Raw genomic sequence first — 144,179 nt, 5'->3', positions numbered from 1 at the left:
TGTTTGTTGACATGAAATTTGAACACGCGCTGCGCGACGACTACCGCGCTTAAACATGGATATTTTTTTCATTTAGTGAGGGGGCTTAGTTTGATTGTCAGTGAATGAACCGCAGCGATTTGGACCTAAAATTATCGATCAAAAACGTGTGTTTTTCACTAATATTTGGGCCAAAGATGTTGGGGTTTTAAAGACTGGTCATGGGTTACCTTTCACCTGATAAATACTGTGTAGGTGAACGTTTCCTTCTGTATATTCATCAGGGTGAGTACGCCATGTGTTATGAAGATTTTGACACGGCGTAGTGTAATCTAGTCCACGACCCGATGTCCGTAGCTAAAGCGGTTACTTGTTTTCCGTGAACTGTGCGTCCTATGTAGAGACCAAAGGATTCTGGGATAGCACAATAACAAATCACCAACCACGCCCTCTAGTGTTAAATACTCATCGAGCGTTTACAGATCGAACCCCGTTCCACAAGCTGAAGAATGGAACATATAAGAACAAACACTCTGAGCAAAGTTATAGGGCCACCATTCTGTCTCACGGGAAAATGGTTCAATGACGGCTGTCATGTTGCATCATAACGCTACAGCCTCTTTACGGCATCTGAATGTTAGTCCCACTGGTTTACGCTACGACGCGCAAGTGAGACAATATGGCAGCGACAATGCCATTTCGTGAATTTATTGTCTTGAATTGTTTTAAAACTCATTAGTTTAAAAATGAAATGAAATAAATATTATCACCACCACCACCACCCAACCGTTAAATGTTCGCATTCACCGGCATCATACAGTTGTGTTGTTTACTGTTTATATGTATTTTTTTTTATTCATTCCATGTTTGGAATTCGCAACTTCTAATATGGTATGATGCAGATACCCCGTGCAATACCGCAAAACTACGGCATGCTATGACACATATGCATAAAAATTCGTAGTATTTTTTTATTACGTGCATCTTATTTTGTATTATTTTAACTATCACCACTTGCGTGGGCTCATCGAGAGGTTTTAAAAACCGTAATTATATAATATAATAAATTAAATATATGAAGAATAATGATTAAAATAAATATTTATTTGAAATAAAACAATGGAATCATATTTTAATCAAATTCAACAGGAACCCAATATAAATTACTCAAAAAATGCCTTGGTGGAGTTGACTTTTTTTTTTTTTCATACTGTCTATTTATGTGTACAAACTACACATCTGCCCTTCTTCGTATAAGTCTAGATAAACGTACAAATTTCCAGTTGGCGTGGCTTAAACAACTCACTAATTGCTGCCTTTTGATATACGAGCTGTGATCTATGACACCGTACAAGCCTGATATAAGTTACTAGTAGTTTACGTGCTCTTTATACACTGCGCATTTATAATATTCGGACCTGGTCCGAGATCGTGTAGACAACATATTGCGCGTGCCATATGTCTCGGTAGCTTGTGATGCTATACTAATATTGTGACAATACACCTACAGTTCTAATGTATTATGACCGCGCATCATGTTTTTATTCGGGCTGACAATAGTTTATTGATATAGGAATGAGATAATATTATTTTAACAAGTCAAACACAGCACGTGTTGCAAACTCTGTTATAATACTGGAGTGATGAAGATACATATTGCCGGTGTGATAGATCAACTCAACTCGCTGATTGTAATTTATAGGTTATACTAGCAATCTGTCATAATGCAGTTACAGGTATATTAAACGTCACGTCCGTCTACTGCACTGATCGAAACACGGATATGGCAGCCGTTGAATACTGTGAAGGGAACTAATCGTCGCCGCGGCTTTAGAAAAAAAACTAAAACTAACTGCATCGACCTCCACCTGTTTCGCTGATGAATATTGCCCGAAACGTAAGCTATTATCTTTTCCAATATCATTGTCATTATACATAGGTATAATAACTGGTGTAATGTCATTTTAATATCCAATATTAATTTTACAAATGTGTCTCGTCCTTGCAGGTGGTGCGTTATAAAACGTTAATTAAATGTCCATTTAAAGAGCGATCGCTATTTCTATTTCGATATTTTAGTAAATGCGTAGATAGTATCCATGGGGGCGTGTAGAGTTGAATATGTTCCGTATCGTTTCGAACCAATGCCAACGTGGCATCTCTAGTACTCGTATATGTATCTTTATCACATGCCAAGATAATCGTGTGACCTCGTGGTGGGTATTTCCAGGGTTTATTTAATATCCACATTTTATTTTTATTTGTGTATATGTAAGTGACAAGAGCTGGGTTTTGTAATAGTCGTCTTGTCACCCGTACCCCGTTTTCAAATTCTGTGTTAGTGCGTTGATTATCTTGTACATATGGTTTCAGTTTATTCGATTCATTCTCATACCCAGGGCGTAGACGGCATGTTTCGTGATATGACCACTTTAGTGGTACGAGTTTCGGGGGCATTCTTTTCATAATGATAATAAATATCACGTGACATTACAGAATTTAATTACGTCATGGTTTCAACTTGACGAGTGTCTCAGATCTCGTCCGTTCGCATTTTCTTGATAATTTTTCATCGATACTGGTTTTCATAATTTTCTACAGAGCAATAATACTTGTAAGTCTGGTTTACACAACAAACAATTATTATTATTATTATTATTATTATTATTATTATTATTATTATTATTATTATTATTATTATTATTATTATTATTATTAAACAGTTAAATATGACATCAAATTCATGACCCTACATTATAAAATTTATTAAAATCGTCTACTGATTGCCAGGAGATTAAATATTACTTCACTCGTTTAATTAATCTAATATTGTAGAGTCACTCGTAAAATATCATGCATATGTATTAGCCTATGCCGTGACAAAACAATCCATATTAATAAATCAGTATTAAAACCGCGGCACCGTGTCACGCCGAGTACTACGTTGATAAAATACATATTTCTATGGAAACAATACTGGTAGAACAAGTTGAGACAGAGTCGTAAATTCGCGACGAGCAGGTGGTTCAATAGAACACGCCAAATCAAAAGGTCGTTTTCAGTTGAAGGACATTGTGGACGATAGATGACACCATTGAACAACTGAAATGTTTAAAGTGCGGTAGTCGTCGCGCAGCGCGTGTTCGAATTTCATGTAAATAAACAATGTATTTTACACGCGTTGTATACGTCGCTATGAGTTCCGTATCGAACAGGACGCGGCGCGACGACTATCGCCCTTTAAAAGGACTTTTGCAGCCACGAATATCGAATATCGTACTACTGTAGTTAGTGACCAAATCCGATAATGGACTGGGTCATTATTTATGCGGGAGTGACCAAAAGAGAGAAGGGACGAACCCTTTATTTTCTGAACAACTTGAAAGCGAGAAGTAGTGATTCATTGTTTCAGTGGGTGTTGCCATACAGCCCGTTTTTTTCTGGATCCGAGGGGTGAAACAACTCGAACGCGATAAGTAGTGAATCATTAAAATCATTATTAACAAATAAGGAAAAGGTTGGACCCGTTATTTCTGAAGAGTAAACAACTCGAACTCGAGAACTGTACTGGTAAATCATTATTTCAGCGGAATGACCAAATGAGAAAAGGTTTCGGGGCCTTCAGTTGTTTCCGAGTGGTGAACAACTTGAACGCGGGGAATAGTCAATCAGTATTTCAGTGGGGTACCAAACCAGAGCAGTGGGATGACCAGAGCCAAGAAGAACCATTATTTACGGGGGATGAATTTACGGCAGAAATTGTGCAAGTCTTTGTACCATGTTGTTGCTATCATGTTGGCATTGACAACATGGCCAGTGTTCAGAAACGTGGAGTAACATTTTTTCAGCTGTTCATATAATTATATATGGTTTCATTTTCTATGTTATTGTAAATTGTTCTATTCTATAGATATAGATACTCTTCTAGATAATAATTGACCTCTCTCCCAACTAATTACAAATTCAGTGTCAACTCTCACATGAAAATATTGTAAAAGCTCTATTCGAAACCTCATTACATCCTCATTTTATATTTTCTAATACCTCATGTGCGCGTACGCATTTAACAAGGGTCATAAAACCCCACCACACCCCACCCACTTTATCTCAAATGTTGTATTTGTTTACCACTGGCGAACACTTGATCAGTATATGAAGACGTGTGAATGGACGCAGCGCAAACTGGATGTGTGAGTGACTTCACATCATGCATTGCGAAAATCGACTTCCTTTTTGTCATACCCCGCAAAGAAGAGCGTCTCTCGCAGTAATCAATATCGTTAAAAAGGTTATTACTTTCCAGGCGTGTGAACAACAGAAGTAAATTCTTGGATCTGACAAACATATCCTTCAGAAGTGATAAAAAAGCACGTAGTAAAACGCATGCTTCAAACGGACATTCAATTACGACGACGCTTTTCGAATAAAAGAAATATCATATGCACTGGAAAGTGAGGCTTCTCCCAAGCTTTTTTTTAATGTTTTTCACCAAAAAATATACAACCGTGAGTGTGTTACGTTCTTATATGCGTTTTTATATGACAGAATACGTAGCAACTGTTTTTGTGAGACCCCGCCCTCTTTTCTCCGAGACTGTCCTCCGTTCCCTAGTATGTTACATTTCCTACATCATGATATGATGCAAGAAGACACATTATTTATCAATTTCTCACAACATATTAATATAAGCGGTGCCAGAAATGTCAATTGCCGGACGTAGCGTAGACTGTGACATTGTAATTACTTCCACTTGCTAGTACAATTTCCGTATTCCCTAGTAATTTGCATAAATGATCACTACTATACATGGCGGTTAACTCATTTTGGTCCACCCGTGTGTTGTCTATACCATGCAAGGTCAATGTATTGTAAAAAAACGTGGTTTCTATAGAATGTTCAAAATTTACATTTCCTTGCGCTGTCGCCTTGTTTGCATTACAATGTAGTTCGTGTACACAAATCTCATGGAAATACATGTATTACAATTTTTGGAAAACAGCGCCCTCTGGAAAGCGGCGTACGGGTAACAAAACTTTCAGTAGTGTTTGCTTGTTTGTTGGGCCTTTGAGCTTTATAATAGAAAGAAAGTAATTATACATTTTTTTGTTCGACGAAATAAAATCTTAGCTAATAAACGAAAATAATACTGTCACCATAGGAAGGGCAGATATCAACTAAAACAGATGAGTGGTGTTGTCGTCTTTTCACAAACAATCCCGCCTGAAATTTAAAGGGCGGTGGTCGTCGCGCAGCGCGTGTTCGAATTTCATGTAAATAAACAATGTATTTTACACGTGTTGAATACGTAGCTATGAGTTCTATATCGAACAGGACGCGGCGCGACGATTGCCGCCCTTAAAAAATTCAATAATTTTAGTAAACATATACCTAATAGGTTATAATGTTCATTTAGTACTAAATTAACAAAAAATGGTCGACAAAATACATTAAAAAAATGTACGAAACTTCAAGTTTGTACCAGCTTTGTTGGCGGGAAAATGATGGCGTCCAAACGGTCATGCATCTTCGGTTGTTGATTTTTCTCTACTCCTCTATGAGCAGGCACCACGTGACGCTGTTATCACATGCTGTATTAATCATCCTCATTTCGTGAAATGTTGTTATGATCACAAACTCTGAAATTAAATTCCTGTGAATGTAAAACTAGAATTAATCCATATATTTAAGTCTTCAATAGAGATATTAGACAACCAATTAAGCGGGTGAATATTGACGACACGGCGACTTGGGTATTTTTAAATGACAGAATGGATATTTTTTTAAATTAATATCAAGAGATTCTATGAGTTTTTGTGTGGGGTGCGTGCATTTCGCTCGTGTAAGTTCCCGTGAACTTTTTACATGATTATGGCGCCTTCAATTCAGTGATAAGTCTTCAATTCCATGCCCTTGTATACACTTTCAATTTTGTTTTTTGGATTTGTGCATGTATGTTTTTAGGGTCAATCATGTCATTGTTAGTCAAAAGGGCTAAAAATGTGTACCGGTTCATAACTCTCAAACGCTCAGACCGTCTTGCCAGTGAGAAAGGTTATTTTTACCCTATTTATATATTGGCAATGCTCTGACCAATTTCATTTGAATTTTTCATATACGTAATACATTTCATATGTTAATAAACACAATTAAAGTACGTTAAGAGATATAGCTTCGAGCAATTTCTAGGTTATTCCTTTTTTACGTTTTTGTGTAAATACTATAAATACTATAACGAATTGACAGGGGGTATGCGATATGTGTGCCAATCATGTCAGTTTCACAGCGACGCGCACACATGCCAATCCGCTTTCAGTCATGTAAATTAGTCCGTAATAGTGTCGTTCACACTATACTTGCGAGGGCTGGCTATATACATTACATAATTCAGACAACTTTGCAAGGTCACGTGACATGTTCCATGACTGCTCCGTGTGTAGCCCGGTATCGTGTTCGTAATAATTACGAGTACGTAGTTAGACTCGGTATGTACGGGAGCATTGTACGATTGTAGTTGCTGTATTGTTTTGCCGTGGAGCAAAATGCAAGATATTTCTTCACAACGACAACATATTATTTGTATGTTCAGTTGACCTGAAAAAACGGTTTATCTCCCCCTGAAATCCAAAACAAAACATGACTGTTAAAATTACATGTAAAATCATTTAAAGTTGATGTAAGTTGTTTCACTTCATGAACAGTGAACAGAGACGTTAACCAAATACTGTACGCGATTTGCGAGTTATTTGTAATCACTAGTGGAATCTAACGCAACATATGTGTTATCTGTACGTTCGTTGAATCACAATTGCACTCCCCCGCTGCGTGACATGAATCGCCTAAATGAGTCTTGCAGCGACTGAAACTCGCGGGGTTACATCGTTTCCAGTCGAAAGCTGTTACCATTAATTACCGTCGTGTTGTGCCTGGATATTTTGGTAAGATGTGTGTGCGCCATTGCTGCGTTATGACCAGCTTATTGCGTCACTCTGCGAAATCTACAAATGTATATGTATTTCCTTTGTGATTAATTACGTCGTCGTAATTTGTGCCACAATGTCAGTTTCGTGTTTCTCGTGCTTCTCAATGATTCTACAGATGACGGGGTGTTGTTGCGTCATCCACAGCAATACCCGCCAGTTTGAGTTGTAACTAAAGTCTGCGTTTTTTCTTCGTTTTTCGCATTTTGGTTAATTCAATATTGACATTTCCAATGAACAATAATAACACCAATGGGCGTATATAATTCAGCTTACAGGCATTGGACATTTTATTATATATTATTTATTGCACACACTCATTTTTTTTCACTTGGTTAACACATGCTTAGTTATCACGTGGACCTTCTGGGCGTTGAAAGCAAGAAAAGATTGATGGACGTGCATGCCACGCATGCGCACTTGTGCAATCACGAACCGAAAAAGATAAAGAGGTTGTAATACTGAGGGAAAGGCAGAAAGCTGAACCATAGTTTATAATCATATTTATAACAATTTGTGAATATTAATCGTCTGCTTTCATTCAAATTCTAATATTCAATAATTTGAACTTCACTTATATGTTTTCAATGTGCGCGCAAGCCTTCAAGTGACTTAGCAACTGCGACTGTTCACTTATTCAAAATGAAGAGCTAGTTGATTGGATGATGTTAACTAGCTTAGATGCCGTCATATTGTTTCTGCGTGGTTTGGTCATTTTGAATTCTGCCAGTCATTTCGATTTCTCAAATGTTTATAGCATTTCTAACTTTCATGACGTTTACTGTGTAGTTGTCTCTTTAGAAACTTTTTTTAATCCGCCGATTGATGTGCGTAACTTTCAGATTCACTCATATACTGCGATTATCCCCGTATGGCAAAAGTGATATGACTCCGTTCATCGAAAAATCCTGTGTGTTGAATTTGGTAATACATGTACAAGAAAAGTTCATAAAGGTCGATTTTTTCAAGCGTCGCTTAGTGGTGGATTTTAAAACGTCGTACTCATCATGCAGCGCATTCGAATTTCGTGTAAACAGTGTATTTCTCACGCATTGTATGCCTAACGCGAGACTCAAGTTGAACACGACGCGGCGCGGTGGCTTTTACCCTTCAATCATTTTCACAAATCCATGCTGTTTTTCTCACTTTTTTTTTCAAATTGTCCTCCAATATTCATTTTCTGTCATTGTTCCAGTCCATATGAATTTATTCAAGTTTAAACGTTACAAACACCACTGAGTATCACGTGATCGTCACGCCGCGGAAAGGCCGTTGACGTTGCAGGTCGGCGTCCTTTTTACACCGCTTCCTGTGACGACACAACGCGAAGAGGCGGAATATAGTACACGTGTATGACCGCGATCTATCCAGTGTATTGCGCAGTGTCAGTACTCGTCGATCCGCAACAATAAGTAAATATGTCTCCGGGCAGGGAATGTTATCAGAGCATCTTATTTATGAATTATGTATAACACAAATATAGAACGTGTCGTTCAGATAAGTCCGAATCCATGAACTGGCCCGCCTAAGCCGTGTACAACTTTTATATAGCCCGAAAAACACCCATATTCTGATTATAATGGTTTAGCCACAAGCGATACACGAATAACGTATTAGTTTTGCGGCATGCCGTACACGAGTACGACGATCCAGAAATTGCCTCTTGTGTGTATGTTACTTGAGTAGCACACAGCCCGAGGCGCAATGTACAGATTGAGTGGATTACTTGTGTTCACATCCACTTTACGGCTATGCTAGTTCAACCTGCGTGGTTGGTGTGCGTGTCGAGTTTATTCGCGAAGGGGAGTACGAATTGAACATTGTTGAGGTTTTTGTTTTTTACCATTTCATTATTATTACAGATATGACCCAGTCGCAGTGAGTGAATGAGTGAGTGAGGTATTGTAACACGATAACCGAGTCACGATAATATATCATATATAATATGAATAAGGATTTAAGTTCACATTTAATCTGTTTATCGTATTATTCGGGTTTTAAAACCCGATCATGTTTAATTCAGAAAACACACTCAATCTTATACATCGCGAGAATAACAGATTTTGTATATGTGTGTGCTGTCGGTCGGGTGTGTTATAGCAGTTCGATTTGCGATCGATATCTGACACGAGGTTAGACGCCTATTTGCTTTTAGTAATTAGACCACCATTCCCACAGGGTTAATGTGTCGTCTGGTTCTAATAACATGCATACGAGAAGAAAAAATCAAAGGTGTCGCTGGAATAATTTGAAAAAAATCCTTCAACGGTATTTTAGATACATGTTGATACGACTACGTGGTACCTGCATCGCTGGCTTTATTTTTTCCCCCAGCGCTCAATCTAACCTACTATTGGATTATACGCGAGATCTCGCGTGTATGTGTATTTGTGAAAGCCTTGGACGCGGCATATGATAGCGACACTTAAAACGCAGTAGTTTTGATATCCCATTAGCAGTTTCATACTGACACCATGATTGCACGAACCTCATAAGCGGAATGGCGCGCCAGCATTGCAGGTTACAAGTGGGGTCTCGCACGTCGTGATATTCCACGAGTGAGCGCTTGAACGTCCGATATAAACCAACTTATGCAGTCATCGTATGAACCAACTGTGCGATTACGAATTTAAAGAGGCACCGATATACACGTGGGTATAGCAAGACACCCTAATATATTATAACACAAGGCTATGCACATATTAGCACTTACCCGTTTAAACCGTAATTTAATCATATCGTGTTCGTAGACTTCCGTTTCATAATTGCCTCTAGACATATAGATTCATATATAAACAATATGCCAAATTGAAAAAAAAATTGTATGGGGTCAGTTTAAATAAATATATAATCATCAAATCTGCTTTCAACATACTACAGCAAGAATATTGCAAAAGACTGTGTATTCGATTCATACTGTGCGAAGTTTGCATAGTGCTGTTAATTAGGAAGAATCAAAATAGAAATGAAGTATATGTGTATATGTATATACAAGTGACGCCCTCTTGCGACAAAACTCTTCTATGACGTATACAACGCGAATCTGTTCAAAGCGTCGATATCGTTTTGATCTGCAATCTTCCATCGATGGAAGTCACGTTTTCGAGAGAAAAAAAAATAATATAGTCTTGATAACAAACGACTACGCAGCCAAATACAATTGTCGGTTTGCACGATGTCCAAAAAGCAGGCGGTTTGTATGAACTGGACTGGACTGGACGCCATATTCAGTTACCACATGTAGCTTGAATGATTGAAGGGAATAACATATAAATATTTGTACATTCTTGCTATAATGGAAGTTAATTTTGCCTACTTGTACTAGCGTTTCAAACATTAATACATAGTGTGTGCTAAAATGACACTGTCAGTTTAGTAAAATGTACATATCTTGTTAGGATTATTATTATTATGATAATGATTATTATTATTATTATTATTATTATTATTATTATTATTATTATTATTATTATTATCATCATCATCATCATTAACTCACAGGTAGATGAGGTCAAATGCATTGCGTAAGACAAGCCATAAACTAGAAAACAAATGATTGACAACAATTGACAAAACAATCCACAAAAACAAAACAACTGACAAGTACTACACTATACTACTACACTGCATAGCAGTCATATCAGTAAGAGGAATACAAATGAACTCCATGACATACACGACATGAAGTGGTGTCAGGTGTTTCAAAAGGTATTGGCACATCCTGCCCCACAAGCAGTATCAGCCATTTATTATAATTCTGAATCCTAACTGGCCGTGGCAGTTACACCTTATTACATAGGGGATTATTATTATGTAACAGAAATTACTGCTGCTATAATATTGTGAACTTTAACCTTTGTGTTATTTTCACTCACTTTACAGCAGTTACACAATAGTTTAATTTATTCATACCTTTGTCGTGAAGCATATTTCAACCTTTTGCTTGTTGTCGGGTGGACCGAGGTGTTTACAATAAAAATACTGCCTCAATGAAGTTATATGTTTCGTTGTGTTTCAGCACGATAATAGAATATGCGCGTAACACGTGCGCAGACTGAATAAAATATAATTACTTTTTGCGGCGTTCGTATATTTAAACCAGTTTGGCTCCTCGATAGACAGAACCAGGGTTGCCCCCCTCCCGAATAATAACAAAAGCAACGTTAGAAATTTTCAAATTTGATGTGGTTGTTATGTTAGCGGCGCCCCCTGCCACAGACCCACCTCGTGTGCATTTGTCTAGGGTTCAATCTATTAACCGGGTCGTTTGGCGGGATTCATTAATAAGTATGAGAGCGCACTATGGCCATTATCGCTGGGGTAAGTGCTACTCGTGTACGTAGTCAGATGATACCATGCTAGTAAAAAGAGAGATAACAATAGTAGCAATTTAAAGGCTCTATCGTAAAATGTTGATTTTGTCGAGATGACTAATGTACAGCGAAATATATAACCTCCATCGCGTTATATGTTTATGTGCTGGCCTTTTATACAATCCTTTTTCATGCGTGGCATATAATGAAACGTTTTGATCGCCACGGTATTTAGTGTGAATAGCGCATTTTCAACGTTGGATGTTTATAGGCTCGATTAAATATGAATTTACAACCATAGTTGCATAGTCGTACACATGATGAAAAGCATCCGATCGAAAAGCAGACCGTCTGAATTCACTACGACGCGACATCGCCGGTTATTATACAAATAACTTAGACCCTTCAGTCTGAGTGTGTTTAATGATTATAGGTGTTTTAACAGTTTGAATGTACAACCCGACGCATTGAGAACACGATGCACACGATGTCTGAATCGGTTACTGTGAATTCGTCGTTGCATATGTAAAGATGCCCCGGCTAACGGTGTTTTCGTTCTCTCATGTTACAGACGCAGTACAGTGGCACCAGTGACTTTTGTGTTTGGCGTGTTGCATCCATGACAGGCATTTAATGGAAGTACAGGGGGGAAATTGAAGGATCAGTCTCCGAGTATTGGTACCATTCATTTACAGTGCCTACGCACGTGAACAGCTGTTGGAATTAGGAAATCGATTTTGTTGGCGCTCTATATCCACACTACGGGGAAATTTAATATATTCATATTTAAGCGGATTGTTTTTAACTTCAAAGTCGCGTTAAAACACACCCATAACAATATTTTGCACTTATTTCCATCCACGCGGGAACCATTTCAGCGGAAACTTGTGGCAGCAATTATAATCATTATAATTACAATGATTGGACATTACTCGACTTGGTGATATGGTGATGTTCTGTGGCATGCGCTCATTAAACGCCAATTATTATGTTCGCGTTTCACTGCAATTTATAATATAATTGACGTTGTTCATTTAAAGTGCAGTGAAGCTGACTGTGTGTACACGAACAAACGTACTCCCGGAGAGCTGACTGTTGTTGACAAACGTTGGCAGCTGCCACACATGGACTAATTTACCTCTGACTGGCTAGCCTACCGTGTGCATGTGCCCATACGTCTATTAAGACTTCGTCTCCCCAGTGCGCCACCGCCAGCACAGAATACACTTAGTTTGATTGTTGCGGACACGTTCTACCGTCTATAGACGTGGCATCTCCAGATCTCGCGGTTTGTTTGTGAAATACCAGAAGCAGCTGTTATTGAGAAAGCAAGGATTATAACCCCGTGATTTGGCATCGCGCTGCTGCTACATCAGTCTGAGTTCTATAGTTTGCACAGAGACGTATTCAAATCCGGTTCGAAACACCGCGTGTTATAGAGACGTACAAGGGGGTATTCCAGCGGCTTTCAGTGACGCATTAATTGCAGAAACAGTCGAGTATGGGGGATACAGATCTCCGTTACCGCCTAGTGGTGCTAGGAGCTGGTAAAGTCGGCAAGAGCTCGATAATTTCGCGGTTTTTACACGGTAATTTTGCTGAGAAATACAGAGAAACGATCGAGGACCTGCATTGCAGGGAATATGAAATTAATGGCAATGTCATCAAGGTAGATATATTAGACACCGCTGGGTCGCAAGCGTTCCCCGCTATGAGGAGACTGTCTATTTCCACGGCGCACGCTTTTTTGTTGGTGTATAGCATTGATGACAGCGAGTCATTCGACGAAATCAAGCAAGTATACGAACAGATACGGGAACAGAAAAGTAATTATCAAGACATTCCTCTGATTCTAGTCGGAAACAAGACAGATCTGGAATCGGAACGACAGGTGTCAAAAGAATACGTAGATGATCATATTATAACGGAAAATTGGCACGGCGGATTTATCGAAGTGTCGGCTCGAGACAACTCGAATATCCTGGACATTTTTCAAAAATTACTACACCAAGCCAACGTCCCAGCTGCGCGTCAATTGAGTCCTATCCTGCGTCGAAGGATGAGCGAGCGCACGAAGACGGGGAAACCGTCGGCGTTTGTCCGCGAACCTAGCGAAGACAAGATGATGCGACGAAGTCGTAGTCTGATTCGCCGGAGTAGCAAGTCGAAGATGAAGCATAACGGCGACCAAAACCGTAATGACTGCGTTATATCGTGATTTAACTCGAAAAACTGTGGTTTTAAGGAAAGCATGTATACTTTTGACTAATGGGTCTCGAAGTGGCCGGGACTTATATGAACACAGAACACCAATATAGCAATACGAATATCGGCACTTTATGGTAAGAAATGCCCTCACGTGCACAATTATTGGGTTATAATTGCCTGCATGCCAGTGGGTATTTAAAGTACGCCCACCACAAAAATCTGCACGTGCATGATATATCACCACATTTGGTGCAATTTTTCAAGGTATTTCCGCCTATGTCACCAGTTAGATAACAAACAAACAAACACGAAAAAGGGACATATTGAATATATGCGTTCACACTGCACAACTTCTAATTGTTTTATCTTCTCCTTTACGATAAGAGACGTAACGTCGCCGACGCCTTCGTTCTAATGAATATTGATTTCTGTACAACGCGTGCCTCGATCTAATCGTGTTTTCTACTCTCAAACATACAGCGAACAGTCGTGGTTTGACCCTTGTGCGGCAGCCTCATTTGTCAATGATACAATGTACGCTTGTTTTCGGCAATGTTCTGCAATTTTCAATTTTGAACAGATCATTGATATTGATTGGAGATTCCTATAACAAAAATCTTTATAATCAGTTTATTTGAAAGAAGCACATATTTTGGAGAGGACTATATTGTGGAAGGTGACAACAGTTGACAGTGGTGTTGAAAGGCCAAAGACAAACTTGATGTCCGATCACATCAAAAACAAAGAATGTGAAACCACGCGAAGAACAGATGCTCAAAATGCAATCTCACTACCGATTCATTCTCCAAAACAGACTATAATTATAATAGAAGGAATATATATATATCTATATGTATAGGAAACCAATCACAGCCATCGTTTGTTCAAAATGGCGGCTGGTCTTACATGACCACGTGGAGAGCGTCCGTACTTGTTGCCTATTTTTTTGATTCTCGCTGTTGTTTTTTCTATATCTGTCAATCATCCAGAGGTGCTCGAATCGTGGTCGAATTTATGTGTTATATTGACAATGCATTCAGCTCGCTTCTGGTGCTTTTCAATGAAGTTTACATTCACTGTCCATGAATGCTGTATACCTTATGTGTGTGTGTGTTATTTTTAATACGAACACATGTACATGTACACATTGTTGAAGAGAGCGATGCGAATAGTTAGCCATTCATGTAACCATGGCAACATCACGGCATCACATGTCAGTTGTCAACGCATCCAATTATGTTGATTTCATCCCAAAGGATTCAGTTAACGTTCTCCAAAGTGAATTAAAAGATTATCAGATTTAATGTGTAAGCTCGAGTAATTCACAATTTGTTACGTGTGACTAAACTCACAATTAACATTGGAGCTGACTTTGATCGATGCGACACACCCATCGCCCATGTCACGTGATGGCAACAGCAGTCAAATACGCCGACTCTGAGGATTGCGTAAACCAATGTAATTCATTTTCCTGTTTGAGTATTTTGTATGTTATTTTAGTTGGTTTGTTTACTTTTACGTAACACGTGGTAAATACATTGTGTAAAAAAATATATTGTTGCAAAATTGTTATTTGTAAATGTGTATACATTTACGCAATATTTCTGTTATACTTATACTATCAATTTCGTTCGAAAACAGTTTATTATACTTCATGTGTATTTGATGGTGAATTGTTCCGTTTCAGTGTACATGGAAATCACAGACTTTTAACGTCCTTTTAGTTTTCAAATCGTGAATACACGTACTATGTTTTCATACATGATATACGCCTGCTAGAATGTCGTGCCGTCGTTAGCTATACACTCGTAATTTTATTTAAAAAAAACCATGTTGATCTCTTTTCGTATTCTTTATTAATATATTGATTTCTAGTAACTTACTGCAAAACTAATTTCAAATAGAGGAGCTGCGATTGAAACATATTTTATATTTGCGGAAGGTGGGGTGTATGTTGATCGAGTTATACTAAAGCCTGAAAAACAAACGTTGACTAAGAAACTTGAAACATTATTGACAAACGACATTACGTTTATTCAGTTGAACAAAAAGTTTGAGTAGTCACTCCTAAATGAATTTCAGCCTGAGTACTACATGTTTTGCTCAAATGGCATTTTAATTGCTATGTCTATGTACGATCTAACTCTTTAACAATGTCCCTCGTATTGAAAAGCGCGCAATCTTTGCTTCTTTAAAAAAACATACATAATATAAATAATTTAAAGATTCGTGTAAGATGTCTGGAGCCTAGAGTGTATTTTTCAATTAACATTCCTAATAATCTGTCTCATAGTTGTCGGGGTTTGCGCTCGATCTAATGGGGACTTCACATTATGCTATATTTTGTATATTTCTATACTACTTGAGGTCAATGACAGCTAAGGTGTATTCTGAAATAGCTATTCTTGTGTAATAAATGCCCAATCAATCTAAACAGCGCTGAAATAAACCTCTGGGCTTATTAAAAACTGTCAAATGTTTCCAACCGTTTTAATATTGAATTTCCATCTTTCATGAATTTCAATGCATTTTACATCCCTGCGGACGAGGTTCCAACGTAGCAACAGTAGTAACCAAAAACAAAATATTTCATCGATGTACAAACACTAATAATTAGCATTTTAATATAAAGGGTTATTGCTAGTTTCCATCATGGCAATGTCGATATTGTGTTAATAAACGTATGTTTACGAATATATATTGCTTTACTGTGCATACTTAGAGCAGTATGTAATGCTTCCCACGGCGAATACCATGGTTGTCTTGATACAACTTGCATCACAACAATTTACAATTTACCACGTGAATTCGACATAGAGAAATATACATACTCCCACACGTCCTTTGGTTACTTGACGTAGCCAGGAAAAACAGGATATGCGACTGATGTATTTCCTGTGAAGCAATGCAACTTTACATAATTTAAGCTAATCTGCGTTAGGCGCCGTAACTGTCCAACTTCCTGTTGCATTCAGAATCTTTCATTAGCCACACTTCAAAAACATACATTTTAAGTATAAGTGACTGTACAACGTCATTTTTTTGCCTGTGCAATCAACTTACTATCAAGAGGACCAAAAACACCATATTCTGAACAATACGGAGTTAATTTCGTGATTAAAAGAACATAGTGGAAATCGCTGACTGGAAAATGAGCCAAATTAAAACCCAGTGAATATGTAAAATTGAGCATAGAACACGTTATCTAAATGATAAAACTGTGAATTAAAAACACAATGAATATGCCTGAAATGCTTAATCAACGAAATTTAAATCCAGTGAAAATTAATTAATCATTTAGCAGTATAGAAAATTGCAGTGGGTTATCGTAGTCCTTGTTAATTTCTTCATTATAACCAGGCGTTTCGAACATTGACCCTTCATCAGTGTAGTGCGTCATACAGTGCAGTGCGCACCGACTAGAACAATAGGACGTTACGCGCGCGTGTTTGTTACATTGGTGGTTATCGCACCAAGTCTTATTTTTTCGTTGAATATTTTGAATACCAAAACTGCCTTGCCAATGGAAGTACATGAAAATGTTCTTTTGATCCCTTAAAGGTAATTTATTTGAAGAAAAAAAACAATTAATTATACGAAGTCATATCGTAATCGCTGCTTTCTTTGAATATTGCCTCTATAACCAATCCCGCTTCTCAAGGGTTTATGGCAGAAGATATACTTTGTATGTGATGTGTCACGGTAAAACACTAAAGTACAGATCAAATACTGTGATTAATTGAAAGGATAAGTATTTCATCCGTTTAGTCAAAACAATCAACGGTTATCTACATCTCCACGTCTCGGCACAGAGCGCACCCAATCCACTGGGGGCACAACCAAAACGCAACGCGGTCCAATAATCTAATACCGTGTCGCATTTTCTTCAAACATTGATTGTTGCTTAGATAAAGTGATGATAACGTCCTCGCGGTACGCATTTGTATTACTTTGTTAACATACGTGACTCATACCACGACTTTAACTTCGTCGTGTTCTTCAATTCCTAAATCGATTTGGGCATTTAAATTTTACATTGTACCTACGCCAAGAAATAAGCAAGGTTGTATTATGTATATTTCAAGTAACTCCGAAAACATTAAGAATTCATTCAGTACAATGATTCTGAAAATGTCACTGTTGAGAGGATATTTGAAGTTCTTCAGATATATTAGACATGTACATTCAAAATAGCGTTATAGTACATGTAATTTGTTACAGAACTACTAAATACCATGGCAAACACTCAAGTGTTTTTTTCTCTTGTCAAAAAGTGACGCTCATTCGGTGATGAATTGATTCACATCCACGTATACGTAGTTCACACACAAAAAGAATCTGTAAACGGGATTTTGTTTGCATTCCAAGCAATCATTCGACACTGTCACCACCATCCACGACAGTGAAGCAGCACGACGAACGTGTAACCATGGCGACGTCTTGTACACCTATGTAGAGAATTATTCTATTTGGTGTTAAACGTTCCTTCATTTCCGTTCCAACCGTTCTTTTAACAAAATCCTTTTAGCGGCGTTTAAAAGCGAGAATGTGACACCTATTTTAACATTTGCGAGCAACTGCCGAGGCGAAGCCGATTTTTACCTCAACACGAACCTCGCACGAAAGAAATTAATTATCACCAAACACTGGGGATATTAATCAATTTCAAAGTAGGGCGCATCTGCTAAGTGAGCTTTAATGTCCGTGACATATATCATTATTATCCTATTTTTTGCGCGAATACCACCTGCCGATATTAGGGTTTATATTTATGTTTTCGATTTGGAAAGCGTTCTCACAATCCAGACATCAAGACGCCGCGTTTCTTTAGCTACAAAGCTGTAATATCGATTACCATATTTTCGTCGTCTGTCGCGGATTGTGTGTATAATACCATTTGCCGGTAATAACAACTGATACTGCTCCAACATCACCTGTTCCGGACGTAACTATGGCAGACGTATACATTATCACATACTTTTAAGTATGAATATATATAAAGATTTTTGGAACGATCGTTAAATTACTTAAAATGTGCATTGTTTTAAAATAGCAACTTAAATTCATCATTATTTTATCTGCATTTCCCTCTTTTTGCTATGAAAATCACCGAATGCAGTTGTATTCTGCGGCCACCGAAGCTTTCGGTATCATACATATACGAATTCGAACTCTGGGCACACTAACTTCCTAAATGGAAGTTAATTATGTGCTCAACTACACGCATACTCCACGCATACGAATCATATTCAAATCGTCAATTGGCAACTCGATCAGCCAATTAGGTTGATATCGTTGTTTTTTAAAAAAAGGCCCTCTGGTTGAACGACTTCATTCAAATCAACACATTATAACAACATCCATCAGCTGTTGATTGGTGACCTGCAGCAGATGTTCCAGGGCACACATGCAAGGCAATGTATGAATTGAATGTAATCTACGAAAACCACTCAGTGAAGAGGAGAGAGAGAGAGCCACCCATGAGAATACCTGTCATTGAGTTGATTGGGATAACTCTGTATATTAATACCAATTAATAAATTTGTTTAAATGATCGCAAGAAGTTGAAGCATCCCTGCATACGGTAAGTGTATTTTAACCAGGTCATATGTAATCCCCAAACGACAAAAAATAACGATATAATAGTTGCTGTAAAAAGAAAAATATGATTATTTTAATACCCACGAGACGAAAGAATGGTTTCAAGGGCCTCGTTAAGATTAAACAATAAATTTGATTATATCTGTTATCAATAACTCACCAATTATCATCTTTTTTACCCAGTCTGCTTGAAATTCCGACTCTCGCTGTTGTTTTTATAGAATTGAGTTTATTTCCGATATCTGAACTTAATTTCACCTTTCGCCGTCGTTTAAATAGAATTGGGTTTATTTCCGATATACGAAATGGATTTCACCTTTTGCTGTCGTTTATATAGAATTGGATTTATTTCCGATATATGAACTGGATATATTTTAGGATATTCGCATGCGTTACGAAACACAAATCACTTAGATTGAGTTGACTTTAGAATCTAACACAATGGCCATCACGTGCCTTGCAGTCTGCTTAATGCGTTAATTGACATATTAAACATAAAAAGAACTGTACAACAAAAAAGCATCCTTTATATCAATTACAGTTCCTTTTCACTTTCAATTCCTGTTCAAGTCTTTTCAAATTTGAATTACATTTACAGGAAGTAATCAATGCAGAAATGGTGGTAACTCATGTATGGAAGTGATCGAATCCTGAAATGTATTTAAGGCGGAATGTACATACGCAATGCAAACCAACCAGTATAAAAATACCAGTTTTGACCATTTTCCATGAAATTTTGAACACATGTATCTAAAAAAAAAAAAAAAAAAAAAAAAACATTTTTCAGTTTTCGTATCCTGATGGCATGAAGCCCATACAAATGAAAGTGTGATGAACACAACATATACTCTTCAGATCAGAGCGAACCTTCTTCAAGGAACGATTCACAATATATATAGTTAGTAGTTCAATGTTATTAATTATATACACAACTTCTTGGTGTAATATAGAAAAACGATATTTTCATCATTTGCATTGTTATGAAGACATTTTTTTTCCTTTCTAGAAGGAAGCCATATTGTCCACATGTTGAGCGAATTGCATCATGGTAGTAGTATATGCAAATCATGCTTCAGTTATTGCAGTATCAATTTATTGAGATTTACCTAATATACTTTTTTATCGATTTTTTCTTTAATAATTATAGGTTTATGCGCAGCTTTGTGTTTCGCCATCGAACATGTCTGTGTTAATGTCAGTGTTTTGCACACACTGTGGAGTCTGAGACACCAACTTTATTTGAAATCTCAGCATATGATTCTGCGTACGAAAAAAAACTTTTATTGCGAATTCCTTATGGAGTTACTATCTCTTGTCGCATCATAACAAAAACCTGGTTGTGAGCGGTATATGTGCGCCGTCGGTACTGGCGATTTCAGTGTCTACAATGTTCCATATTTGATTACAATCAATACATTGTTTAATAATTTATAAATATAGTTAGATACCAATTAAAAAATTGTATTAACATTGGAGACAGCATTTTCGTTTGATGTTGTGTTGTTATGACTGGGAATATGCAAGCTGCTTGTACTTTTGACAGCTTGGCAGCGTCCCAAAATCTCTTGAAGGATCTTTGGGAATTAATTCCAATATTTCTGATATTTGCAGATGTCGGCTAAAAATGTGCGTGTTTTACTCGTAGGTGATATAGATACATCCGAGACGGACGGCATTACTAAATCACCCAGCTTTTAATATTTCTACCACCGCACGTTTCGCGCATGTCTAGTGACGATTTATCAAAACGTTTATCAAGACCACGGATTCAATAGACCATTTTCCGTTCACTGCGAGAATCACGCGTTATGCGTGAAATCGAACGTAAAAACAGAACAAACAAAGGTCGTAGCGTCGTAGTGGCGTCAAACATCGCGTGAGATTCGACAAACGCGAAAGTATTTTGGGGGACATTTCCATGTCAATAATGTGCTGTACACATTTGATGATAGGCAATTTCGATTAAAAGAGGATATTCGAATGCAATATTCCTCTGTCAAAGATTGGCCGGTCGATGTGAACTACGAAATAAAGAAATTCGAGTTAAAAATCAAATCGTTCGATTTTTGCGGCAGACGTTCGACGCGCGTCTTTCATGCATCTCGCGAGATCTCGCAGTTGTACGGAAAATCACCTATTGACTATGCATCTCCGAAAACGTTAATATTTCGGTGGCTCCAAAATAAACTGACGTTCGTGAACGGAGCCCATGAATGCAAAGATGGTCGGCAAAGGGTATTTTCGTGAGCTATAATCAATTGTTTTTATTTTCGTAATAATGTAATTTAAATAAATAAAAAAAGTAAATTCGTAGACACGAACGAGGCGTCAAATATAATTTATTCGTCCGTAATTTGCATAAAGGTCTTATTTTTTGTAAGCGTATCGAGCATTTTCCACATTAAATGTCGTAATTCGTACGCAATTTTCAATTTTGATTCTCAATTATCAAATTTATTACAAAAATGTAATTGGGAATTTGCTTTATCTGTAAAGTGTAAAAACCTATTTTTTTTACTGTAAATAGGACTTTCATTTTATTTCCTGTAAAAACGTAAAATGCCTTTTTATTTCCTGTAACCTGTACAGGCAACCCAAAGACTCTCTCTACGATGCCACAGTCAGTAATACAGATTCCCGAGGATATGTTGTGTAACAGGGTATATAATTCGCGACCCTACAATATTATATTTAATAAATTCTTGTAGTAATATCGTTTATTCCCCGCCTTATATATTCCAATGAACCATCCATCCTCTATGCCCAGCTGCATATTTGTGTCGTCACGCTCCGAGCATCACATGCGAGTCCATCCACCTGTCATCAACTTTAAAGAGTAGAACACAAACTATTTAGATATACGCTGTATGATTTCTGGGAAATTGCTCACTTTAAATGGTTGAACTGTAATTCCACACAACCCCCAGCAGGAAATGCAATTGAAATTTGCTCTTATGACTTGTCTTTCAGTAATTGACTTCAAAATGAAACCGAATCTTGTTCTTGTAGGTCACAGAAGACTCGCCAAGGGGTAAACCTTCTTAGACATGTTATCTTCTCCAGGCATCGACTTCAGTCTGGAGGGCGTACCGGTTTTTCACCGAGTTCGCGAAACCGTGCGACTCTGACGATGCCGTATTATTTGCCTCTGATAATTCTAGTGTATATTTTTTTTGAGACCTGCAATTTCTCAAATGTTCGCGTTCAAATTCCGTGTAAGCAAAACATTTCTTTTACGTGCGTCGTACGTATAACGTCGCATGGAGCAGGACGTGAAGCGATGACCGCCACCATTCAATTTTAAACGGGTAAATATATGACATTCCTGACACCATAAACTTTAAAGCTTGATCAATACACCAAAGTCGGGTAAGGTGGGTATGTTTTAATTTATCTTTAAATATTTATCAACTCAAATGACAGTCACACAATTTATGAACGCATGCAGTGACGTAGGTAGGCTGTTCTAAACGCATTATAATTTATGCGTGAGCACTTCATGGAATGGAGAGAGGCGCCTGCTCAACTAAACAATGTAGTTTCGTTTGGATTTGATTGAGATTACTTTGAAATGAAAACAGTTGGGTTACTTTTATATTTTTCACAAGTATGTTTATAGGTGTGCACGTACTTTATCTGACCTTGATAGAATCAAATACTATGACAAATAAACTCGTTCTTTTCGCCCGTTTTGAAAAGAATCAATGGCAATTAAACTAGCATTCCGCAATGACGTCACGTTGTTTTATGATAAATATTTTTCAAAGTCTAACATGTGTGAACTGAGGCAATCGCATGAATGATCACGTGGGATCAATGACAGATTTGAAACCTACAAAATCGTTATACGCACTGTATAGGGAAAAAAATAGGGTTATATGTCCTACCCTAATAATCACAATCGTCTGCACGGACATTAGTTGTTCCAAACCTACAAAGTATGTGAAGACTTTTAAGCGTTGCGAATAATGACAAGAAACCCTATCGTGTATGTCCAATGACTCAGAATACAGACTAGATTTACACCCGACTGAAGCAGCTAATCGCCTGAAAAACCCAAGAAACAAGATTAATTGAGTATGAATTTTTGAGATTTTTTTTTTTGGCCGAGGAGAGGACGAGTCGTGACAATCGATTATATTGATAGCCATTGGCATTACGGGGTTTACATTAATGATTTGGATGAGTGCATTTTGATTCGTTCATTACGCCATATGACTCGAGCTCTTTGCCGTATTTATTTATTTTACGCCTTTTCCCCGATACAACTTACACGTACGCATCTGAATGTTAGACTTGTTAGGTTTATTTAATTTCAGTCGATTTTTATATTCTATCTTTTTCATCCAGTATTGAGTCGACAAACTACATTAATATGAAATAAAACACTAAATCCCATGTACAATCAATCCGCCATTCAACCCGTTAAAAGTGCCACGCAGCGCGCGTTCGAAATTCGCATAAAAATAATGTATTTTTACACGCATTGTACAGATTACGCCGCATTGGACCCATGCTGTGGCCTAGGCTCTTCAAATAACGTAGATAAATAAATTAAAGACAACAACTTGATTATTAGAAGGATACATTCCAATATCGATCACGATATGGGAGTGTATTTTGAGGAGAAATAGGAAATGGATTTTGAAGCCGCCGGCAGGTGAGTATAATGTAATCTTTGTTTCCAATTTATAGATATTACTAATGGACTAATGGGGTGTCTACGTATGAAGAATATGACGGGGATGATACATTCCAATGCCTCAAATGTCGAGTCAATGCCCAACCTAACCTGCCTAAGCTAACACCTAACAGTCTGACCAATCAGAGAACCGCTTATTTCTTCGACCTATTAAATCCTGCCTTGTATATGTGCTTCGACTCAATAGATTGAGACGTACAGGGAATCGTATGAATAACTTTAATTTTTTCTATTGATATCATATGACAAATGGCACAAACAATGGCGACGAATTAAGCACTTTCCCTGGCAGTGTCTAATGTTTGTTTATGTGCAAACCAGACATACATCATTTTTGAGAGACACTTAAAGAGTAATTAACGAGTGCACTACTGTGACGGGAAACTTGTCATTATAGACCACACTTAAAGGAACATTACAAATAATAGTTAAGCTACATTAGTGAGATACTGGGGTCGTCACCTTTTGTAGATATACCACACGGAATTCACACACTTGGGATAACGTGATGTATGCATGCGTGTGTTTCTATGGTAACCAGTGGAATGAAATCATCGCCATCACAGTGATATGAGCAGAGAGAAAAAAACTGTTTAGAATGTTAAATACATAGATCATGTCAGTAGATTTAATTTTTTATAGTTGTCCCGTGTTTTGTCTGGAATGTGATGTCGTATAATGGGAGTCGTTATATAATTGTGGAATACTAAACTAAAATTTTATAATTTTTCCTGATTATATTTCCTCGTTTGAAGTCAATCATTGGAACAAATCCACGATGGTGGACAGACAGACAGACAGACAGACAGACAGACAGATAAACAGACAGACAGACAGATAGACAGACAGACAGACAGACAGACAGAAAATGTAGTCCCTCTAAGCCAAAAAAGTAAAAACTAGACAGTGAATATATTTCATTTCCATAAATTCTCCGAGCCTCAATAATTTAATTTGCATCAGTCTATTACATGTTAGCTTTCAGCATAATCTTATGTAAAGAAAAAGGCTCAGGTAACGCCTCATTTGATATGTGAGTATACAGTATAAATATTCTATGATCCTGAATTATACGGGGACTGTAGATCCTATTATAAATTAAATGATGATGTCTACATCGTCTAGCTCGCCCGAAATGTCATATAAATGACTGTCAGGTCGACATACCATATTCCCAGGCTGGTATTGCTAGTACTTAGGATTGATTTAGTTTGTATAACCATATGTCGACCACAGCAAAGTAAATATTGCGATACCCACATCCAAATCCTGAAAATATATGCATTATGTATTGCTTAAAAAACAAGCTATTACGACGAGTAGTGAATGGAAATGTATGGTCTAGCACAACCTTTTGATGTATGAAAACAAGCAATGGTCGAGTAGAGTTGAGATAGGAAGGATTATAAAGCACCATTGCTTGTTAAAATCCTTCTTATCCATATCCATAGCTATTACTTAGTCTAGTGAATTTGTTATATGCCTAGGAAATGTCGCCGAATTTTTATGATAAATATGCAGTTGACATGGCTATCAATTTAGTACATGGTGTTGCAATACAAGTTCCAAAATGCTATAATTTTTACATGAGATACACTGGTACAAAGAATAATATTTTAGATGTTACATAGGCCAGTCCGTATTTTTTAATTGGGTTGCGATCTCTTATATTATATTCATCCTTTTCGAGTATCTATATACTCAGATCCTCCCCAGTAACCTTCAGAACCTTTTGAGTATTCTTCCTAAGTAATCTTTTGGACTCTCCCACAGTATTCTTGCTCAGTGTCTTTCAGAACCTTAGACAATATCCTTTCTCAGTATTATTCAGACTCCATCGACTGTGTCCTGGCTTCCTTAGTAACCTTATAACCCTTCCACTGTATTTCTCCTCAATACCCTTCAGTAACCTACTTCAATTACCTTCTTTCAACACATTCTTCCACAGTAACCTTCAGTGCCCTCTGACAGTGTCTGATCTGTTCCCATACCTTGCATATAATTCTTCTTTGATAACCTTTATAATCCTTCCACTGCGTTCCTCCTCGGCACCTTTTCATGGCGTTCTTCATTGATAACCTTCAGAACCCCTCAACAAAATCCCTGCTCAGTGACAATTTGAACTCTTCCACATTATTCTTTGATCTAAGTGACATTCGAAATCCTTTTACAATATCATTCCTCAGTACCCGTCAGAACCCTCTCACAGTATTCGTCCTTAGTAAAATTCAAAACCTTTCATAGCAACTTTCACCAGTAATAACCTTCCTCATCATTCTGTCTTGGTACCAATCAGACTACCTTGCATATTATTCTTTCCCAGTTACCTGCAGAAGCCTTCCACGACATTCTTTATTGATATCCTATTAGAATCCTCCTACTGCATTCTTCCTCGGGAAGGTTTAGAAAATCTTCCACAGCGTCCTTTTTTGGTAACCCTCAGAAGACCTTCATGTTTTAAATAGTAATATCATTATGCACGCGGGATTGATGAAAGCTTTCCTACGCGTTGGAAATTACGTGAAATGATTCATGTTACTGTTCATATGGTAAGCTGAAATGCGTTCAGACACGAGCTTCCGTTGATAATGTTTATTTGACAAAAGCAATCTAACTAACTATAATGCTTGGCTGACTATGTGAGTTGTGACAATATTTGCGAATGAGTTTCTCAATTAACAAGTCAAAAAATCCCTCCTGTTTGGGATCATGCACTTAATAGTATACTCACGCCTGGAACTTATACTTCAGGTCTCGTGATGGAAAAACACACACTAGAACTATTGACACTACTTGTTGAACAATGAATGTGCTTTTGTTTTTGTGACTTAATAAATGTAGCTCAAAAAGTAGATTTCTAAAACAGTTGTCAGGGTGGTGATTCTATATTACTAAAAAATATTCTATCCATTTTGACACCTCATTATTCTCGAGGTTACACATACATACTGTAGTCACAATGTATTAATGAACGGGAAGACAATGCGCGAATGATTCCAAGTGAATGTAATTAATGCTCAATTTGGACTGATTGAATTGAAATGCTTCTCTCAGATTTACACATGTTTTTTTTTACTGGTGGCTAAATACTACACTATATCATATGGCAACACTATATATCGTCATTCACCCCGGGGGAAATATAGCGCTTGTTTCCTTAGTAACCCATTGCAATCTTTATTAATAATGCAACTTACATCAGCATTGTAATCTCACATTTTAGTTACCTTGACAACACCACGACGTACGCAGTCGTCACGCCTAACCTGAGCAACAACCTCCAGTATGATAAAATGCCAAGGATGAACGAGTGAATGTTATGGACAGTCAAAATTCCATAACAACCGATAACAAGCAGCATCATATCCCAGTAATAAAAATCTAATCCGCGTATATGTCGGTTAGGGTTAGCAGTTCACATTAAAATTGTATTTGAGGATACATAATGGTATACCACTAGACCATTTCAAATGACAAACAATACATTATATGTGGATGATTATTGTGAGATTTATGGACTCAACTGTGGAAGCAAATCTGAAGTTTGCAAACTCAATCGGATTGCTCTGACGTTATATCGCAAACAAAGGAATACGGAGAGATATAAGGGTAATGTAGATTTATCACCTTATTTCTAAATGAAGTACACACCGCTGTCAAATCTAAATACGGATGAATATGCCTTTAATGACAGGTCGTTACTATTGTATAACTGGTTACCAAGAAGGTTAAGTTGGATTCCATGGTAATTGAGATGACGGTTCTGTAGGATATTGGAACTATTTTAAACTATTGTGATTTGGAGCTGATATGTGACTGATAAGCTCGGTGGAATTGGATGTTATAGTAAATATTGGTTTTGGCTGAATAGAAGGATAAAACTAATCAAACTTGGTAGGTTTACAATATGCTTCCCAATAAACATTAGGATTTACAGTACAGGGAACAGAATAAAAGATAGCTATCTCCGTTGTAAGACAATTAGATAAATGGAAAACGCTGCACTGAAGCAAATTCAAACGTGTGACGTAGATGTTACAGTGAACCTATTGCGTAATGTAGTATAACAACCACAATAGGCAGATTATGTAGTCTGAGGTTTAAACAAATGAATCGCACCGTACTTGAGTTAATGCGAAGCCTCTTACAAAATTGTACCTGATTGGCTGCCTAACCCTAACACCCAACAATCAGACCAATCAGAGAGGAGCTTGTTTGTTGACATGTTTTTCTGTCTTGTATATATGGTTTGATTCAACTGCAGTGTTTTGCTACTCCGGTGTCATACACAATCATTGAGAATTAAAATAGCATTTTTTTTTGTAAAGAAAAGTGATGGCGTATCCCTGAAATCTATGTAGTAGCTTACCCTTTGAATAATTACGTTTATGCATTTTGTCATGCAATATCTACAGAATTCTGTGATATTTTCTGGTATTTTATTTGTGAGCGGACAGTCTGTGTATAGTTCATGTAACCGAGTTAGATATACGAATGTTATATGCGACAATAAGCGCAAATGGCAAAACACGACAAATATCAGTCGCGCTTCATTGAATGCCCGTCGATGTTCGTCCGGCTCATCTGTCGAATTTGTCTCAAGCCAAAAGTCAAATGCATATCATTAACTACACACTGATGATTTTCCGTGGTGATGTTGGTGTGAATGTCGTCGGCGTATATCTGTCTGTACGTGTACGCACGTACTATTGATTTAGTAAACAGCACCCTTTGGCAATGGTCGATGTTTTACAGTCACGAGCGTGTATATGAGTGGCTGTGACGTTAAAACTCGATACCGGCAGACTCACGACGTATTTTCACACTGTCGCCTAAATAGGTGAATATTTGGATGAAATACGGCTGCTAAGGCGACATCGTGTGTGATATCGACACCGTGTTGTCGGTAATGTTTACATACTCACCTTTAAAAAGCGAACTCATAGGTGCGAAAGAATGGAATAATCAATGAAATTTATCTGGTAATTGCTATGTGTGGCAATGTGACTGTGAGATGGTACACAGCTTGAATTCCTAGCGGCGTTTATTATAGTATAAATATTCTATAACGTATTAGTTAACCCACTTATAATTCAACCAACGCGAAGTCTCTGTGATACATATCACCTATATAAGTATGAGTAATTTACGTATCCATCAATCTGTTTCTGTCATATTTTAAATTCGCCTTTTAAATTCCGATTTTGAACGTATAGGGTGAATCATTAAAAATAGCGAAAACACATTTGTTCTGTATATTAGATTCAACTAATCAAAAATCAGCAAAAATTAACAACCAAAATGTTTTTTCAACGAAAATTAATTACACCTAAAATAAAGTTCTTTTCAGAATTTTGGTCAAGGAACCAAGATGGCCGTCCAAAACCCAGACAAAAATAAATGTCACCTTCTGTACAATAAGTTTCATATCGTATTATTTATATGCACATTGATCATATTTACGGTGACATAATGCAACAATTGTGGTTAAATCAATGCACACTTCATTCACATTTGCTTTCAAAACCTTGATTTTGATGAAATTACTTATTCAGTTTGATATTATAAATACATTGTGTGCGTCATAGACGTATGTTTAATTACATAATTACACAGTGTTACAGGTAATTGTTAATTTTTTCTAATTATTGTAATATTTCATCAATTGCTTTTGGGTGTATCGATGCTATGCATGCCCGTGTTATTTGCCCTGATATAGATAGTCACTCAGTCGGAACAATTTAATTATCTAATCAGTTGCAAATACAGCAATTAATTTTACGATTATATAATTTCTAGCAGAGACAAATCACATCAATCTTAACTAAATATGCGTTTAGTTATATCATGCAGGAATTAGGAAATAAAACAATATGCACAAATACATTATTTCAAATATATGTAAATACATCAATATATCATATATTTATGTTCATTTTAGTATACCGGCTTCTATGTTTAACCACATTTGATAAAATCATTAAAATCTAGAAACAAGTTTGACATATATGAATATTGCATCAAGCTGTTAATTTCAATTATTCATACAGTATATTATGGGATATGCAAATAAAAGTGTTAATTATACATGGTTTAATGTTGGTAGTACATATGAATTTATCAAAGCAAGACGTCTTAATAATAACGTTTATAGCATGACAAGTTTACTTTAACATTCTTCACAAGTTCTAACACATTGTAGTTACCTCAGATATGACATTCACGAATATGTATTACTTTTATACATTTGTAATACTCAACAACACGTTTCAGTTACAGCGCATTGGTGGACATTACTGTAACGAATTGTCACATTTCTGCTTAGCGTGTAGTGTGTATTTGACAAAATACTTCTTCAATATAATCAACATCATCATATCATATCATATCACTACTGAGGGTTTTTTACTACTCTAGTCAACCCTTTCTATAATTTGATTATGTATGTTCTTTTTCGGACGTCAAATTACGCAAAGCTGTTAGTTCTCAAATGTTCGTTTTCGGGAGAGCATTCTGGTAGGAAATAGATAGGGAAAGAAAAGGGATATATAAATATGTAAGGAAGACATGATGGCAAATTTCACAGTCGAATGGTACTTTAATGACAATAGATATAAGCAAACTATGTCCAAAATTACTGGAATACCACACGGTATCAATCTGATTAAAATCTAATGTAACAAATAAAAAAAATGAAAGAATAAAACCCAAACTAGGATCTCATTTTATTCAGATATTTGATACATTTGTTGGAACACACACAGATCATATGACGCTATAGGATGGGTAACTCGACAGAATGGATATTTTTGTTAATGATTATATTTATTTGCTGAACTAATTAATAACTCGTTGAGTTGAAGTGATAGTAATTGGTTCATGGTCACATATATCATTAACTTCAATATTGGGAATTACTGAGACCTATATAGCTCACTAGTTTTCAAGGTATTCATTTACAGTGCTGGCGGTATTCGATCATATACATTGTGTAATATTTGTGTTTGTTCTATTTTTGAAATTCATTGTTTTTTTCTCAATATCGAACACGCGTATTCGTATTGCCATTAAAAATGTGCATTTTTGCAATTATCCACTCATAATGTAAATATTTGGCATATTTACACAAACCAGACTTCATGTATATTGTAACAGTTCAGAAAACTAGGAAACCAATTCCGATCTGTGATCTGCGTAAACATACACCAGAAATACAAACAGAGGCGGCGGCAAAAAATCTGATCACCAACCTCGCGCCGAAGGTGTAACCTTACTTGGGAGCCCGGAGCATGCTCCCCCTTAAACAGTTTGAAATCTAGATCTTCCGAAACGCTATTCCCTGCATTTTGAGGGTCAATTTTTCTGACACAAAGGGTTTCAGGATGATTTTGGAGGTGCGACGCCCCCAACATTTCTTTCAGGGGTGCGGCCCCTGCACCCCCCCCCCCTGTGCCGCCGCCACCTACGAATTACTTATACTCACTCATACGCTCTAATCTATCACGCGTTTTCTTATGACAAACACAAGTACCATAATGACATGCGCTTCCGATATCTTTTGGAAAAAAATGAGTCTTAAATAGTTTATTCAATGAATCAGACAATTTTCCATCCGTCTGCCAATGCTAAAGAGTCTTTAAAGAATGTGCTGACTCCATAGCAACTGGATTCAGATCACAGCTGAATCTAATCGCTTCGCATATATACATCCTCTTCTAAATAAATCAAGAAAACTTAATTTCATCTGAACTCAGACAAGCTCCAGGTCATAAAAAACCTCTAACCAATTGGTACTTGATTTTACCAAAATGTTATAAGGCGATTCTTATATTAAGGGCGAACTTCCCTGAACAATTCATAGAAACTGTGCATATCTGCTCTGAGACAGAAAGATAAACAAACCTGCCCGCGGGCGAAGATGGTAAAAGCGCCCATACCGAAAAATTCAAAGGGTTGTCACTTTGAAACAAAAATTTAGAAAAAAATATCAGGAAAAAATGAGCTATAATTTGAGCATGCATCTGGCAGCGTTATGTTATTGTAATTATTTGAAATCGATACTGCGGAAACTGTAGAGCGAGGTAGGATTTACGTAAAAATGTGGAATTTCTAGCCAAATCATTGTATTGACTTTTAACATTCCTTCACCTTGACCGCCCCTAAAACAAATTATAGTCATCATTGAGTAATATGTAAATGTAAACTGTAATTCGTATCGGTGTAAATCCGATAGTTTTGGCGACAGTAGTACGATTTTTTGGGAAGTTGCTAGGTAACTGGTGGATGCTTAGCAACCAAGTTATGAGATCGCGACTGTGTCACTATAAGAACATTGCAATCAAACTCTTTTGAATTAGGGGACTGGGACAACCAAACATTAAAACACACAAACACTGCAAGAATATTGGTTTATCTACCCAGAGGTGGTGATTTATGAAACAAACTGTAGATCTATGGCTTTTAATTTATCAGACAGAATGTTTATTCAGCATTGTTTACTCAACAAAATCGTGTTCCTAAACGATGGTTTAAAATCATGTTTCTGAGTGTGGTTTTTGTGCGGTGACTGACGTCATTGCTAGTGAAATTTCCATTATTTATGCCGATATTGAGATGGTGTCAACTGATTCACTTGCTAAACAATTAAGGTGTACATGCACGAAATGTATATTTAGTATATTTAGTTTGCAAACATTACCCAGAAGTACTGGTTATACATATTTCCAAGAACCACAGCGATATTTTTTGTTGGTTTTTATTGGTAAATGTGCTACCAATATTATTAACTCATCATGTGACTTTTTACTAATTTACCGAAAATTGTTTTAACTCATGAATTACTTATTAGATATAATGTTGGATATTGTTGGACAGTGTGAATATACGAATTGAAATGTGGGTTGAATTATCTACTCGAGAATTATCATCTCCCCCAACTCTACCACAACCGGAAGTATTCTAACTCACTTATTTCCGGGAGTCTCAGCATTTTAAAATTATCACTGCATTTTGCATACTACCAGCACCACAAATATAAAATATACCAAGTCATATGGCTTATTGCGATATTATTAATTAATTCAGTATTGCAAATCGATTTATGATTGGTCACGAGCCGGATTTTACATTATTGGCAATTTGTAATAATTGTATTGTGCTCATTAACATATGCACTATCAATATCATGATACAATGCGATCATCTGAACTGCCTGAAAATCATTTTCGTTCTCAGAACAACTTGCTTCATTTGTCTGAAATGTGTGTAACATATATGTACCAATTTATTAAATATATATGCAAAAGCTTATTGCGATTAGCCACGTAGTTTGACTGTCATCATGCACTCAATTCACAAAAAGGGCTTTATTTTAAAGATGTAGAATTGTTGGTGCACTATCAATTTCGAATGTTGTCAGGCATTCTTGGATATGCACAGAAAAATCAAAATTGACTAGTAGTTTCAGGGTTTAACAAAAAAGAAAGCTTCAAGAACGGAAATGAACAGAAGGTCAATACGTTCTAGCCAATGCGGCCATATGACTATAGGAATATTCTTAAAGAACGTAAACCGTTTTACTCTGTATGATGTACAGGAAAAGTGAAATTATAATTTTTACGAGTTCCTCCCACGCCGGAACTAAGGAATACATAAAGTGTAAATTGTGAAATGAGCTATAAGAAATGGAATTGCTTTGCTAATGGCTCTAAAAAGGTTAAGATGGTTTAACATCCGAAGACTCTTGTGGTGCGATATTCGAGATCTAATACAGACTTCCTTCAATCACTACATCAATCTCCTTTTTAAAAGTCAAGTAACGGACGCTCTAAACAATAGACCACTTCGGGGTTTTGTGTCACGTGGTGTGTTTGTTGGAATACGTTATAACTGTCCGCCATTTTGTCTTCCTTGTTCCCAGTTGGCTGTTACACAACTATTACGACATTCCATCAAGTATACATATACTATGCCACCAGGTTTGTGCAGGTACACGTTCGACTGTTATTAGCGTGAACTGCTGAAAATGTACATTACCTTTGTACAAAATGCATTTGATAGCATTAATTGGGAATACATCGGCATTCCAACTTTTTCATTGAATCAAGCATTCTACTCGGATAAGTGTAGTAAAATGAGTTTTATTACGTCATAATTATTTGTGTTGGCCTGAAAGATCTAGCCACAATAATCTGACTAAAATTGGACCCAGTTTGAGCTTTATTTGTTTCATTAAAAAAGTGTTATACTCATTATCTGTCCTTACTAGACACCAAAAAAGTAGGGATTCGGGTAAGTGAATGTAAAGTGCCAAATGTCCTTCACGTAATAGCTTATTATAATGTAATATAGCGACGCCGTGCGGTATTGGTAAAATCGTATATTCAACTTCGAGAGATAGAATCATTTTTAAAGCAATACGTTATCATTAAAGCAGAATTGTCGTCACGCGTAACTTCAAAAGTAGATTGGGAAATAGAAAAAAAATGGTGAGTTGATATGCATGTATTATTAATATATTTATTAATTTAATAATGTAAGATTAAAACAACCATTCAACAATCTCTACTATATCTGCAACTACACATTGTGTCATATTTATAATCACATTAATACACTTAATGTTTATATTAAATATTGGTCGAAAGAAAGCATTGTTCGAGAAAAGCACGACGTATTGTAGCGTCACCGGGAAAATTGAATCCCTACATAAATTGAATTGAAATTGAAATGAAACGCTTGCACGTTAAAAGAGAACACGTTTTAACACAGTATCAACGTAGGATTGATGACCACACACTAACTCAATTGACGTTTGCAGCAATAAAGGCGATGTGAGACGTACCATATTCATTAAACTAGCCTGGCACTATCTTCCCGTATACCTCTTCTTTGGATCTGCAGTTAATTGCCCACACCTTTGAGCTAAGTCATAACTTTCACTGTCGTAGCAACGACGTCTGGATTAACTCAACGTCGTCATATATTCTCACTCAGAGTGTACATTTCGTATATTCCAAGGATCTTTATTTACGTCATTGACGCGGAAGGTAATGTCACTACATTGTGCCGTAAAAACATCCCACTCAGCTTTAATAACGATAGTAACTCAAATGGTACCAATAATACCCGCTATATAAATTTATCAATAAACTAAATTATGATAAAGACAACGTAGACGACATGTTTCTATTGAAATGTGCATTGACCTCGTGTATCGTAAAACGTCTGTTATATTGTATTGTAATAATAACAAAATATGCAAGCAGAAACAGGAATTAAAAAGGTTTCTATGGACGTAAAGAACAATTTGTAACCAAAGGTTTATAATTGTTTATTATATGGTGCATCTTGGACATAATAAATTACGTCAGTGGAAATCTACAAACGTTCACCGAAAAAAAATGGATTTGTGCACCATTCGTGATCAACTATATGCATATTCACATCTGAAGTGATGTCAAGGAGCCGCCCTCACGTAATGCCGACTCCAACATTTTCTATTCTGCTCGATCAATTATAATAGAATATAATACATAATTAAAGAACATATAGATAAATCCTAAACAAGAGTCATGGGACAACTGAGGCAGTTTTCAGAGGATGTTTGCAATGCATTGCGCGCAAGTGAAAGAATTAGTTGATGTGCAGATCATGCATTTAAAGTATATGTCTCGCATGAATTGTATCTCTTGCACCTGTAATTGCTGTTCAGGAAATAGCATAGATCATGGATGTATACTGCGACGGTTGGCACGTGAGTGTTTTGATGACAACAAGTAAACAAAGTGTCATATTTGGGTATTCACATATTTTGACTCCTGGTCATCCATCACCTTGACACTTGATTTTAAACGTCGGTGATGAAAACTTGAATATGGTGTTATGTCTAAATGAAGTGGGACGAGTGGACATATTCACAATGCTTTAAATTACACACACATAAACGTAATACTACTACTGTCTGTACATTGCAAGTGATACCTACCTTTAGTGTTCACAACTTTGACGCGTTTGCAGTATGTGAATATTTAACGTATACAGAACATTTAGTCGTGATGAATGGATTGTAGTTATCCCCATTTGGAAGTATTTTATGGTGTTTTCTTCTCGACTTCCATGTTAAACAAAATACTTTGTTACTTTCGTATTTTGTTTTTCATGTAGTGTATATTAATATGTTTTTTTTTATTTTACGTGATTTTGTGTTTATTCGACTTTATTATTAAGGTTTAAGTTAAATTGACATTTACGTGGTGGCGTGCTTGCCATCAAATCCACTACTACATGGCATTACACGGCAAACAAACGGAGAACAAAGACATATTAATATACCTAAATGCGTCGATGCTTACACATATATTTTGTTTTTGTTTTTTTAATCCTGGTACTAGATCTCACGTCCAATTATTGATTTTAGATGAAATGCTGAATAAAAAAACACATATGAAAGGATATGAACGTATATTGCTTTCATTGTCTGGCGCGTTGAATTAGTTAGGGACAGCAACTAGAATCTTTAATTTCAGTCGCTTCATGACCCAAGGGGGAATGCCACATTAGAAATTCTCCAATGTGCTGCTGGTTAAAAAAAACATATCACCCGATTTGACATGCAAAATAAGAGTATTAAGTTATCAATGTTTAATCAGCATTTTTCAATTTTCCAAAGAATGCATCCAATTTAGTTGGATTTGTTGATTTAAAGCTTTCCATTCATTTCGTAGCTTGTTGAGTTCCAGACGCGACAATAGTTGTGGCAAACATTTAACGCAGAAAATGCTCGTTATATTGGCTTGATTTTAACATCATAATTCATAGTATTGCGTGCACCCCTGTTGGCACGGCAACCGATCTCGGCGATGAAGCCTCGATAGAAAATGTCAAAATCAATGACTATACGGAGTGTCAATTCATCTCTTGCACGTCGCGCTGACGTCACAGACGCTCCGGGAACATAAATGGTCAGTTCGCGCTGTACGTGGCATAGCGTGCAGAATGACATGGTTCCAGTGACTTTACACACAAACTCTCAATGCAGCCAACAATAAAGTGTCTGTTTATTCGCAAAACCCACACTAATACACGCTATTGAGACCAGCACGATCTGTATTACTCATTTTTAGCGCATCAACTCTCTGTTCATTTCTATTTTATTGGACAAGTCGTGTTAGGCGTCAAACATGTGAAACCATGGGTTGTGGCCGGAAGAGTACGAGTGTTTGTTTTCGCGGTGCCTTAGTTAGCGTTTATTTTTTTTGAACTTTGCCAGCATTTTTTCCTGCAAATCCTTGCATGTAATTAAATTTTGTTTTTGCTATATAGCTTGCACATATGTTTTTTCAACAAATCTTCCAATCGCCCTGCCCCTCCGTGACTTCAAATGGTCGACCCCTTAGTTTTTAATCCTAAAATGGGTAAGGTTTAGTTTCCGGCTAATGAGAACGAGACACTCATATTTCTGTCTGTGTGAGGTGGAGTGAGAGAAAAGGAAATCGATTCACCGACATAGAGTTATAACACACCGTCTCGTCTTATTCAATGCAACTCTCGGCGGAGGCGGAAATGGCAGATCAACTGTCATAGTTTTGTTACAAAGGCAGCATTTGTATTTAAACATACTTTAAGGAAATTCTTTTAACTGAACTTATCGTGATATATCTTTTGATGATTTCTCCCAATCTGCTCTCCTACTTAGTATTGCTGTATACGTATATAATCTTGTATTATACGAATAACGTCGTTGGCGTCGTATAATTGCAATTGCAATTGACTTGACGCTCTACGGCTATATGTAATGACTTATTGACACCCACCCGACTCCTTTTAATGTGAATTAACACGTGGACGTTTTGTGTTACCAGCAACTTGTGCTGTCAAACTGCATGTAGAAAGCATTGTGAAATGTGGTTATTAATATTCCACTTCATGGTGTGTGCATATTGCGTTCTGAGAGAGTCATATGTCCATTTCCTTGAAATATGCCAATTAAAAAGTTATTCTGACTGCCTGTTGGTTATTGCATTCACAACCTGTGACAGGAGCATTATATGTATTGCACTAATGGCCTATGACTAGTATATAGCTGTATTTATATTACACCAACTTACGTTGCATGGTTTACTTTAAAAAAACACACACCACGGTATGTGAATCGAATGCATCAAGGGTATTCTTAGTATTGGGACTGAGGTGTGAAGCCCACATCAATCAATACTGCCCTCACTCCAGGCTGCCAGACTGAGCAGTCTACATCAATTTTACACGTCTATTGGACACTCCATTCCACACACGAGCGTTTTTCAAAACCGTAAAAAGCCCGGACCGTTAGTTTGTAAATAATATAGCTCCCGTGGATAATTTAGTGTTATTGATGCCACTGAGATGGAGATTTAAGTAGAAGTATAACATAATATCTGTAAAATAAATGAAAGAATAATAATAAATAATAAAAAAATGAATAAATAAATTAAAGGGGCAAATTCCCTCATAGCATCAAAGGTCCGCACGCGGGCTTTAAATATAGATGGCGACAGAGACACATTTACGAAAAAGAATCCCCCCAACCACCACACACGCACACACAAAATACACAGATAAATAAAAAAGAATGAATAAAATATGGATATTAATGAAAAAAATGGAAGTTTTCATCGGATTTTAATCCGATTGATCTATATCATGTTCTTCATTGTTTTTTATGACTGTTCTTATTTAGCCGCGATTAAATGATCAAACTAATGGCACCATATGTATTATATCTAACACGACATACACAAATGAAACATCCAGTCATCTTGTCTAGTTGATATGGACATGATGCTGTTGTCAATACAACACGTATTAGTGGACAACATAAATAAACAAATATCATAGCAGAACATGCCTATATTGGATTAATTTCATGTCGCTAAGTAAAAGGAATTGTACCGGACAATAAATCAGAATTTGAAAGTCGTCTGTATACGACAATAAGTACTACTCACCCGAGCGATGAAATCGTTGCCATGGTAATTATGTTGGCATCCTATGTCTAATGGGATTTATGGTCAGCGGCTGTCGTGTTATGATTACCATTGAGGCTTACATGGAATTTTCACATAAATATCTTTTCCGTGTTTCTTTTTTTTCTTAATTCTAGATGAACCATCCCCATCAGTATTGCTAAATCTAAAAAAAAATCAAACAAAATGGCTGCCATTAGATAAACTATAAGAAGAAAACTTGACACATCAGAAAGTGAAAGTCGTGTGTACCTTATCGATCCCTGTCATATAATATATGTGGGTTGTGGTGGTCTTTAAATAATTAAATGGGAAGATATAGTTTTGCTACTCACGTATGGCGAATGACAAATCAATCATAATCTGTGTCCCGCAATGACAAGTTTCATTAGATAAAAAAATCCTCATTCATTACAACGCTCCAAAAAATATCACCAGTCACGCTTCCAATAAAATAATACCGCCCGAGGCATATATGCTAATTTGTAGACTTATTCTGACCTATTTCTAGAATTGTGAATCGTTAAAGAAGCATACTTAAAATGGAAAATGCATTTTTTTTCTGTATCACAGTATATTAGTATATATTTTACTACTATGTTATTTTAAATCTTATGTTACCTATTAAGTCTCATATACCCATCTGGGTTTCAAACAATAATAACTCCTTTACTTATAAAGTCAAATAAAAGCCAGACAAAATTATAAACGCAGAGCTCAATTGAAAAGAGGCAAAGGGAAAGCTAAGTTTCTCAGATTTATAGCTAAATTTTTAACAAAATTGTACGAAAACGTGATTCCTCAAGCCTAACATCGCTTGATATTATGACGGTTTACAGATTGTATAAGATTCTAGTTCTTTGAAGAAAAAAATACAGAGGCCAGATGAGTTTCCATGGAAACATCATCATTCACCACACTTTATATATGCAAGTGTTTACAATATCCTGAATGATAATTACCTGCTTTGATGTTTACCTGATTCTTTGAGCGTCGAGACAAAAAAATACCGAATGCCGACTTCATATATTATGTACAAATTATATATTCTCTGCCTATAATGTAGACCATTTACCATCATTATTTACAAACATTAAGATTAGTTATTAGTTGAATGTTGTAAGAGCTAAAAACATAATAATATTGCGCTATAAGCCATACCTATTCTAATAGCGTGAACTAACACGTGGTCCCGAGTCCGTTGAATGTAACATTTAATTCATATGTGATTATCATCAATTCATTTGTGAAATCGACAAAACATGTGATTGGGGGTTTACCAATCAGAATAAACGTACAATATGTTATCTCGTGACCTTCCTGAAAACCGCGTAGTCTAAAAGTAGCTGGGCGAGTTCAATGAGCTCGGTTCCTAATGAAATCAATTTTGCGATCAGCCCAGTTGGCAAATTGGTTCAATTGAAGAATCATATTGCTTAAATTACTGAAATCTTGAATCGAAGGGCAAATAATTTGCGCCAATTAGTTAAAGATGAGAGTCCGTATTAGATTATTATTATTATTAATTGGTACAATTACCTCACAAACATAGTAGTCTAATTGCATTAACTTTGCAGACGAGACTTCATCTTGCCCAATGGGAATACTCAAATTTATTTATATTTGAAATACCTATTAGAATCTTGAAGGATGTTTCACTGTGTAAGAGAGGGCACGCAGTGGATAAGTGGCTAGTTTCTCTCTTTGTTAATTATTCTTTATCTGTAGGTATATCCATAGAAATACAAACAATGAGGTAAGGACAGTCTGAGATGGTCGTAACGAGTACAGCGCCGAGTACAACGTCACTAAATTGCCATCCCATACTAGATTGCGTCGCGTTAAAATTCGACTATCGTATCACCGCGCCAACTGGTCGATTTGAGAACTTTTGACGCTCGGAGTCACGGATCGCAAGGCCGTTATAATTTGTAGTTGAGATTGCGTAAACGTCATTATATAAGAACATGCACCAACAAAATGGTAACAACATAAGCCAACAATTGCCCCTGGGAACATTATGTATCCTCCATCAGTGACGCAATGAGTGATTTTTATTATATAACATAACACGAACAACGTACGCACACTAATTGAAATGAAGACAGATGAACCAGAATCAATCGCACAAACATCTAAGAACTCGTGACGTACTGATCATTCGATCATCGCTGAATATCGAACAACTCATAGATAACTGATTGTGCATGCGGAACACGTTTCGAGAGTGGGTGGAATTCGCGAGGCTGGCTCTATATTTGATAACATTGTGTCACACGTTGAAAGCATTTGTACAATCAGACATCGTAAAAAATGCAATGTGCCGTGCGCATGCGTCTCCGTGACAGGTCTGATGTGTTACTGAAACAAAGCGTATGCCGTCTTTGTCATTTCTCTCAAACGTAGTACAGGACGAACCAGAATGCCTGAGTGGCGCGTTTAACTACTTATGATGGGAATAGTGCCACTGTAATTGACGGCTCAATTGGCCGTGATCAATTTATTTAATATTATATATGTATGCGCAATATGTTTGTAGAATAGGACATTAACTTAGAGCGTGTGTGCTGGTTACGGTCGAGTGACGCTTACAAGGTTCTGATTGATTGACGTCAAAAAGATGGAAAAAATGGCATAAACACAAGTTCAATAATTAGATAATACTGGCAAGAATATGGACTCATATATATATATATATTTGTAGCAAGGTGTCCAGTGTTCCATATTTTACAATTATTAAAACTGGTTAGGTACACTGATTTTTAATCTGAGATGAATACTTTCTATAAACAAAACTATAATGTCAAATATGTCAATATGTTGTTTCTTTAATTAATCTAGTAATTAAGACAACTGTAATTAATTTGTTTATACTAGCAATTTAGGCAGTGGAAAATATATAGCTTTATATAACTGTAATTTATATTTCTTATGATTTGTTTTCAAATGTGGTTGTTATGTAACGATGATTAAAAGCATTCTCGAGTAATCCCTGGTGCTTTGACGGATAAGAGGATTATATGTTCTCTAATGGAGGTTCGCAGACAGACATATAACTCACTCGTCTCAATGCAACCCAATTCCCGGAGTGTGTACGTGCGTGTCAGTTATTTCTCGAGAAAAAAAAACCCGCATAATGAAGTTTGTAAAATATTGCTGGAAACTGGAAAGTTTGTTATGCATTAAACTAAAATTGACATTTAAAGTTTTTCGCACTCACGTTTACGTCCATTGTTGCTCTTTTAAACCATTCATAATTTCTTTTAAGGATAACATCGTCTTCAAATGTTTCTAAACGATACACACATTTAATATCCAACGCAGACAGACACACACACACAATCTGCAAAAAATATTGAATATCTTGTGTCATTGAAGAACTTGTCTATTATACGACCATATTCGAAAAAATACAGCTAATATGTAATTTGGGAAAAAGTATTTACAGCCAGTGTTATTCTTATGTTCGGTGCTGATTCAAGATGCCCGACTACATATAGTAGATATGAGTAAAGCAGTAACATTTATTATTATACATCTGTCACCGTAACGCCATAAGTTACAGTGTGCCGTAATTTTGCGGTATTTTACGGGGTATTTTCATCCTACCATATTAGGAAATGCGAATGAGTACGCGCGTAAGCGTCCTCTAATAATAAAAACAAACACAGCTGCCACCAGGGTTTGACCGGACTCCACACAAAGAAGTTCGCTGATTCTGTTCAAAACTTTTTGGAATTCGGCATTCCCATGGTGTATCCTTGGAAGGAAAAGATGTATAATAATAAGGTTATTACGCGGGTACCTCAAAGTATGTACTCAGACAGTACGCCGTCGCATCGACGTCCGCTGCCGTCGGTCGACACTGCCGCTGTACCGTCTTCGTGCATACTTTGAGGTATCCTCGTAATAACCTCATATTATATTATTCAAGCTGACTGTAAATGGATTTTTTACTCTATCAAAATAAATGTTTTCAACAACGTTTGCGACATTATAAAACCGGTAAACAAAATCTGGATCTCGTTCAGGAGTCTCCCAGTGTATCATCATAACGCGATGAATACGACAGTGCTTGTTAGTTATATAATTGTTCTTTTATTTAGAAAGAACACACACAATGTTATATGCTATAACAATCATTTATGAACTACCTGCTTTGGGGACATATGCAAAAACTCTTTTAAACCTTTGCAAAGTCAGTGACAACATAGAAACGTATTACTAATATCTATTCGCGATCACCTTGATCCTAAATCAAGACACTTATTTTAAGACCAGCAGCTAGTCCGAGCACTGTTTGGACAAATCAAGCGCACATTAACGCAGTGAGAGTAAGTGGTATTAACATGATTTACGACATCCATCGTGAAACTGATTTCTTTACTTATGAACTAAACAGTTCATTATAAGCGACAAAAAAGAACATGAATTTTTATTTTATTTCAAAATCGTTCGAACGCTACATTCTAATACTACATAGTTTCGGGATGTTTACAAACAAATACCAATGACAGTAAACAGGCATATACTTTTGTGGAGTACGATTCAGATATACCGACAAAGTGTCATATCCCTTTGGCAAATCACCGAGATACCATGTCCTTGACCAATATATACACCATAAAACACTATATTGTAATTATGAATGGGTAACAAAAATGTGAAAGTAAATTTAAAATTGGATTTGTAAACACTTACTGACTTTCGTTTTTATAAATATCATGTGTTTACAATGTTCCGAGATTAACGTTTCACAAATTTGCCGAACAAAAGACCTATTAAGCAGAACTTTATAGAGAGCAGTTATCTATTTAAAAAAAAACACGTTGTAGATATGACTGCTGGCAAGAACGCGCTTCAAATCGATACTGTTACAAACGTACGTAATTCCCCGGGGTTACCAGCTCGGTAGATTATAACAAACCACTGTCTTGGGCTTTATGACTTATCACAAAGCGTCATTGACAATATTGATATAGATGCGCTGTTGACAGGTGTTGGTGACACGAGTGTCGTTATGCAAAAATTCTATAACTTTACGACACGTAGCCAGAATGTATTACGTTAATGTTTTTTATTGACGTAATCGTGTGTTCGCGCACCATATTGTATGTGTTTATATGTTTGGTACGTTTTTTTTTCGTTTTTAGATTTCGAGTTTATTTTAAATTTTGCTCATACTACGGATTGGTTTATGACATGTACTGAGAAGCCATGAATATATATACCCACATTAATATTTCTTAATTGTATTTAGTCAATGTCAAAACCGGGTTTTCTTATCTCAGAGTATTTCAGAATGCTGGTCACACATCGCTTCTGTGCTGCCGCAAAACATAAGCTATTTTTGGAACAGAAAATACTGATTTCAGGAAACTGATTTCATAATTCAAATTCGCTACTAGAAGAATAACCTCATTAGGTAAAACCCTTCTTTCTGTTACCGGATGAGGTATTCGTATATGCATTTGGTATCACTTGTATCATTGTGTTGAGTATTAGGAACGCGCTGTAATAATCTGTGTATGGTCTATGGTGTTACACGGATTCAAAAACAAAATGACTGGTATTGCTTGAATTTCAAAATGTGACATTTCCATTACGAGATCATGTGACCAAAATCTGTCTTGTTATGGATACCAATGTTGAACGCTTTATATTCTATCCTATAACTCCAAAGGCAAGAACTGCATGGCAACAGGGACGTAAATAACAGAGATTCGAAATATATCGCCCATGTTGATGTGTTGCGATAAGCAATGTTATGTAAATTGTATGCTAATATTGAACATCGAACAGCTGAGCTTTTAGGGGAAATAGCGCCTTTCGTTGTGTATTTGATATCGTCTTAAATACCTAGGCCTATTTATCATCCGAATGCCTTTCAACCTGATTTGTCATCCTCTGTGTTGGTAACTAGAACCTGACGATCCTGATATAACGAAAAAATATCTGCTGAAAAATTAAATGTTTTCCTACCAATGCATATATCCCACATGATGTTACATATGCATATATATTGTACGCCCTCTGTCGCTAATGATAATACATGGGCGTCTATGGAGCTACATAAATATTTCTTAACCTGGCTCAAAACAAAAGCTATATAATAAAAACAGTTAAACATCGTTTCTCGCGGTAATACCAATAAATTTATTTGCAACATCCTAAAAAATCCAGGAATTAGCACCACGTGTTTCTCAGCGTCACAGTGAAAAATATTTTTCAGTAAATACTTTTTCTACAAATCTCGACTTTTGATAACCAGGAGCGAGGGTTAATTTGAAAAGAAATAAAGAATCCGAGCCAGTATTTTCTGTCATCGAGCTTCTGCTGCTACTGCATGTAATCCCGTTTAACAGAATAAAACGACTCGTGCAGTGTATGGCTTGCGAACGCATACCATAAATCAACACAACTGTATTGACCTTAAATGTACAAAAGTACATCGAACTCATTTAATATCCTTCGGGCGTGCGTTAAATCGGATTTGGCTTTTATGTATGTTTTGTGTTATCTAATTTATTTAGTGACTCAGCTCCATATGAATAAAGAAATGAATCGGCCAACAAGGGAGCACAATTTGTTCTCATTTGAAAGTCGATACTTTTGTAGAAAAAATATACCCCCAAAACTCGACAAATGTGTTGCAAATCAGAAATTCTAGCATACGAACTCATCTTCAGTGTTGATCAGTCTTATTCTTGACAAAGTATACAGATCGTACCAAATTACAATCTGTTGTTGGTAGCATGGCTGTAGTTATTTGGTCGTAGATAAAAACCAAGAGAAAGAAAGACAAACAGAGATGCGACCGTATAGACTACGTAACCTCTTTTGGTACGGCATAGACACGGCCGTATTCGTATATATTTAAGATTATGTTTAGGTTGTTATAGCAACATGTTTAGTAGCGTTTATAGAATGTCTGATTCACATGTAAATTGTTTAAATGCTGAAATGAAGTTACACTCGAAGTCTTATTTATTGCAATTTCTCCACTTCTAGCAAGTGGACAAAAGTTAAAATAAATGTTAAGATTGTTGACAACTTGTCTAAACATTTAAATGACCGAGTGTACGTATCAGATACAAGCTGAGCAACTCATCCGTTCACATAATGATTGTCTTGTGACAAGTAAAAATTGCATTCATGCTAAGAGATGTTGGTTTGTAGAATTGTAGTAGAATTGTTATTCCCTATATTGTTTTTTTTTGTGGGGACATCAACATATATACCATATAGTGTACCAGGATTTTTGAATACATACTTTGGTCATCTGTTAAAGGGCGGTGGTCGTCGTGCCGCGTCCTGTTCGATATGGGACTCATAGCGAGTATACAACGCGTGTAAAATACATTGTTTATTTACATGAAATTCGAACACGCGCTGCGCTACGACCACCGCGCTTTAACACGTGACTCAAGTTTATGGATGCGATACCTCACTTCACTTTTTGCTGCATTCGCCCATTCCAACTGTACCTCCTCTCGTATAGGTCATTGTCTTGAATATTCATCAATGAACGTGGGTCCATATGATATGATATTTGAAGAGCATTATGTGAAATTACATTCAGTAGTCACAAGAAGTGTACGAAGACAACAATTTAGAACATCTCTAAATGCGATAATAAGATAATTTTAGAAATCGACGGCAATTTGTGTAGCGGCAGTAGCTAAACATGTTAATGTAGCCTCGCATCTGCCAAGTAAGTTGACCGCTTCAACGAATAAACCTAGCGCTAATTCGGATATTCTTTGGAATCTGTACAGGAATAAAATAAAACTAAAGTTGTTTTTAACTGAAGCCTGTTAGTGAGCAGGATATTTTTAAAAATACTGGTGATTCTGCTACGTCACAGGCTATTGCATATATAATTGATCATGGAAGGTACTAACGTTAGTACCTTCCATGAATTGATTAATCGTTTTGTAAAAAAAAACAATACACTACTTAAATAGTTTAAAATGGCCAAGCAAGCAATTGTTACAAAAAGAGCTCTAGAACACACGCTGGGAACTATCGCCCAGTTAGTATTCTTAGCTTTAATTCTAAAGTGCTTGAGAAAGTTTGTATACAACTTGAGAAATATTTGGTCAAAATGGTTTATGCTGGGCCTTTGATGCGGTCGACTATTCCATTTTATGTAATAAATTAAAATTAATGGGAGGTGTCCCTCAAAAAGGTATACTTGGCCCCTCAATATTTTTTATGTTACTTTAACTTTCTTCACATCAGCGTAAATTTCGGAGATGAGATTTGTACAAATATCAACTATTCTAAGTAAAAAACTCTCTAAATGTCATAACTGATAATGGCCTGTCATCTGTCAGGTGTCATCGATTCTGAATATGTTCATCCACACTTCAACCCCATGACATCATTGACAAAGTCTCTTGAGGAAAAAAAAAGCTACATATCAGACTAAAAAGATCAGATTTAATCTTAATCTGTCTCCCCGAATAATTGTGGGGCAGAACGGGGTAAAGTAAATATTTTGGATGTGAAAAACATAAATAATTTACATTCATATAACACCAGGGGAACGATTGTGTCCTAAAAATATCAGGCAGAGAATTGAATAAATTACTACGAATTAGTTAAAAATATTAAGTGATCAATTGCGTTTTAAACACACAGTGAAGAAACACTTGGCAAATTTGGTTAGGTAATTTCCGAGTTTATATTTGACGTTCGTTGTGTAATTCTATAGTTATTTTCACATACAAATTCGAATTGTAATTGGTCGTGTTTATTAATGTCTTGGATGTGTATTGTATTTTGTATTGTTGTGTATGTTGGTGTTTACAGTGGGTGTGATGTTAGGACTCTACTGAAAATAAGTGGCTAATGTGACTGTGTATGGTATCCTAGCTATGAAGTTCTTGAGGGGCTTGTTTTTTTGTGTTTATATCTGCTTTGTTTTTTATTTGTTATTATTGATATAAAATGCCAGCAATAATACTAACAAGACAGTCTGTAATTTGTTGTTTTAGAATCCACTCTTAATAATCCAAATTCAAAATCTGCGAAGTGCCTTGAAGTTAAAATAGTCATAGAGGCTTTTTCATATAACGTTTTGAATCGGTTAGAATATGTACTGTTGGCGCAATCTGTGTTTACCCGAAGTAGATGGTATCGTCTATGTCCGTGAGTTTTCTCTTTCAAGGTTTATGAATGAGTACTGTCATATCAACTTCACTACATCCAGTACTAGTCGCATTACCAATAGTTATGTTGTAGCTGATTAGTTTTCTGATCCATCATGCAATTCTCTGACTCTACAACAAGGGAAACTACGTGTGGATCTGTTGATAAATCTTTTCAATTATGCAGACAAGCATAAAGAAAGCAAATCGATCTAAATGGTTAAAATGATTGTAAAGTTTAAAATCTAAAAAAAATATTGATTCCATTACATAAGAACAGTTTTGTTTTTATTTTCCCATTCGAATATTTCCAACGTGTTACATAATATTGTTTTTAGACACAAGTCGTCAACGTTTGAGCATTGTTTAACTTGTACAAAATATTGTAAAAATTAAAACGTTTTTAGAACTCTTTTCATGGGAAATCATGTTAAAGCATTATTTCATAAAAATATACATAATACTTTTTAGAAATTCGTGACAACCATGATTATCAATCTAATAACTACATATAATTTGTTTTTCATCTACCCTATCACAATTTTTAGATATGACAAAACTTGTCACCACAGAGACCGATAAATGGTAAATGGCTCATATTAATGGGTGATCAGCGCATTGTTTGTGAAAAAAGTAGTTCGGTACCTTAACTTTCATAAATTAAATACTGATAGGTTATACAAAATACTGACAATGGAAACTATATTTATTAGTATTTTTGGAACCTTACTTTGGGGATTTTTAGATTCCAGATTATCACCGTCATAGATATAATCAACAAAAATAAGGGATATGCTGTAACAGAACAAAAAACAAAACAAAAAAAAACAATCTGCTCTAAACATATGTGTGAAATATAGGAATGCATTTTAATGATAGAGTGTGGTGTTGTAATTTCTGATTGTCTCGCTTGAAATAGTCTCGAACTATCTGACCTTCATTCTTTAAATATGTATTCTTGTGAAATATTTAAAAAAAAAAAATGGTCTTTCAACAATTCAACTTTCTTAATGAATTCCCTAAAAACGGCTGGTCATATTCTAAATAGTTGCATGCAAAATTATTTCAAAATATGTTAACAATACCAAAAACTACATCTTGCTATCAATATACTTGCAAACTGTCTGGAGAAGGTTTCCAATTGATAATGTATTTTCAATACTATCAACAAAATCTGCAGCCGTTTACTGAGAAAAATAGCAAGATATCTAAAAGAATAAGTAAAATATAAAACAGCTTATTTCATCTGTTTTTGGGGGTGGGACATTTTTTTGTTATTAACGTATGCGTGCATGTACCAAATTTCAACCATTCGGAGCAAACCGTCGTTAATATATAGAAGAAACAATCTAAAAAAGTTAATTATTAATCAAATTAGCTTAACAAGCTCTCTTGTATATCTGTCTGTCTTTCACACATGAGATGTGTATAGCGTTTTTCATACAAAAACAATTAGATTTGCATATGGTTAATGAGGTAATTAAAGACCTTCTCATTTATCCTACAAACCAATTCTATTTCGGTCCATAGATTATAATGGTGGCTTGTACTTTTTTTTTTTATATAACCTATTTCAAAATATAAAATATACATATTTTATCGATGCTATGACGTCTAAATCTATTCAATCAATATTTCATGACCTTTCAGTTGATCCAATACATAACATTTCTCTATATGTCAATAGGAGATCAATTTAGTTGATTTTCAAACCAAAATACTAGTATTTCGCGATGTAGTCAAGTTCTTTTGAGTAGCGTGTGTTTTATAATGTATATACGCACACATTCTTGATTTATCCAGTGATTAGTTGCCGGTGATTTTAGGTTGGATGTTGGTTCGCCCGAATGCAGGAGTTCAGGATGCTTGTTTGTGTACTGGTTACAGAATGGGGGTAATTCTCATAATTGAACACAAGACCTGATGTCAGCTGGAACATTATAGGCATAAGTATACGAATTGTCTTCAACACATCAAACCTAGTAAACACTCTAAACAAAAAAACCCTACTCATACATTAAAATAAAAATAGAGCATTCTTTGTTTTCAACTATTTTTTTTTGCTGAACCCATACACGTCGGTCACTTTTATATTTTTTAAATACCCCCTATTTCTAAATGGTCCGACCCTAATGATCGAAGATGTAACAAATCATCATTACCGCACTCCAGTTAAAAAAATGAGTTGTTTAATTTAGTCAACAAATATTTGACGAGGAACAAGCAACTTTATATAGTTCCAAATTTTCCACTAAAACACAAATTCCTGAATGTAAATACTATTTCAAGTAAATAATCACAGTTACAAGTGTTTCCTGATTGATTTGCCAGACTCCCGTGACAGTGATTGGGTGGCTATATTAAATATATTTTCGTATTTTGACGTGAGGGTAATATTTAAGGTATTACCCTCACGTCAAAATACGAATTTTTACTATTAACATAGAATAGTCATAACGTTATACTTTCAATCCCGCCCAAAATTTATTTTCTTAAATCATACACTTTATTAGCCGCACAGGTCCTTTACGAAGAAGAAAATGGCGGCGCCCAGGACGAGGTGTGCACGTTAAAGTGTCGGAATGTAAATATTGATAACGATCGTAGTGGTCAGAGTTTGAATATGAAAACAAATCAGTTCATTCCAGTGAATTATTCTAGTCCTTCGAGCAACGATTCATAATGTGCGCGAAACTTGTCAGAAGCAGTTGTAATATATCCGTTCGTTCATAAATCAAAGATTTGATCTTGAGAGTTGTATAGCTGACAAATGATTATGGAGTCTACCCACATTGACGCGTGTTTGAAGAGGTTACCTGATGTGTTCCATCTTCTACTGGATTCAAGTAAGACTATCGTGGACGATACGTGCGTCGAAAAACTGCTAACTTTGATTGAAAACATAACACAGTGTACAGGTAAGAGGATTTCCCTGTTTTAGCGTTAGGTGGCTCCCCACATGTAGGGGGCGCGACTAGAATTTATTGGAAATGATATATTACAGCATTGTCAATACTGGATGAGGATATGAGATATGCCGGAAAATACACTAATGAGCGAAGCATATAAGCATGAAAATGCACGTCTAAAATTAGGTATCTTGTGTGATTCAAATATTGGATGAATTAATTAAAAATCAATATCTGGAAAAAAAACAATAAAATAAAACACATTGAAGCCTCGATAAAAGACGTTTGTTAAAATCTTGAAGTTCAATGCCGGAAAAGATGCAAAGAATTTATGCACAATGATGCTAGCGAGTTTGCAAATTGGCTGCCCCCATACTTCTGAGACTTGCTATAAAGTTTGTAATCAGTCTTTGAAATAGCTGCTGAAAAAGCAATGAAAGGAAGGAATCTAATAACGAATACATAAGACCTAGAGAAAACAAACAATCGTAGCATTATGGAAATCAGAATTTGTGTGGCTACGAATGACTACGAGTGTAAGCAGGTTTACTGTAAAATACTTCAAGCTGTCTATGTTCCTTTCTCACAGCGAAAATCAACAATAAATTGAGCAAATAGTCTATGTGTTTCATATTTTATTTTGTAATGAGTGTGAAAATATGAGGGAAAAATAAACAGGACTGGTAACTTTCTACCAGGAAAGGGAAATTTAGAAAGTTACTAGTCCTGACGTCTGGCAATAATTTATGGCCAATTTCATACACTGGTGTAATAATAAAGTTGTAATTAAAATAAAGTAGAATTTATGAAAATTATGTGTTTTGATATTGAAATAAAGCAATTACTGACATTGTCATCTGCTCTTGCCTTGCAGTACATGCGCTCTCGTGACTGATGGGGAGGGGGTGGGGGTGCTTAACGTTTTGAGTTAAAGCTTATCATCCATCCCCATGTACTTTTACATTGATTTGCACAGATAAGGGTCAAAATACAGGAAATAAAATAGGAGTTATGTATACAGATAGAGAATTTTGTTAATTTTACTTTTTGTCTGTCTGTGAATAGTATATTTATCATAAATGCAGGACCAGTTATCGTTTTTGACTGACCAGCAATAATTCACTAGCAAAGCGAATGCTGTGAATGCTTGGAAAATGTTTACGTATTTCTAAATCACTGCCATTCGTGGGACATGAATTAATAATCAAACGACACATTCCAAGTTGCCACTCACATGTATTATGATTTTTTAATCAGAATATAACATATTATACATATACCCAACAGTACCAGCAATTAATAACCAGGGAGCTGTTACCATACCTTCAAAGTCAAGGTGTACTGTGTATGATAGTGTATTCACTGGTATGCTACTGAAGTGTTAAGGGGACAACCATGTTTAAAAATTAATTCCAAGTGAAAATAAAGTATTCCACAGTACTCATATATGTACTGCAATCACAGTCTCCTGCAGACTGTGTTGAAGTGAATGCATTTTTAAAATGTTGTTTAATTATGCAGATTTCAGGGCCAGTTCGCTGTGCTACCTTTCAGTTCTCCAGGGTGTTTACACTTTTATTTTACCGGTATGATATATAAACGTGGGTCAATTCAAGCCTATATGTACTTTCAGTTCACGATCTGTTATATCTAGAGTGTAACTTTGCCAGCTTTAAGCTGGATTAAACCAGCTTAGATTGCTTTCATAGCTTACTTGCTATCTCCCAAAATATGTCTTATATTAGTAACGTAGGTAAATACTAAAAAGAATAATTTGAAATTAATGATGACAATGATACTGACTTTAAAAATGAAAAGTCACCTGATAGCTTTGTGAGTCACGCTCATAATTCTTTAAAAATTATGCCATCATTATGGAATTATCTTTTTTTTTCTTTACCCTTAGACTAAATTGTTCTCCTGTATTCAAATTCTCATGTCTACCTCCCAGTTTGTATATCGAAACCCTCAGTCATTCTGTAGGTACATGTATACTCAGTGAATGTTATCTCAATCACACCAGCATCTGTACAGTGTGCCAGATTAAAAACGTCTATATATGACCTGCTGTATGCTCAATTGGGATTACAAGATGGCATTGATAGCATGTATAAAAACAACTGATTTACCGGTATGTCACAATTAGTGTTCTTAAGAATTCTAAAAAGATAGCCTTCAAATTCTGAACAGAATAATTAACTCCTGTCTCTGATTGGTAATTTTTTTTTTACTAATCTCAGTTAAGAATAATTAACTCCTGTCTCTGATTGGTAATTTTTTTTTTACTAATCTCAGTTAGATTTTAATCACTAAATAATAAGTTTTTTTTTTTTCCAATCCTGTGTCTGTGTCACCAATAAGAACAGGGTATGAGGTCATGAAAGCTTACATGCAGTTCATCAGTGACTCTATTGAACTGAAAGAACTGACGTGACTACGGTTTAGGTCATCAGTGTGTCTCCCCAGATCACAGTGTTATCACTCTGACGATATTTTTTTTAAATAAAATACTTGAAATACGGTATCTGAGATCTAGCGCATTACCGCTTCTTTGATGTGGTTTTCTCACTGTGCATCTATTATCAGTCAAACTTGTCAGACAGTTGTTCTGTCATATGTATGTGCCTGAGGTGGATGCAGGGTGTTTGGTTAGGTGGAAATGATGTCATTGTACATTGCATTGTGGGATATGTTCATATGAGTAAAATGATTTGAGGTATGAACGCTCCCCTGTGGACCCCCCCCCCCTCTAAAATTGTCTCTGTGTTCAACTGCCAATTTTCGACTATTCGTGCTTTGCAACACCTATATTTCTGTGTCACAGGGAATTCAGTTTTAACAACCATCATTTTTAAAATTCTTGAAATCTATGAATATTTTTCTTATTATATTGTGCTTTACAGAATTTGCACATTTTCTGTAATTTTCAAATTATTATTAATTCACATTCAATGATATTTCTATTTTTTTATCAACAATTTTGCTTTTGACAACAATCTCATATATTACCGATAACCAACATTTTAATATTCTGGTCTACAGTCTCATTTGGTCAACAATATCATATTTCACTCAACAATCTCATTTTGATCAACAATCTAAATTTTCTAAAACAATCTCATTAATCTCATTTTGGTCAACAATTTCATTTTGGTCAACAATCTCAATTTGCTCAACAATATCATATTTTGCTCAACAATATCATTTTAGTCAATATTCTTAGTTTGGTCAACAATTTTATTTTTGCTCAATTTCATTTTAGTCAACAATCTCATTTTGTTCATTAATCTCATTTTAATCAACATTCTCATGTTCCTCATTAATTAATATCATACATGTATCATGCTCAACAGTCTTATTTTGGTCAAAATTAGAATACAACTCTATATCATTACAGATGACAGAATGAAATTATTCAAAGAAGACGTTGGATTAGTATCGTTCCTCTCGCATGTTGTCACCACATCCTGCGAACCATGCACCATGACATTTGCGTTAAAATTGAACGGTATCCTGTTGAAGCATGACGACACTGTCCAACTGCTGGCTGCTCATTTTACTGGTATTGAATCTAGTCTTGAACACAGAATCTTCCAAAGAGCCTTGGAGGGGATCGAATACTGGCTAGATGCATCCGTACGCTGTGCCTGGCTCAACAGTATGAAAGTTAATTTGAATTATGCGTATCAAGTAATTACACAGTTAGGTAATTTGAATAATTTATTGTCTCCAACCCTTCTGAGAATTGCTTCTTAAAAGTAAAGTGGGCTTTCTTAAAGAGTTGCATATTATAAATACATTGTCTATATCCTCCAGGGTTTTTAATGAGAATAAAAACAATCCCCGGGCGATTAAACATCCTACTTTGTTTCGGCTAAATTACATCGACTGTGTCAGTATTGTGTAATTTTTCTCAATTAGTGTCGATATATGTGTTGATTTATGGCGTGCTCCTCAAGCAGTGACCAGGTCATTCCTATTAGATTTCATTACGCAGTACATCCATCCATCTGCAATATGACTCCACAATTACAAAACTTAATATCAATATGTAGATATTACACGAGGGGGAAAAAATATCTAAACGTTTATGGCATGTGTACTGACTCTATAATTAGCAATTCAGCCTTCGGGGGTGAATAATTGGCAAGATACTTCTATTTTGCAACTTGCAATTTCTGTTTTGTCCTCAATAAAGTTTATTTTCTCAGGGGGGAATTGCTGTAATGAGTTTTCCTCTATTGTTTATCATGCTTAGCAAACCCTGAGACAGTTGTAGTTTGAGATTACTATATGTTGAAAGCATATCACGCTGTCTGTGCATGCTTCTCAAATAACCTTCTATGGACTAATTAAGTTAATATAAATTTGGTAATAAACGATGATTTTTATGTCAATACATAATTTTACATTAAGTTTACAATAAGTTATTCTTAGTTGACAAATCCTTTTATCTGTCACGTTATGTTTTGTTGTTTTGTGACAAACTACTTTTTATTTACAGAGTGTATTGAACAAATCATTGCTTGTCTTGTTGATGCAAGCATGTTCGTAATAACAGCAGCGCAAGATTTCACCGTTAGTCTCATCGTTTGGTGTTATAAACATGGCATGCTTGCTGAAAGAGAAAAAGTAGCATTAGTGAAAAAGTCACAGTTGGACAATGGAAAAGAAAAGCATGCAATTGATGAGAAGTCATCTGAACGTTTATTGCAGTACATGACAAAAGTCTTAAGAAGTGACTCTACGATAGAAAAGCCAGAAATTGTATCCGTACTACAGATGCTCAGAAAACTCTTTGAAACTGATCAATCTGTTGGGGGAAGTGTTGCCATGGAAACATATTTACTAGCAAGTTGCCAGGATATGGTGATAAATTGTGATGCCGGTGTATGTGCGAATATTGTCGAGTTATTTATAGTTATTGCACGGAAAACAAGGTGACATCTTTACGATATTTATAGTTCCATCAGATAATATTGAAATATTGTATCCAATTTTGCACATCGTAAATATTGTTGACTTCACAGCATAGAGATAATGCTTGGTTTGAAATGATAAATTGGATTATATTGAATTGTTGTCACATTGCAACGCTGAAATAATAACTTTGAAAGCAAGTAATCAAGTCCGAAACAAAATTGATATCTTTATTTCTGTATGACAAAGCTATTTTTTTTTTTAGTATATCATATACACAATACATAGAGAATCTCCAGTGAGTGACAGTGTTATATTTCATTTAAAAATTAGTGTCTTAATTTTCATCTGAGCTTGTCGTAGGATTCTTACCATATCTGCATCTATGGAACATTGTTTTTAAAATACAGTTTACCGACAATAAACAACATACCCAGAACTCTAGAGGGCGCTAGTCAACACTACCTCTCTTGCTCAGGGAAGTGTACAGATGTGAAAGTAGATTGTAAAAGTAAATTGCAGTATTATTAATAATACTCCAAAGAACGATTGTGACAAATATTCAACAGTTTATGTTCTGTGTTGTTTTTCAACGTATTTCGTCTTTCAGGACATCCGACTGGATTCAAATGGATGATATAATTGTGATGATTATGTCACTGATGCATCATGGGAAATTAAGCCCAGCGCTGAAATTAACAACAACGCTGCTATTAGAAATGGATCAACAACATGAGCAGCATAATAGGTAATCATATATTTGACAGAAAGTTGCAAGGTGGAATTTATTATCTGTCAATTCATGATTATATTATACAAGTGCCATAATCGTTTTTCCCGTCAAATTTTTGTGTAGCATTTTGCCATTTTTTATGTATTTTTCTATATATTTTTTTGATAATTTTTGACCAAATGGACCTAATTTTCTATTTACTACAAGTCTTGATCGAAAATTTTGAAAAATTATGAAAAAATTAAAAAAAAATTAAAATTTGTGAATGATGACGCAAGTTGACTTTAAGGCTCAATGCATAATGCTGCTTGAAAAGAGTGTGGCCGTTGCAATTATTCATCTTTTAAATATAGCCCCTTTTTATTCTGAATTTTAATTATTAAGATAAACCCACAAGTTTAAAACACAAACTTACTCAAATTATGGATTTATTTTCTTGTTTTTTTCAGATTATATGAGTTAGTTTTTCTGCCACTAGATTTTTGTCTCCATCCATCTCCAAGTACTGTTATTAGTTCGTCGACGGTGGATTTCATAATGGCCGCCATGAAGTCTAGAGGTACATGCATTAGTTTAGTAATGCACTCTATAATGGCACTGCAACGGCAATGTACGAAGGTAATCAATAAGTTCTTGACAACCGATGTATTGTACTTCAAAGCTATTACAGTGTGCTTGTATCTTTTTAGCTCCGCTGTCGACTTTGTCGAGCGGAGCTTATCATATGAGTGATTGTCCGTCGTCGTCCGTGTCAATATTTTACTTTTTCGACTTCTTAAAAACTACTAGCCTGAATGCTTTTATACTTGGTGTATAGACCTCTCTTAGGTTTGTTCATTTCATGTTGATATCTTCAATTCTCTAATTTTGGTGAATATTTTTGTCATTTTTGGTAAAAAGTGATATTTTCGACTTCTTGTTAAAAACCGCAAGTCCAATTGCTTTGATATTACATATATAGGTACTACATGTGAACCTCTCTCAGATTTGTTCATTTTGTGATGATATCTTCAATTCACTAATTTTGGTGAATATTTTTGTAATTTTTGGTAGAAAGTGATATTTTCGATTTCTTGTTAAAAACTGTAAGTCCGATTGCTTTGATACTATACATATTGTTCATTTTCTAATGATGTCTTCAGTTCTTTAATTAAAATGTGCATTGCTAACAGCGGAGCTATCTCAGCCGAGAGGCTGCTTGTTTATCTTTGATTTTCCAAATGTATAAAGATAGCGCCCTCTAGTGATATATGGATGGGTGAAAGGACAACTGTTCACAGAATTACCGGTACTACTGTTTTTATCAGCATTTCAATGAAAAGTAAATGTTTTTGTTGAATTTGTAATATTTTTAAATACAAGGATTTGAGCACTTTTAGTGATCTACATAATTTTTGTCATTTTTTTTTTTTTTTTTACACATTTTATAGTTAATTTTTAGCTAAACGAGCATTTACGCTACAGAGCTTAACAATAACAAATATGCAATTTTGTTTTGTAAAAGTTGACAATTTTGTCTTTCATGCTGTTTGTAACTTAGATTTTAATACACAATTGACAAATGAATATCACCATATTGATTTTTACAGGGTGGGCGATTGGATGATGATAAGTTGTGTAGATTTCTCAAATATCCCATAATACTCTTACCAATCACAAGTTCACCAGATCGTCAAAATCTATCGACTCAATATACGAAGCATCTACTAGGTAACACCAAATTAACCAAGTTTTTACTGGATTTAGCATTGACATTATGTGATGTATACGCAGTCAGTGGTGAGTAACCTTCCTAACTTTTACTCATTTTCAATCTATTTGCATACTATTAGCATAATGTAGAACTATGTGCATATTATTAGCATAATGTAGATCCATTTGCATGCTATTAGCATAATGTGGAGTCATTTGCATACTATTAGCATAATGCAGAGCCATATGCATGCTGTTAACATAATGCAGAGCTATTTGCTTACTATTAGCATAATGCAGATCTGTTTGCATGATATTAGCATAATGTGGAGCTAATTTACATACTATTAGCATAATGCCGATCTGTTTGCATGATATTAGCATAATGTAGAGCTATTTGCATGCTATTAGCATAATGCAGAACCATTTGCATGCTATTAGCATAATGCAGAACCATTTGCATGATATTAGCATAATGCAGAACCATTTGCATGATATTAGCATAATGCAGAACCATTTGCATGATATTAGCATAATGCAGAACCATTTGCATGCTATTAGCATAATGTAGAGCTATTTGCATACTATTAGCATAATGCAGAACCATTTGCATGATATTAGCATAATGCAGAACCATTTGCATGATATTAGCATAATGCAGAACCATTTGCATGATATTAGCATAATGCAGAACCATTTGCATGATATTAGCATAATGCAGAACCATTTGCATGATATTAGCATAATGCAGAACCATTTGCATGATATTAGCATAATGCAGAACCATTTGCATGCTATTAGCATAATGCAGAACCATTTGCATGCTATTAGCATAATGCAGAACCATTTGCATGCTATTAGCATAATGCAGAACCATTTGCATGCTATTGGCATAATGCAGAACCATTTGCATGATATTAGCATAATGCAGAACCATTTGCATGATATTAGCATAATGTAGAGCTATTTGCATACTATTAGCATAATGCAGAACCATTTGCATGATATTAGCATAATGTAGAACTATTTATGATCATGTGATCTGGCATGTTTCTTATAATTTGTACCTACCTATATTGTAAAACTTGTGAGGTACATTTTGTAAAGAGAAATGAATAAGGTTATTGCCAATTTTTGAAACGCAAAACACATATAATTGTAAATTAAATACATAGCAAAGACAGTCAAGATGAACACTGACCAGTTCTTTGATCGACTTGCTTATTTCTATACAATTTCTAGAAATGTAGTGATTTTCTGATCATATCACTATTTGCCTGACATCATTATAAGTTCCATTCCCCCATGAACTCTAGGTAGTGTGCTGATTGAAGAAGACATGAAAGGAATATTGATCTGTTCATTAAGTTGATAGGGTTTGAAAAGTTGTGAGACAATTTCTCAACTAGACACAAGTGTTAACTTGTAAAAAAATGATTAAAGCAGAATCAAGGTTCAAGTCAAAGCTTCGGAATGACATTTTTTTTCTAGTGATATATAAAGTTTATGTGATGTATGATTTTAATTGTTACCTATTTTTTTTTTTGCCAGACGATGACTTGTATCAACTGAGTGGTGTAGTGGTGAAAATGGTGGACAATCCACATATGGATAGTACCGTAGGTCTATTGTCTTGTTTTAATATTGATAACATTACTCTGTGTTTCTGTGTTTGCTATTAAATTATGAACATCCAAGCCTGAATTTGAAGCAAAGGTTTTACTACAGCTGGTCTGACAAAGTCATTATATAAAAATAATACAACATTTCTGATGTACATGTACACAAAATTTAATTCAATCTAATTTTTAAAGAAAAAACATGATATCTGAAGAGTAGAATTCATTCTCAGTATTTCGTTCATCATATTCATTCTGATCTCCATTGCCATAGCAACCATAAGCATCTTAGGTCATCTCAGTTTATCACCCATCATAAAAACATGGTAGGTGGTTTCCCAGAATAACTTTTCTCTCAACACCGTCTTTTGTAATTACCGCTAGTCTGATGACTCCACCACTTCCGCCATCTCTAGCAATGGCTAGGGATATAGCTGCAATGATAGAAATAAAATATTTAATCATTAAATATCGACTTATACAAAAAATTGGAAGTCATCTCCCTGTATCCCTGTATCCCTGCATATTATTGAATTTTGAACTTCTACGATACGAAATTCCTTTTAATTTGCTGGAATGGTATTGTTAATGTAGGCTCCAATTTTTGTTTTTAATTTTTTTTATATATACCGGATTCTGTCGTAAATTCGCCCATCTGAAAAATCGCCCTGGGCGGTTTCACGGCTGGTGGGCACTTATTTGGGGTTAAAATTTTCAAAAAATTATCATCAAATATTTTTAGGGGGCTTATATTTTCATTGAAAAATCCACCTACGATTTTCAACACCGGCAGTTGGACCACCTAAAACGAAAGACACTATTGCAGAAGCTAATCTAAAATTGTATGCATTTTTTCTAGCTGAATTAAAAAGTAGACGGCGCATTTTTCTCCAAAAAAATCACATTAATGAACCTCGTGCGCCAAATAGAATTATTTTGTTTCATTTTATTAGTAACGAAAGTATATTCTAAAACTAAAAGAAGTTTCAAATAAAAACGAACACAACTGCATTTCTTAGTAGCAAATGATCATGGTAGCGTAAGCCGGTCAGGCTGCGTTTCACAATTGTTGATTATTACCTAGTAATGATTTTAATAACGTACAAAAAATAAATTCGTTGAATTGTTATGAAATGCAAATAAATTTCAACTTTATTTCATCGATTCCGATCGCTTTTTCAATGCTCGATGCTGTAGAAATGAATACCCGCCATGTTTCGACCTAAAATGGTGTTCTTTGACCTGATAGGTCAAATTGATAATTAACCAATGAAAACGATGGATGATGCCAACGTGTTAAAATTACCATAGCTCATTTAAATATGTTAATGTTATTAAACGCAATGCGGAAGAGATTTGCCGATGTTGTAGTACGATCTTTTGGCTTGGATTTTGATGGGACATGATGGGGCATGATTTGTTTTTTAAATAAAAAAATAGTTGTTTTCAAAGGATAAACTGAGCATTTGAAGAATGATTTAACATTGTTAGTCCCCGTTCGGATGAAGTCTGAAAACGGGGACTTATAATTCGGTCCCCGTCCGTCCGTCCGTCTGTGCGTACGTGCGTCCGTCGGGAGTCATATCTCAGAATCCCTTGGGCCGATTCCGTTCATTCTTTGCATGTGCCTAGTACTTTATGTGGGACATATGCACATGCAGTGGTTTAGCGATTCAATTCAAAATGGTCGACTGGCAGCCATCTTGTTTTTTGAAAATGTTGTATTTTGAACGTGCTTTGTCAGTTTTCATTCAAATTTAGTACATAGATTATACATGTTAGGATACATGTCCATGACGATTTATTTCACAATTGGATCAAAGATGGCCGACTGGCAGCCATCTTGTTTTTTGAAAATGTCGTATTTTGGACATGCTTTGTCAGTTTTCATTCAAATTTATTACATAGATCATACATGTTAGGATACATGTCCCCGACCGTCCGTGAGTCCCTGAGTCTGTCCATCTGTCCGTGTGTCCATCCGTCTGTGCGTCAGTCTGTCCAGAGTCATATTTCAGAATCCTGTGGACCGATTCTGTTCATTCTTTGCATGTGCCAAGTACCTTATGTGGGACATATGCACATGCAGTGGTTTAGCGATTTGATTCAAAATGGCCGACTGGCAGCCATCTTGTTTCTTGAAAATGTTGTATTTTGGACATGCTTTGTCAGTTTTCATTCAAACTTGGTACATAGAGTATACATGTTAGGATACATGTCCATGACGATTTATTTCACAATTGGATCAAAGATGGCAGACTGGCAGCCATCTTGTTTTTTGAAAATGTTGTATTTTGGACATGCTTTGTCAGTTTTCATTCAAATTTAGTACATAGATCATACATGTTAGGATACATGTCCCCAACCGTCTGTGAGTTCCTGAGTCTGTCCGTCTGTATGTGCGTCAGTCTGTCTAGAGTCATATTTCAGAATCCTGTTGACCTGTCATTCTTTGCATGTGCCTAGTACAAATTGCAAGTGATGACACATAGTGCATTTTGCCACCGAAGTCATATTCATGTTTGGGACTACATGACAGGGCTGTGTGGCCATCTCTCTGTCAAATGGCAATTTGTAATGCGCTATCCTGGCATCAACCAGGCCCGGTCGAACACAAGCACCTGCGGACCTTAACCAAGGTTCCTCCAAAGTCGCATTCATTAGTGAATGAATCTCGGCCAGTGGAATTGGCCTTCCCATTGAGTCTGTGGCACACTCACCCAGGGTAGGGGTCGACCATTTTGATGTTCAGCCTAACGTAGGATTTGAACTTGGGTCTACCGATCCGTTCATTCTTTGCATGTGCCTAGTACTTTATGTGGGACATATGCACATGCAGTGGTTTGGCGATTCGATTCAAAATGGCCGACTGGCAGCCATCTTGTTTTTTGAAAATGTTGTACTTTGGACATGCTTTGTCATTCAAACTTGGTACATAGATCATACATGTTAGGATACATGTCCATGACGATTTATTTCGCAATTGTATCAAAGATGGTCAACTGGCAGGCATCTTGGTTTTTTTATATGCGGTATCTTGGACGTGCTCTGTCAGTTTTCATTCAAATTTGGCACATACATGTACTTTTATATACATGTTAGGATGCATGTCCATGACAATTTGTTTCAAAATCTGGTCAAGGATGGCCGATTGACAGCCATCTGACTTTTTGGCCTTACTACTATATTTCCACAATTTATATACCATTTTCACTCATATTTGGCACATACATCATACATATCAGTGTGTTTCATAATCAGATCAAAGATGGCCGAATAACGGCTGTTTTAATTTTTGGCTATATTACTACTACACAGAACACGTGTTTTGATGTAAATAAACAATCTGTTGTATACACCACTTGGAACTTAAGTTTCAAGGACACGCTCGCGACGACCCCTCCACTTGAATATGACGAGCACAAAGAGAACTTTCAAAAATTTAACGGGGACTGTGTCATTTTCAATGACTTGTTTACACCGATAACAGGTCATCGTCGAAATGAAGCTAACCCATTCACGCTTGTCGCAATAAATATCAATACTTTTGAATAGGCGGCAATGACTACGGCGAAACTTTTAGGCATCAAAAAAAATTAAAATAACACCTTAAAAAACTGCCGAAAAATGGCCTTGGCGGTTTCTTGGTCCCATTTTATTTTTTTAAAAACCCGAACTGCCGTTTAGCGGCCCTGGGCGAATTTACGGCAGAATCCGGTATTAATATTAAAAATGGAACCTAAATATTGTATATATGAAAGAATATAAATATAAAAAAAAAAAAACGTAGCCAATACCTACATAAATTTTTCATCAGTTCGCTATAAAGGTCTGAGTTTAGAAAGTAGGATTATATTTGTTCTTATATTGATTTATTAAACCAGTGAAATAATTATATTTGTTAAGAATGGAGCAAATGAAAATTGTGTATGCTGGCTTGGCAGCTTCTCAACACCAAAATTAGCACTGGAATCATAGTGTGTACTGGTAGTATCTCAGTGGAATACATTTCTTGCATTTTATTTGGGGTGGTCATTAATAAATTGTAGGTCTCAGAGATGCATTGGCAGCATGTTTATTTATTTTCCAAGATTTTCAATTCAATATCTTTACACAACCCATACCAATTAATCCGTCAAGCTGTGAATTTTTGACGTTTTGAAAAAAACAGTTTGGAATGACTCACCATTTGTTGTGAAATTCATGCACTCATTTTTTGTCATTTGATTGTGATAATATGCATCGATGTAACCGCTGATGTAAGAACTACCAGAACCTGAAATTATAAAAACATTCATAGCTGATATTATTTGACTGAAATGATCACATTTTCAATGTAGATTTTTTAATAAATTGTTAAATCTCATATTATATCTATACTGATACAGTGTTAGATCTACTTTTTTCTACAGTATCATTAGTGCCCGTTCGGATGCAGTCCGAAAATGGGGACTTATGTTTTGACCTTTGTGCATCTGTGCGTCCATGTGGACCTGTATTTTAGACATGCCTGGACCAATCACAATCAAACTTCACACATACATTATACAATCAAGCATCATCTTTTGGATCTATACTTCTGAATTGTTTATGATCCAACTATATTACTATAAATAAAACTATATATCTTAAATTTTATAACTGACGGGTACTGTGCCATGCATGGCTTGTTTCTATATGGTATTGCAAAAGCATTAATTGATATCTGATTTCACTATTTCGAGCATATTCACTGGCAATCAAGTTGAGTCAGCTTACTGACTGCTGAGGGCAGTTGTATGTATGCGTCAAAAAAATGTTGTGACCCCTGACTTACTTTGTTTTTACACTTTATATTGTTTATGAATTTCATTTTACTAAACTTATTCAAATTCTATCAATTACATCAATGCACGATTTTCTGTTGCATCAATGATACACTAGTGACGCATAACTAGTTGCATCACATCAATTTTTTGTGCATCAGTGGTGCAGCATAACGGCTTAGAGGGCACACTGTTCACTGGATTTCAAATTCACAAATTTTTCACTGAAAAAATGTGCTCTATTGAAATTTCACGTTTATGTGGATTTAAGGTGGAAGCCTAGTCATAATTTTTGACAAAATTGGTCAAAAATTGCATGACAATGTTCATTGGTTTATTATGTACAATCATGAAGCTAATGTTCCATGGTACAATGAAATAGCATTATTTTGTGTGTTACAGTAATGCTTTTTGAGAAACGTGTCCTAATATTTCTTGAAAATTGCTATTTTTAGAACAATTCCATAGAACACAATGTTAAAGAAAAATTGCATTTTTTGACACTTTTTAAAACCCAGATTTTTTAAATAGTTCAGAACAACAAAAATTACTCCATCATTACATTTGTATCAAACTATGATTTTTTCAGCCTGTCACCAGGCTAGATTTTGAGATATTGCATAATATCTCTGCCATGGGAACCTGTGGTAAAAGTGTTATAATAGTGTAAAACTGGCGACTTTCCACTAAAATACAACCATCAATTTCTCGAAAAAAAGGCTGGTGACTGCCAACTTTTTTAAGGTCAATATCCTTATATTGCCTTGGAGTACAATTTATTGCAAAATGAATAAACTCTGGGTTTTTAAATTTATGAGTAGGCATCTACCTTAAGTTAAATTAGCGGAATTCACTTATCAGCAAAAATTACAAAATTAAAACCCAGTGAATAATGAATAATTTTACCTGATATGGTGACATGTTGCCTTACACAGGCTCCTCCCATTGGTATACTGTAGACTTGACCACAATTCACACTGTCCCATCCTGCTACTATAAGACCAGCTTGTATTTTATCTCTCCAGGTATAACTCAGTGATTGGAATTGTTTAGCTACAACACTTACCATAGGATTTGTATCAATATAATATCTAAAAACAAAAATTTAATAAATCTGTCAAATTATTATTTTAAAATAATATAACAATATTTATCCATCAACTAAGAGATGGAAAGTTCAGTGGACTTTTTGTTCTGTTTCGTGAAATTTTAATATGAGGTTATTATGAGGATACTGCAAAGTATTCACAAAGACAGTACAGCATGAGTATTGACCGACGCACAGCTGAGGTCAATGCGACCACGTACTGTCTGAGTACCCAGGGGACAGCCATGTTTCTTTTCTATTATTAGAGGACACTTGCGCGCGTAATTCCATATTAGGAATTTGCATTTCATTGCAAGGTAGGATGAGAACACCCCGTAAAATACCACAAAATTACGCTGTAACTTATGGCGTTACGATGACAGATGTATCATAATAATAATTAATCACAAACGTAACTAATACTTCAACAATGACCAAGTATGACATATATTTTGACAATTGTTTAAATATACTAGTTGACATGTATATGTATTGACAAATCTCTAAAAACTGGTTGCTATCAACATGTAAACACTTGTTAATTATGTGAGACTTTCACCTGCACATGTGCAGTTACGCTGACAGTTTCTCTTTAAATAATTAAAACATGTTGACATTAATCATAGAGCACATTTGACAACTATTCATATGGGATGCTGATCCATCACTGATCAAATGAGTGATTAGTCCCAGAAGATGATTTTTTTTTTTTGCATCATCGAGTAATCACAGTTGTATCAGTTCACAAGCTCTGACAGTTTATATAGTAACAATTTGTATTACTGTGAATGAAATGTTAACAACGATTTCAACGTTAACTGACAGTCTTTTTTTTGTAAGGACACAGAGTTGTCATTTACCTGTACATATCCATATAATATTTAATAATGTCAGCCAATGCTTGCGTATCTGCCAAGCTACCCGATCTGGCACAGTAGATACTATCTGTGATCTCGGTGATTTTATCTGACACTTTGTGTGTGATAATAGTCCTAATAAAAATATTTAAAAAAAATTATTAAATATTAATATTTTTTCTTCCACCACAATTTTTGAAAATCCCAAAGTTATAGATTTTTTCACCAACACCTTTACAGTGAATTTCAATAAATAAATTCTTTTGTTTTTCGTGATAGATATACCGATATAGTTATAGCAATTATGTTACAATTCAAGACGTCAGTTTTCAATACTTGAAAGGAGTTATGATAGTTTCTATAGCAACTTACCCAGATGTTGTTCTGGTATCTCCTCCGATCACGACTCCATCATTAAATTCTGTTGCCATGATAGTTGTCTGTAAAAACAGAGATTGTTGTAAATTGTACCATTGATGATGTAATAATTGGACTAATAATAGAAGTTAAGATACCGTAAGTGTTTGCTGAAATTGTGTTGAAGTTGAATGCTTTTGGGGATTATAAATGAAGAGATAAGAACACTTGGAAAATATCATTAGTTTGCAGCCCAAAGTTCACAGAAATCGCTTTGTGCTTCTATGCACGGTTTGAAATAGAATTATGTTTTTGAAATACAATTTCAAGTTATGCATGGTACATTTCAGAAATTTCATGACTGCCGATTGTGAATTGTTTTACAAAATTTTAGACCTTAAAAATTATATAACATGTTACTAAGTTTCATTATTTATTATTTAGCCAAAAAAATAATTGAAGCGACATCTTGCAAACATGAAAAACTGACTTCAAACATTTTCATCCATGTTTCATAGTGCAAATTACCCACTGACCCTCGGTTTTCTGAGTGTAAAAATGTACAAGAGAAAGTTTAGAATAATAGTTTCAGTGAAATTGTCATTGTTTTTTTTTTATCGCAGTTCATACACATACAGTATATACCCTTATCTTTTTCCCTACCTGTGCGACTACATCAGACATACTCACCCCTGTTTGAACTGGTTTTGTGATATCTGGAAATGGAACTGGAAATTTATCCATCTTTAATCTTCTTGAAATTTCTACACCCTGGTCCATTTTTGTAGCCCTGAATTTTACTCTCTGTCGTCGTTTTCAGTTTTTACAGTGTCATGCTCTACATTTTCACCAAAAATTCTCAATAACTGTCTTTCACGCTACTTTTTTGCAGCTGGCACCCTCATTTACATAAGACTTAAAACCTCATTAATCAATCGCTGAAAAGAACCCTCTTAAAACTCGATCTCTATCTGCTGTATAATACCAGTAAACAAAACTTCACTTTTCCTATCCTTTTCGTTAGTCCTTCAAAAACTTTCTGCATAGTTTGAAGAAAAATAGAAAGGAAATTAAGCAATGTGGTATGAATGAAGTGAGGTGTTGGACTCGCTTGTTAACCTTTGACCTTTCATTGAATGTAAACTGTTTTAGCGTGTTTTTGTTGTGGGTGAGTGATCTTTACTGTTGTAGGTCAATTGTCCATGTGTGTGTGGTATAGTGAAATAATGAAGTGTGGCTGCTTTATGTCTTTTCTCTTTTTTGTTTTGAATTTTTGTTTTTTTTCACTCAATAAAAAGTTAATCAAATTACAGTAAACCTTCGGCTTATTGACTCCTTGTATAAAAACAAAATAAGTCAGGGGCCACAACATTCTTTTTGTCGCAGTCAATAAGCTGACTGATTGTCGCACTGCCAGTGAATATGATCAAATATCAGTTATCAGTTAAAATTAATGCTTTTACAATACCACATAGAAATTATACTGTAGAAAAAAGAAGATCTAACACTTTATCAGTATAGATATAATATGAGATTTAACAATTTATTAAAAAATCTAAATTCAAAATTTCAAATCAAATAATATCAACTACAACACTCCTATATCTATAAAATAACTCTTAAAAAAAATATGTTCTACATATTTGAATTGATCAACACACATATACATTGTACATAGTGTATATAAGTTAATTGCAAGTTTTTTTTTTTACCTCATCTATTGTTTTTTAATGGAGAATCTTCATTCTTTCTTATTTTTGTATTTTTATTTATTTATGTATGTGTTGTGGATAATTATTAGTTAAAAAAAATCAGTTTTTTTCTTATACTTCACTTCCAAAACTCAAAAGTCTTTTCACAAAAGTCTCACTTCTGTGTTTTTCTGTATATCGGTACTTTATAATTTTCTCTTTATAGCCACTGCCCACTTGGACTGGTCTAAAAACGAGTACTGTACTTATGTCAAACTTTGTATAAACATTGCACGTGGTGGGTGATGTTTCACGATTCAATTGAAAATGGCCGACTGGCAACTTTAAATGTTTATTGACAAGTACCGGTGACCTGTAAATCTCGGCAGCTCTTGATTAGACTCTTTCAAACTGGCTGCTTTTCTGAGAATATTGAAACCTGACAAATCTGTGTGTTTTGTTTACATCCATTTTGTAGGAGTTTGAGCTGACCAACATGTGTTTTACTGGCCAGAATTCTATTACATGCATGTGGTTTCACCAAATTACAAAAATATTTTGATCTTTTTTGGAGACATTATCTCAAACACTAACATTGTCATCTATGGAGTTCTAATGGTATGAGCCCATTGGTACGTTTCGCAATCAGACATTCCATTTAATCATAATCTCTCTCATCATCTGAACCAATCAATTATTGGATGATGAGTTTAGAAATTATCGTCATGGTTACTATTATAAAAATGCCAACTCATTATGAAACCTAGGAACATAGTCGGAGAGGAAACCATGGATTCCAATATCTAAATAGCTGTCACCTAGGATAGAAATATTTTAAACCAATCAAGCAATTATAATTGTAATTAAATTGTCTGGGTGTGTGAAGAGTTGCAAAATCCTGAACATTTCATGTTGGCCTGGTTGTCATAGTAATTATTATGTTTATGTCCAAATACAAATTGATTGTTTCATTTGTTTGAATGAAAAAGAATTTATAACGATATATTTATGTTTTTTTTGCCAACATTAACCCCCCACCCACAACCACCCACCCCAAACCTGGATGAGTCCCCCACATGTAAAGTGTCTAGAGACAACAGAGGCAGTACTTAATGTCCTTCGCATAGCACAAGAAAACAATTAAATTCAATCTAGTGAAAATACCGATATGTAAGTGAAAATATGTTCCAAATTGATTGAGAACATTTTTGGATGTGGTGGTTTTGGTTTAGACATGTTCAAGTTAAGCAGGTTTCAGTTTAGACATAAACTCTATATAGTCTATGATTTAAACAGATTTTTAAATTTAGTCGGGGTGCTCATCAACTTGACATTGAAAAAGGGAAGTTGAAAATTGTTCTGAATGTGATACATTAGAAGATAAGAAACACTAAATAAAAACTACTCATAATAAGTTACTCATTATCGTTTGCCTTTTATTTAGGTCATCTGCAAGTCGCTGAAGACCATCACCGCCATACTACGTCAATCAACAAGTTCAGAAAGTGAATCTGGAGATGAACTGGTTGCTAAGAAACCACGCTTACAGGATACAGAGGCGTGCAGTCAGCCCAGTGACCTTATTCTGTCAAAAGTCTTCTTTAATATATTACAGAAAAGATCATATGACACTAGATGGGATGTCAGAGATTCTGTTATTAATTTCATCACTGATATTACACAGTTGTCAGGTAATACTCAAACACCATCATTCTGGTGAAACATTTATTTTTAGCCTCCTTGTCTGCAACAATGAAGGTAATCTCATTTCAGTCTGTGTATGCAAAATCTCAAAAAATTCAAAGTGGATTTTGATCAAATTTTCTGTATATTGGTGCTGAACACCTGCTATCTGATGATCTTAATCTATAATGCTATTGCTCTTTCACTGACTGTTGGGGAATATTCATCATTTAGATATTTGTATTTTTTATAAAATAACAGCTTTACGTAGTTTAACTTTGATTTTATAACTGATTGTTGGGAATATTCATTATTTAGATATTTTTTTTCCATAAAACAACAGCTTTACATAGTTCATCTTTGATTTTATTTTAGATCAAATAGACATAAATTACCATTGTCTTGATGAATACTGAGGTCTTGACTAACATTTTAGAAAAAGAATGACAATATAAAGGTTAATCCAATGTAATAAACTTGTTTTTTATTGTTCCTGTTGCATTCTGTTTTCTTCAGCTGAAAAAATGGCCACATATTGCATATATTATCAAAAAAGAAAAAAGTGCACAAAAAGGGTGATAGTTGTTGTCGTTTTCAATATGTTTTTTTTGTGCCAGGCGACAGTTCCGGACATTGGGTATCACTGTTATCTCTCCTGACTTTTTTTTTTGTATGTGATATAATATAATATTTTTTGTTTACATGATATTTGCATATGTGCTGCACAAAAACTGTTGTGTATAAATGTAAAACCATAACAACTTTCCATCTCCCTTCTGATTCAGATAATAGAAATGTTGTAGCTTGGATTGTAGAGTCAAAACTCGGCAAAGAGGTTTGGGAGAAACTTAGAGATGATGATGATAGTTATGTCAGAGCCTCGTCTTTGTTTTCACTGGCACAGATGTCATTGTGTGAGGAATTATGGTTGCAGTTTATGTCAACATGTGAACAGACAATGGTATGTTACACTAAAAACAAACCAAAAATGTTTGTGGCCAATCTCTTTTCTAAAATTGATGCATGCGAGTCTGAATCAGGGAATTGTGTTTTGGGTTCCAATCATCTGACTGATCATTTTTAAGACTTGTTCAAAGGAGATTCAACAACAAGGCACATTGATCAAGTTGCATGTTTGTTTTTCATATTGTTGACCTCTGACCGACTTGGTGGCCATTGTAGACTAAACAAACAGTATTTGTACATGCAACTGTTTCTCATGCATGTCTTGGCCGATTTTTATTCAGACTTTGTATGAACACTGATACTAAAATATAGTAACCCTGGTATGAACACATGATGGGTTACTGACCCATATACAAAATGGCCGACTGGTGGCCATATTGTTATTTTCATGCGTCCCCATACCCATACCTAGACAGATGAGATATAATGATGTAGATGTTCGATATGTTTTTTATTTCAATAAGCTCTGAACAACCGGTGGCTACTTTTTACTCAGGCATGTTTGGTGTAACTTAGTATTGAACATCACGCATAATGTTTGATTTGATATTTCTAACTGATTCATGTGTGGATTATGCAATTTTGTTTGTACGATATGAGAATGATCTGATCAGAGGTGACAAGTTGAATAAACTAAACCTGGAAAAGGTGAAGTAACACTGTTAATTGTAGTTGAATGTCTGTCTAAAGCTTCATTGCATATAATTATATAATGGAATTTTTGGGGCTTTATATCTTAGTAAGTTGTGAAATTCTGGATATTCTGTTAATATCCGAATCATTTACAATGACTTGTTTTGACTTCATTTTACAGCAATCTGTGGTACAAACTGTAACTAATGTGCTCCTCCATGATACTGAAGCATTCCCCAGAAGAGCTGCAGTCGACGTTTTTTTAAAATGGTTGACGAAGCATCCACAAATCAGATCATATCTACTAAGCAGCAACTACTCTACTTATAAGATCGGCCACAAGGTAGAGGAGGATGCAGGAGAAAGCAACACCGAACACCGCTCAGTGTTCAGTATCATGCTTCAGGCCAGTCACGATTTAGATTTTGAAGTAAAACTCAGCGTGTTGAACTTCTGGGAGGTGATTATCCATCACTATCTTCCATGTTTTGCGACAAAGAATCTGACGGAGTCTATTTGGGATGAGTTGTATCACATTCAGAAGACTGGTTGTTTAGAAGGATTACAAAGTAGTTCTGATGACCATGACAGAGTGGTGGCAGAGAAGGCTTGTACAATCCTGATAACACTGAAAGAGTTAATAGTCAAGGGACTTGATGGCAAAGATAAGAATGCACTAACAGTGAAGCACAAACTTGATATTAAATTTATTGACTTTTTATTAAAGACTGATTTAGATCGTATTCTGAGCGAAAAGTCCCGAAGTGTTGACATATACGAGTGGAATCCTCTGGCTCTCATTGATGATATGTTGTACTCAAGTGAAAGCAATGATGACAACTTGTTAGATTGTTATTAAAAGCGCCACCTAGTGGTTGATAATTCAGTTCTTTTGTTTTCAATGGGAACACTAAGAAATGTGGTTCTCACATATACAAATCATGGTGCGATATGTTATTTGCTTTCACTGCCTTGCTATTTAAGTGTCAAAAAATTTGATCCAGTTTATGCCAAATTTAAAACATACATTTTCATCAATGAAAACTAAGAAAAAGTTCGTCTAAATTGCCACCATTAAGTATGTCATTTGTTAATGCCGACTTCTGTAATTGTGTACCCTTCCACGATAATAAAAGTACACATTACTTCATTACATTCCTAGAGCCATTCTTGTACATGGGCATATTTTGCGGTAATGTTATGCATACATGAGGATATGTCAGTTTTAGTGTAGTAACTTTGAAACTAAAATGGAGACCATTTATGCATGACAGGAAATAAGCAAAATGTTTCAATTATCACTCCCAATAAAGAACGTTGAGCATGCTATAAAGTGATTGCACCACATGCAGGGTTGATTCTTTAAGACAAATACGACAAAGAGTCAGTGAAACATCTTAAATGTGAATGGCCGCAACAAGACTTTTCACATTGCATCTGTGTTGAAGAAAATGAATGAAACAGTATGGAGTCCATGCAAAGCTACTTACTCTGCCCTAACAGGCTGACCAATGAGCAATTTGTTTTCTTCAACTCCTCAAATTCTGCCTAGTGTGTATTCTTAAAGTGGAAGGGGTCATCACTTGACCATGCACACACAGAAATCAAGTTCTAAGCGATAACTCACACTGAAAAAGGCATGGGTAGATGCTAGTTTGTAAACAATTGTTGTCTGTGCAGGTGATGACTCCCCCCCTGCAATATTTGAGAGGCAAGTCTTGTGGCTGTCATTTGAGTCTAAAGTATATTGACTAGCATACTGTACGTCTTCATAGTTTAAAACAATTGCTCCTTTTCATCACGCTCGCGAGTTATTCTCTGCTCTATGTGGCTATTGCCCATTCAATTTATACTATAGTAGGCCACATCTCTCCCAAGATCTATGTTGCTAATCTATTTCACTGCTCATTAGAGCTGGATGATGTACAAACTGTACATGCATCTATCGCATGATAAGCTCAAGTGTGAAACCGATCAGAGAAATCACCAACTGAGTTTACATGTTTCAGTGAATGTTTTCAAAATAAACTCTAAAATACACAATTTCTAGTCTGCAATTGTCACAAACCGATCAATGACATTTAGCATGCATATCAGTAATATTTCAGACTAAATATCACTGATGAATAAATTTATTTGAAGGGGGTGCCATACTATTTTTAATAATTCATCAATGACTTTAGGTGGCACTCAAATGCTAGTGTCAACTCCATTGTTTTCAAAAGTACTGTATCCCGAACCGCGTGTCAAGGTGATTTTTTTTATTTCAGACAAGTCTTGTAGGCGATTAAAGTACAGTGGCTGTCATACAGTGCACAAATAATGCATTTCATTGCATGGGACCCACATCCTTGAATAACATCTCGATTGATACCAAAATAAAACATTTGGGTATAATTTATCACGCCAAAGAAACATTGTAATATTAAATACAGTTGATTTTATTTGGTAAAGGATGGATGTTATGAAACAAACATGACAGCTTTAATTAAAGCAACTTCAATTTTAAAATTTGTACAGATAAGGAAAAAATAAAACATTCCAAACATTGTTATGCATTTCAAGTAAATAAAGCTAAAGTAGCATCAGTGCTTGGATTGGAGGACATTGATGATACGGCAGAGTGCATTCAAATGGAGGATAACTGGTGCACAATTCAGGCGTATCTCACTGGGACCAGATGGCGAACCAGAGAAGAGGACCCCTACCCGTACGGTCTCCGAACAATGAACGGATGAACATACAATAAATTCAGGAGAAACAATTGATACTGTCAAAAGGGTGATCAAAAAAGAGATCCATTGTAAGAAAATATAGAAATTATGACATTTACAGGGCAGAGCTAATGACTGCAAAAACTTGAAAAATAGATTCACACTAAAACATAAGAAATCTTGAAATACAAGGTATTATTAGTCAGTATGATTCAGCACCAAATTATACTGAAATTATTGTTCCCTTCATGCTAACACTTCATACAGAAAACTTAAAATGCTTCACAATTGTAACTATTGATTTTTTATTTTCTTTGCCATTTTATTCAAAGCGCTACCAGCTATGAACCATCGGATCTGCGTTTCGTTCATTGTGTGATTTAATTTTATGTGTCTTGTTTTGCCATTCTTGTGTTTTACAACACAGTCTACATCCTGCAAGATAGAAAATAATTACATAATGGTTAACACCAATATTTGCTCAAATCAACTGTGTTAAGTGTCAATACAGAAGAGCAGGAGTGTATAATCAGGTTACATTTGTATATACAGAAGATTAAAGTTGCATTCTCAGAGCATCCACCCTTTATTAGGAGGGTATTATGTGAAATATTTGAAGGTCTGAATGAGGATTTAACCTAATTTTGAATTGCAGAAACAGAAACAAATTATTGTCAATCAACAAGTGGTCAAGTACTATTCAAAATGGACACACAGTCTAATAATAGCTAGTTTTCAACATGCCGAAAAGCATATATTTCAGATAATAGTACCCATATGAATGATCTCAAAGTGCATATTTAGATCATCAAATATTTCACATAATATTCCCAAGACCCCAATACAGCTATATGAATAATCTCAGAGTGCATATTCAGATCATCAAATATTTCACATAATAATCCCAAGACCCCAATACAGCTATAGCAATGATGTCAGAGTGCATATACAGACCATCAAATATTTCACATAATAATCCCAAGACCCCAATACAGCTATATGAATGATCTCAGAGTGCGTATTCAGATCATCAAATATTTCACATAATAGTCCCAAGATCCCAATAAAGCTATATGAATGATCTCAGAGTGCATATTCAGATCATCAAATATTTCACATAATAGTCCCAAGATCCCAATAAAGCTATATGAATGATCTCAGAGTGCATATTTAGATCATCAAATATTTCACATAATAATCCCAAGACCCCAATACAGCTATATGAATGATCTCAGAGTGCATATTCAGATCATCAAATATTTCACATAATAATCCCAAGACCCCAATACAGCTATATCACTGCTCTCAAAAGTAAATGTTTAATTGTTCTTACCACTCCTGGTGCAAGATTTTTCAAATTAATTATTGATATTTTATCGTCTGGCTGGATGTGTTCATAATCATAAGGATCATCAAACGTCAACGGCAACATTCCTTGCTTCTTTAAGTTAGTTTCTGTTGAACAAATTCATAACATTTGTATTATAGGTGCAAGATAATTGACCAGATGTGTGACGTACGAGTGAACTTTAAACTTGATTTGTCCAGGCATGTATGAGATATTTCACCATGGAACTGTATTCTTTAAAACAAAAATGGCGCCAGTCTGCCATTTTGAACCCGATCCCCAAAACTAAAATTACATGCACCATATTATGGTCAGTGTCTGTAACCAAGTTTTTGAACAAAATATGTTCACATATCTATCAGTGGACCTTTTAGTTTAGTTGGGCTGTATGACAACTAAACATGCATGTGTGTTTTCAATGTGCCACGTTTTAAATTAGTTCAAGTATTCGTAAATCCACAATATATTACATATGTAAAAGAATATCAGCACCATAACTGTCTGTGTACTAAGTTTTGACAATGTGCATTGACTAAATTTGTAAACAAATTTAGCTGCCTTGGATTATTTCCAAACAGGTTCAATGGCTGTGAACTTCCTTAGAGACGATAAACGAGTGGCTAAAATCAACATTTGTCATCTTTTATTAAAGCAAAATTCACATAATTTTGTCAAGATTTGAAGGAGGAACCCTGATGGTAATACAATAACAGCCACTGAAAGAAGTAAGATACTGTAGAATACTTTATTTTTGCTTGGAATTTATTTTCGCTGAAGGTGAGATTCCGTGAAAATAAAATCCAGCGTATATACTTTTTTTCTTGTATTTCACATTAAACTCATAAAAAATCATTGAAAATAAATTCCATACAAAACGCCCAAAAGGCCTTTTCCACGAAAATTAATTCCAGTGAAAATATAGTATTCCACAATACCAAGTCATTTTGGGGTGTTATTTGTTCTGTGTGGCTGTGAATGTGTTTTAAGGTACTCACCGTGTATACGGGCAAAACTCTTGACAATGATGGCCCTACCACCAAGATGTCTTGGTTCCAGTGCAGCATGTTCGCGACTACTGCCTTCACCATAATTTTCATCACCAATGACAACCCAAGGTATGTTGTTGGCCTGTCCAAAATAATCAATTACATCAGTGAGTTATTTGATGTACTACTTTGACAGAGGTTCATTTGGAAGGTGGTCATCGCAATATGCATGTACGGTACATGTACGAGATGTGGGTACCATACAAACAAATATGATGACTTTAATTGCTGTGCATATCAACATTGAAGTACAAAAAAGAAAAAAATCATTTACATTCAAATAAGGAATTCTTAAGATGACTGGATTGCGTTAAAGTCAGTATTTAATGCACATTGCGAACAGATCAAATTGTACTTTTCTTAAAACAGCATAAAAGGGTCTAAATCTCCCTGCTCTAAATAGCTTTTGAGTTGACAACACACATTTGTGGGATAAATACCTACTTTGTAATACCTAGCAGTGTCTGGCACACTTCCATATTCGCCCGTCACTAAGTTCTTCACTTTATTCACTTCACCATTTTCAGCATTGACAGCACTGAAGAAAACAAATTAACTACTCAGTTTGTACACATGTTGAAATGAATAAGCTATCAAAAATGAATAGAGCAACAAGTTGCAGGCTTTAACACAAAACATTAAGACTGATCTATGAAAGAAGTTTGAGGCTGAAACATTTTTGTTGCGAGTTGTCTTATAGAGGCTTTCGCGATCTCTGGTCCATATGGTACCATGTATGCAATATCACTGGTATCCTTATGTATGCTGTAGCTCATGCAGCGGTGAAACAGCCATGAAAAACGGGAGCAAATTGACAACTTAAAAAACAATTTGTCTTCCAACTGCAAAACTGACAAAGGCACAGACTCAAAAGAACAATCATAAACCGAACAACTCAACAGTTGCACAGTAAATTAATCATGAATATGACTGACAAGATAACATGTTTAGAAATAAACACTTAAGGAAAACTTACCCAATAAATAAATTGTTTGAAATGTTATCAAGGTGACCACGGAATTTAAGCCAGGGTCCAGCAGCACTGATGTGATCTGTTGTACATTTTCCTTTAGTCTGCAAGAAACAATTTGGTATTTTTAGGTGTGTCACTTTTACAAGGAAACAATGCACTTTCAATGGCAAAGCCAGTTACACATTTTCATTAACACCATTGTGTTCACATAGAATATACTTTCTGTTCATGTAAAGCCAGTTACACATTTTCATTAACACCATTGTGTTCACATAGAATATACTTTCTGTTCATGTAAAGCCAGTTACACATTTTCATTAACACCATTGTGTTCACATAGAATATACTTTCTGTTCATGTAAAGCCAGTTACACATTTTCATTAACACCATTGTGTTCACATAGAATATACTTTCTGTTCATGTAAAGCCAGTTACACATTTTCATTAACACCATTGTGTTCACATAGAATATACTTTCTGTTCATGTAAAGCCAGTTACACATTTTCATTAACACCATTGTGTTCACATAGAATATACTTTCTGTTCATGTAAAGCCAGTTACACATTTTCATTAACACCATTGTGTTCACATAGAATATACTTTCTGTTCATGTAAAGCCAGTTACACATTTTCATTAACACCATTGTGTTCACATAGAATATACTTTCTGTTCATGTAAAGCCAGTTACACATTTTCATTAACACCATTGTGTTCACATAAAATATACTTTCTGTTCATGTAAAGCCAGTTACACATTTTCATTAACACCATTGTGTTCACATAAAATATACTTTCTGTTCATGTAAAGCCAGTTACACATTTTCATTAACACCATTGTGTTCACATAGAATATACTTTCTGTTCATGTAAAGCCAGTTACACATTTTCATTAACACCATTGTGTTCACATAGAATATACTTTCTGTTCATGTAAAGCCAGTTACACATTTTCATTAACACCATTGTGTTCACATAGAATATACTTTCTGTTCATGTAAAGCCAGTTACACATTTTCATTAACACCATTGTGTTCACATAGAATATACTTTCTGTTCATGTAAAGCCAGTTACACATTTTCATTAACACCATTGTGTTCACATAAAATATACTTTCTGTTCATGTAAAGCCAGTTACACATTTTCATTAACACCATTGTGTTCACATAGAATATACTTTCTGTTCATGTAAAGCCCATAATCACTGCCAGATATCATTTCATACTTTAGTAGACTCATAATTTTGTAAAAAAGGGAAAATCTGTAGTACCAGGGTCTTTAAGCAAAGTTTGTGAAATGATTGCCCATAAATATCATCAAATCTTACAAATTTGCAGAAAATGAAATCAAGTGCATGTAGGATTATTAATATATAAGTGGATTTAAAAGTTCAAATAACTATGTATTCTGACCAATTTTCTATTCAAAATGGCCACTAAATTGTGGCTTAACAGTAGAGGGGGGAAATCGCAAGAATTGTTAGTGTTTTTAAATTTTTCCCACTTTTTCCAATTATCCAGGTGTACTGTAAAATACTTTATTTTCGTTTGGAATTAATTTTCGCTGAAGGACTGATTCAGTGAAAATAAAATGCAGCGGATATACCGTTTTTCCTATATTTTCACATTCAACTGGTCAGAAATCAGTGAAAATAAATTCCATACAAAACACCCAAAAAAATCATTTCAGCAAAAATTTATTCCAGCTAAAATCAAGTATTTAACAGTATCCTTAAACTTTTTCACAGGTTGTAAATAGAGATTTCAGATGGTGATGAGAGTCTGTAGCTCATTGCATGTGTCAATTGACCTACCTTAATTAGTATTGTCATATCTTCTAGATCTTTTCCATCCCATGCCTCAAACGGTGACAATAACTGTAATCTGTTACTATTTTTATCAACATCAACACTGACACTAGAACCATCTTCTGGTGGATGTTGGTATGTGTCTTCACCAGGATCAAACCCCTACATTTACACAAACATAGAATATTCAAATTTAAACATCCATACAAAATCAGTGAAACTTTCAAATTGCTGGACCATGGGTAGAAAAAAAAGAAAGATGGGGCTATATTTGTGAAAATTTATCTCACCAAGTTAATACAAGGCATGGTGAAAATTGATGATAGCAAACTAATAATTCATAATTTCTTACTCATCATAATTGTTTTAAACAAATTTAAATTTTATCACCCCCAATAAAGAATGCTTACTGATTAGTTTGAGGATAATTTCATGCACATGTACCAAAGTTGATTAAGGAGGTGTCACACAAGTAACACAATGATGATCTATACAACTGTTATTATTCTACTAGTGTTGTGTTTAAAGTTACATTCCCACTAGCTTTCTATTATATACAGATCGCCATAAAAAAAAAAGATAAAATCAAATCATTTGGCAACAAAACCTGAAATATTGGGAGTACTACGAATAGACGACACAGAGGGTCCTTGTTTTTTAATCAACAAATACTTTTCCTTGTTGTAATCAATCATGGCCAATTTTTATTTTAGGTGTACTTCTAAATTCAATTTCAGAATTATGAACTGCACAAAACTCAAGATCTTTATCAGTATATGAAGCTTACACAGGTCAGTGAGGTGTACTGCAGATCATGCGTAGTGTGAACACAAATTTTAAGGTTGTAATGTGTCCATCACAGATACAGATATTCTCTGTGACTAACCTTGGATGGAAGTTCATCACCATAAGGACTTTCAAGTTTAAATTTTTCACCATTAGCACCTCTGAGTGAATCCGTTTCTGGGTTGAAAGATAGATCACCAGCAATGGCCAATGCTGTCACAATCTGAAGGAAGACATACAGTACAATTACGACAGGAATAGTAATAACACCACAAGTTTAAAAAATAATGCATTTTGTTTACAGTCAAATATATATAATAGTGGATGATTAAAGTCTATATTGACCACTGTTTTGGCACCAGTTGCAAGATGATGAATGCTTTGTGTTTTAATTCTTTACACTAACATTTGCAATTTAATCAAAACAAACACGTCTATTCCCCATTTTCAAATCTTATAATTATATGATTTTATTATAAAACTTGATGAATGTCCCAGCAACATTAAAATCAGTGAATTAGAATTCACCTCTTGCAGTAGTCAACTGTATGATTTAAGATGCATTGAACTAGCCATGTACTTTAATGTTCTTACCTCAGGGGAGGCAACAAATGCATGGGTTTGAGGATTTGCATCATTACGGCTTGTGAAGTTTCTATTATATGATGTCACAATGGTGTTTTTCTCTCCTTTCTTGACGTCTTGTCTGCGAGAACATAAATGTACCCAGCTCAGTATTTTCATTTAGAAATCTGATTAAAATAACATTGATCAATTGTTTTGTACATATATCTGACCAACTTTTATAGGAAGTTTTATTCAAATCTCACAATTCCAGACAAAGTGTTGCTCTGTGTGTACACAGTAATAACGCAGGTACATTATAGAATTAAAATGTTTTATAGTAATTTACTCTGAAGTGATCTCATGAAGGAGACATCGTGTTGGTGTTGGTGTTGGTCAGATGCATGTACAAAGCACTTGTACATTTTAATCAAAATGGAGAATAATATTGTATGAAAATGTAGTGCCCTCTAGAGACGAGTTTTAAAATATAACAGCAAATAAAACTTTCATGAAACATTGACAAACAGTTATTAAAGCGCGGTGGTCGGCGCAAAGTGCGCGTTCGAATTTCATGTAAATAAACAATGTTGTATACGTCGCTATGAGTCCCACATTGAACAGGACTCGGCATGACGACTGCCACCCTTTAAACATATAACATTCATGGCATTACAACCTAATGTATTTCAATGAAATTTGCACTTTGCAAACAAGGTTGTGATTGGAAGGATGCCCTCCACCGTATTTGCTCCATTAGTAGCTCTTTTGCTTATGGAAATGGAACAACAGAAGATATACTGTAAAATAATTTATTTTAGCTAGAATTAATTTTTGCTGAAAAGACTTTTTGGGTGTTTTGTATGGAATTTATTTTCATTGATTTTTGATAAGATGAATATAAAATATAGGAAAAAGGTATATTTGCTGGATTTTATTTTCACTGAATTATTCCTTCAGCAAAAATAAAGTATTTTACAGTATTTGAAAGATCCAATATACAATAAAAGCAATTTTGGGTTTATGCATGCTTCTATCAGCTTCAAAGAGCAAATATGGGATAAGTGCAAGTTATAGAAAAGATTATAGAATGACCTATGAGAGACCTCTATGGGGTTTTAAATATGGCGACTAAGTGTCATCAAAACCTAGTATAGGCAAGTCAGACATTCTAAAACTGGATTCTAACATGGCTACGATCGGAGTAATGGTTATCTGTAGAAACTTTTGTGAAGTATATGTTAATTTAACAATGTCTTATCAATGATACTATCATTTTTAGTATCAGTATGGAGATCTAACTGACATGACTTTGCTAAAAAAAAATTAACAAAATAAGTTAAAGTAGCTCCACTTGTGTCAGTCTGTTCTAATTGATGACATTCACGTTTCCGAAAGCTATTATGTTGATTATACCATGGGCATATCTTGATCCGATTGGTAGAAATGGCCCAGTCAATTTGAAGCTTGGTTAATTACTTTTATTTCTCACCTTTTAATATCGAATCATTATTTTTCACATCGTGCTTATATCAAAAACTACTGTAAAAGGGTTTTAATGCGTTAAATTAAAACCCAGTGAATATGTAAAATTGAGCATAGAATACATTATCTAAATGATAAAACCATATGCCTGAAATAATAAATCAGCGAAATTTAAACCCATTGAAAATCAATCATTTTACAGTATGTGAGAATAATAGTAATAACTCTTACCTATCCCACTGACCGATGCAAGGTCCACAGGCATTGGCTAAAACTGAAGCACCAAATTCACGGAAAATATCAGCCTGACCATCTCGCTGGATAGTTGCTCTGATTTGCTCAGAACCTGGTGTTACAGTGAACAAAGCCCTGGAATAAACATATTCACAGCAGGGTTATAGTACGGTGACAAAATGAAAATGTGATGTGAAAAATGTGAGAAAATCAACTGCAATTGACGGACCCCAATAAAAAAAATGTCATACAAATCATGCTGCTTAAAATTGAAATATAATTTAAATTCATATGGTTATTTAGACAATGATATTACATACTCATGCAGAGCACTCTGATCTGCTTCATTCTGTCATTGGGATGTGATATGGGAAACCTACTGCAGGGAGCAAAAACAGCTTCCTCTAGAAATGATTGCGGTTTATCCATCGTAATCTGCTACTCATTACTAGGATACAAGAATATTCTACATCTACACAAGATCATATGAGCCTTATCCAACCCCTTTGACAATTGTCATAAAATTTTGTGGGCAGAATGTATTAATTTTTTCTTTGCAAGTGAACAGCCAACCACAAAAGTTCACAGACTGCACCATATACTACAGTTCGACTGTTCCAATAATAATTTTTTGAAAATGTCAATAGACTACCTGGTTAATTGTCACTTGTGCTAATAAATTAAAATTCAATACTTACTTCCCTTTGATGCCGTGATCTAAAGCTTGTTTTGCAACACTGGCAGCTCTACTCATATCTTCATAACTACTATTAGTACAGCTACCAATAAGACCTGAACATCAAAATAAATATCCAGTTCATTCAACTCAGTATTTGAATTTCCTTAAAATATAACACGTAAATCTGATAATAAAGACTGCTCTGTTCATCAACTCTCCACTCCAAACATGAGTGACAGGAATATATCACTCACGTTTTGTTATTACAAGTAGAAAAATAATTATGTTTGGCCAGTATGACCAATTTTGAAGGCAACAATCCAAAGATAAGGACATATTTCAGAATTTCAGTGAGACTTAGGATTATAAACACTTACCAACTTTGACTTCAAGTGGCCATCCATTCTTTTTTGCATTCTCTCCAAGTTTTGAAATAGGACTGGCGAGATCTGGAGTGAACGGGCCATTCACATGGGGTTCCAACTACAAAGATTAATTAAAATATTAGCATAAAGTAATGCATGATTCCAGCTCAGTCATACGCATAAGAATTATATGAATAATCATTAACGTAACAAATCTTGTTTCAAATACCTGGTCCAGATTAATTTCAACTAGTTCATCATAGTCGCATTCTGGATCTGCTGAAAACATAGCACTATGTTTATCTGCAGCTTCAGCAATACCTACAATAAAAATACAAATTTCAATAATAGTATATTGTCTGCAGGGGTTTTTCTAGAAAAAAACTGCAAGACGGAGCCCTGCAATTTAGCGGTGCAACCAAGTGACGGGAGATAGGGTTCTCCCTACCAGTGTGTGGAGTTTTTGATAATTCTAAGTTAAAATGGAGCATTCTATGGCTTGCTTGGGGCCAAAATTACTATCAGACAGGTCACAGTTGAAGACTGTGGCCACATGTGATCCTTGGTCAATCAGAATTTTATGGTTGTAAAGGGTCTGAATAATAGGCTTGCTGTCTGTCTTTACTCTGACATACTAATTCAATTTTAACAATGAATTATACAGGCTAGGAATATCTCAAATGTGATGCACTGTGGCAGCCAACAGACTTCAAGGGTTTCATGATCACATAGTATTTTTGCTCAAGTATAAAATCCAAGTTGCAAAATAACTCGAATAGTTAAAGTCAACTGCTATAGGATAATTTGTACATATTATTTATACTATTTACAGAAAGTATTTTCATAAACACATTCATGCCATGTTTCATGTTCTAGACAAAAAAAACATATAAGACGTGATTGAGTAGACCCACCTGACCTATTTGTTGCCTTTAGATAATCTCTCATTCGTCTATTGTATGGGAACACTGACGTTGTAGCACCCACTTCAGCACCCATGTTGCAGATGGTCGCCATTCCTAGAGAGTTGAAAGATGACACATCAAAGCTTTTTATAACTTTGAACACCATTATTTTTTAGTTGGACTACATAAACAAGCAGCCTGTCGGCTGAGATAGCTCCGCTGTTAGCAATACACATTGCAATTAAAGAACAGAAGATATCATTAGAAAATGAACAATATGTATAGTATCAAAACAACAGGACTTCAAAACAGATTTCAAAAATATCACTTTTCACCAAAAATAATCATCAAAATTAGAGAATTGAAGATATCACCACATAATTAACAAATCAGAAAGAGGTCCACATGTAGTACCTATATATGTAATATAAAAGCAATCAGACTTGCGGTTTTCAATAAGAAGTCAAAAATATCACTTTTTACCAAAAATTAAAAAAAATATTCACCAAAATTAGAGAATTGAAGATATCATCACAAAATGAACAAATCTGAGAGGACTACATGTAGTACCTATATATGTAATATCAAAGCAATTGGACTTGCGGTTTTTAACAAGAAGTCGAAAATATCACATTATACCAAAAATATTCACCAAAATTAGAGAATTGAAGATATCACCATGAAATGAACAAATCTGAAAGAGGTCTACCCAAGGTACATATACACCAAGTATCAAAGCATTCAGGCTTGTAGTTTTCAAGAAGAAGTCGAAAAAGTAAAACGACGGACAACGACGACGGACAATCACTCATATGATAAGCTCCGCTCGACAAAGTCGACAGCGGAGCTAAAAAGGCCACAATTAATTGGTGGCAATCTGAAGAAAAGCAGCAAAAATATGAATTCTCAGAGAGTGGTTATTAATTTCACCAAAACATGGAAGTAAAGAAGCCACGTGTAATGTGACAAACTGTTTTGCATAAAAAATTACAAAAGTGAAAAAAAAAAATAAATATGCAAATCACTTTTTTTGACAGACTGGAAAACTAATTTCTTAGTAGGACAGCATTTTCACATTTTGAAAGTAGAATATCTTAAAACCTTGTGATTTTGAAATTAAAACATGTGGGGGGGGGGGTGTCTCCATTCTAAAATTCATACTAATATATTTTCTCAGTGGCTATTTTCCATTGGTAACAGGTCAGAATTTGAGTAAATTTATCCATACTTTAATTAATTTGATCATCAAGACATTATTTCACATTTTTGAACAACATTTTCCCATACATTTTGAGTGGTGAAATCAAGCAGATTCAACAGAACCAATAACCACGATATTTGAAGAAATGTGACCAGAATATCAAATGAAGTAAAGAGAGTAACTGAATTGACTCAATGAAGCAGAAAACTCACGCTTGAAGTAAATGTCAATACTGGCTTTCTTGCGATTACATTTTGGATGAGCGCAATTCAAATACTGTACATATCAGCTCACATATTGATGTGGAATGATTTACTAGAGTTCATCACACAACTGATCAAATATAAAGTGCATGCAGATTAAATCAGTGGCACTTATGAAATAACACTTAAACACTTCTTTATTCGTTTGTCTAATTAGATCATTAATATGCAAAATTTTTACAAAAAAACTAATCAGGTATGTGCTACTTAATAGAGCAAAATAATGCAGTATGTGAAGTCATTGGTAACAATAACATTTGAAACAATTTGAAAACATTATATTCTGATAAGTCAATAAATAAAATTAGCTAATAAATATACGTAGAGATTATAAGGATGGATAACTTAAATTATATGTAAACAAACAACAAGTTTGTATGATTACCTGTACAAGATATTGATTCAACACCAGGTCCAAAATATTCCACAATATGACCAGTACCTCCTTTTACAGTAAGGATGCCAGCAAGTTTTAATATTACATCTGGAAAATACAAGAATAGAAATGTTTGTATTCGTTGCACATTATTATGTCTGTTAAATTATTAAATTTCATGATTGTAGGCAGCAGTATACATGGGTATTCACTAGCCTTATGATAAACCCACACCTGATAACTGCATTGTACTGATTTAATATCTTCTTCTGCTTACATCAGTACGTCTTTAATCTAGGTCTTGTGAGATATCCATAATATTATAATAACTGTGGTATAAAACTAGTTAAATACAATGGATGCATAAGCTCAGTGACCACATCTCAGACAACAAAACTGAGTTGAAAATCTGTTCATGTTTTACAAGTACAAGACATACAATGAACAAAAACTGCAGTTATACTAATTCCTTATCTAAACCATGAACACATAAATATATATCCATAAACTGAATCTTAGTCTCTTTGGTGTTTCATTTGGGACATGACTGAAAGACCTCTATAAATTGAACATTTCTGCAAACAGAAAAATCAGCGTCCTTTTGGTGTCTAGTGCAGACGTGTTTAAAAGGAATCAGTTCATCAATTCAATTTGAAATGCATTTCTGTGGTTACCTTTTGGTGCTGTCCATCCTTTTAAGGCACCTTCAAGTCTGACACCTATTACCTACAATAGAAATAGATACAGCTCAGCGAGTAGTGTAAGTATTGTAGTATGAATAACTTCAAGAGTCTGGCTTTTAGTTTGTACGAGTTGTACTTCTGTTTGTAGTGCATGCTAGGTAAATTATCTTTTAGGTAGTTGAGGCAAATTTGGCACCACTGAGCATGTTATTGTACATGTGTGCAATGTATCATCGAATACACTTTAATATTAGCCTAAAAAATCATTAAATTACATGTCATTTTTTTAATGTTTTCACAATATCAATAATATAAGACTTTTTCATTCCATGTCAATCAGCAAAATTTATACTCTTCAACTCAGTTTATACTAAAGATGTGTTTGGGGTTAGTTTTTCGAAATAGAGTTAATTTTTTGATTTTTTTTTCTTATGCACAAGACATACCAAAGCTATGCAGTTTTATGAAACATTTTTAAGACACAAGCTTGAGTTGTGTACCATTTTTCTATGTGCATTTTCTTTTGTACAATGTACATGCAATAATCCTAGCTGCCATTCATAGTATTGTTGAAACATTCAGAAAATATGATAAATATCATATTTTGAAGGTGTGGCTAGTTATAAAATCAAGTCCCTTATTATAAAACATAGATTTAATACTAAAATGTGGCAAACACAGTAACCATAATTATGTATCTCTCAAACTCATTTTCAGAGAATATAATGACATTACTGTGGCCGCAAAAAAAAAATGGATCAGCAATATTGGGAGACACTGTTTTGCTAACAAAATAGGTACATTACACAAAGTGTTGCCACAGGAAGCTATGGCTACATTGAGAGCAATATAGCTATATCATTAGCAAAACAGTCTCATACTGCATTCTTTCTTGTGGCCACAGTAACATCATGCCAAGACTAAGCATCCAATTCATAGAATCATATCGGACTTAACTCACGTATTCTCGAAACGAGCAATTTCAAGGAAAAAATTTCTAAAATTCTTTACACAGATTGAAATTGTATAGGAAATAATGAATGATTTTGAAGGGCATTAAGGAATTTAGAAGGATCACCTAGAATCCGGTTCTAATGCCTATGAATTTTTAAGCTGTGGATTCATTATCACTGTAAAACGATCTAATTTCCTTTAATAGAAACACTAGTCCAACGTTAAATGATAAAAGCACCCTCCAATTTTTTTTAGTTATTCAGGAACAAATATCAATAAAAAAAATGAAACTCATTTTATTATAACAATTCTATTAATAATGAAATTACATGGCCTATGTGAATTTTTAAGCTGTGGATTAACCATCCATTATCACTGTAAAATGATCAAATTTCCTTCAATAGAAACATTACTCCAACGTTAAATGACAAAAACATCCTCCGATTTTTTTTTAGTTATTCAGGAACAAATATCAATAAGAAAGAACACATTTTATTATAACAATTCTATTAGTAATTAAATTATTATTAATGTTTTATTGAAAAAATAGTACAAAAATATGAAACTAAAATTTATCCCTCAACAGATACAATAAATATTTATTCATTCATAAATATTAATATTCATATGGTTAAAAGCATTATGCAAAGTCATTTTGAGCTTTCACGAATATGGAAGCACTTTTTCTTTTAGACAAAATAAACTTTGGCACACATTTATATTCATGAGCTTCAAATAGAAAAACTAAAATAACATTCCAATAGAACATGTAGCAGTGTTCATGCTTTTAGCATACACTATTATTTACAGAAACTATAGTGGGAAATTGAAACTAATAATTGGTGTAAATCATACTGTAAAAAACTTTTTAAATACATTTTAGCTGGAATTTATTTTCACTGAAAAATTGTTTGGGTGTTTTGTATTTTTGATGAGTTGAATGTAAAATATAAAAAAAAAGGTGTACCCGCTGGATTTTATTAGCCTATTTACAGTACGTCACAGTATCACGGTACTGATTATTGGACGAAAAAAATGAATTAGCGTATTTACATATTAATTAAACATAACATCTTTCAATGTATATATACTGTAAAATACTTTATTTTCGCTTGGAATTAATTAACGCTATTTTCGTTGAAGGAATGATTCAGTGAAAATAATCCAGCGAATATACCTTTTTTTCTGAATAATGAATAAATATTCAACAATAGAAAATGTCTGTTTTTAATGCACACATTTTCAACAATATTTCATGGGTGACATAAATCAGTTTTCAAACTTAGAAGAAGATCACCAAAGAATAAGGATAAATTGAAAGCTATGTACATGACTGTTTAAATCACGTTACCAAACTGACACACAGTGAATAATGATGTCATCTATTCACATACTATTGACTGGTGCAAAATCAAAAGATTCTTTTCACTTGAAAGCACAGCTGCGTGGGTTACTGACTTAAACCCCTCACTTTGAATAAAACATAAAATGTTATTAAAATGACTTACTCTAGGACATTTTAATTCCCAAGGTATATCAGCCATAACATCTACAGCATCAGCACCACCAACACCAATACATAGACCACCCAGCCCACCACCATTAGGTGTATGACTATCAGTACCAATTACTAAGATACCAGGGTATGCATAGTTCTCTAGGACAATCTGTAAGCAAGGATAGTCACATTATACATACTGTATTACTGGTTACATTCAATCAAAACTTGTTTCTGTGGATTGTTTCTATTTTCTGTAGTTTAAGGTCAGCATAGACTGCAAAAATATAACAAATATTTCAATGGAGTTTATTACGCTCATAATACCGCAATTGCTCAAAAGCACACCACCAATTTTCTGTTTACTGTGAGATCATGTGTTACGCATAAAATTAAACGTACAAACAGGACATACGAAGGTCATAGTGTCACATACGCATCAAAACATCGCGTGCAATTGGTCAAACGATTTTTGGGCTATTTTCACGCTCAATAATATGTTATATACAATTGAGGATGGTCAATTTTGATTACCGGAGGTAAGTATGGGTATCTCAATGCAATATTCCTTCTGAAATATAGGCATTGCTACTTTAAACTATAACAAGCAGCCTCTCGGCTGAGATAGCTCCGCTGTTAGCAATGCACATTTCAATTAAGAACAGAAGATATCATTAGAAAATGAACAATATGTATAAGTATCAAAGCAATCGGACTAGCTGTTTTTAACAAGAAGTCGAAAATATCACTTTTCACCAAAAATAACAAAAATATTCATCAAAATTAGAAAATTGAAGATATCATCATGAAATGAACAAATCTGAGAGAGGTCTACCCAAGGTACATATACACCAAATATCAAATCATTCAGGCTTATAGTTTTCAAGAAGAAGTCGAAAAAGTAAAACATTGACACGGACGACGACGAGCGCCGACGACGGACAATCACTCATATGATAAGCTCCGCTCGACAAAGTCGACAGCGGAGCTAAAAAAAAAGGAAATCAAATTATTCGATTTTTGTACAAGATCACGGAAAATCATCTACTCGGGTACACATCAACCAAGAAAAAACAATTTTGCTTTGGACTTGAATACATCAAACCCACTCTGAACAATTCATTCTAACCTTCATGTAAAAGAGCACATTTCTAAAAAGGGCAAAATTGGCAAACCTTACGTAAAGGAGAACTAGTAGTACCGTACCACGATATCAACAAACATAACTGAGGCCAATTTAGTACTGTGCTAAGATGATCTATTACATTCAGAGGCAGATATTGTAAACTTGTATTAAACTTCTTTTCTCGTGGATAAAAGTCAAACCTTACAAAATTTGTCAAATATTAAAAATACTCTTAAATGTTATTTCACTTCCAGGAATAAATAATAGACTTTTAGGAGTTTAATATCAGTAGAAAACAAAATTAAGATGAATCCAAATTGTACGTAATACAGACAGTACACGTATAAGGATTACTTCCTGTCCACATTGTCTTAACCTTTAATCCAATGATTGCATTGCAGCATTTGTAATATGCTTCTATTCATAAAATTGTTTGGAACATAAACCTAGTTCACTTGTAATGTAAGTAATCCTATCGACTTTATATTGTGTACAAGAATCTCTCTATATTTCAGATTTAATTGAAAAATAATTTAATAACATTCAAATTCAGAATTTGAAAATGAGAACATACCGGTAGTACTTGCTCTACTGTCGGCAGTATATTGTAGCACATATGCTCGTGAATAGTAAATGACAGGTTGTTTTCCTTGGTCATAATAAATCATATTTTAATGAAGCAGAATACAAACGCTATTTTGAATTATGTGCGATTCCATTGGAGATGTACTTTGTTCTAACAGAGCAAATATATTGTGGGCAGCAGTATACATGGGTATTCAATAGCCTTATGATAAACCCACACCTGATAACTGCATTGTACTGATTTAATATCTTCTTCTGCTTACATCAGTACATCATTAATCTAGGTCTTGCGAGATATCCATAATATTACAATAACTGTTGTATAAAACTACAGTTAAATAAAATGGATGTATAATCTCAGTGACCAAATCTCAGACACAACAAAACTGAGTTGGAAATCAGTTCATGTTTTACAAGTACAAGACATACAATGAACAAAACCTGCAGTTATACTAATTCCTTGTCTAAACCATGGATACATAATTTCAGTGACCATATTTCATACTCATGTGATTCAGAGTGTTGGAAATATGATTCCGCATGTTGGAAATTCATGTAACATATTAATAGATAAATTCTTACAAGGATGTGTCAAAAGTTTCAAGAGCCAACTATGAATCTAGATATTAATTAGACAGGTAATTATTTTTACAAACTCACTATTCTTCTATTTTTTCCATTTTTTTAATAAACAGCAATAGGAATTTCATTTGTTTCAGTGGCTTAATTAAACCATAATTATTTTTATTTTTTTTTGGGGGGGGGCATTTTTCTGCCAATTTGAGCTTGAAAACCTTGAATGATTGTATATGCGACTCACAACTGTGTGGTAGTTTAAAATGTACATACCATGGAATAGAATGATTCTATATACAGTTATATACATGTAATAACTGTTGAGGGTCTCCTCTGAATTTCAGAAAACTGCACCACAAAATCTATTGACTGTTCTTTAACATTGGAAAGTTTTTCTACAGATTCACAGATTCTACAGATTTTTTTTTTCAAAACTGAGAGGTCTGGCAGTTAATCGATGCTGTCAAATCACAACAGATTTCCACTGCATTAGTTACCTGATGGAGGGTGCGATTCAACTAGCCAAGCAGGATTGCAGTGAAAAATGATTGAAAGTTAACGTTTAGGAATAATCACGTGCTTTTTTTGGCTTTGTATGCTCAATTCTTAGCAACAGCAGCCAATATATTTGGCAGTTCTAATTAAAAAATTTAAATGTAAGTTGTTTTACCAAAATTTTTACCATTTTTCTAAATTTTCAATAATTTCTTAATTCATTTCAGAACAAATGGACAATATTTCTGATTGGCTATAGGACTTAGTCAATATTTAAAAAAAAAAAAAAATATGGAAAAATAAGTCAATTTCTTTTGGGCAAAGCAACTGATGTTAACTAGCACTCAGAATAAAAAAAATCCAAACATATATTGTACATATTTCCAAAACATATTAAGATGACATTACTGAGAAATTTAAAAGCTTTGAAAATATGTATCCCTGCACAATAATGATTATTAGGTGCAAGTAAGTAGAGCGTATTGAACAATTAAATTACAGTTAAAAGCAGTAAAAGGGGTCAAAGGTCGAAATGAAGTAGTTTCTCCACAGGATATTAACTAATTGTATTTGCCAACACAAAGCTCTTACAGGTTACCAATTTTCTTGATGATAATGTAAAAGCTTATTTATGATAGAACATTCCTTGTCAATAGATACATGAATCATTTCCCCAGGAGACAATAAATCGGTGAATTAACAAGAAATTTAATTAAGATATTTTGCAGTCAAAAGTGGGTTGTTAAGATAAATTTAATGTTCCTTCTATGATTAAAAGAACTACATGTATACAGAATGAACTGCATACATTGTAAGCTAACTGATATACAAGTATTCATTAATATTTTGTATTATAAATTTTTCTTATGTGGGCATTGTGTTTATTATATTATTAGAAAATCCTGTATTACTCGATGCATACCATTGTGACATTAAATTTGGTAATGACAAACATTTCTGGTGGCAAGAGATGTGAAATAAAAGTATAATACTGTAAACGAAATACAATGAAGCTTTTCACAGAGAATACATAAACTTTGAAAATTGCTGACGATCAACTGTGTTGTCAGTATATCTCAGTGTGAAGAGATGTACACTTGCATGTTCCAGGGCTAAGACGTGCACATTCACTGGCACATAGTACTGACTCTAGATTCAATATGGCACTGTGAGTTATTCACAATATTTAAACAAGCAGTCGAAATAGCACTACTGTCCTGAAAGAACATTGTGGTAGCCAATTCAAGTAATGCACACGCATAAAACTTCTTCATGAAAACTGTTAATTAAGAATCAAAGTAGCAAAGCAATTTTGAAGTTGAAAATAGCATTTTTTACCAAAAATATTCACCAAAAAAAGAGAATTGAAGATGTCATCACGGAATGAATCTGACAGCGGGTTCACTTAAGGTACCTACAAACCAAGTATCAAAGCAATTGACCTGGTAGTTTAAAAAAAGAAATCATAAAAATGTAATTGCTGACAAATGGATTATCATCTATATGAACATCTCTGTTATCTATGATGACAACAGAGGTAAAGAAAAAAAAAAACATCATTCTTAGCATGATAAATATTAAAGATTGATCAGATAACAAAATTATTCAATACGGCTTGGGAAGAATCATAATGATCATCAATCAATGTTCGATTGAATAAAAATACTTCTAACATTCTTTACCTGATGAATAATTCCAGACCCTGGTTTCCAGAAACCAACACCATATTTGGCACTAGCTGTTGCTAAGAAATTATAAACTTCTTTGTTGATATCCTACCAAAATAAAAATAATCACAATAGAAGCTCTTTATGAACAAGAATTTGAGTTGACTCAATGGTAAACTATGGTCAAAATCAAATAAACACACATTTGTCTTTTTCATAATACAAACAGATACTCCAATATTTAGAGAATTAAAGAACTTATTGCATGGGAACATGACAATGATGGGATGTGCAAATATAAAGGAGAAAATGAATCTAATAAAATAGTAATTGACAAATAGATAAGCACATTTTGAATGCGATCCAAACAAAATGCATTAGTAACCAATATGTACAGCCTACCGTAATTCAGTTAAGCATGACAAATACCTTAGCTCTTTTCAAATCTTCTTCCCCTCCTTTCTGAGCTTCAATTAAGTGATCACAGTGAATGGTTGATGGTACTGCCACCTGGGAAGTGAATATAAAGTGTAACCAGTACATTGAAAATATTAATTACGATCATGTATACAAGTTGAGTAAACAAAATTGTAATGTTTGGAAGTATGAATGCAGTTTTCTTTTGTTCATTGGCATGTTTGTTTTTTAAATTGCAAATCAGCAGCCATTCTTGAATAAACAAGAAATGCTCGATTTTTATGATTTTTTAGCACAAAAATGGCCGCCATTCGGCCATCTTGAATCAGATCGTAAAACAAAATGATGTTCATCAAGGTCCTATAAAGTCCAACATATATACAAGGTTTGAACAAAATCAATCTGTAAACAGCAGGGAAATGCTTAATTTTGCTGATTTTTAGTACAAAAATGGCCGACATTCGGACATCTTGAATCAGATCATAAAACAAATGGACGTGCATATGTATGATGTCATGTATGATGCATGTGTGAAGTTTGATTGTGATTGGTCCAGGCATTTCTAAGATACAGGTCCAAGCGCGCGCACGCACAGACGCACGCACGGACACACAGAGGTCAAAACATAAGTCCCCGTTTTCGGACTTCGTCCGAACGGAGACTAAAAATGTCATGCATTTGCTCTTTGTATTAGTAGCATACAAGTTTACGTAACTGACCGTGGTCTGTCTATGGACACAAGTTATTTTAATAATCCAGTATGTGTACCATAAATGCTATTCTTTTTATTTATGCGTGTCTAATGGGCGAATACCATTATATTATTACATATGTACTGCAGTTTATTTTGATTCGTCCCTGAAATCAAAATCGGTATTTCCACAACCCATATGCAAATGAGGTCCGAGAGCAAACAAAGTAGTCTATTCAGGAGTACAGTTTTTCGGAATAAACAATATTTAGAAGTACGATATTTTCCCCTTGGGGTACATGAATATAGTTGCCGAGTGACATGAAATTTGAACAACAGTAATGGTACTTTTAGGCAGTCACTTATTTTGGCCCAAACTAATTTGCATATCACCCATGCAATAATGTTTTCGGTATTTTCACGGTCGATATGCAAATGAACATGGTATTTTCATTGGCTACCGAACTATTATTATTTTGTAAACACATTTTCGTCTGCTATTTTTATCCAGTTCAAATCGTTCAACAACATTTTTGGCATGTCAGGTGTACATCACATGGAATACTACGATTGGAACAACTTAATGTATATTGACCACCTGGAAACTGAGTTTTATAAATCTTGAAGGGCTCTCAGAAGATCCTCCAGCAGTAAAATCAGCGATTACTATGCAGCCGCAACCATCAGCATCGAGATACCAGTTTCTGCTGGCGACGTTGCGGCGTTACTCAGTTCCAAATAAAAATTACCAACGCCAAGAGAGCAACATTTTAACCGGTAATCAAGACTCAGTCAATCCACGACCAGCAAGCAACATCACACACGAAGTTGTAGCGTGCAGCTAAGCGACAACCGCTGTCGACGAAAGTCATCCCGTCTGTGGAGTACCGCAGTTGCACAGCATGTTTGCCAATGCACAATTCTGTGGCAGAACTTTTAACTTCAACATAAACTGTGTATCATAGTCGTCCAGTTCAAGTTCTGGTTCTGCTGTGGCCCCAACTAAACGTCAACGAGTTATTTATTCGGACAGTGACTCAGATTAGACGTCTGATTATTTTAATTTCAAACAAACAGTGACACGCGTTCTCCGGGCGTGTTCTACACTGACACGAGCTGCTAACGCGTAACACTTATATTGGAACATATTAATGGGCAATGGGGTTCCCCAACCTAAATTCCATCCCGGTTTGCACGTTCTTTCTTTAATACGAAATAATCAAGTATGGAACATATGTAATAATAACAGAACCCCACACCCTCCCCGTGGCTTTCGTTGCGTATGGAAGTTATTTTCACTCGAGATGCGATGTATTCTGCTGTACTTTCACTCGCTTCGCTCGTGAAAGTACGGCCGCAGGATACACTGCATCACTCGTGAAAATAACTGGGGTTCTGTCATATTATTTTTGATTTTAGAAGACAACACAATGTACATGTAGCGATCACAACATTAGTATTAGTAACTATAAACTTTAGAAGCGACAGTCAACAAAAAAATATTATATAAAATTTGTCTGAAGGGACGCAATTACATACTTGTGAACAGTTAAAAATGTAAGCAAGGTATTATTCAATGCATTCATTTACGTACCTTTGGAAGACCACTAGAAATAAACTGTAACATTGCCATTTGTGCAGTAGCATCCTGCATTGCTACTCTGTCTGGTCTTAGCTTTAAATAACTTACACCACGTTCAATATCCTAGTAGATAAAACAAAATAATTATTCAAAAATTCTTTCAAGTTGCACACTGTGGATATGTATATTAAATTTGTGTTTGCACCATTAAACTTATTATTACAGTAGAGTAACTGGAAAACATTAAATTTAAATCAGGCAAGCATTGCTTGAAAGATAAGAAGACCGGTAACTTTATTAACAACACAAGTGCAAGTGTTGCCTCGCGAGTTTGTATGATTTAATTGTATCGCCAAGACTGGTTTGGCAACAGCACTTGAATAACTTCAATTTGTTTTCAGACAACTAGTCGCCTATTGCCATAGACAGTAACCATGTGTAACAGTTGTCGCATTGTCATAAATTTCTGGAGAAAAAATATAACTGAAAAAACAAAATTTTGAAAAATACTTGGATGTGTTGAATTTGAAACGAAGAATTTCAATGACAATCACAATTTAGCAATAGAAAAAGGAAGGCATATGCAACCAAAAATACCTACTGAAAATAGTATTTGCAAACAATTCACTCAGAATGAAATAGAAGATGAACTGTACTTATTATGATATGTCCACAATATAAAGTAATACGTCAACAAATCATACAAGACATTACGTTTCCACAAGAAACACAGGATGATTCCTAGAAATTTATTTTCTTGATGACTTCAAAAGATGATTTAATAATAAAAAAGATTGGCAACTATATTCATAACTCATTTCAATCAAGAAATGAAAATGCCATTTGATATATAACACTTGTTTTATCCCATTAACAACTAACTTTCTTTTTGTAGTAGCAGTTATCACAACTAATCTTTATTGCTATTAACTAAAGATACATTGTATTTCTAAAGATGCAATAAAGTTATTATTATTATTATTATTGCCTCATCAATTACATCATGTAAACTAGCCAGGATGATACAGTTGTATGGTACATGCAGGAATTACCAAAACGATTTCTTCATCTGTCAGACCTGGTACATGTGCGAAAAATATGCTTTTATATTTATTCGGGATCAATTGAACTACTCGCAGAACAACTTTTTTATTTTTAGAAATACTGCGAAAAATAAGTGGTAATATAAATGTTATGAGATAAAACACTTCTGAGTAGATGGGTAGGCAGCCTTTTGTGACCTCAATATTACTGAAGATTTACATTTGACAAGCTGCAACAAAATGAAATATCTTTCCACAAATGCACTATCAACACGCTGAATAAATTGAAGCTATTATGCTAAAGTCAATGAGAGACATGGAAATAAATAGTATTCAAATTTACAGCATCACTGTTGGCTTTTAAACATGTAACATCGGGTTCACAATTTTCTATGAATGCTATTTTGCAAATTAGAAATCCTTTTTATGAGTAAGCCAAACAAATTGCCATGAAAGTTAGATGCCTACTCATAAATAAAAATACCCAGAATTTGTCCATTTTTTTGTTCAGTATTTTGACGCTTTTACTATTGGCACCGATATGCAACATTTTAAATGCAGGCTGGTGACATAGGCTGAAAAAAATATATTGTCCTAAATTATTTAAAAAAATTGGATTTTAAAAAGTGTTAAAAATACAATTATTCATTAACATTGTGTTCTATGGAGTTCTAAAAATAGTGAATTTTGATAAATATTAGGACAAATGTTTCAAAATACATCAACACACAAAAGAATGATATTTCATGGTGACATAGTACAATAGTATTATGAATATACATAATAAATCAATGTCATGAATTTATGACCAACTTTCTCAAAAATTGTGTGTAGGTTTAATTATACCTTTAACCAATGTTATTGACAGAATGAGAAGATATCAAATCGGTGTGAATTTGACAATTAATGCAACAGAAAATGTGCTAGAGATATGTAATATTATAGTCATCTGGACTACTTAATAACAGACTATTTTTAAATAGATTGCATTGGCAAGAAAAATTTGGGCATATGGGAGTAAAATATAAAAAAGTCTGATGGGAAATAGGATTTAAGTCTACAATTCCCATGCTGACTGATCAGCTGTACTTTGCAAATACAGTAAGTAGAATAAATGGATGGCATTTCATCACATGTCATGTATTCTAAAAGGACTAATGCATCTTTGTAAGGTATTGTGACGTATGCTGCGAGGAAAATAACAAGTTTCAATAATTGTCACAGCTAGGCTGCAAATTTTGATTATTGATATTGAAATGTATTGATTTATAGGTAAAATACAAATGATAATGAAATAAAATACGACTTATTAACTGATATTCATTATAACAGACGGCAGTCTTGACTGACATGTATGAGATATGGCACTGTGGAACATGATAGCCACCAATCAGTTATTTTGGATTTCGTGGTGACAAAAATACATGTGTATTTGTCCAATATGTCAGATTATAAAGGAAGTTTGTTATCGGTCCAGATATGTTGAAGATCTAAAAAGAAAATGGCTGCCAGTCCATTTTCATACTGATGAAAAGTTGAATATCTAGAGAATGAAGAGTGATACAAAAAAAACTGTAAATTGCATTCTCCTACATTTGTGGAGCTTTTTTTTTTGGAGGTCATTATGTTGTTTGGATTGATGTTTCCTTTACATCACGTTGTACGGCAGCTGACTGTAATAACATTCCCCACATTTATAATTCTAGTTTTGATGAACCTTTGTATACAGATTCATGATGCAGTGGTGAATACCATAGGTGTTCCATTTAAAGCACATTTCAAATAGCACACATAAATATACAACTACATTTATGATGTACCAGATCATAATTATTTTTATTACAGACACACCTGTCATTTATGTATTATGTATGCAATTTTATATAAGAAATGCAGTAGTTCAATAATTTAAAGTGTGCATATTAATGAGCCCATATGCATATTATCGATCAGCTGATTTATTATATCCAGCGATCCTGTAATTAATTAGACCAGGGGAAAAAATATCTTTGTTCGAAAAAAAAATTAAATTCCTTTCTTTTTGTCAGTGGTAACTTGATTCTAATAAATAGAGAAGGTGTGAAACATGGGGAAAACACAAAAAGACTGTATTAAAACATTGTCTTTTGATAGTCTCCAGTGATAGCCAAAATGAATGGGGGGGAAAAAGGCATCAATATGTGATGTATTAGTTTTCTTTTATATCAAGAAACACAGTTGGATTGGAAACATCTGAATGCAGGGGGTTGAATTTTAAGACGAAAATAAATTATTGTTTTAACAGAAATTAGGTGGTCCACTAATAGGATTATGGTATTAATCTGAATTGTACAGCTCAGTTATCATAACACATACAAGAGTAGTTCAGTGATTAGCTTAAGCGACAATCATAGCTAAGTAGAAACAAGAATTCAAAGCATGCCCAAGCTATTAAAACACTGATAGACCCTCGTTGATTTTTTTTGTTAACCGCATTTGTAATGAATGAGAAGTGTACGTTGGAAGTAATCTGACATACCCTGTTATTTGACAAGAACAATAACTCCAATCCTCCTCATGTAAATCAAAATCCACAAGAACAAGTTTTCACTCTTTTTGTTGTGTACTGGAATGTTAGGTATCAAATAGACAAAACAATTAAACTCATAGCAGAGAAATGTCGGAGACTACACAACATCCCACACAATTTGTTGCTAGAGAGAAATTATATTTCATTAAATACATGGTAGTTCAAAGTTTTCAGATTTCAGAAGAGATATTGACTCACTCTCTTGTTCTCATCTAATCGATTTCAGAGGAGCTATTAAATCACTCTCCTGTTTCACACCTCACTGATTTCAGAGGAGCTATTAAATCACTCTCCTGTTTCACACCTCACTGATTTCAGAGGAGCTATTAAATCACTCTCCTGTTTCACACCTCACTGATTTCAGAGGAGCTATTGACTCACTCTCCTGTTTCACACCTCACTGATTTCAGAGGAGCTATTAAATCACTCTCCTGTTTCACACCTCACTGATTTCAGAGGAGCTATTGACTCACTCTCCTGTTTCACACCTCACTGATTTCAGGAGAGCTATTGACTCACTCTCCTGTTTCACACCTCACTGATTTCAGGAGAGCTATTGACTCACTCTCCTGTTTCACACCTCACTGATTTCAGAGGAGCTATTGACTCACTCTCCTGTTTCACACCTCACTGATTTCAGGAGAGCTATTGACTCACTCTCCTGTTTCACACCTCACTGATTTCAGGAGAGCTATTGACTCACTCTCCTGTTTCACACCTCACTGATTTCAGGAGAGCTATTGACTCACTCTCCTGTTTCACACCTCACTGATTTCAGAGGAGCTATTGACTCACTCTCCTGTTTCACACCTCACTGATTTCAGGAGAGCTATTGACTCACTCTCCTGTTTCACACCTCACTGATTTCAGAGGAGCTATTGACTCACTCTCCTGTTTCACACCTCACTGATTTCAGAGGAGCTATTGACTCACTCTCCTGTTTCACACCTCACTGATTTCAGGAGAGCTATTGACTCACTCTCCTGTTTCACACCTCACTGATTTCAGGAGAGCTATTGACTCACTCTCCTGTTTCACACCTCACTGATTTCAGGAGAGCTATTGACTCACTCTCCTGTTTCACACCTCACTGATTTCAGGAAAGCTATTGACTCACTCTCCTGTTTCACACCTCACTGATTTCAGGAGAGCTATTGACTCACTCTCCTGTTTCACACCTCGCTAGCATAATTTATTCCCTAGAGTAGCATCATGTAACAGAACAAATGAATTACTACTGTACACAGAACTTAAATCAGTTACAAAGAACATTTTGTTTGTATTTATGATTTACTCATATCAGCCAATTTTCCTGTTAGTCAGCGATTTATTCTAATCAAACATGCTACACTGCATGTTTGACGGTAAATTCAGCAAATTTTGAAAAATATCAAATTTTTTAGCTGTCAGAATCTCTGAATATTTTAAAGTGCACACAGGTAATGTGACTCAGCATAACAGTTATCCTTATTCCACCAGGCCCCATGTACTTTGCATTGACTTGACCAGAAGGAGTTTTGTCTGAGAAATTATGTTGCACCTATTGTTTTCTGGACTATAAATATTGTAACAACAAAACACACTGGCAAAAAAATGCCTACTTTTACTATAGATGCAATATTTTATTGTTGCACAAGCATTCCAATTCAAACATAACATTTTCTGCTCACCTGATTTACTGGGTCATCTAAGTGTCCATACAATATTTTTTCTGCAAGGGTCATAGGTCTTCCAAGTCTATCCATAACAATCCTGAGTCGTTCCTCTTGTTTTTCATATCCGACATAATTTTTGTCTTCAAACCTGCTCATAGCAATCTATGAACCAAAGAAAGTTATCATTATAGTAAATCTAGAAACTATAACGCACGAACAAAATTATGGGTAGAGATCAATCATTATTTAAGAAGCACTTTTTTTTATCTGTAAACAATGCAATTGCAAATACCAGATGTAAACGGCATGTGCTCCTGTGTTTTTTTGAAAAGAATTTTTTAGTACTGTTTATTTACTAAGTTCTGCAGTTATTTTTTGATACTTCGTTTTATAAATATTTTTGAAATTATATGCTTAATGGTAAATTTTTGGAAATATTTATCAATTTAGATTAAAATTCACGCGAGAGGGTGTGATTTGCTATTTTTAAACAGTTGTAACAAAATATTGCTGATTAGATGACACTCGTATCATTTGGAAAATTGAAGCTACATTTGTTTTTTTCCCCAGTTTTTTTTACTCTCATGAGACAAATTGTATCACAAAAATGTAAGAAAAGACAGAAGAACAAGTGTAGAATAAAATTCAAACATAATAAACATTTGAGTACACTGTCTCCACTATAAGGGGAACAAAATACTTTATTTTTGTCTCTACATGGATGAGTAACTGTCTCATACTGTCTAAACTGATAGAACAATTGCACTCAACATGTTTAATTCCTGGCGAGAACTCTGCATGAGTGACGTCAAATTTGAATTGTTAGACGGTGTTCAACTACCATTAGATGTTTGAAAATATTTAAATTGACTGAAAGCCACATCCATGGTTACCTAACCTGAAACAATAGTATCCCAACAGCATACATGCCCCAAGTGGCAGAATTCAGCCATTTCACTTCAAGAAACAAGCAAAATAAAATAAAGCCATTTAATAATATATGAAAAAATACAATTTTAAAGCACATTTCACCAAAAACAATAATGAGCAACCAATTAGAGTGATTTGGAATCAATGAAATAAATAAAGATTGTGCTACCCGAATGTACACCAAGTGTAACCTTATTTGAATTTCATATCAAGACACTGATATGGGTATGTTACAAACCTGGCAGGAATTAACCACTTCACCCCCCCCCCCCCCCCCGAAACACACTTTCTGCAAGAATAATCAGAAGGATTAATGTTACAAAGTATCAATTTCTGTAGGAGTTTATTATTACTTGAAGTTACCCTGGGAGAACAGCATTATTATGGTTTTATTGGCGTCTTCAGACAATCATGCTAGCCATTTAATGATCTGAATTTGCTTGCATAACAGGAAAAAAACTAGATATTAAATTTTCTGCTTATAATTTCTCTGCATAGTCCTGTCCTGTATGTGTTTTGGCCATTCTGCACACATTTTGTATGTTTGTTTTCTGTCAACTCAAGAGCTAAATCAATAGGATTAACATCCAATGTCAATAAAGTAGCCAAAGTGTTAAAAATAGATCAAATACTAGAAAATTCTTCATGGGTATATTTCTAAGGCGTGCTTTTGGGTTCATTTAGTGTACTTTTTTGGACTCAGCAGCCCTTAAAACGTAATATTACTTGAAATAAAGTAACAAGTTTTCATGTTTTCCTCGTAAAGTGTGTTGGCTGTTCTCTCTCTGAAAACCAGGGAGAATATTTGGTTTATCGGCTTAAAGTAGGATTTAGATCGTACAATTATAATCCAAATCCCCCTTGATAGAGTTGTAAACAAATTTTTATATGTATGATTCCTTAGGATTCTGCTTTGTTTCCAATTACTGCAGTAATTCAGAACAAAATTAAAACTTTGTGAATCTATGCTCTTTGGAGCACTTAAAAGTCTTAGCAAATTTGAACATACAACTGGGAAGCCAAAATTATCGCTAGTGTGTGGATGTAGTGTTTTCCTTTATCATCCATTTTCCACAATTAGTGCTAATTTAGAAAATCAATTATTCAACATAAAAGTCCTGAAACCCCAATAAAGCCTAAAATGCTCTCACACTGCAACTTTAATACCAGTTCAGTCTAAATTAAATGAGCAGTACAGCCTGTCTTGCTGTAATCCCAAAATAAGACTACCTGTTGTGTACTTGTTTTCATTTGGCAAATATACATGCAGATACATTACTTGTAACAGTCGTGGTAAACAATGGTTATTTCACAATGCCTAGCCGCTGAACTAATGTGACTGCCTCTGGCGACTGGCAAGTTGTAGCAGTGAAAAAATGGAAAAACACAGTCATAAGGTAGATTCACACCAGAAATTAAGGCCAGCCTTAGGCTTACCCAAATTTTAGGCTTGCCTAAATTTTGTACGTGAACACAAACCAAAATATTTAGGCTGGCCTAAATAAAAAATGCCTAGAAAAGAGTGCCATAGCCACTCTAACTACAGTAGAAACAAGCACCAGATTGGGTAATCCACACTATCATTGACTGAATATGCGAATCAGGTTTGTGAGCTTTGTAGCACTGTCTCAAAACCTTTTCACAATCACAACAACTATGGCTACGAGTGTGAGAGGAGTCAAAAATGAAATCATTGATTGTTGTGTGGATGGGAAAACAAGGTCAAAATGAAGGAACCTAAAAAATTGCAGCCCGGTTAGGAGACACTGAAATAGCACAAGTGAAAAGAAAGACATCTGTGAGCAGATTTTAAAGCAATAGTACCAGTTGTCACTGGTCACCATTGCGTTGTTTATTTTGCACATGCGTTATTATGATAAATTAAACAATGTACACAAAAATTGACAACTACGAGTGAAAGACTGACAAAACATTCATGTACTAGTACGGATATATATCGAGAGACGATATCAAACTCTAAACTGATGGTATGAACTAAGTTATTGAGATTAGTTATAGTTAGTCTGGTTTTAGAGTTAGCCAAATTGTTTTTCTCACAACTTGTTCTAGGACACATCATAAAGGTAACTGGAACTCTATGTTGGTCATTGGCCTTTGGACTATTTCATTCTATGATTTACCGTGTTAGATCATGAATATTCATAAAATGATCAATATGCAATGATGATCACCTGTAAATTATATGCGAACAATGACCACAAATTCTGAGATGTCAACAATCACGCACACGTGCACTCATTCACGCATTGAAAAACAAATGTTCACAGATTTTTATAGCATATTCTATTTAAAAATTGGAGCATGCCCCTTTTCCCATTACAAATTTCATGTAAAGTAGGACTCAATAAAAGCCTTCATTAAGTATGAGAAATTTTGCAAAATACATCTCTATAGATAGTTTGGAGTCATGGGTTCTAAGTCAGATAATGCTCCCCTAATCAAACTCTTCTGGGATATAAAGTCTCGCCTGAGATAAAATGTTGATACTACAGCTTCATAGTGGGGCATCTTAATATACTTAAATCACTTTGGACAATTCATTAAATGTCCATCATAATAATAAGTCTGAACACTGACAATAAGATAGTCTATAGCCTCAATTAACGATTAACATAACTGTACAGTACATAGAGATTAGAAAAACGTGCATTCCAGTAGACAGTACTAAGTACAACGAGTCATCATAATAAATGCCTAAAAAGTTTATGGGGGCATGTAACATCCTGTCCAGAAAAGGCAAAGGTTAAACCTGCAATAATATTTGACAGCATTCAAGACAACAATGACAGATAAAACATCACAATATTTTGTTAATGTCAAAACAGATATTTTTAAGCTCTGGTACCATTCACAGTGTTCCTTGTCCTTTACTAAATATGTTATTTAATATGTGTTTTAATTGTTTTCTTTGGACTATTATGTGAAATAATGGATGTTATAAATATGAGAAATAATTTTAAAGTATGTTTAAATGGTGGCACTCCTAGATGCTGTTCAACAGTTTAATCAGAGTATGATTTTTGTCTTCTAAAGTTTAACTGCAATTTACAATGGCCAACTTTAACTATTACCCAATACATTTTCTGCAATGTACAATTTCAACCAGACCAACTAGTTTAGGATAAGTGAAAAAAAAAAAAAAAATTCACAAGCCTTGAATGAAAGTCGCTGCTATTGTAGTAGACAAGAATAACACTTCGATAAATTTTATTTATTTTTAGCATAAATCTAAATATGAGCAATGGTGATTGCTTTTCTCAACATAACACACGATTGTTGTTTTTTGGCATTTTGGCACATTTATGAAAATTAAATATTAGTACAACTTAACAATTTTCAGTCGTTTACGGAGAATTTTGGAATCAATAGTCTGGTAATGAAATCTAGATTTCGAGAGCTCTGACAACCATTTTTTTAACCCCTGCTGATACAAATACTCCCAAATGTCACAAAACGCATTATCTTAGAGTGTACCGGTATATTTGAAAGCTGACAGCCTTACAAAGAATACCATATTTATTCTAACAGCAACTTACATAAATGACAGATGGTCGAAATATGCTGTATTATATTAAATGATTCAGCATAATATTTATGCAATTTTTTGCTCACATGCACTTAATATAATATATAGTACATTGAGTTGAGTTTTTTTTACATGATTTAGAGTAACAGCAATTGATTGATGGATTTACATTTGCCCGTTTGGTCAATGAAACTTTTTAACTATTGTATGCATGAATATTGGCACAGGATCAAGTTTAATTTCAATAAAACGTTACTTTGACTGGGGTATTACGTAATTTGCCTGGCCTATTAAGTAATCACCAATATAATTTTACAGTGGGCCAAAGTAACTGTAGCTATGGAAAATACAATGGTGTCCAAAATAAAACAAGCAATTAAGAGTCTGGTGTGCGAAATAATAGAAAGCTGATGGTGGTAAAAAAAAACCGACAGTACCTTTTGTGAGGCTGCTCCTGAAGTCTGTAACAGGCGGACATGCAGCCCAGGACATAACGTCCGCTGCACCTGTAAGAATAGAAATTAAATGAGTAAATATTGCCAAGAACGACGACAGCATAGCATTTTAATGTAAATAAATATATTTAATGTCATTCTCGACTTTTCTGGTGATTAAAATTAAAAGAAAGTTGTCGATAAAAAAAAAACGTTCAGTTCATCCAGACTGTCACGAAACAAATTAATTATGCGTTTTAATTCACCCAGTTCAACTGATGTTGCCAGGTACAGGATACTGGTGTACATGTTCAACAGCAGACGATAAAAAGCAACGATTACAAATTAGATGTACGCATGTTGCGTGAGCAGAGCTAATGTAAAAATGCCGGTGCCGGGCACTGTAACATATCGTTGCAAAATATTTTCTATGATAAAAGTTTTTTCACTATAAAACTGAAAAAGGAGATGCACGAGGATGATTCAGTTTTGCTAATGTAATCTGAAGGTATGTAATAGAAGAGAAAGCATAATTATATTACCTGTCGCGAAGACAATCTCAGCACATACGCCATTTTCACCTTGACACTGACAAAATGGCGGCCGGTCGAAAAAAAGCACGTCGTCCTTGCCTATGTTTATCGCTAGAGGGCGCACTTATTGTCAGAGTTTGCACATTCACAGAAAATATAGTCGAACCACAAGGAATAGGAAAAATATATTATATTGAAAAATGTACAATAAATAGTTTGTATCTAAACCCCCCCCCCCGGTGTAATGAACTGATCTCCTTGCCAATGACCTTCGCCACCGTTTTACAGAATGGAATGCTCTCCTTAAACATTAGGGAAGTTCATCGTCAAAGAGGACAGTAAAGTATACATGAGGGGTTGATTAAAAAAATATTCATATTTTATAAATTTGTGCTGATAATATATTTCTCCTACTCCCTGTGTTTGAACTGTTGGAGATAGTGCCTTGGGTGAGACCTGGGAAAAATTCTCAGGGGAATAACATGACATGACACAGTATTTTCCTCATGAAACAGAAGGAAGTTCAAACTACCGCAAGAGGGCGTGGTAGAAGAAGGTAAGTTTCATATGAAAAGGATTAAGGAAGTAGTAGAGTTTCCGAGCCAACCACTATTGTATGTACAAAATATTTGAATTTGAATGAGAGCGATTGGTCGGTATTTACAATTTTTATAAATATGTTTTTAGCTAAGGTACGGCTTTTTGCCCGACATTGTACCCCCCACCAAATAAATAAAAGAGCCAGTAAAACTCTGATTTTGTCTAGCTTTTATTTTATGACAGAAATTTTAAAGAATTTATACAATAAAAATCAACAGTACATGTTTCAAAAGTATAAAAATTTAAAAGATTTGAAGAAATTACTCAATTGACAAAACGTGCACTCCAAAATTACATGCAAACATTATGCAAATTGATAGGCACAAATATTACCATAATCAGGTTTTGTATCACCCAGTGCTTTACTCAAGAGCTGAAAATAACAATAGCATATTTGCTCCAGTTTATTAGAAACAAATAAACTAGACACTGTATTTATTGTACAGTATACCGGATCATTAAATCGCGGTAGTCGTTGCGCAGCGCATGTAAATAAACAATGTATTTTACATGCGTTGTATACGTCGCTATGAGTCCCATATCGAACAGGACGCGGCACGACGACTGCCGCCCTTAAAAATATGACTGATATTGATTATAGACACACCTCTGTCATATACGCAAGCATGAATATTTTTATTCGTATGACGTGTAAGCCAATTTTTTTTTGCTTGGTTCACTTTATTACAATTTACTTCCATTCAACAGACGACTCGACTTCGTCTTGTTGGAGGCTCCTTGCTGCTATGATTCTGCCACCACAGCCGATAGTTGACTACACTTTTGATTGGCTAATCTGAATATGCTAATTTTTTCCAAACAAAAGATTATACTTTTTTTTTCCTACACACAATATCAACCAACACCATTAAAAAGTATGACCTTCCCATTCTCCCCAATGTTGCAATATATTTACATGTGTAATGTAAAGCAAGTCCACACTACTGTAAAATACTTTATTTTAGCTGGAATTTATTTTGGCTGAAAAGATTTGTATGGAATGTATTTTCACTGATTTTTGACAAGTTGAATGTAAAATAAAGAAAAACTGTATTTTCGCTGAATTTTATTTTCACTGAATCATTCCTTCAGCGAAAATTAATTCCCAGCGAAAATAAAATATTCTACATTATCTGGAAAGTAGGTAACCAGTGGAACAATAGTTAGGTAGACCATGCTTGTTACAAGGAATCTACACTGTACCAACTGTGAATTTAAATCATTTTCATGGTATTACAGCAAGCTGCTTGCCCCCCCCCCCCCCCCGATTGTGAAAACACTCCCCCTGATATATAACACACCAGCTCAATACAAACTGTAAGTAGAACTTTAATGTAATTTATTGTTGTTGAAATCAAAGAGTGTATCATGTGACCCTGAGGGAGCAATCAATTACAAATAATGACAAGATCCAACTTGCATTACAATAATTAAAGACGCTGATTACAAAAAACCTCGGGCTAGGCCAAGAATAAAAGGTTTTGCTTCTTGTTATAAAGAGCATTAGTTCTAAAATTGAGTCTTGTAATTTTTACTAGTGAAGTGTGGCACATACAGTAGAATGGGGTAAAGTTTGTTTTCTGTTTTAGAGGATGTTTTGTCTATTTAAATTAACTTTTAATGCATGTATTCAAAAGCGTTATTTAATTAATGTTAAACATATATCTTCTTCTTGTGGTATTGATTAAAAAAAAACTTTTTAAAACAATATTGCGTCATTTTTCAATAAGCAGTGGGAGAAGCAGCAAAACCAATTTTTTGGGGCCTCAGTTATTCATTCATGCATTTTGTAATCAATTACTGAAATGTCATTGCTAGGGCTGAAGGGGGGGGGGCTCCCCCTAAATCCGCTCGTGGACAACTAATAATATCTGCACATTACCTGAATTTGATCAAAATCTGCTTAGAAGTTTTTGAGATTTGTGCTTATACACAAACACAGACAGATCAACACTAACCCACCTGACTGTTTGTTTGTGTGCACAATAGCTAAAATTCATAAGTAGGATTCTTCTTTAAAAGAAAATTTGGTATGAAAATAACACACAATAAGATTTGTAAATAGCACAGATCTGAAAAAACAGTTTGGCAGCTCAAATACAAAATATTAATTACTTTCTATAAGAAAGACTCAATAATGAGATTCATTTATTATATTTCTTTATTTACATGAAATGACATGAACAAAATATATCAATTACAATTAGAATTTTTATTGGTCAGAATTATACAGAAGTTGAAAGAAAAGTCTTGGTTGCTATGGGCACAGTCTCAATTGTCAAATTACCATATGCCTATGCAATAATGACAATACTTTAAAATATTATATAAAATACATTTAACGAACTACAATTAGTTATTTAATTGCACCATTGTTTACACACAAAAAATGTAGATTGCAGATAGATATAAATTTGCACAATCCCATGATGCATTTCATTTTTATATCATATGCCATAGTTCATTGCTTTGGAACTTTCCTCCAAAAACTAAATGAGTGAAAAAAAAAATGTTATCCTTTACTTTAGAGATATTTTCTTTACTCGTGGCAAAACAATTTTGTCCCAACATTCATTCCATCGCAGATTCTGAAACGATTCTAAATTTTTTCGGAATTTTGAAAGTTGCTTCTGGTTGCCAGGGAAACCAATCAATAGATTCTAAAAGTAACAACAACAAAAAAACAAAACGTCAACAAATTATAACAACATAGTTGAACTCTGGTGACCTTGACCTTTGTTATATAATATAATATAATTCCCATTATCATAGTTTGTTTCAATATAAATATGCATTGTCATAATTAATTTTGAATACAAACAAGTTTTGGGGTTGAACCAACAGTGGGGAATCAGTCTACCGAATGTCCTTAAAAGATGTAAATATCTTACAAAAACATTGGTGCCTTATTTGTTTGATTATTTCAAGGGACATAATTTCCAGCTTTATTCAAAGTAATTCAGATATTTTAGTAGAAAAACAAATGTCTCATTGCAAAAAAAAGTGCTGCATTTAGATGTGAATAGATTCATAAAACATGCAAGATAACAGAAAATTTTAGCTGGCTTTAGTTCAAGTATTTTGTACAGGTGTCTGTCAAAAATTAATGATTCACTGAGACAAATATGAACTGCCTCATTGTGTGACTACTGTATTATATGAAAAGTAAAAAAAAAACACCTTTTATGAATAGCTATCATGTTGCAAGCTCTGCTTTGTATGCAAATCAACTTAAATAGTTAGTTGGTGTCCAGTGGAGGGAGAAGTCAACAGTACTGTTGCCTCCTGAGAATCTACATCTTCAAACACTGCAATCTTTGAAGTGCGTTTTTAAACTAGTATTATAAAAACTCTATCATTCTGTTCTAATAGCTGAAACATATTCCTGTGAGTTTACATTTGTCAAATGAACTGTTTGTCAAATACAGAATACATATATTTTACCTTTTAAAATGTGGATGAAATGTTTTATGTATTGTTTTTGATTTGATAACTTTGAACTAAACAGATTTTCTATTAGCTTCAGATCGTGATCAAAGTTAGGCACCCAGTTCATAGGAGTGCTTATATTGATTTTCTGACATCTTGTTTTCTGTAAAGATTTTATTGGTAGGTTTGCAAATGTGTATCAGACTGTGCAATCTCTCCATGAGTTGGTTTTGAAACCCAGTATGGGATTCTGAGATACATTACCAAGGATATTATTACAAGATAAATCATTTGCTTCATTGAACACATACAACAATGCACATTTCCACTGAGATCAGTGACCTTTGATGTGTATCACCAGTGATCAGTCAAGTAGAAACAGTCAAAATATTTTATCAGATTTTCTTAATTTGTGCATGATATTTTCATACAGGACATCTGTTGTTCAAACTCAGGGAAGACTTTATACTGATGAATAAGGTGATCAAGTTTGATAAAGTTTGGAATAGAATTAGTAAAGTTATTATGCACACAATAACAATTATTAACGACGACGACGATGACGACAACAACAACGCCGGACAAAATTTTTCCCTTAATATACCTTTCCCTTCCATCTTTGATGGTACGGGCAAGGTAAAAATTGAAATGAAACATAAAAGTAACAGATTCATGAAAAGTATTATATATTACTGTATGTTTATTAGCTGCAATGTATTTTTTTTCCACAAAAAAAAACAATTATGTTCAATTGAAATCAGGCTAGTGTTGCCTCATAGATTCACATACACCTAAAAAACAATTTGGAGTAGTGTAAGACATATTTATAAGTTTGCAGCTTTTATTAGCTGCTTGTGGACCTTCAATATCAGATTTATTAAATTTCTGTGTAATTTACTTCACTCATTCTGATATTGTTAGCTCACTCATGAGATATCTATACATCTGATTCAACTTCCTAGCACACTCACCTGCAGCTGTTGAGACAGTTCATTTTCATTGTGGAAAACCAAACCATTTTCTTCATGTTTCACCAACTCATCAAGACTATTGAGAAAATCAAAGGTATTTATTATGTTAAATTAATAGCTATAAACAGGTTATTACAAAAGAAATAAATAAATACATAAAATACATTTGTACTAGTATATGGCACATACTGGCAGTCCACATCCAAACATATCTACTACTTACCAGTTGAAATGTATGGCACATACTGACAGTCCACATCCAAACATATCTACTACTTACCAGTTGAAATGTATAGCACATACTGGCAGTCCACATCCACACATATCTACTACTTACCAGTTGAAATGTATGGCACATACTGGCAGTCTACATCCAAACATATCTGCTACCTACCAGTTGAAATGTATGGCACATACTGACAGTCCACATCCAAACATATCTACTACTTACCAGTTGAAATGTATGGCACATACTGGCAGTCTACATCCAAACATATCTACTACTTACCAGTTGAAATGTATGGCACATACTGGCAGTCCACATCCACACATATCTACTACTTACCAGTTGAAATGTATGGCACATACTGACAGTCCACATCCACACATATCTACTACCTACCAGTTGAAATGTATGGCACATACTGGCAGTCCACATCCAAACATATCTACTACCTACCAGTTGAAATGTATGGCACATACTGACAGTCCACATCCACACATATCTACTACCTACCAGTTGAAATGTATGGCACATACTGGCAGTCCACATCCAAACATATCTACTACCTACCAGTTGAAATGTATGGCACATACTGGCAGTCCACATCCAAACATATCTACTACCTACCAGTTGAAATGTATGGCACATACTGGCAGTCCACATCCAAACATATCTACTACCTACCAGTTGAAATGTATGGCACATACTGGCAGTCCACATCCAAACATATCTACTACCTACCAGTTGAAATGTATGGCACATACTGGCAGTCCACATCCAAACATATCTACTACCTACCAGTTGAAATGTATGGCACATACTGGCAGTCCACATCCAAACATATCTACTACCTACCAGTTGAAATGTATGGCACATACTGGCAGTCCACATCCACACATATCTACTACCTACCAGTTGAAATGTATGGCACATACTGGCAGTCCACATCCAAACATATCTACTACTTACCAGTTGAAATGTATGGCACATACTGGCAGTCCACATCCAAACATATCTACTACTTACCAGTTGAAATGTATAGCACATACTGACAGTCCACATCCAAACATATCTACTACTTACCAGTTGAAATGTATGGCACATACTGGCAGTCCACATCCAAACATATCTACTACTTACCAGTTGAAATGTATGGCACATACTGGCAGTCCACATCCAAACATATCTACTACTTACCAGTTGAAATGTATGGCACATACTGGCAGTCCACATCCACACATATCTACTACTTACCAGTTGAAATGTATGGCACATACTGACAGTCCACACCAAACATATCTACTACTTACCAGTTGAAATGTATGGCACATACTGGCAGTCCACATCCAAACATATCTACTACCTACCAGTTGAAATGTATGGCACATACTGGCAGTCCACATCCAAACATATCTACTACTTACCAGTTGAAATGTATGGCACATACTGGCAGTCCACATCCAAACATATCTACTACCTACCAGTTGAAATGTATGGCACATACTGGCAGTCCACATCCAAACATATCTACTACCTACCAGTTGAAATGTATGGCACATACTGGCAGTCCACATCCACACATATCTACTACCTACCAGTTGAAATGTATGGCACATACTGGCAGTCCACATCCAAACATATCTACTACCTACCAGTTGAAATGTATGGCACATACTGACAGTCCACATCCACACATATCTACTACCTACCAGTTGAAATGTATGGCACATACTGGCAGTCCACATCCAAACATATCTACTACCTACCAGTTGAAATGTATGGCACATACTGACAGTCCACATCCACACATATCTACTACCTACCAGTTGAAATGTATGGCACATACTGGCAGTCCACATCCAAACATATCTACTACCTACCAGTTGAAATGTATGGCACATACTGACAGTCCACATCCACACATATCTACTACCTACCAGTTGAAATGTATGGCACATACTGGCAGTCCACATCCAAACATATCTACTACCTACCAGTTGAAATGTATGGCACATACTGGCAGTCCACATCCAAACATATCTACTACCTACCAGTTGAAATGTATGGCACATACTGGCAGTCCACATCCAAACATATCTACTACCTACCAGTTGAAATGTATGGCACATACTGGCAGTCCACATCCACACATATCTACTACCTACCAGTTGAAATGTATGGCACATACTGGCAGTCCACATCCAAACATATCTACTACCTACCAGTTGAAATGTATGGCACATACTGGCAGTCCACATCCAAACATATCTACTACCTACCAGTTGAAATGTATGGCACATACTGGCAGTTCACATCCAAACATATCTATTACTTACCAGTTGAAATGTATGGCACATACTGGCAGTCCACATCCAAACATATCTACTACTTACCAGTTGAAATGTATAGCACATACTGACAGTCCACATCCAAACATATCTACTACTTACCAGTTGAAATGTATGGCACATACTGGCAGTCCACATCCAAACATATCTACTACCTACCAGTTGAAATGTATGGCACATACTGGCAGTCCACATCCAAACATATCTATTACTTACCAGTTGAAATGTATGGCACATACTGGCAGTCCACATCCAAACATATCTACTACTTACCAGTTGAAATGTATAGCACATACTGGCAGTCCACATCCAAACATATCTACTACCTACCAGTTGAAATGTATGGCACATACTGGCAGTCCACATCCAAACATATCTACTACCTACCAGTTGAAATGTATGGCACATACTGGCAGTCCACATCCAAACATATCTACTACTTACCAGTTGAAATGTATGGCACATACTGGCAGTCCACATCCAAACATATCTATTACTTACCAGTTGAAATGTATGGCACATACTGGCAGTCCACATCCAAACATATCTACTACTTACCAGTTGAAATGTATGGCACATACTGGCAGTCCACATTCAAACATATCTACTACCTACCAGTTGAAATGTATGGCACATACTGGCAGTCCACATCCAAACATATCTACTACCTACCAGTTGAAATGTATGGCACATACTGGCAGTCCACATCCAAACATATCTACTACTTACCAGTTGAAATGTATGGCACATACTGGCAGTCCACATCCAAACATATCTACTACTTACCAGTTGAAATGTATAGCACATACTGGCAGTCCACATCCAAACATATCTACTACTTACCAGTTGAAATGTATAGCACATACTGGCAGTCCACATCCAAACATATCTACTACTTACCAGTTGAAATGTATGGCACATACTGGCAGTCCACATCCAAACATATCTACTACTTACCAGTTGAAATGTATGGCACATACTGGCAGTCCACATCCAAACATATCTACTACTTACCAGTTGAAATGTATGGCACATACTGGCAGTCCACATCCAAACATATCTACTACTTACCAGTTGAAATGTATGGCACATACTGGCAGTCCACATCCAAACATATCTACTACTTACCAGTTGAAATGTATGGCACATACTGGCAGTCCACATCCAAACATATCTACTACTTACCAGTTGAAATGTATGGCACATACTGGCAGTCCACATTCAAACATATCTACTACCTACCAGTTGAAATGTATGGCACATACTGACAGTCCACATCCAAACATATCTACTACTTACCAGTTGAAATGTATGGCACATACTGGCAGTCCACATTCAAACATATCTACTACCTACCAGTTGAAATGTATGGCACATACTGGCAGTCCACATCCAAACATATCTACTACTTACCAGTTGAAATGTATGGCACATACTGACAGTCCACATCCAAACATATCTACTACTTACCAGTTGAAATGTATGGCACATACTGGCAGTCCACATTCAAACATATCTACTACCTACCAGTTGAAATGTATGGCACATACTGGCAGTCCACATCCAAACATATCTACTACTTACCAGTTGAAATGTATGGCACATACTGGCAGTCCACATCCAAACATATCTACTACTTACCAGTTGAAATGTATGGCACATACTGGCAGTCCACATTCAAACATATCTACTACCTACCAGTTGAAATGTATGGCACATACTGGCAGTCCACATCCAAACATATCTACTACCTACCAGTTGAAATGTATGGCACATACTGGCAGTCCACATCCAAACATATCTACTACTCACCAGTTGAAATGTATAGCACATACTGGCAGTCCACATCCAAACATATCTACTACCTACCAGTTGAAATGTATGGCACACACCGGCAGTCCACATTCAAACATATCTATTACTTACCAGTTGAAATGTATGGCACGTACTGGCAGTCCACATTCAAACATATCTACTACTTACCAGTTGAAATGTATGGCACATACTGGCAGTCCACATCCAAACATATCTACTACTTACCAGTTGAAATGTATAGCACATACTGGCAGTCCACATCCAAACATATCTACTACCTACCAGTTGAAATGTATGGCACATACTGGCAGTCCACATTCAAACATATCTACTACCTACCAGTTGAAATGTATGGCACATACTGGCAGTCCACATTCAAACATATCTACTACCTACCAGTTGAAATGTATGGCACATACTGGCAGTCCACATTCAAACATATCTACTACTTACCAGTTGAAATGTATGGCACATACTGGCAGTCCACATCCAAACATATCTACTACTTACCAGTTGAAATGTATAGCACATACTGGCAGTCCACATCCACACATATCTACTACTTACCAGTTGAAATGTATAGCACATTCTGACAGTCCACATTCAAACATATCTACTACTTACCAGTTGAAATGTATAGCACATTCTGACAGTCCACATTCAAACATATCTACTACTTACCAGTTGAAATGTATGGCACATACTGACAGTCCACATCCAAACATATCTACTACTTACCAGTTGAAATGTATAGCACATACTGGCAGTCCACATCCACACATATCTACTACTTACCAGTTGAAATGTATAGCACATTCTGACAGTCCACATTCAAACATATCTACTACTTACCAGTTGAAATGTATAGCACATTCTGACAGTCCACATTCAAACATATCTACTACTTACCAGTTGAAATGTATGGCACATACTGACAGTCCACATTCAAACATATCTACTACTTACCAGTTGAAATGTATAGCACATTCTGACAGTCCACATTCAAACATATCTACTACTTACCAGTTGAAATGTATGGCACATACTGACAGTCCACATCCAAACATATCTACTACTTACCAGTTGAAATGTATAGCACATACTGGCAGTCCACATCCAAACATATCTACTACTTACCAGTTGAAATGTATGGCACATACTGACAGTCCACATCCAAACATATCTACTACTTACCAGTTGAAATGTATGGCACATACTGACAGTCCACATCCAAACATATCTACTACTTACCAGTTGAAATGTATGGCACATACTGACAGTCCACATTCAAACATATCTACTACTTACCAGTTGAAATGTATAGCACATTCTGACAGTCCACATTCAAACATATCTACTACTTACCAGTTGAAATGTATGGCACATACTGACAGTCCACATCCAAACATATCTACTACCTACCAGTTGAAATGTATAGCACATTCTGACAGTCCACATTCAAACATATCTACTACTTACCAGTTGAAATGTATGGCACATACTGACAGTCCACATCCAAACATATCTACTACCTACCAGTTGAAATGTATAGCACATTCTGACAGTCCACATTCAAACATATCTACTACTTACCAGTTGAAATGTATGGCACATACTGACAGTCCACATCCAAACATATCTATTACTTACCAGTTGAAATGTATGGCACATACTGGCAGTCCACATCCAAACATATCTACTACTTACCAGTTGAAATGTATGGCACATACTGGCAGTCCACATTCAAACATATCTACTACTTACCAGTTGAAATGTATAGCACATACTGGCAGTCTACATCCAAACATATCTACTACCTACCAGTTGAAATGTATGGCACATACTGGCAGTCCACATCCAAACATATCTACTACTTACCAGTTGAAATGTATGGCACATACTGACAGTCCACATCCAAACATATCTACTACTTACCAGTTGAAATGTGTGGCACATACTGGCAGTCCACATCCAAACATATCTACTACTTACCAGTTGAAATGTGTGGCACATACTGACAGTCCACATCCAAACATATCTACTACTTACCAGTTGAAATGTGTGGCACATACTGGCAGTCCACATCCAAACATATCTACTACTTACCAGTTGAAATGTGTGGCACATACTGACAGTCCACATCCAAACATATCTACTACTTACCAGTTGAAATGTGTGGCACATACTGACAGTCCACATCCAAACATATCTACTACTTATCAGTTGAAATGTGTGGCACATACTGACAGTCCACATCCAAACATATCTACTACTTACCAGTTGAAATGTGTGGCACATACTGGCAGTCCACATCCAAACATATCTACTACTTACCAGTTGAAATGTGTGGCACATACTGGCAGTCCACATCCAAACATATCTACTACCTACCAGTTGAAATGTGTGGCACATACTGGCAGTCCACATCCAAACATATCTACTACTTACCAGTTGAAATGTATGGCACATACTGGCAGTCCACATCCAAACATATCTACTACTTACCAGTTGAAATGTATGGCACATACTGGCAGTCCACATCCAAACATATCTACTACTTACCAGTTGAAATGTATAGCACATACTGGCAGTCCACATCCAAACATATCTACTACCTACCAGTTGAAATGTATGGCACATACTGGCAGTCCACATCCAAACATATCTACTACTTACCAGTTGAAATGTATGGCACATACTGGCAGTCCACATCCAAACATATCTACTACTTACCAGTTGAAATGTATGGCACATACTGGCAGTCCACATCCAAACATATCTACTACTTACCAGTTGAAATGTATGGCACATACTGGCAGTCCACATCCAAACATATCTACTACCTACCAGTTGAAATGTATGACACATACTGGCAGTCCACATCCAAACATATCTACTACCTACCAGTTGAAATGTATGGCACATACTGGCAGTCCACATCCAAACATATCTACTACTTACCAGTTGAAATGTATGGCACATACTGGCAGTCCACATCCAAACATATCTACTACTTACCAGTTGAAATGTATGGCACATACTGGCAGTCCACATCCAAACATATCTATTACTTACCAGTTGAAATGTATGGCACATACTGGCAGTCCACATCCAAACATATCTACTACTTACCAGTTGAAATGTATGGCACATACTGGCAGTCCACATCCAAACATATCTACTACTTACCAGTTGAAATGTATGGCACATACTGGCAGTCCACATCCAAACATATCTACTACTTACCAGTTGAAATGTATGGCACATACTGGCAGTCCACATCCAAACATATCTACTACTTACCAGTTGAAATGTATGGCACATACTGGCAGTCCACATCCAAACATATCTACTACCTACCAGTTGAAATGTATGGCACATACTGGCAGTCCACATTCAAACATATCTACTACTTACCAGTTGAAATGTATGGCACATACTGGCAGTCCACATCCAAACATATCTACTACCTACCAGTTGAAATGTATGGCACATACTGGCAGTCCACATCCAAACATATCTACTACCTACCAGTTGAAATGTATGGCACACACCGGCAGTCCACATTCAAACATATCTATTACTTACCAGTTGAAATGTATGGCACGTACTGGCAGTCCACATTCAAACATATCTACTACTTACCAGTTGAAATGTATGGCACATACTGGCAGTCCACATCCAAACATATCTACTACTTACCAGTTGAAATGTATGGCACATACTGGCAGTCCACATCCAAACATATCTACTACTTACCAGTTGAAATGTATGGCACATACTGACAGTCTACATCCAAACATATCTACTACTTACCAGTTGAAATGTATGGCACATACTGGCAGTCCACATCCAAACATATCTACTACTTACCAGTTGAAATGTATGGCACATACTGGCAGTCCACATCCAAACATATCTACTACTTACCAGTTGAAATGTATGGCACATACTGGCAGTCCACATCCACACATATCTACTACTTACCAGTTGAAATGTATGGCACATACTGGCAGTCCACATCCAAACATATCTACTACTTACCAGTTGAAATGTATGGCACATACTGACAGTCCACATCCACACATATCTACTACTTACCAGTTGAAATGTATAGTACATACTGGCAGTCCACATCCACACATATCTACTACTTACCAGTTGAAATGTATGGCACATACTGACAGTCTACATCCAAACATATCTACTACTTACCAGTTGAAATGTATGGCACATACTGGCAGTCCACATCCAAACATATCTACTACTTACCAGTTGAAATGTATGGCACATACTGACAGTCTACATCCAAACATATCTACTACTTACCAGTTGAAATGTATGGCACATACTGGCAGTTCACATCCAAACATATCTACTACTTACCAGTTGAAATGTATAGTACATACTGGCAGTCCACATCCAAACATATCTACTACTTACCAGTTGAAATGTATGGCACATACTGACAGTCTACATCCAAACATATCTACTACTTACCAGTTGAAATGTATGGCACATACTGGCAGTCCACATCCAAACATATCTACTACTTACCAGTTGAAATGTATAGCACATACTGGCAGTCCACATCCAAACATATCTACTACTTACCAGTTGAAATGTATGGCACATACTGGCAGTCCACATCCACACATATCTACTACTTACCAGTTGAAATGTATGGCACATACTGGCAGTCCACATCCAAACATATCTACTACTTACCAGTTGAAATGTATGGCACATACTGACAGTCCACATCCAAACATATCTACTACTTACCAGTTGAAATGTATGGCACATACTGGCAGTCCACATCCACACATATCTACTACTTACCAGTTGAAATGTATGGCACATACTGGCAGTCCACATCCAAACATATCTACTACTTACCAGTTGAAATGTATGGCACATACTGGCAGTCCACATCCAAACATATCCATTACTTACCAGTTGAAATGTATGGCACATACTGGCAGTCCGCATCCAAACATATCTACTACTTACCAGTTGAAATGTATGGCACATACTGGCAGTCCACATCCAAACATATCTACTACTTACCAGTTGAAATGTATGGCACATACTGGCAGTCCGCATCCAAACATATCTACTACTTACCAGTTGAAATGTATGGCACATACTGGCAGTCCGCATCCAAACATATCTACTACTTACCAGTTGAAATGTATGGCACATACTGGCAGTCCACATCCACACATATCTACTACTTACCAGTTGAAATGTATGGCACATACTGGCAGTCCGCATCCAAACATATCTACTACTTACCAGTTGAAATGTATGGCACATACTGGCAGTCCACATCCAAACATATCTACTACTTACCAGTTGAAATGTATGGCACATACTGGCAGTCCACATCCAAACATATCCATTACTTACCAGTTGAAATGTATGGCACATACTGGCAGTCCGCATCCAAACATATCTACTACTTACCAGTTGAAATGTATGGCACATACTGGCAGTCCACATCCAAACATATCTACTACTTACCAGTTGAAATGTATGGCACATACTGGCAGTCCGCATCCAAACATATCTACTACTTACCAGTTGAAATGTATGGCACATACTGGCAGTCCGCATCCAAACATATCTACTACTTACCAGTTGAAATGTATGGCACATACTGGCAGTCCGCATCCAAACATATCTACTACTTACCAGTTGAAATGTATGGCACATACTGGCAGTCCGCATCCAAACATATCTACTACTTACCAGTTGAAATGTATGGCACATACTGGCAGTCCACATCCAAACATATCTACTACTTACCAGTTGAAATGTATGGCACATACTGGCAGTCCACATCCAAACATATCCATTACTTACCAGTTGAAATGTATGGCACATACTGGCAGTTCACATCCAAACATATTTACTACTCACCAGTTGAAATGTATGGCACATACTGGCAATCCACATCCAAACATACCTACTACTTACCAGTTGAAATGTATAGCACATACTGGCAGTCCACATCCAAACATATCTACTACTTTCTAGTTGAAATGTATGGCACATACTGACAGTTCACATCCAAACATATTTACTACTCACCAGATGAAATGTATAGCACATACTGGCAGTCCACATCCAAACATATCTACTACTTTCTAGTTGAAATGTATGGCACATACTGGCAGTCCACATCCAAACATATCTACTACTTACCAGTTGAAATGTATGGCACATACTGGCAGTCCACATCCAAACATATCTACTACTTACCAGTTGAAATGTATAGCACATACTGGCAGTCCACATCCAAACATATCTACTACTTTCTAGTTGAAATGTATGGCACATACTGGCAGTCCACATCCAAACATATCTACTACTTACCAGTTGAAATGTATGGCACATACTGGCAGTCCACATCCAAACATATCTACTACTTACCAGTTGAAATGTATGGCACATACTGGCAGTCCACATTCAAACATATCTACTACTTTCTAGTTGAAATGTATAGCACATACTGGCAGTCCACATCCAAACATATCTACTACTTTCTAGTTGAAATGTATGGCACATACTGGCAGTCCACATCCAAACATATCTACTACTTACCAGTTGAAATGTATGGCACGTACTGGCAGTCCACATCCAAACATATCTACTACTTACCAGTTGAAATGTATAGCACATACTGGCAGTCCACATTCAAACATATCTATTACTTACCAGTTGAAATGTATAGCACATACTGGCAGTCCACATCCAAACATATCTACTACTTACCAGTTGAAATGTATAGCACATACTGGCAGTCCACATCCAAACATATCTACTACTTACCAGTTGAAATGTATGGCACATACTGACAGTCCACATCCAAACATATCTACTACTTACCAGTTGAAATGTATAGCACATACTGACAGTCCACATCCAAACATATCTACTACTTACCAGTTGAAATGTATAGCACATACTGACAGTCCACATTCAAACATATCTACTACTTACCAGTTGAAATGTATGGCACATACTGGCAGTCCACATCCAAACATATCTACTACTTACCAGTTGAAATGTATGGCACATACTGACAGTCTACATCCAAACACCTAGTACTTACCAGTTGAAATGTATAGCACATACTGACAGTCCACATTCAAACATATCTACTACCTACCAGTTGAAATGTATGGCACATACTGGCAGTCCACATCCAAACATATCTACTACTTACCAGTTCAAATGTATAGCACATACTGGCAGTCCACATCCAAACATATCTACTACTTACCAGTTGAAATGTATGGCACATACTGGCAGTCCACATCCAAACATATCCACTACTTACCAGTTGAAATGTATAGCACATACTGGCAGTCCACATCCAAACATATCCACTACTTACCAGTTGAAATGTATGGCACATACTGGCAGTCCACATCCAAACATATCTACTACTTTCTAGTTGAAATGTATGGCACATACTGACAGTCCACATTCAAACATATCTACTACTTACCAGTTGAAATGTATAGCACATACTGGCAGTCCACATCCAAACATATCTACTACTTTCTAGTTGAAATGTATGGCACATACTGACAGTCCACATCCAAACATATCTACTACTTACCAGTTGAAATGTATAGCACATACTGGCAGTCCACATCCAAACATCTAGTACTCACCAGTTGAAATGTATAGCACATACTGGCAGTCCACATCCAAACATCTAGTACTTACCAGTTGAAATGTATGGCACATACTGCCAGTCCACATCCAAACATATCTACTACTTAGCAGTTGAAATGTATGGCACATACTGGCAGTCCACATCCAAACATCTAGTACTTACCAGTTGAAATGTATGGCACATACTGGCAGTCCACATCCAAACATATCTACTACTTACCAGTTGAAATGTATGGCACATACTGACAGCCCACATCCAAACATATCTATTACTTACCAGTTGAAATGTATGGCACATACTGACAGCCCACATCCAAACATATCTACTACTCACCAGTTGAAATGTATGGCACATACTGGCAGTCCACATCCAAACATCTAGTACTTACCAGTTGAAATGTATGGCACATACTGGCAGTCCACATCCAAACATATCTACTACTTACCAGTTGAAATGTATGGCACATACTGACAGCCCACATCCAAACATATCTATTACTTACCAGTTGAAATGTATGGCACATACTGACAGCCCACATCCAAACATATCTACTACTCACCAGTTGAAATGTATAGCACATACTGGCAGTCCACATCCAAACATCTAGTACTTACCAGTTGAAATGTATGGCACATACTGCCAGTCCACATCCAAACATATCTACTACTTAGCAGTTGAAATGTATGGCACATACTGGCAGTCCACATCCAAACATATCTACTACTTACCAGTTGAAATGTATAGCACATACTGACAGTCCACATCCAAACATATCTACTACTTACCAGTTGAAATGTATGGCACATACTGGCAGTCCACATCCAAACATATCTACTACTTACCAGTTGAAATGTATAGCACATACTGGCAGTCCACATCCAAACATATCTACTACTTACCAGTTGAAATGTATGGCACATACTGACAGTCTACATCCAGACATATCTACTACTTACCAGTTGAAATGTATAGCACATACTGACAGTCCACATCCAAACATATTTACTACTTACCAGTTGAAATGTATAGCACACTGGCAGTCCACATCCAAACATATCTACTACTTACCAGTTGAAATGTATGGCACATACTGACAGTTCACATCCAAACATATTTACTACTCACCAGTTGAAATGTATGGCACATACTGGCAGTCCACATCCAAACATATCTACTACTTACCAGTTGAAATGTATGGCACATACTGGCAGTCCACATCCACACATATCTACTACTTACCAGTTGAAATGTATGGCACATACTGGCAGTCCACATCCAAACATATCTACTACTTACCAGTTGAAATGTATGGCACATACTGGCAGTCCACATCCAAACATATCTACTACTTACCAGTTGAAATGTATGGCACATACTGGCAGTCCACATCCAAACATATCTACTACTTACCAGTTGAAATGTATGGCACATACTGACAGTTCACATCCAAACATATTTACTACTCACCAGTTGAAATGTATGGCACATACTGGCAGTCCACATCCAAACATATCTACTACTTACCAGTTGAAATGTATGGCACATACTGGCAGTCCACATCCACACATATCTACTACTTACCAGTTGAAATGTATGGCACATACTGGCAGTCCACATCCAAACATATCTACTACTTACCAGTTGAAATGTATGGCACATACTGGCAGTCCACATCCAAACATATCTACTACTTACCAGTTGAAATGTATGGCACATACTGGCAGTCCACATCCAAACATATCCATTACTTACCAGTTGAAATGTATGGCACATACTGGCAGTCCACATCCAAACATATCTACTACTTACCAGTTGAAATGTATGGCCCATACTGGCAGTCCACATCCAAACATACCTACTACTTACCAGTTGAAATGTATAGCACATACTGGCAGTCCACATCCAAACATATCTACTACTTTCTAGTTGAAATGTATGGCACATACTGACAGTTCACATCCAAACATATTTACTACTCACCAGTTGAAATGTATAGCACATACTGGCAGTCCACATCCAAACATATCTACTACTTTCTAGTTGAAATGTATGGCACATACTGGCAGTCCACATCCAAACATATCTACTACTTACCAGTTGAAATGTATGGCACATACATGTACTGGCAGTCCACATCCAAACATATCTACTACCTACCAGTTGAAATGTATGGCACATACTGACAGTCCACATCCAAACATATCTACTACTTACCAGTTGAAATGTATGGCACATACTGGCAGTCCACATCCAAACATATCTACTACTTACCAGTTGAAATGTATAGCACATACTGGCAGTCCACATCCAAACATATCTACTACTTACCAGTTGAAATGTATGGCACATACTGGCAGTCCACATCCAAACATATCTACTACTTTCTAGTTGAAATGTATGGCACATACTGGCAGTCCACATCCAAACATATCTACTACTTACCAGTTGAAATGTATGGCACATACTGGCAGTCCACATCCAAACATATCTACTACTTACCAGTTGAAATGTATAGCACATACTGGCAGTCCACATCCAAACATATCTACTACTTACCAGTTGAAATGTATGGCACATACTGGCAGTCCACATCCAAACATATCTACTACTTACCAGTTGAAATGTATAGCACATACTGGCAGTCCACATCCAAACATATCTACTACTTACCAGTTGAAATGTATGGCACATACTGGCAGTCCACATCCAAACATATCTACTACTTACCAGTTGAAATGTATGGCACATACTGGCAGTCCACATCCAAACATATCTACTACTTACCAGTTGAAATGTATAGCACATACTGGCAGTCCACATCCAAACATATCTACTACTTACCAGTTGAAATGTATAGCACATACTGGCAGTCCACATCCAAACATATCTACTACTTACCAGTTGAAATGTATGGCACATACTGGCAGTCCACATCCAAACATATCTACTACTTACCAGTTGAAATGTATAGCACATACTGGCAGTCCACATCCACACATATCTACTACTTACCAGTTGAAATGTATAGCACATACTGGCAGTCCACATCCAAACATATCTACTACTTACCAGTTGAAATGTATGGCACATACTGGCAGTCCACATCCAAACATATCTACTACTTACCAGTTGAAATGTATAGCACATACTGGCAGTCCACATCCAAACATATCTACTACTTACCAGTTCAAATGTATGGCACATACTGACAGTCCACATCCAAACATATCTACTACCTACCAGTTGAAATGTATGGCACATACTGGCAGTCCACATCCAAACATATCTACTACTTTCTAGTTGAAATGTATGGCACATACTGGCAGTCCACATCCAAACATATCTACTACTTACCAGTTGAAATGTATAGCACATACTGGCAGTCCACATCCAAACATCTAGTACTCACCAGTTGAAATGTATAGCACATACTGGCAGTCCACATCCAAACATATCTACTAAGCAGTTGAAATGTATGGCACATACTGGCAGTCCACATCCAAACATACCTACTACTTACCAGTTGAAATGTATGGCACATTCTGGCAGTCCACATCCAAACATATCTACTACTTACCAGTTCAAATGTACAGCACATACTGGCAGTCCACATCCAAACATATCTACTACTTTCTAGTTGAAATGTATGGCACATACTGGCAGTTCACATCCAAACATATCTACTACTTACCAGTTGAAATGTATGGCACATACTGACAGTCCACATCCAAACATATCTACTACTTACTAGTTGAAATGTATGGCACATACTGGCAGTCCACATCCAAACATATCTACTACTTACCAGTTGAAATGTATGGCACATACTGGCAGTCCACATCCAAACATATCTACTACTTACCAGTTGAAATGTATGGCACATACTGGCAGTCCACATCCAAACATATCTACTACTTACCAGTTGAAATGTATAGCACATTCTGACAGTCCACATCCAAACATATCTACTACTTACCAGTTGAAATGTATGGCACATACTGGCAATCCACATCCAAACATATCTACTACTTACCAGTTGAAATGTATAGCACATACTGGCAGTCCACATCCAAACATCTAGTACTTACCAGTTGAAATGTATGGCACATACTGCCAGTCCACATCCAAACATATCTACTACTTAGCAGTTGAAATGTATGGCACATACTGGCAATCCACATCCAAACATATCTACTACTTACCAGTTGAAATGTATGGCACATACTGGCAGTCCACATCCACACATATCTACTACTTACCAGTTGAAATGTATGGCACATACTGGCAGTCCACATCCAAACATATCTACTACTTAGCAGTTGAAATGTATGGCACATACTGGCAGTCCACATCCAAACATACCTACTACTTACCAGTTGAAATGTATGGCACATTCTGGCAGTCCACATCCAAACATATCTACTACTTACCAGTTGAAATGTATAGCACATACTGGCAGTCCACATCCAAACATATCTACTACTTACCAGTTGAAATGTATGGCACATACTGGCAGTCCACATCCAAACATATCTACTACTTACCAGTTGAAATGTATGGCACATACTGGCAGTCCACATCCAAACATATCTACTACTTACCAGTTGAAATGTATGGCACATACTGACAGTCCACATCCAAACATATCTACTACTTACCAGTTGAAATGTATAGCACATACTGGCAGTCCACATCCAAACATATCTACTACTTACCAGTTGAAATGTATGGCACATACTGGCAGTCCACATCCAAACATATCTACTACTTACCAGTTGAAATGTATAGCACATACTGGCAGTCCACATCCAAACATATCTACTACTTACCAGTTGAAATGTATGGCACATACTGGCAGTCCACATCCAAACATATCTACTACTTACCAGTTGAAATGTATAGCACATACTGGCAGTCCACATCCAAACATATCTACTACTTACCAGTTGAAATGTATGGCACATACATGTACTGGCAGTCCACATCCAAACATATTTACTACTCACCAGTTGAAATGTATGGCACATACTGGCAGTCCACATCCAAACATATCTACTACTTACCAGTTGAAATGTATAGCACATACTGGCAGTCCACATCCAAACATATCTACTACTTACCAGTTGAAATGTATGGCACATACTGGCAGTCCACATCCAAACATATCTACTACTTACCAGTTGAAATGTATAGCACATACTGGCAGTCCACATCCACACATATCTACTACTTACCAGTTGAAATGTATGGCACATACTGGCAGTCCACATCCAAACATATCTACTACTTACCAGTTGAAATGTATGGCACATACTGGCAGTCCACATCCACACATATCTACTACTTACCAGTTGAAATGTATAGCACATACTGGCAGTCCACATCCAAACATATCTACTACTTACCAGTTGAAATGTATGGCACATACTGGCAGTCCACATCCACACATATCTACTACTTACCAGTTGAAATGTATGGCACATACTGACAGTCCACATCCAAACATATCTACTACTTACCAGTTGAAATGTATAGCACATACTGGCAGTCTACATCCAAACATATCTACTACTTACCAGTTGAAATGTATGGCACATACTGGCAGTCCACATCCACACATATCTACTACTTACCAGTTGAAATGTATGGCACATACTGGCAGTCCACATCCAAACATATCTACTAAGCAGTTGAAATGTATGGCACATACTGGCAGTCCACATCCAAACATACCTACTACTTACCAGTTGAAATGTATGGCACATACTGGCAGTCCACATCCAAACATATCTACTACTTACCAGTTGAAATGTATGGCACATACTGGCAGTCCACATCCAAACATATCTACTAAGCAGTTGAAATGTATGGCACATACTGGCAGTCCACATCCAAACATACCTACTACTTACCAGTTGAAATGTATGGCACATTCTGGCAGTCCACATCCAAACATATCTAGTACTTACCAGTTGAAATGTATGGAACATACTGGCACTCCACATCCAAACATATCTACTACTTACCAGTTGAAATGTATGGCACATACTGACAGTCCACATCCAAACATATCTACTACTTACCAGTTGAAATGTATGGCACATACTGGCAGTCCACATCCAAACATATCTACTACTTACCAGTTGAAATGTATAGCACATACTGGCAGTCCACATCCAAACATATCTACTACTTTCCAGTTGAAATGTATGGCACATACTGGCAGTCCACATCCAAACATATCTACTACTTACCAGTTGAAATGTATGGAACATACTGGCAGTCCACATCCAAACATATCTGCTACTTACCAGTTGAAATGTATGGCACATACTGGCAGTCCACATCCAAACATATCTACTACTTACCAGTTGAAATGTATGGCACATACTGGCAGTCCACATCCAAACATATCTACTACCTACCAGTTGAAATGTATGGCACATACTGGCAGTCCACATCCAAACATATCTACTACTTACCAGTTGAAATGTATGGCACATACTGGCAGTCCACACCAAACATATCTACTACTTACCAGTTGAAATGTATGGCACATACTGGCAGTCCACATCCAAACATATCTACTACTTACCAGTTGAAATGTATGGCACATACTGGCAGTCCACATCCAAACATATCTACTACTTACCAGTTGAAATGTATGGCACATACTGGCAGTCCACATCCAAACATATCTACTACTTACCAGTTGAAATGTATGGCACATACTGGCAGTCCACATCCAAACATATCTACTACTTACCAGTTGAAATGTATGGCACATACATGTACTGGCAGTCCACATCCAAACATATCTACTACTTACCAGTTGAAATGTATGGAACATACTGGCAGTCCACATCCAAACATATCTGCTACTTACCAGTTGAAATGTATGGCACATACTGGCAGTCCACATCCAAACATATCTACTACTTACCAGTTGAAATGTATGGCACATACTGACAGTCCACATCCAAACATATCTACTACTTACCAGTTGAAATGTATGGCACATACTGGCAGTCCACATCCAAACATATCTACTACTTACCAGTTGAAATGTATGGCACATACTGGCAGTCCACATCCACACATATCTACTACTTACCAGTTGAAATGTATGGCACATACTGGCAGTCCACATCCAAACATATCTACTACTTACCAGTTGAAATGTATGGCACATACTGACAGCCCACATCCAAACATATCTACTACTTACCAGTTGAAATGTATAACACATACTGGCAGTCCACATCCACACATATCTACTACTTACCAGTTGAAATGTATAACACATACTGGCAGTCCACATCCACACATATCTACTACTTACCAGTTGAAATGTATAACACATACTGACAGCCCACATCCAAACATATCTACTACTTACCAGTTGAAATGTATAACACATACTGGCAGTCCACATCCACACATATCTACTACTTACCAGTTGAAATGTATGGCACATACTGACAGTCCACATCACACATATCTACTACTTACCAGTTGAAATGTATGGCACATACTGGCAGTCCACATCCAAACATATCTACTACTTACCAGTTGAAATGTATAACACATACTGGCAGTCCACATCCACACATATCTACTACTTACCAGTTGAAATGTATGGCACATACTGGCAGTCCACATCCAAACATATCTACTACTTACCAGTTGAAATGTATAACACATACTGACAGTCCACATCACACATATCTACTACTTACCAGTTGAAATGTATAACACATACTGGCAGTCCACATCCACACATATCTACTACTTACCAGTTGAAATGTATGGCACATACTGGCAGTCCACATCACACATATCTACTACTTACCAGTTGAAATGTATGGCACATACTGGCAGTCCACATCCAAACATATCCACTACTTACCAGTTGAAATGTATAGCACATACTGACAGTCCACATCCACACATATCTACTACTTACCAGTTGAAATGTATGGCACATACTGGCAGTCCACATCCACACATATCTACTACTTACCAGTTGAAATGTATAGCACATACTGGCAGTCCACATCCACACATATCTACTACTTACCAGTTGAAATGTATAGCACATACTGACAGTCCACATCCACACATATCTACTACTTACCAGTTGAAATGTATGGCACATACTGACAGTCTACATCCAAACATATCTACTACTTACCAGTTGAAATGTATAGCACATACTGACAGTCCACATCCACACATATCTACTACTTACCAGTTGAAATGTATGGCACATACTGGCAGTCCACATCCACACATATCTACTACTTACCAGTTGAAATGTATAGCACATACTGGCAGTCCACATCCAAACATATCTACGACTTACCAGTTGAAATGTATGGCACATACTGGCAGTCCACACCAAACATATCTACTACTTACCAGTTGAAATGTATGGCACATACTGGCAGTCCACATCCAAACATATCTACTACTTACCAGTTGAAATGTATGGCACATACTGGCAGTCCACATCCACACATATCTACTACTTACCAGTTGAAATGTATAGCACATACTGGCAGTCCACATCCACACATATCTACTACTTACCAGTTGAAATGTATGGCACATACTGACAGTCCACATCCACACATATCTACTACTTACCAGTTGAAATGTATGGCACATACTGACAGTCCACATCCAAACATATCTACTACTTACCAGTTGAAATGTATGGCACATACTGACAGTCCACATCCAAACATATCTACTACTTACCAGTTGAAATGTATAGCACATACTGGCAGTCCACATCCACACATATCTACTACTTACCAGTTGAAATGTATGGCACATACTGACAGTCCACATCCACACATATCTACTACTTACCAGTTGAAATGTATGGCACATACTGACAGTCCACATCCAAACATATCTACTACTTACCAGTTGAAATGTATGGCACATACTGGCAGTCCACATCCAAACATATCTACTACTTACCAGTTGAAATGTATGGCACATACTGGCAGTCCACATCCAAACATATCTACTACTTACCAGTTGAAATGTATGGCACATACTGACAGTCCACATCCACACATATCTACTACTTACCAGTTGAAATGTATGGCACATACTGACAGTCCACATCCAAACATATCTACTACTTACCAGTTGAAATGTGTGGCACATACTGGCAGTCCACATCCAAACATATCTACTACTTACCAGTTGAAATGTATGGCACATACTGGCAGTCCACATCCAAACATATCTACTACTTACCAGTTGAAATGTATGGCACATACTGGCAGTCCACATCCAATCACCTACTACTTACCAGTTGAAATGTATAGTACATACTGGCAGTCCACATCCACACATATCTACTACTTACCAGTTGAAATGTATGGCACATACTGGCAGTCCACATCCACTCATATCTAGTACTTACCAGTTGAAATGTATAGCACATACTGGCAGTCCACATCCAAACATATCTACTACTTACCAGTTGAAATGTATGGCACATACTAGCAGTCCACATCCACACATATCTACTACTTACCAGTTGAAATGTATAACACATACTGGCAGTCCACATCCACACATATCTACTACTTACCAGTTGAAATGTATAACACATACTGGCAGTCCACATCACACATATCTACTACTTACCAGTTGAAATGTATGGCACATACTGACAGTCTACATCCAAACATATCTACTACTTACCAGTTGAAATGTATGGCACATACTGGCAGTCCACATCCAAACATATCTACTACTTACCAGTTGAAATGTATGGCACATACTGGCAGTCTACATCCAAACACCTAGTACTTACCAGTTGAAATGTATGGCACATACTGACAGTCTACATCCAAACATATCTACTACTTACCAGTTGAAATGTATGGCACATACTGACAGTCTACATCCAAACATATCTACTACTTACCAGTTGAAATGTATGGCACATACTGGCAGTTCACATCCACACATATCTACTACTTACCAGTTGAAATGTATAACACATACTGGCAGTCCACATCACACATATCTACTACTTACCAGTTGAAATGTATGGCACATACTGACAGTCTACATCCAAACATATCTACTACTTACCAGTTGAAATGTATGGCACATACTGGCAGTCCACATCCAAACATATCTACTACTTACCAGTTGAAATGTATGGCACATACTGGCAGTCTACATCCAAACACCTAGTACTTACCAGTTGAAATGTATGGCACATACTGACAGTCTACATCCAAACATATCTACTACTTACCAGTTGAAATGTATGGCACATACTGGCAGTCTACATCCAAACACCTAGTACTTACCAGTTGAAATGTATGGCACATACTGGCAGTCCACATCCAAACACCTAGTACTTACCAGTTGAAATGTATAGCACATACTGGCAGTCCACATCCAAACATATCTACTACTTACCAGTTGAAATGTATGGCACATACTGGCAGTCTACATCCAAACACCTAGTACTTACCAGTTGAAATGTATGGCACATACTGGCAGTCCACATCCAAACACCTAGTACTTACCAGTTGAAATGTATAGCACATACTGGCAGTCCACATCCACACATATCTACTACTCACCAGTTGAAATGTATGGCACATACTGACAGTCCACATCCAAACACCTAGTACTTACCAGTTGAAATGTATGGCACATACTGGCAGTCCACATCCAAACACCTAGTACTTACCAGTTGAAATGTATAGCACATACTGGCAGTCCACATCCAAACATATCTACTACTTTCATGGGTAAGTCTAATCCACTGGACGAAGTATGTAAGCATATACCAATATCAGCAGAACCTTACAGCAAATACAAAAATAACAAGTCATTATAAATGACAGTTTGATTTAAATAATTTAATAAGCTCTGAAGCTGAGTATCATGGGAGCTAAGATTCATAGTTGTTCATTACCATATGAGCTCTATTAGTGGTGCATATGCTTATGTATATTACAGAAACTATGTCTATGATCAAAATAAGCAATAATTGATAGATTCAGCCTACAACAAATTGGAGATGTGCTTCTAGTAGAACAAATATAGTACTGCAGGTGCAGTAATTACGATGAATCTTTGTGAAATCCATCATGAGCATCTGTTTGAAACATGCAGCTCACATTATTTTTTGCAATTACAGGTGCCTGTATGGTAGAATGAGAAAGTGTTGATCAAGATCAATTTTAATGCATGTTTTTAAAAGCATTGTTAAAGAAATGTAAACTTGCTGTTGTTTTGAATAATCTTAATACTACAAATAAATTAAGACCTCATCATCGCATCATTTTTAATTTTCCCTTTGATGGGGAGCAAAGCTTTTTTTTTGTTTTTGGTCTTTCATATCTAGACTTTTGTAATCTTGTTCTGGCGAGATTGGTCAAGTTATTCGCAAACAGAATTTTTTTTCAATTAGCTCTAGGTCTAACTATATATTGACTGAACTATTGAGGGGATTGTGCTAGTGGGCAAACCCAAAATGTCACCTATGTATACAACTCTTTTTTAACACACTACTGGTATTATCAGTTAAAGTGCTGTTACAACACTGAAAACACAGCCGGATGCCTCTGTACACAGACTCACCTAATAACAACGGATAATCTTCTGCAGCTAACCAAGGTGTACATATATGAACATGTTGGAACTTCTTTGTTGCTATGATACCTTGATAATATTCTTTCATGGGACCTTTCCCAGTAATTGCACACACAATTTTGGGTAAACCGGAACTACTTTCACAGCATGCAGCTTCGTATTCTGAAACATTTTAAAAAATGTTTAATTTTAGAAACTGCAATTGCATTTCCAATATACTGAAAAATTTGTATTTTTTTTGCTGGAGCTAGAAATGTTCACAATTTCAGAATTTTATGGAATTTTTAAAGACAAAATTTTGTAAAAGTCACTGACAGTAAATGTCATAGAAAAAATGTCCCAGAAAAAATGTTCACTGCTACAAAAGTTCACAAATTAGTCTCTCGCAAAAAATTTTAACAGATCACACTATATTATCATAGATACTGTGGAATACTTTATTTTGGCTTGGAATTTATTTTCGCTATTTTTGCTGAAGGAAGGAATGATTCAGTGAAAATAAAATCCAGCCAATATACCTTTTTTCCTATCTTTTACATTCAACTCGCCAAAAATCAGTGAAAATAAATTCCATTTAACACACATAAAATGGCATTTCAGCAAAAATTAATTCCAGTGAAGATAAAGTATTTTACAGTATTTGCTTCTAATTTTAATTAGAGAACTTCCCTGTATCTTACTAAGTATACCAACGATCTGTTAACTGCACAGATATTAACTCTTTGAAGTCAGTTGCAATTCCCAAAATAAACCCACAAGATTGTCGGCATTTGAAAATTGTACTAAATTTTTGTGGGGAAAATTATAGTGCTCAATATATTGACACTTCTATGACCATTTTTAACTTTTTTCAAAATTCAATATCATTGAATAAAATCACATGCAATTGTGAAAAAAATAACAATAAATTATAAAAAAATGATAGAAAAACATTGTGATGGGACTGACATTTGTTAAATTATTGTAATCGAATTCTCTATGCTTTATGAAAATTCACTGTTAGCTCCCTCTGTATCCAAGCACAACTGAGGGCTGGTTGTTTGATGCAGAAATGTTTGATTTTGATGCATTTTCAAACATCAAAATGACAGTGTATACATCTCCTAACATGAATGCGATTGACCCAGGCATGTCCAAACACATGCATGCATGGCGGTGAATCCATATCATCCCCAGCTAATGTCCAAATTAAATTGACCAGAAACCTTTTTTTTCGGGGCTCGAGCAACCACAGACTCTTGATTGCATGTCACATCAATTCAATGCTTGAATAAATAAAAGAAAAATTTACTTTCTAAAGCTGAAAGAAGTATAGAAAAATCTTCATCTTCAGTCCAACTAGTACTGCTTATAAGCAAAGCAGGTCTTTCATTTATTGATTCAACACCACCATTACTAGTTTTTCTTGTAAATGCTGTTGTGTATTTCTTGTTTTCTGAAGCACCAAAGACTGCATAGTCTTTTGATAACCTGAGAAATAACTGATTTTTAAGAAAAGTAAAATAAAAAGCTTGTGTTTATTATGTTTATATTCATGAAATAATATTTTGCAGCAACTTAAGGGGTACCAATTTACCATATTTGTGAGTTTAATATAAACAATTGTTTGTAGTCTGCTATTTCCATTTTATTTATAGTTTGTTTTATATTTACATTAATCTTTTCACCACCCTCTATTCATCACAAATTTACAAAATAGTCGTATTCGTATTTATAGTCTGCACTTTTCCTTCAGATGATTAGGACAAAAATAGCCAAATGTTTTGAGTAAACACTGAAAATTTACTCAAATTAAGGTTCATTTCTAGAAATACTGAAGAACATTAGAAAAAAAGTGCAGAAAAATTTGGGCGAGAAAGTCTGGCGGTGAAATGGTTAAAACACGATAAAGGTTCATATAAAAGCAAATCAATCTTTGCCAAAGTTTGATGCAAATTTACAATAAACTCCAAGAGTTATTGCTATCGAAAGAAAGAAAGGGACATTTTGTCACTGTAATGGCTTCCTCAAATTTTGTTTTGGGAATGTTAAAATGTTGATCATTTGACTCACCTTGTGTTGTTCACTTTTTGAAGTTTGTTTAAAAATAAGTGGTGGTCTGTCGTGCATTGTAACAGCTTTTATCGACCAGTTTACAGCAAGATCTTCTTTCATAGCATTCGTAACACACAAATTATCGTGAGAAAATCTACCAAATAATTTCTCATACCTGTCAATAAAAATATTTTAACATAGTGAAAATATAAAATTAAAAAAAAAAATATTTTAAGTTACACATTTTGTAAAATGTTTAAAACAATTATACAGAAAGTCAAATTATATATTCTGTTCAAAATTAACCTTTTCCCCTCCGGTTCTCTCTTTTCACAACAAATTTACAAAATAGTCTTGTTTATAGTCTGCACTTTCCTTCAAAAGATTTCTTGAGTAATAACTGAAAATTGTGCTTCAAAATTAGAGTTCATTTCCAGAAATATTGAAGAATATAAAAAAAAAAGTACAATATATAAGAAAAAATTAATAGGGGAAAAATTAATACATGTAGACCTACCATTTAGATATTTTTACAAGTGGATGTTTTTTACCAACTGCCATACTCAATATGGTATAACCATAATTATGCCAATCAATGAATAACTTTGAGCCACGCAGAAAGCAGATGAGGCTGGCTACACCGATTGTCGGCAGTGCAGGAGGATTCTGAAATGATAAAAGATCACATCAGCTGATACAACAAATTATAAGTTTTGACTGAAAAAGGTTGAATTCTCCATTATAGTGAGGCAAACAGGAACGGGGAGTCAGCAAACTCCTTAGGAAAGTCCCTATAAAACATTGCAATATAGCAACGACTAATGTTATGAAAATGATCAGCTACACTATGGCTAAGTTGTTGTCTGTTTTCAAATTGCAACTATGTTGTGACTATACTAAGGAAGTTGTAAATTATCTACACAGATCTTATTTGTGGTTGTTTCAATCATCTGGGAGAAGTTGATGGGGTTATATGAGCACTGATACAGACTTTCAAAGGGAAGTTGCACCTTCTATATTTGCATATTTGTTTCAGATGTCTGTGAATTAAAACACCATCTAGGGATGGCCAACTGATAATGACTGCAACAGTTGATCCATGCATTCTCATGTGAATGACACAATTACTAAGGTTTAGCTAGTTTGAATCACAACAATGACAAGCACTGTATTAGATGTATTCGATGTGCAGAACTTTCATTTCCAGTTGGGTCATTATATCTGTTATTTCAAGACAATCCAGTTACATATACATGTAGTTTTCACCAAAAATTCTTGGGTTGTCATAGTACCAGCTATAAAAACATACTGAAATAAAAAATATTAGTTAATTCCAAACTTTTTTCAAACCAAAACAAGTTAAATACACTGATTAATTTGCCTGAATTATGTATTTATTAACCAACAGCATGAAATAAATCATCATTCAAACATGCAGATATAATGATCTTAAAAAGTGACAAATTTGAGTGACACATACTGACCTAGACTGTCGACAGTCGTTATTATTAATAAATATTGTGTATACACGTAATATGCGTGAGTAAATTGCGAACACCAGGACAGAAAGTATGGGGTGCTGTTAGGCACAAGATGGCAAGATGTAGATCGATCGTCTCTGCCACAACAAATTTGATTTCTTCGCATGGCGTAGTTCTGTTGATCCCGCGAAAGTCTCCTCTGGTTTTCTATAGTTTTTTATTTGACTGCAACACAAACAATGCACATTGTTTCCTTGGTTCTAGGCGATTTAATAGTTGTCTTTGTTATTTTGGTTGGAGTAACTGTATCAGCCTACACATTCAGGAGGTCAGCCATTTAGAACAAAGCTGCATACATTTATGTTAATATAATTTATTTCGTGATGTCAGCACCAACTATGAATTATTCATATCAACTAGAAACCTGCAGACGAGGACAGTCTCTCTAACTAACGTCCTTCGCGTGAAATGCTTCGAGTGAAATGCTTCGCCTGTCGACAGTCTAACACTGACCAGAAACCAATTTTTGTCGGCTTGTATATCAGTAAAGCAAGTGATTAACAATAAATATGAAAACTGTGATTTGAGATGCACCACAATTCCTCCTTCAGACAAGAACTATTCTCCCACAACCACACTCACAAACAAACTTACCTGTAGTAATACCAGCTTTGGTTTGGAAATTCCCAACATAAGATAAACTGCCAATATAATAGACTGAAGAATTATCTTGAATCCATAATGAAATATTCTTGGAATAACTACAAATAAAAAGAAAACATGAAACATCAAATCTGTTACAGAAATGTTATTACAGACTTGGTACTGGTATATCAACTATAGAGTTAAAGAACACAAAAGTGTTGGTCACAATTGCACAATCTTATTAAACGTCGAACATAAAATGCTATTCAGCTCGTGAAATGGATCAAATGCGGGCAATTTGGCAGACAAGAAAAATAATTTCAATCCCGACTGCGTTACTTTGTAGCGGCTTTTTAGTGATTCTCAGGGAAGTTTACTACTTGAACAACAACATTGCAACATTATTTCAATACTGCAACAATTATAAATACGCGTGTCACTATTATAGTTTTTTAATAATACATGTAATTTGTTTGTTCGAATCGAACATGATAATAACTCTGACCAATGCAATTCAATGTAAGGCTCCAAAGTCACAGACCTCACCACATAATTTGAATTCCATTACTTGCTCAGATGATATTCAGCGTTTCTATGAATTGCATAAACATTCTATTTTTTTTTAATTGCTGTTACATACAAATGTGCTATTTATGTAAAATGCTTTTATGATTATTTCACATTTATTTTGAGTATTTTGTACGAACCCATACAAACGCATATGGATTTTGGTTACATGTTAATGTATGTGTTCACAGTGTTAACAAAAATGTACTCACAATGTATGAACCCATACAAACATATATGGATTTTGGTAACATGTTAATGTATGTGTACACAGTGTTAACAAAAATGTATGAACCCATACAAACGCATGTGGTTTTTGGTAACATGTTAATGTATGCGTTCACAGTGTTAACACAAATGTACTCATAATGTATGAACCCATACAAACGCATGTGGATTTTGGTAACATGTTAATGTATGTGTTCACTGTGTTAACACAAATGTATTCACAATGTATGAACCCATACAAACGCATGTGGATTTTGGTAACATGTTAATGTATGTGTTCACTGTGTTAACACAAATGTATTCACAATGTATGAACCCATACAAACGCATGTGGATTTTGGTAACATGTTAATGTATGTGTTCACTGTGTTAACACAAATGTATTCACAAAGTATGAACCCATGCAAACGCATGTGGATTTTGGTAACATGTTCATGTATGTGTTCACAGTGTTAACACAAATGCACTCACAATGTATGAATCCATACAAACATATATGGATTTTGGTGACATGTTAATGTATGTGTTCACTGGGTTAACACAAATGCACTCACAATGTATGAACCCATACAAACATATATGGATTTTGGTGACATGTTAATGTATGTGTTCACAGTGTTAACACAAATGCACTCACAATGTATGAACCCATACAAACATATATGGATTTTGGTGACATGTTAATGTATGTGTTCACAGTGTTAACACAAATGTATTCACAAAGTATGAACCCATGCAAACGCATGTGGATTTTGGTAACATGTTCATGTATGTGTTCACAGTGTTAACACAAATGCACTCACAATGTATGAACCCATACAAACATATATGGATTTTGGTGACATGTTAATGTATGTGTTCACTGTGTTAACACAAATGCACTCACAATGTATGAACCCATACAAACATATATGGATTTTGGTGACATGTTAATGTATGTGTTCACAGTGTTAACACAAATGCACTCACAATGTATGAACCCATACAAACATATATGGATTTTGGTGACATGTTAATGTATGTGTTCACAGTGTTAACACAAATGTACTCACAATGTATGAACCCATACAAACGCATGTGGATTTTGGTAGCATGTTAATGTATGTGTTCACAGTGTTAACACAAATGCACTCACAATGTATGAACCCATACAAACATATATGGATTTTGGTGACATGTTAATGTATGTGTTCACAGTGTTAACACAAATGCACTCACAATGTATGAACCCATACAAACATATATGGATTTTGGTGACATGTTAATGTATGTGTTCACAGTGTTAACACAAATGTACTCACAATGTATGAACCCATACAAACGCATGTGGATTTTGGTAACATGTTCATGTATGTGTTCACTGTGTTAACACAAATGCACTCACAATGTCTGAACCCATACAAACACATATGGATTTTAGTAACATGTTAATGTATGTGCCCACAGTGTTAACACAAATGTACTCACAATGTATGAACCCATACAAACACATATGGATTTTGGTAACATGTTAAACCACTTATGCCGTTTACAATACTCACATTTTGGTAAAACAGGAATTTGCGGCATTTCATGTAAAGTGATATTCTTACAACTTAAGAGTTCATCATGTGGCTTTGAACCTAAAGATAACAAGAAACATGTAGTCATCTGGAATCCCAGTCTTGCAGTCAGAATTATGCAAAAAAAACTTTTGCTTCTTGAAAAACAAATTAAGGCATTTTTTGGGTGAATATTTGTGTTGTAAATATATACATTTTTTGACATGTGTGTATAGTTAATTCTGCTTCAGTCATATGACCATCATTTCGTAACAGAAGTATTCTATCTCAACAACGCCCATTCCGCTACGGACGACCCCCCCCCCCCCCCCCCGCCAATATATATCAGCACAAATGAGTTTCAATGTCAACTATTTCGGCACGTTTGTTAATGATATTTTATAGATTAATAAATTATAAACTTATGATTTTGTTATATTTTGCACATTTTAATTGATGTGCTGTGATACATTCAATTGATCATAAATTATGTATTTGTATTCACTGCGTGATTTCGTGTCAAATAAAATTTACTACTATTCCTCGACTAAGCCACCCTCCTACTAAAAGTAGTTAGTCTGCGGACTGTTAATAATCACAAATCTAAAAAGTAAAATCGATACCTCCATATCCAAGCATATCAACGTGGTAGCCATGTCTTGCAAATGACAGGGCATGATACTGCATACGTGGGTGACGACCGATGTCTCCGAGAACAAGTACGCAGACCCTCTTGTCCATGCCGGGAAATCGCAATACCAGACACAATAGAAGAATCAGCGACAGCAGGCATAGGCATATATAGTTACCACCCGTATCAAAGGCAATGACGATTGTTGCAGAAAACAATAATACAAGCGACAGAGCCAGTCCTTCCCAGACTCTGTAGGACGCTGCCATATTTTATTTCAGACGATGACTCTGGCGATGACCTCAAACATGTTAAGTGAACGCCCTCAACATGCGAAAGATGTGCGTATTTGTTTTTTCGATCGACAGAATAATATACTACTTACGGTACATGCGCTTCATTTTGTGAGCGCAAAATAGCTTCTTTTGGTGCGCACTATTAAAGATAATGCGAACAAGATCAGTTTTGGCCAAAATTATTTCTGCGAATGAAATGGCAGACAAAGAACTATTTTTATTTATGTGTACCATTATGTGAAATTGATGTCTTTTTTTTTTAAAAGTGTAATAGTTACTTGAAATTCAACAATAAACAAAGCATTTATGTGGCACTGTGCATCAAACAACTGTACATGGTTGCATTACCCCGGGGTCACGTGAAGTTGAACTTCATGGCAAATATACGTCCAGAGCAGCACAAGGCGGA

General features: G+C 35.5%; 5 protein-coding genes and 1 long non-coding RNA gene across 7 annotated transcripts; 2 read left to right on the top strand and 4 right to left on the bottom strand.

Moving 5' to 3' along the window:
- Positions 1-11,828: 11,828 nt before the first annotated feature.
- LOC100371150 (ras-related protein Rap-2b-like) lies at positions 11,829-15,242 on the top strand. Its single transcript, XM_002733304.4, has one exon. The coding sequence runs from the start codon at positions 12,771-12,773 to the stop codon at positions 13,485-13,487; it is 717 nt and encodes a 238-aa protein (XP_002733350.1). The 5' UTR covers positions 11,829-12,770; the 3' UTR covers positions 13,488-15,242.
- A 23,654-nt stretch (positions 15,243-38,896) lies between these two features.
- LOC144349468 (uncharacterized) lies at positions 38,897-39,808 on the bottom strand. Its single transcript, XR_013419958.1, has 2 exons — positions 39,745-39,808; positions 38,897-38,948 (listed from the first exon to the last, which is right to left on the bottom strand). It is a non-coding gene; the product is annotated as an uncharacterized LOC144349468 (long non-coding RNA).
- A 10,650-nt stretch (positions 39,809-50,458) lies between these two features.
- Positions 50,459-73,044, top strand: LOC102802263 (integrator complex assembly factor BRAT1-like). Its single transcript, XM_006814685.3, has 10 exons — positions 50,459-50,855; positions 54,244-54,552; positions 55,351-55,786; positions 56,377-56,514; positions 56,949-57,117; positions 58,089-58,278; positions 59,743-59,810; positions 70,052-70,298; positions 71,076-71,251; positions 72,071-73,044. The coding sequence occupies exons 1-10, from the start codon at positions 50,714-50,716 to the stop codon at positions 72,746-72,748; spliced, it is 2,553 nt and encodes an 850-aa protein (XP_006814748.2). The 5' UTR covers positions 50,459-50,713; the 3' UTR covers positions 72,749-73,044.
- On the bottom strand, positions 59,958-67,696 carry LOC144349465 (proteasome subunit beta type-6-like). Its single transcript, XM_078008029.1, has 6 exons — positions 67,607-67,696; positions 66,932-66,999; positions 66,563-66,694; positions 65,522-65,706; positions 63,997-64,086; positions 59,958-60,244 (listed from the first exon to the last, which is right to left on the bottom strand). Exons 1-6 carry the CDS (start codon positions 67,694-67,696, stop codon positions 60,117-60,119), a joined length of 693 nt encoding a protein of 230 aa, XP_077864155.1. The 3' UTR covers positions 59,958-60,116.
- A 1,265-nt stretch (positions 73,045-74,309) lies between the features above and the next one.
- On the bottom strand, positions 74,310-107,690 carry LOC100372066 (aconitate hydratase, mitochondrial). The gene is made up of 22 exons (NM_001184930.1): positions 107,632-107,690; positions 107,093-107,161; positions 102,194-102,340; positions 96,924-97,034; positions 94,651-94,731; positions 94,237-94,329; positions 89,783-89,941; positions 87,312-87,363; positions 86,647-86,745; positions 84,807-84,911; positions 84,122-84,213; positions 83,905-84,010; positions 83,547-83,640; positions 82,846-82,983; positions 81,160-81,271; positions 80,666-80,788; positions 79,786-79,941; positions 77,974-78,071; positions 77,442-77,535; positions 76,947-77,079; positions 75,937-76,058; positions 74,310-75,038 (listed from the first exon to the last, which is right to left on the bottom strand). Exons 1-22 carry the CDS (start codon positions 107,662-107,664, stop codon positions 74,898-74,900), a joined length of 2,358 nt encoding a protein of 785 aa, NP_001171859.1. The 5' UTR covers positions 107,665-107,690; the 3' UTR covers positions 74,310-74,897.
- Positions 107,691-110,365: 2,675 nt separating this feature from the next.
- Positions 110,366-143,768, bottom strand: LOC100370845 (chitobiosyldiphosphodolichol beta-mannosyltransferase-like). Of its 2 annotated transcripts, XM_085502967.1 has the most exons (11): positions 143,467-143,768; positions 142,844-142,924; positions 140,517-140,623; positions 138,899-139,047; positions 138,400-138,556; positions 137,639-137,828; positions 136,336-136,509; positions 135,493-135,554; positions 119,343-119,395; positions 112,623-112,698; positions 110,366-110,882 (listed from the first exon to the last, which is right to left on the bottom strand). In XM_085502967.1, exons 1-11 carry the CDS (start codon positions 143,741-143,743, stop codon positions 110,742-110,744), a joined length of 1,467 nt encoding a protein of 488 aa, XP_085359093.1. In that variant the 5' UTR covers positions 143,744-143,768; the 3' UTR covers positions 110,366-110,741. The 2 variants fall into 2 exon arrangements, with proteins under 2 accessions (XP_085359093.1, XP_085359092.1); XM_085502966.1 differs by lacking the exon at positions 119,343-119,395 and having other exon boundaries at positions 135,440-135,554.
- Positions 143,769-144,179: the final 411 nt, after the last annotated feature.

Source organism: Saccoglossus kowalevskii, chromosome 8 (assembly GCF_978046115.1).
Source record: "Saccoglossus kowalevskii chromosome 8, keSacKowa6.1, whole genome shotgun sequence".
Lineage (NCBI taxonomy): Eukaryota > Metazoa > Hemichordata > Enteropneusta > Harrimaniidae > Saccoglossus > Saccoglossus kowalevskii.
The sequence above is the reverse complement of the archived record's forward strand: the minus strand, read 5'-3'. Positions and strand labels throughout refer to the sequence as shown.

Bases quoted from the DNA above. Each gene is read 5' to 3' on its own strand.
- LOC102802263 (XM_006814685.3), top strand. From the start codon at position 50,714: ATGGAGTCTACCCACATTGACGCGTGTTTGAAGAGGTTACCTGATGTG. The intron at 55,787-56,376 runs GTGACATCTTTA...TTCGTCTTTCAG, and splicing joins GTTATTGCACGGAAAACAAG to GACATCCGACTGGATTCAAA. The intron at 56,515-56,948 runs GTAATCATATAT...TGTTTTTTTCAG, and splicing joins CAACATGAGCAGCATAATAG to ATTATATGAGTTAGTTTTTC.
- LOC144349465 (XM_078008029.1), bottom strand. From the start codon at position 67,696: ATGGACCAGGGTGTAGAAATTTCAAGAAGATTAAAGATGGATAAATTT. The intron at 66,695-66,931 runs GTAAGTTGCTAT...TATTTTTATTAG, and splicing joins GATACCAGAACAACATCTGG to GACTATTATCACACACAAAG. The intron at 65,707-66,562 runs GTAAATGACAAC...TTTTGTTTTTAG, and splicing joins TATTATATGGATATGTACAG to ATATTATATTGATACAAATC.
- LOC100372066 (NM_001184930.1), bottom strand. From the start codon at position 107,664: ATGGCGTATGTGCTGAGATTGTCTTCGCGACAG. The intron at 102,341-107,092 runs GTACTGTCGGTT...TTTGGTTCATAG, and splicing joins CAGGAGCAGCCTCACAAAAG to ATTGCTATGAGCAGGTTTGA. The intron at 78,072-79,785 runs GTAGGTCAATTG...TGTTTCTTGCAG, and splicing joins ATATGACAATACTAATTAAG to ACTAAAGGAAAATGTACAAC.
- LOC100370845 (XM_085502966.1), bottom strand. From the start codon at position 143,743: ATGGCAGCGTCCTACAGAGTCTGGGAAGGACTGGCTCTGTCGCTTGTA. The intron at 136,510-137,638 runs GTAAATTTTTCT...AAAATGTTTCAG, and splicing joins ACTTCTTTCAGCTTTAGAAA to AATACGAAGCTGCATGCTGT. The intron at 110,883-112,622 runs GTGAGTGTGCTA...TGTTACTTTTAG, and splicing joins AACTGTCTCAACAGCTGCAG to AATCTATTGATTGGTTTCCC.
- LOC100371150 (XM_002733304.4), top strand. From the start codon at position 12,771: ATGGGGGATACAGATCTCCGTTACCGCCTAGTGGTGCTAGGAGCTGGT.